General features: G+C 46.0%; 5 protein-coding genes and 1 long non-coding RNA gene across 13 annotated transcripts in view; 3 read left to right on the top strand and 3 right to left on the bottom strand.

Moving 5' to 3' along the window:
* LOC142895624 (chloride channel protein 2-like) overlaps positions 1–44637 on the bottom strand; it is a 92247-nt gene extending 47610 nt beyond the window's left edge. For 3 of the 6 annotated variants that reach the window (XM_076036831.1, XM_076036832.1, XM_076036835.1), the window contains exons 1-7: positions 44416–44637; positions 18262–18412; positions 11731–11781; positions 4962–5093; positions 3876–4004; positions 2654–2787; positions 875–952 (exon numbers count right to left, since the gene is read on the bottom strand). In XM_076036831.1, coding sequence (XP_075892946.1) covers positions 875–952; positions 2654–2787; positions 3876–4004; positions 4962–5093; positions 11731–11781; positions 18262–18412; positions 44416–44466 — 726 coding nt within the window. In that variant the 5' untranslated portion in view covers positions 44467–44637. The remainder of the gene's footprint in view (positions 1–874; positions 953–2653; positions 2788–3875; positions 4005–4961; positions 5094–11730; positions 11782–18261; positions 18413–44415) is intronic. The other 3 variants (XM_076036833.1, XM_076036834.1, XM_076036836.1) reach the window with 1 other exon arrangement.
* LOC142895282 (uncharacterized) lies at positions 5745–7062 on the top strand. Its single transcript, XR_012928197.1, has 2 exons — positions 5745–6156; positions 6207–7062. It is a non-coding gene; the product is annotated as an uncharacterized LOC142895282 (long non-coding RNA).
* A 21282-nt stretch (positions 44638–65919) lies between the features above and the next one.
* Positions 65920–84209, bottom strand: chrd (chordin). 2 transcript variants are annotated; one of them, XM_076036830.1, is made up of 22 exons: positions 83769–83908; positions 82701–82847; positions 81450–81553; positions 81046–81172; positions 79516–79668; positions 79195–79312; positions 78634–78721; positions 77598–77739; positions 77234–77371; positions 76729–76811; positions 74504–74651; positions 72462–72568; positions 71631–71910; positions 71053–71294; positions 70861–70974; positions 69860–70051; positions 69677–69770; positions 69490–69546; positions 69205–69308; positions 68715–68978; positions 67848–67941; positions 65920–67487 (listed from the first exon to the last, which is right to left on the bottom strand). In XM_076036830.1, the coding sequence occupies exons 2-22, from the start codon at positions 82747–82749 to the stop codon at positions 67411–67413; spliced, it is 2775 nt and encodes a 924-aa protein (XP_075892945.1). In that variant the 5' UTR covers positions 82750–82847; positions 83769–83908; the 3' UTR covers positions 65920–67410. The 2 variants fall into 2 exon arrangements, with proteins under 2 accessions (XP_075892945.1, XP_075892944.1); XM_076036829.1 differs by lacking the exon at positions 82701–82847 and having other exon boundaries at positions 65921–67487; positions 83769–84209.
* Positions 84210–89150: 4941 nt separating this feature from the next.
* On the bottom strand, positions 89151–96191 carry LOC142895626 (uncharacterized). Its single transcript, XM_076036838.1, has 5 exons — positions 94682–96191; positions 94184–94238; positions 93983–94066; positions 93243–93476; positions 89151–92689 (listed from the first exon to the last, which is right to left on the bottom strand). Exons 1-5 carry the CDS (start codon positions 95090–95092, stop codon positions 92148–92150), a joined length of 1326 nt encoding a protein of 441 aa, XP_075892953.1. The 5' UTR covers positions 95093–96191; the 3' UTR covers positions 89151–92147.
* Positions 96192–96195: 4 nt separating this feature from the next.
* Positions 96196–99562, top strand: thpo (thrombopoietin). Of its 2 annotated transcripts, XM_076036840.1 has the most exons (5): positions 96196–96465; positions 96963–97096; positions 97194–97280; positions 97716–97880; positions 98072–99562. In XM_076036840.1, exons 1-5 carry the CDS (start codon positions 96453–96455, stop codon positions 98261–98263), a joined length of 591 nt encoding a protein of 196 aa, XP_075892955.1. In that variant the 5' UTR covers positions 96196–96452; the 3' UTR covers positions 98264–99562. The 2 variants fall into 2 exon arrangements, with proteins under 2 accessions (XP_075892955.1, XP_075892954.1); XM_076036839.1 differs by lacking the exon at positions 96196–96465 and having other exon boundaries at positions 96472–97096.
* A 558-nt stretch (positions 99563–100120) lies between these two features.
* On the top strand, positions 100121–137887 carry LOC142895622 (solute carrier family 12 member 9). Its single transcript, XM_076036828.1, has 13 exons — positions 100121–100732; positions 104014–104148; positions 104608–104745; positions 104951–105271; positions 106214–106321; positions 106413–106524; positions 118383–118540; positions 119314–119396; positions 123112–123236; positions 131157–131349; positions 133937–134111; positions 136014–136160; positions 136862–137887. The coding sequence occupies exons 1-13, from the start codon at positions 100513–100515 to the stop codon at positions 137785–137787; spliced, it is 2841 nt and encodes a 946-aa protein (XP_075892943.1). The 5' UTR covers positions 100121–100512; the 3' UTR covers positions 137788–137887.
* Positions 137888–142936: the final 5049 nt, after the last annotated feature.

Here is a 142936-nt window from a genome sequence, read left to right as displayed (position 1 = left end):
CCGACAAGAGAATGAAAAATAATAGAGCAGCTTCCGAGTGCCGGTCGGAAGTATCGAAGGAAACATCACAGTCAGGAACGATTTGCAAAACTCCTTCATCTCTTTTCATTCTTTCAGGTTGTTTAATTCTAATTCCCCTCAAACTGCTCTAAACACAAAGCTAAATTTTCACCATTCCAGCTGCCTCAGCTCTTCTTTTTTAAACTCTCCAGTGTTTTGTTTTTTTGGGTTTTTTTTGCGATGAGCAACTCGGCGCTCAAACATCCACCTAAGGCTTCCAATAGGGGGTCCGACTTATGTCTGCCCTGCCATTCCTTCTTTCAAGCGGTGTCTTGGAGAAGAAAAAAAAGGCTCTCAGCAGAAGCATTACAAGGGAACAAGACCCTGCTCAGCATGAAAACAGCTGATAGAAAGGTTTGAGAACATTGGCGAGCCTTAAAGCTGCTGCCGAGTCAGACGTCTCGCTTGGTTCGTAGTGTCAGACAAAAAGTAGCAGCACAGAGGCTAAAAGGCTTCAGGTAGCATGCCGTCAAAATACTTAAAATGAAAATGTTTTGAAATTTAAAATCAAAAGTTAAAATATTTCCAGACTAAATACAGCGACTAAATGTGCTAATAAAAAATGTATCGCTGTTGTCAGTTCTTTTTTTGCATGATGGTATGGAAAGGTCATTGAATGTCACAGTTATTACAGCGAAGGCGAACTTGCAGTCGCCAGCAACAGCCCTTTTAGGGAAAAAGTATAATAAATTGCTCTTTCTGCTCATTCAGCTGTGAGGAAGAGAAGCCGAAGCAGGCTGCGCTTTGGTGCGATTGTGTCTAAAGGAAACTGATTAAGAAGTGCAGAACGCAACAGTAGTAATGAAAGACTGACCTCGTAGATCCCCCCGAACAGAGACATGAACTTGCTGAGGAGAGCGGCGCACAAACTGGCGATGTGGACGAAAGGACCCTGGTGACAAAAAAAAAAACAAAAAAACACAACAAAATTTCTAACTTCCAATCTGTTGTTTGTCAGTTTATCAGAAAAATTGCAGCTTAACCAACAACATGAACAACAAGTTTTGTGACGAACGTTGCTGGAATGGCATGATAGAAGTTTAAAGATCAACAAGTGCAAAAAGTAAGGGAAGTCACAAACTAGCAATATGTCACGGCAAGTGTGTATTTGTGTGTGTGTGCATGTGTGCGTGTGTGCGTGTGTGTCAGAGAGAGGGAGTGCAGAAAAACGCATTTCTCCGCGAGTACGTCCTCGGGCTAGTCAGTCTGCCGCCACTGCGAGAAGAAAGTGTTTTTGTTTTGCTGTTATGCAGTGCACATAATGTACAGCAGAGGAGATAAACAACATCTGTGCAGCACATTTCTTCTCCCTCCTCTCGGGTCGTTTTGCTGAAGAGCTGGCATTAAGTTCCCTCCCTTCCCCTTTCCTTTCTTCTCTAACATTCCCAACTCTTGACCTGAACCCGAGCTCGCCAGCGCCGCTCCGGGACTCAGGCTGCCGGGATGCAGACACCTGGCATGCTGATGAGCGGAGAGTGCGATGTATTGTTTTGTTGGGGAAGCACCGTGTACTGCGGTGTGCTTTTAAGGCACATTGTATCCTGTATTACCTGCCAGCCTTGTTTTTATCTATATCATTTGTGAATGCTGATGATGTTTGCTGCTATTCTGGAGGGCTCGTTTCATACGTCCGGTCAGATTTGTATTCTGTTCTCATAGTTTCCACCCGTCCCTCACCCCTTTTTCTCAGTCGCGACCCTCTCGAGATTTTTAAAGAGTCCTTGCCATTGTTTCCTCAGTGTTGGTGGGAACAGCTGGCTACAGTTGACCTGCTCAACATGTAAAGATGGCACTATACAAATGATTTACAGTCAATTTGTCTGTTTTTTTTTTTTTCCATAAACAGTAGCTGCGTTTCCATGACCTCTAGAATTGCGCAAAACCTACCGTAAATATCGTAATAAAAAAACTGGCAATGGAAACACCGAAGCTTTGAAAAACCTCTCAAATGTGGTCGAGTCGGCCCGCTGTTAAATGACGCGTCAGCAGCGCGTCGGATGACGCTTCTGACAAAGACTCGAGTCACATTCGAAACTGTCAAGGCTGCATGTATTTGTCTGAACCAAAGAAAATAAGAGTGATCTATCAATAACGACAAAAATAAAAATTTCAGTCTGACAGTGTTTGTGCGTGGATGTGTACCAGCCTTTTGAATCTTAAAGGCCGAGCTGAAAAAAACCCAGCCAGACCTATTGCATCAGCCTATCACGATGCTCTACAGCTGAACTGGAACAAGGTCGGGCCGGACATACTGGAAAGGCATTTTAGAGGTTGCAGAGTGTATTCTATATTCGTACTGCGTTAACATGTCAGTGTGACGGTTCCCTGATGTGCGTCAGAAAAGGACGCACACGCTTACGCTTACGCTCACACACACGCACACACAAAAAAATAATGGGGAAAAAAAAACCCAGGCGTGGTGACTCACTACCTTTAGTTTTTGCCTCACTGCTCCTGTGAGCAGCAGCAAATGTCTTTTTTTGGGTTATGTATTTATCTAATCATCGGGATCTCACATACGTAAGTAAGTGTGTGGCTCAGTATAGTGTGTTGTGTGTGTGTGTGTGTGTGAGTGCCTGCGTGCGTGCGTCACCTCCTTGCCCAACGGCATGCCGCTGCCCAGCGCGCAGGTGAGGCCGATGACTTTGGCCACAAAGGTCTTGAAGGTGAGGTATTCTTTGAGCACGACGCCCCTCAGGATGGTCTTCATCTCTGGGATACCTGAACCTGGGAACAGAAAGAGAAGCAACCTTACAGCACGGACACGTCGCCCTGAAGCTCTCAAAGTCTGAAGTGATACGAATAAACGACGGACAAAGGTGAAGGAGAGTGCGAGATGCAGGAGTTTAAATAGAGAGGTAAGATGTATTTTTTTTCTTTCTCACATTTACATTTTTCATTTTCAGCTCGTTTTCTTGCCCCTTGCCTCCTCTCTACACATGATTGGACACTTCATCGATCGGTTAGGGCATTGTGCATAAGAGAGAGGAGTGCAGAGCGGTGAGAGAGGGAAAGCAGAGAGGGCTGTTTAAGAAGAAACACAATAAAGAAGGGTGCAAAAGGAAAAAGAAACTGACTGCATATGCAGAATTTTCCTTTAGCCTTTTGTTTTCGTGTGTGAAAAAGTGAGGTACTGGTGAATTTCAATTGGATTTGTTTGTTTGTTTATTTGTGGGATCTCTGTCAGCAAATAATTCTCATCTTTCTTTACCCGGCAACAACTCCAAAGTGAAATGCAGAGAGCAGCGGATAAATAAGAAGGAAAAAGAAGGCGTGTCTACGTGATGGGAGGGGAGAAAAAAACAACATGGGTGTGTATCTCAGGAGAGCACTCGTCTCTTTAGCCTGTTTGACTTGAACTGACAGCCAAAGCTTCCGCTGCACAAATGGCTCCAGGCTGCAGGTGGAGGATCGCTGAGCTTCACACAGACCCCGTGTGGAAGGATCCCGTCTTAACGTTCTCATGTGTCACGAAAACTGGTGTTACGCCCAGTGTTGTCATGTAATTCAATGAATTAATGAATACGGCAATGAATTAACGTGCACAGTTTTCCTGCTTTTTTTTTTTTTTTTTTTTTTAATAAATAAGCCTACAGTGTTTCGTTGTGGAGGTTCTGGAGGTGAGATTATTTGATTTTGTTTCAAGCTGTCAGTAATTTAATTTTCCTTCAACACATTATCCGATGCAATAATGCCGCTGACACAGTTCTTGCATCCTTATCTGCAGAATCTGGGGCTGTTTTTTTTTTTTGAACAGCGCTCTGTGAATTGTGTCACGCTCCGCGGGGGTTTCCTTGTCGCGTGTTTTGTCGTACCGACAGCCTGGGGAGCCAGAATCTGGGTGAATCCCGCTGAGAAGGTGATGAGGACCACCGGGTAGGTGACCCAGGCCAGGTACTGAAGGAAGACGTTGCTGTCCAGGCCGCCGTACATCCACTTCTGTGCTGTGGACACACACACGTAACACACACACACAGACGGCGTGAACAACCACGGGAGTGACGCACCAGTAACGCGCAACGCCAGGCACCGGACGCACACTCTTGGTCTCGTGAGGGCTGATCCGATAAGTGTTGAGATCAGCCAACTTTTCTCCTGTTCCGCCTGTCTTCCAGCTGGAATGAATTCTCTTTGATAAATCCCTTCCTTTCCCATCATCCCCCTGCCTCAGTCTCCAGTTCCTACCTCGCAGGTAGATGACTGATGCCATAAGAGGCTTTTCCTCCACCCCCCCCTGCCGTCCTTTGATCAGCTGCCACTCTATCTTAACGCTTCCACCACCTTCTCTCCTCCGCGGCTTCCTGCAGGAATATCTCTTTGCCTCTCACCACTGACAGCTATCTCCCTTTGCTTTAAAACACAAACACACACACACACACACACACACACACACACACACACACACACACACACACACACACAGCTTCTTCTTGCTTACACTCTTCCAATAAACCACCACAGGCAACTGTCTTTATATGGTGAGATGCTTTCAGTGCAGATGTTTCAAGAATATCCGATATGACAAAACTCACAAAGCAATTTTTTTGTTGTTGTTGTAATAATTTATCTCTCTATCCTGTCCCCGGAAATCAGAACATTGAAAGTATATCTTTCTTTTTGTCGTTGCTTATTGCACGTACAGAAAGTGTGCTTTTCGAAAAATACACTTTTCTGGAAATGAGCTCTTTCTGGTGTCACTTCTTTTTATCTCCTTCCGAACAAACGGAAGGTCCAACTGAGGGTTCTGGGGGTCTGGGATGATGGATCAAAGATTGTGGGACTTGCCCAGTGTTATGACCAGCTGAGTCCTAAAACTTCTCCATGTGTGCCGTCCGCGTTCTCCAAAAAACCTCCCCAGACCTTTGTTCCTTCCGCCCTTCTGTCCTTCCTCGATGACTCACCTTGTAGGCAGATGGCGATGCAGAAGTCCACCGCCCAGCTGACCAGGGCCATGACGAGTCCCAGCAGGATGAGGAAGATCCAGTCCTCCCCGACCCGCGAGATCAGGAACTTCTGACAGCGGACTGTGCAGACTGAAGGAAGGAGAAGAAAAAAAAAAACCCCATCAAGAGTACATCCTCCCAGCGAGAGTTCTCGTAATCCGATTCTCCATGTCTGTATATGTTCAGCTGACTGAGTGTGGCTGCCGCCTAAGACACCCATTTATGCATGTAGTTAATTAAGGCGGATTAATTAAATGCCGCCTGGACTTGACCTGCAATCAGTTTGTAATTATATTGTCCTTTTCTGGGAGCCATCCTTCCGTGTGCTGGAGTGCCGGGCCGGACTGACTATGCTGTGCATTTCTGTTTGTTTGCATTTGGTGTTTTAGGGACCAACACACAAGGCACGCGCTCGATAAATTGCGTAAAGGCATTGTGAGGAAAAGGGCAAGCAATATTCATTCCATGTCCATATATTAATATTTCACATTGCTATGAGGATCTTGAAGGTTTAAATTCACCTGAGCATATTTACATAAAGGTAAAGGCAGAGTGTGTGAGTTTTAGCAGCACCTAGTGGTAAGAAAGCAAAATGCAAGCAGTTATAGACATTACAACGGCATCATGTTAGTTGCTGCGACCAAGTCTTCTTTTTGAGGTCACTCCCGTGTGATTGCAAAATTACATGTTAACCGCAGGACATCTACACCTGTAATTTCATGGAATATTGTAAAATACCTATCGTTCTCCACACCTGCGCCCCCACCCTCGAGCAGTCTACTGAAAGGTAAAGATTAACACCGTTGTGATAACAGCATTGAACAGGTTCAACTCATTAAATGACCATGTCTGGATGATGTTAAGACAAAACGGTGACGTTATTGCTGAAACCACCAGAGTGCCGCGTGGTGTTAAGGCCGCATTACTGACACATCAATGTGGCAATTAGTAGAAGGCAACATTTTGTCGACAGCAAAATGAAACACAACTAAAACTAAAGTGAATAAAACAGATGACGCCTCGGCCACGGCAATGGCGCATTACTCACCCGCTAGCTTGTCGGCTACATTACTGTGCGAGACGTGCACACGCAGCTTGTAATCGTGACTAATTGCTGGAACAAAACATTCATTTGTTGATGACTCATTAGGGCGTGCGTGCACGCAGAAAGATAATTCATAAACTTCATCAACTGTCTCTCAGTCGCAGGAGAAGTTGTGTCTTCTCTTCAGGCACCTTAAATGACACTCATCAACCAACAGCAGTCACGACGAGCATCACTCGCCTCACTTCCGTGCACACTCTGTCCTGGATGTCGGCTCTGTGTCATGTTTCTGGGTGTACAGACGACACAAGCCCTCTCCTCCGAGAACATTACAGGTCAATAATGTCCTGACAAAATATTTATCTTGGCAAAAAATATTTGTACTTCACATTGTGTTGTTGTATTGTTACAGCCACATTCCTTTCTTCTAGCAGCAATAATAACAAATTGTAAAATAAAAACATTTTTTTTATTTTTCTATATTCTGCAGACAATGATGTGGTAATTCTCATAAACGGGCTTTATGAAGTGTACTGAGATTTATAAAAGTCATCCAAGGTCCCTATCTCACTCTGTGCGTGTGTGTGTGTGTGTGTGTGTGTGTGTGTGTGTGTGTGTGTGTGTGTGTGTGTGTGTTATTGTGCGTCATCACACCCACAGGCCGTCTGTGTTCTTGGACCCCTTCTGTCATCCAGACACTAGTCAATGTAAATAAGTGTTATTGTGTGATTTTGTGTCCCTGAGCATGTTGTGTGTGGGGACACAATTCCTCTGTTAAACATGGCGGTTTTTGTGTGTGTGCACGTGTGTGTGTGTGTGTGTGTGCGTGTCGCAGCAAGTGTAATCTCGTCTTTTTGGACATGTAATTCAGTTAGCTTTGTCTGTGCTGTTACTGCTTAATAGCTTTCTCTGCAGTGAAAGCACACACACACACACACACACACACACACACACACACACACACACACACACACACACACACACACACACACACACACACACACACACACACACGTGCACAGCAGCCTGGTTGCTGATTTGATTCCTCGTGGCATACAATAAGCAGCATGCTACTTCCCAATCACTCTCATTGCCTTCTGACTCACCCGCCGCATCACTCACCCCCCCGCCCTCCCTGATCCAATCATGCCTCACTCCCTCCTCCTCCCCCACCTCCTGGCACCCCCTCCCCCCCACCTCTCCTCTTTGCAGTAATCACATTCAACCTCTGACTTCACCTCTCATCCTTTCCCCTCCCTCTCGAGCCTTATCGGCCTCCCCCTCGTCCCCGTCTCGGCGCCCTCACCCCTCTCTCCACTCTTCGCCCTCACCTTATCAGGAGACATGATGCCACCACACCTGCTGAGACTGATTCAGGTTGCCTTGGATACGCGGCGCATCCGGCTCCTTAAGGCTGTCATTACGCAACACGCGGGCTCGTGTGGCGACTGTGTTTATTTTGGTTTGGATAATACAATTTTCGGGGCTATTTTAGGCTCTGGATTGTGAAACGAGATTATTGTCGCAGATGAAAGTTTAAAGGTCCCATATTATGCCCACTTTCAGTTGGTTATTTTTCCATCCCGGACTCTGGGAGTGGAGCAGCCTCGCATGACTGATTACCCGTGAAACTGCACAGATCTCCAGAAAACAGCATTCTGTTTACAACCTCAGGCAATACGGTGGGGTTTTATCTTCGTCAACAAAGGAGGATTTCTTGGATCTTCCACATGTTTGGAACAGGGACAAAAACACAAGGGGCGTCAGTGGGAGGAGCCAACACCTGGCTGGGGACGCTGCCTCTTTAGTTGCCAGTGATCTAAATATATTTGCACTTTCATGTTATTTTTGTGATAATTTTCACGTTATTTTGTGAAAGTTTCACATTATAACGTGAAAATGATCATGTAAAAACATGAAACTATCACGTTATTCGGTCAGTGGGCATGACTAGAGACGCTTTAGAATGTCCCCTCAGTATAACGTGAAAATGATCACGGAAAAACACAATAGATTCACGTCATAACGTGAAAATTATCGTGAAATACCGTGATAGTGTCACGTGATTAGAATAACGTGATTCTGAGCCCTGTTTTTTTGTTTTTTTTCCTAGGCTGGCAGCAATGCGCTTCCGTATATAAGAACACAAGCGTAGTTAAAAAAAAAACAAAAAAAAAACAGGCAAAGTAAATTTTAGGGTAATATGAGATATTTAAAACCTTCTTCTGCAGTAAATTGTATCTTACCTTTTGTAATATTATGTTCTTACCTAACTTATTGAACTAAAATTTGATATGCAGGTTTATACAGTAGTTGCATACATTGCCACCACTGGCAAGCATGCACCCACTCATACACAAGCACGCACGCTCTAACCTTGGAGGAACATTCCCAGCGAGCGCTCCTGTATAAAACCCAATTATTCAAATAACCCTGCTCATTTGTTATGCGAGGAGACAGATATATATGGGTGTAGAGGCTAAAAGAGCCCGCCATTAATGCCTTAATTTTGCATAGTCATGCCAATGAGTCCTTTGCCCGCTCACTGTCTATGCACTCCCACATTCATTATGGAGCCTCATGCATAAGAAGAAGATTAAATTAGAAATGCCTGGCTGCATTTGAAACCCCCCTGTCTTAATTAGATTAGGATACATATAGATAGGCCAATCTGGCCATTCAGCTCTTTTTCTCCTCCACACAGTGGCTGCAGTGTGATCACGACAGAAGAACACGGCGTATCAAAGTGCAGGTGCACGGGTTTTTACCGAGATAGCAGGCTGTAGTGAGCAGCGGGAAGACTCGAAAGCGGTTTAAAATATTAAAAGCACACGTGTACGGTAGCACGGTGGCAGGTTGGAGGCTTGATTTTGACCCGAAGCCCTATTCTGTGTAGAGTTTGCAAGTTCCCTCCAGGTTCTCCTGAGCGAACAGTGATAGAAAATGCACAAGCGAATGGATGGGTGGGTGGGTTGAATAATGCAGGAGCTGCTAATGTTTGAACTTCCTGTCTCCTCACAGCTCAAGGTGGTGGCGGCAATTGGTCAGGGAAACAAAGTGGCACTTTACAGATGACACGCAAGTTAAAGAGGAAAAGGGAAAAAAAGGAGGCCCTGGAGGCAAATAGTGTTGCGGGGGCAGATTAAACAAAGTAAAGAGGCCCCTAAAGATGGAAGAGAGATGCAGTTTCAGCCATAAAAGTTAACAATGCATCTAAAAAAAACTCCCGACTCCTTCCTTTCACTTCTCTATCAAACCGTCCCTCCCACATCCTTCACCCCCACCCTCCCCTCCCTCCCCGCTGTTGATGCGTTCTCTCTGCTAATGAGATGTAAAAAGGAGGCGATGAAGAAGCGGCGGCGGCGTCATTGGTCCCGGGCGAGCGGGCAAAGCGCCGCGTCCTGCACTCCATCTCGCCTCGCGCTCGTCTGGCAACAACGGCCGTGACAGCAGTCTTATGGCTGCGGTACAGTGTCGGGCTAATGAGGCGTAATGGTGTTTACGCACGCACACACGCCACACACACACACTATCATCGCTGGAGTTGTGCAATAAGAAAACAGCTTTCGCTCACAGTGAGACGTGTCTTACTTTTATATTTCCTCGAGTAAAATGTGGTGTCTTTTAGGGACACCAGAGGTAACGCCCAGTCGCCAAGAAGGAAATGATTCCGCATCCAAGAGCTGCACAGGATGAAAATATAATCCTGCAAAGTTGTTATAAATATTGCATGAGTGCCACTTCTCTCAGGAACGTAATGAGGATCCAGCCCAAGTGTTGACCTGCCAAAACTGAAGGCCTGTAGTTGGAATCAGAGATCAGTTTCTTCTCCTTCTTTCTTCTTCATCCTCTTCTGGGTTTCAGTGTCGTATTTCATTTCTGTCTCCAAACTTTTGCTGTTTGCTTGCTTTTATTTATTTATTTATTTTTTTTTAAAAGTTGATTTGTGCAGTTTCTGTATCTGGTGACAACGACTGCGACACTTTAGTGCAAGACTTGCAGCCTCTGACAGTCAACATTGTGCCTGTTAATTAAAAGCAACTAACTGTGAAGGAAAACTTCCCCCCGCCAGGTAGCTCGTCAACAGGCTCCGCTGAATAGAAAACTTTGTCCCGCATCGACAACAAGGACGAGACGACTCTCCGGTGTGAGAATGGTGCATGATTTCTGGCCCAGTGGAGAATAAAGCCAGCTATGACAACACGGTGGTGAATTAATGAACGTGTGTGTGTGTGTGTGTGTGTGTGTGTGTGTGTGTTTAGACCCGATCACACAGAGGATAAGTGAGTTGCTTCATTTCCTGGATGGCAGCCCAGCGAGCCGCCGCTGCTGCTCTCCTCTCTTCTCTCATTCCATCTGAATTGATTTTACCCGACTGATGCCCGGTCCCCCGCCGTCACCCCCGCCACTCATCTTTCTTTTACGCGCCCCCCTCTCCCTCTTTAACCCCCGCCTGCCGTCGCCGCCGCCTATGTTCTCCACCTCTAAATCCGTCTACCTTCCCCGCTCTCCATCTGTTGATTTCTACGGCTTCTCCGTCTCTCCAGCGCGGCTGCCTCACCCTCCCGTCCCGCCTCTAAACACCCATCGCTGCACTTGCACAGTCAGCACTTCCGTTCCGCAGTCCTCTGCAGACACACACACATACACACACAGCCCAACGATGTACACTTTTCAGTCGGTGTACCACATTTCGCAGTATTTCCCGCCGCACGTCCGTTTACTACTTTCGCGAGAGTGAGAGTAATCCCACCACCGCCGTTACACAAAATAGAGGCATTCAGGCTCATATACGTCTACTCGCAATGTGTGAACGCGGCCCCTTCGTACGGAAGCTGAGAAATGAAGCCACGGCCAAATCAATCTTGCGGGGGAGGCGACCGTATTAAAAGTTGCAGGGGAAAGGTAGTGAGAAACACACAAACGTAATCACACCTTATACACAGTAAGTGGAAAAAAAACAACATCTTTTAGGTGTGTGTGTGTGTGTGTGTGTGTGTGTGTTCCTGACTAGCGGAGAAAAGGGAGGCGTTGATCACCATGCTTGTCTGCAGCTTGCACCGCCTAATCAGAACCATTCATCTTCCCGTATCTCTCGCGCTCTCTCACACACACACACACACACACACACACACACACACACACACACACACACACACACACACACACACACACACACACTTTAAACAACGCCACTAAACTAAGATGTTCAGAGCTCTTTATTACTTTCCAATAGGGCTCCGTGCAGGCTGTAATAAGGCAGGGTTTGGGGGGTTACAGTGTTTTGGCACACAGCCGAATGGGAATTATGCGCACACAGCCATATTTCTTATGTTGACTGTTGATTAATAGGAAGCCACAAGGTGTGTGTGTGTGTGTGAGTGTGTATATTTACACCAGTTTGGCTTGCGTCGCCCAGAGAGGCACACACACAAACGCCCACACGTGGTTGAAGAAAAAGGTGGTGGAAAACCAACAAATAAAAGTAAGAATAACAACAACGGCAGATGGCGGCATTAATTTGTAACTTGATAGGGTCAAAGCGACACTTAATGAGTGTTTATTAAATATTAATGATGATGGAGGGGTATCGCAGCAGCATTAGAGGAGCGGAGTGCGGGGGGACGGGGAGGGAGCTGGGAGCTGAGGTTGGGCAATGATTCATTTTACTTGCTTGTTTACCAGAGACAAAGTCTTGGGGCGGGGCTTCCATAACATACGGGTACCCTGACCCTGGAGGACAAATAGACCACATGACACAGTTACACACAAGCTGGCATCCAAGGTTTTATGGTTGTTCAGGATGATACAGATCAAGAGATTATTGTAAGAAATAAGAAATATTTCTCATGTCTCAAACTCTTTGTGCCGTCAGTGGGTCTGTTCATTTACAACCATTGTCCCATTAACAGGCCCCCCACTGTCGTCTTCTGACATCTCTATAATTATCACAGGTTCAAAATGCTTTGGACTTTTCTACTTTTTTTTTTATTTTTTTTTTTACTGTTGACAACAAACATTGCGATGAGTTTAAAGACCATCGCAATGTTTTTCTTTAAATTAATCAACTTTGGCAGAAAATGTGACATTTGGTTTAAACGAAATATTCTGCATGATTGCAACACTTAATTAGCCTCTAACACGTTCAAACAATAAAACATGACTCAGAGCTGGCGTTGGAGTCAGGTTAGATTAAGGCTTTAATAGCCTGCCTCACCATAATAAACCACTTTAAATGTCAAACAGCATCACATCAGGCCGGGGGAAAAAAAACACTTACCGGCTCATTTCATGTTTGTTAAATGAAATAAGAGAGCATTATTTGTTTACATATCAGACACACACACACATATAGAGGTGCTGTTTTTTTTGTGTGTGTGTTTTAAGCTTCTGACCAGGTATGTAAATGTGCATGTGCGAGGACAAGTGTGCATTGTGTATTGGCTGGTTGATGATCAACTCTGAACATGGGAGTCAAACGGATGGACACACATACACACACACACAGTGATTATAGCCACTGGAGATGAGGGGATGTGGGAGGCGGTGATGGATTGCAGACAGTGGGAGAAGCGAAGAGAAGCTGAGTGGTCGGACAGGATGGCGAACAACAGGACGGGAAGAAGAGAGGAGGAGGAGTGGGAGGAGGAGAATGTTGGGGTGAATAAGAAATGCACTGTTGGTGGAGGAGGCAAAAAAAAAACAGAGATGACGGGTAGAGCAGAAAATAGGAAACAAAAGATGGAGGAGTTTGGGCAGGCGAGGCTGGAAGGGAGCGAGGAAGAAATAGGATCACTGTAAAAGAAAGAAAAAACAGGGATGATTTCACCGCAGCGTTGGTGTTTTAACGGCAATTGATTTCAAAGTGAGAGGAGTGGGTTGTAAAATCCACATATTGATATCGCAATCAAACACGGGGCATAACAACGGCGTTTATGTAACTCGGGCCTGCAACCGTTAAAGCTGGAGCGCAAGTTTTCAGCCCCTGGTTCGAATTATTGAGGCTTACATCTGCTATTCGGTAGACTGCAGCCTTTCCTCAGGAGCAGCTGCAATCAGAGAAGGGGTCAATTACTGTTTTTATTTTTGCAGGTAAATGTAAGGTATGTACATAGAGGGTGGAGGTCAGAGGCCACAGAAAATCAACGGCTGCCTGGAGTCACTAGCTGCGTTTCCATTAACCCTAGAACTGCACAAAACCTAAATATCGCAAAAAAAAAAAAAAAAACTGGCAATGGAAACACTTAAACTTTGAGAAACCTCTCAAATATGGCTAAAAGGTTTTTATGCTCTCATGAGGTGTTTTTTCAGACGTATCCATGTAGATGTGTCAAAAATGGACAAACGTTTTCCCATTTACACGTCACAATGTGACATACGGGGTCACGTGACCTGTTCACTCGTAAAACAATTCTCGTAAAATCTCACAGGACGAGATTTTATGAGAATTACAGTTTATGTGCTTCACACCATTCAATGGAAACAAACCCTAACCCTAACCCTAACCCTTTTATTTTGCGAAAAACTGTAATGGAAACGCAGCTACTCTCTCTAACCTAGGTGAGTTTGTGGCATCGTCTGCATTTAATATGCTGCAACAGCATTTTTTACTTAGCAGGCTTAGAAGTGTTTTTTAATCTGACCCACCGGTTGTTTTATGGCTGTCAGACTGTGTCGCAAACAGAAAGCAGAGAGTTCCTGTACATGGCTCAGACTCCTTGGTTTTGTCAGCCGGTTCACCACAAGGCTGTGTCCTCTCTCCTCTATTATTCATTTTGATGTGTACTCATGAATGCAGAAGTGCCAAGGAAGGAAGCCACTTAATCAAATTTGATATGAATACATGAACAGTGGAGTGAGCTAAAGAAGCAAGCCTGTGAGGATGACTGCCTTGAGATACGTCACTGTTAGAAAATGCTGATAAAAAATGGGAAGAAAAACTTGAGGGGAGGAACATCCTCAACCAAGTCCATTCCAGTCGCCTCTGATTGGATTTTCATTAGATTAATCACTGAGCTGGGCCCGAGTGGCAGGGGTAAGGATATTAAATATGATGTCAGAATCTTTAATACGCCTCATCGTTGTGCCACGGGTGCCATCTTGGCTCAACCTGCCGTCTCCGAGACAACAAAAGTCAATAGAGGCTCACGCCGTCGGTTGCAGCCCCTCTTCCCTCTGCTGACACATTCGTTGGACCAGCGCCACAACCTCTAGAGTGAAGGAGGTGGACAACACGAGTCCAACATCAACACACACACACACACACACACACACACACACACACACACACACACACACACACACACACACACACACACACACACACACACACACACACACACACACTCTGCCCGAGTGGCACTAAATCAGATATTGATCAGTGGCCAAAGTCTCCTTGGTTACTTGATATATTAAAGTCAAAGTTCTCTAGCTGTGTCGAGCAAGTACACACACACACACACACACACACACACACACACACACACACACAGACTTCTATTCATAAAAGAGCATTACACGGTGGAACAGTGTGTTTTTGGTGAAAAAAAGAAAGAATGTTATGAAATAGTGTTTTTGTTCACACTGAAGTCAATGTAACTGGATTTCAGTGTTACGTTTGTTTATTATATACATGTATATATATATATATATATATACAGTAATATGTGTATTGGCATGCATGGTACCATGACGGTAAAGACTTTTGAGTCCAATATTAATTTCATTATATTTTTTGTTGAATCTTTGAACAAAACTTTATTCACACCGTTTAATTAAACTCAGTTTTAATTTTCCAGGAAAAAGGCCCCGTCGACACCCGTCAATGTAAATGTATCTGCGTTTGAAAAGCAAAAAAGATTTGTTCCAAAGCTGGACGGGCCACCAGCCAATCAGACGCTTTTCTGTTCAAGCAGCCACTTAAAGCAAAGCGGGACGAAGAGGCACGGAAGAAGGAATAGCGTTGACATGTGGAGGACGGGAGGGTAAAGGAAGGGGCGCAACCAGGGGGAAAAAGGGAGGAATAAAAGGAAAGAAAATGTGAGCAACTGTTGGTCGCTAGGAGCCTGCTGGTCGCCATGGAAACGTGCCGCAGCGCCATGCTGAGCGCCTGCTGACATCACACCTGTTGAAGCAAAATGATGCGTGTGTGCGCGCACGCGGGTGCACGCGCTCGCGGTGGAACCAATTAATGACACAGACCTGCAGGTGGACAAAGGGAGAGATGCAAAGAGGCAGACAGAATGAGAGAGAGAGAGAAAAATTGCAGCTGCATCAATTTCATCCCTTTGCAGTGTGTGTGTGTGTGTGTGTGTGTGTGTGTGTGTGTGTGTGTGTGTGTGTGTATACATGTGTCCTTTCTGATATACAGGGAGCCCGTGACATTAGCGGTGAGAGCGGATGACAGCAGCCTGAAGCGTGACCGTGTGCGGGTGCATGCGTTTCCCTTTTGCACACACACACACACACACACACACACACACACAGTTACAAAAGCTACAAAAGCAAACCCCCCCCACCCACCCACCCACCCACCCATCGTCCACAGAGCCACAAAGACAGAAGGAGGAAAAGAGTCTGAGATGGAGATAAAAATAGACGTTTCATTATCTGAGCATTGCTGCACTTCTCATTTGTTAAGAGACAAGAAGTGGAACTTTTTTTTCCCTGGGATGAGAAAAAAATTTGAATTGAAGTGAAACGAGAGAAAAAAAAAAAAAAAAAAAGCGGGAGAACGAATCAGAGGGAAAGCAAGCAGAGGGACGCAGAGGCTGCAGGAATGATGTTAATTGTCTGTGTCAACTCCCCCATCGCCAGGTGACACGTGGGGGTAAATAGAGCATGACTGCTTCTCCTCCGCTGAATATTTCATGGCTGCTCCTGCGGTTGAACTTGTTGCCGAGTTCTGGGCGCCACGCAAACACACATGCATCCACACACGCGTACACGGGGAGTAATCTAACCCGCTGCTTGTGTAATCCTTAATCTTTAACCCCATTCGGTGGTGGGATTCAATTTAAAGCGGGCAGCCTTAAATAAGGCGCAGCGCGCAGTTAATTAAGACTCAGAGTGAGCAAAGTTTTTTGGCCTACATGTCAGGATGTGATGAAATTAGATCTGGTGGGGGGGAGGGTGGGGGGGGGTGTGTTGAGAAAAAAATTAAAATAAGGACAGCTCCTAATTGTGGCACTGGCACACAATAAATGTTTCCTTTACATAATGTTTTGCCGTGTAATTGTACGGCTGACGAAACCAACCAGCCCGTAATGTAACATCTCTCACGTAATAGTGTGTGTGTGTGTGTGTGTGTGTGTGTGTGTGTGTGTGTGTGTCGTCATGTGCGAGCGAGTGGGCTCAGGCGAGCGACGACGCCGAGAAGGAGCTCGCTGACATGCCAGAGATGACATACCTGACAACATGCACACGCGCGCACACACACGCGCGCGCGCACACACACACAAGCGCGGCACAGGATGATCAGATTTTCTCTCTCAGCGACCTTTCGGCCGTCCTTCCACTGCGCGGCTCAATGGCGCCGCCTGCTGGCCAGCCGGCTTACAAGTCAGCGACCCCCCCCCCCCCAGGAGCGTACCGGCTGGATGAACAGCTAACAGTCGGTGAAAACACCGTCTGTTCATCCTGGCGGCACTTGTTTTCAACTTTTCTGCTCCCCGAATGAAGGTGTAGCCGTGGTCATTAGTGCAGCGCGTTTAAAATGAACATTTGCTTCCCTCCCATTAGTGATTACGAGCCGGTCGCTCCGACACACGAATGGAACGACTAGGAAACATTCACCCTTCATAAAGGTGCAAATCGAAAATAATGCCAAACGACGACATTAGTGGAAAGTTTCAAAGTAAAATACCTGTTTTGCTATAACTCGGTGCATCGCTTTTGTGCTTCTTTAAAAAAAAATAATTTCCACTGTATTTCCCGTTGCAAAGTTTCTGGCAGGTCTGTTAATGAAAATGAAGAGATTTAAAACACCCCCTACAGCCGCAAAATTTTAGTATCAGGTGCCCTTTATGATCACCTGTGACTAATCTTAATCAGCTGCCACTGCAGCAATAAAAAAAGACTGTCCTAAACAGCTTTATTAAACGGCCTGAGGGATTACGAGACGTCCATAAATATTCATTTACGGAGCTGCGGCAACTCTTTAATCTCCAGCAAATCTCGAGTAGAGCTCCTTGTAAAAAAAAAAAAAAAAAAAAAAGATGAAAAAATGTGCTTGCTCAGCTTTTTCTTTCCTGCAGCCCCAGAAAGGCCAAAGGTGCCTCGGCTGCTGATGTGCGACCTGGTTCAGCCTCATAGGGAAATGATGGATGAAGAGTCTTTCTGCAGGGGCCAGAGCCAGTCAAGCCTTAAAAGTCACCAGTTAATGGCTTGAAATGGAATGGGTAAATTCCAAAAAATGTGACTCGGGTGCGGGAGCAGCACTGCAGCATTTGTGGATATTTTTGGGGGGTGGAAAAGACGAAAAGGTTCAAGGTGCAAACGCAAATAATCTCCAGCGCGGATCAGTGTGCAAAATCAGCAAGCAGTTCCACTGCATGCATATGAAGGATTATGACAACTTGCAAATCATTTCCTTTTTTTGATGCCAGTCTGTGAAATGTAATATTTTCAGCAGGTCACTTCCTGCTCACTCAGAAATTCCTGTTAGTATGTATGATTTTCACACGGTTAACCTGAGAGGACACATCAACACACGACAGCGCAGTAAGACTGTGCAAGCTGCACCGAACCCCAGTGAACACCAGGGGGGGCTCCACTCACACAGTGAGTCGCTGTCAACGGTCAGAGCTGCGTCTCGCGCTTCTGCCTGAGATTGGAAAGACTTGTGATGAAGGATAACACGATTGAACTAATGTGAATATATGAACTCTTAACTTTTCCCCTTTTCCCGTTTGCACACACACACACACACACACACACACACACACACACACACACACACACACACAGGCATTATAAATGCCTGCAATGAGACAAAGCTGTAGGAATCGTTGATTTGGCTGAGATGGCTGAATTTATGTGCCTTGTGTCCGCTGACTCACAGGCTGCGACTGACAACACTGTTTAGTTTTGTTTTGACTGCCAGTGTAAGGCTGCTGTTTTATAATGGACCTGTCCGCTGTTGGAGAGCACTTTTGATGAGGGCAAATCAAAAACACAGCGTCCGGAAGGCTCGTCTGCGTCGGCGAAACTTACTGCGACACTTGGCACATCGTCCCTTGTCGTACTCCAGCAGGTCCAGAGTTCGACTGCGGTCGCTGACCGATCGCCTCGGTCCGCTCTCCCTCAGCCGAGCGGCCTCCTCCTTGGCGTACACCCCGAGCTCCTGGGTGTAGCGTCCATACATCTGGAAACCAGCCACAGGTCACAGTATTAGAGTTCAGTGCGAAAAAGACTTTTTTCGAAAGTCCATTTACATCTTTACCTGTCTCATGCATAATAGGCAGTGTGTGTATGTACCATGTAGTGGTTTGCCTCTGCTTGGTTAACATTTTTATTTTATTTTTTTACTTTGCCAGAAGGAAAAACGAATGTGATCAATACCAAAAGCTTGTAATGTGGTAATGCAGTCGTGTGGAAGTCCAGGAATGTCAAACGATGGAATAGTTGACATGACCTGTGTGAACGGTACGTCCTGGAGACGTCTCTCCTTCTTCTAGCGTCAAAGAAATAGGCAAACCCTGCTGCTACAACATACTGCTCAGAATCACAAATGTGCTTTAACATTAAATTTAGTTACATAAAACAGAAAAGAAAAAGAAAATTGATTCATCCCAGAAGCTACTTTCACGAGCCTGACAGCAGAACCATTTGTGATTTTTCAGCCCGAGCAGATTATTCATCTTCTCCACTTGAGTGTCTGTGTTTGAGCTCAGCATCTGGCTAAACTCATTACCCACCCCCCTCTCGCTTTCCCTCTTTACTGTCCATAAACACTTTTCAGTCAATAACAATCAAGAGAACCTAATTACAGAACAATTCATCACGCCATCACCCTGCCGCCACCTGTGTCTTATAACTTGATGAGAAAGAAAACTGCTGCAATAAAATCCCTTCAGGCAGCTGTCAAAACACCTTGATCAGAAATGTTGACACGATATTGGTGCAAAGTTGTTGAGAGAGTGTGGTGACCAAAGTCTGGGAGAGATTTTATGAGGGTTTTTTATTTTATTCATTAATTAATGAATTTATTTATTTATTTTAATCGACCGGCATTGCAGCATCTCTGGAGCCAACTGCTGTCTTAGGGTTATATTTTAAAGGCCTCTGCGAAAAGCTGATTATTGCCCGGAATATGTAAATCTTATGAGTTTAAATTCTTTAAAGCAAAAAACAGCTGAGACCTTCTTTGCACGATTGCAACGTCGCATAATTGCAAAACGCACATGCCGCCTTTTTTTCCAGCCACGGAAGCTGTATTTAATATTTATCAAACAACAACATGGCCATCAGGCATACAAGGCACGGGTATGAAAATAATAATCCCTGATAATCGTGGTACTTCCCTTTTATTGAAGGACAGAGGAGGTTGTGTTTACTATACAAAGCAACAAGCGTGTTGCCACTGTTGCTATTCCTGACACACAAAAAAGGTGTCACGCAATGGAGTTCAGAACAGAACTAGTGGCACGTTCCCTGAAATGTGACCGCTATGTACTAGTGCCTGAAAGTGTTTAGATATCACACACAGGCACAGTCAAGGAAGCACGGCAAGATGTCCCGCAGGAAAAAGGTAAAAAGTAAAAAAGGTCATTTATTGCACTGATTAACTCAGGGTCAATGACATCCCTGCAGTCCCTGACATCAGCGCTTTAATTATGAGAACAAAATATGGATCGGGCATCGACCGGACGTGCCGGTGGCGTCAGAGCAACAGAACATCAGAAATGTGCAGAATCTCCCCCAGAACGCCGGTGAGACTGTCGCACTTCGGGCCTCTAAGTGCCTCAGTAAAAGGGCTTGTTCATTGCCTTTAAATCACTTTCAGAGTGTAGTGAAAACTATCAAAGTCTGTCTTTGCAGAATGAATAAGACATTGAGCACAGGGAGTATGAAATATCAAAAACGCTGTGATAGACTGTTTCTTCTTCAAGAAGCTCTAAAAAAAAATCTATGATAATAAAGTATATTAAAAAAAAGTTTTTTAAAAATGAGTCGGTGTATTGAGTACCAATCAATTCCTTCAGAAAGGATTCATTGGTTGACCAAGCACCACATGGATCACTACTTCCATTTTACCTGTTGTGGGAATAGAAAAAAAGAGGAAAAATAATGACTCTCCTAAATCTTGATGATATACTGCATATTCAAAATCCTCAATTGCAAGATCTTAGCAGAAGTTATAAAAAAAAAAAATCGGTCCCATCTCGCACTGCTCGGCAGCTTTGGCCACACTGAGGATATCCAGGTTTTAATGAAGTGAGGAGTGAAACGCACCAAAAGTCTCGACACAAAACTAGAGAGCAGCCATTCAGTGGGACTGCAGAGCAGCATCTTGAAACCTTCACCTCAAACTAGAGGAAGGAAAACAAACAGACCCAACTTGAACAGAGGCATCACTGCTCCACAGTCTCTCATTATGTAGAGCGCGTTCAGAGAGGAGAGGAGGACTTTGGCCGGCCCGACTGCACGGCTTAAATGATCCCAGATGAACAGGTCGTCCTGACCTCGTTGTCCAGGCGCAATTGGGAAGATTCAGCGGGAGAAGGCAGAGAGGAGAGGAATAATCTCAGCATGGAGCCAGAAGAGGGCTTGTTTGATGCAGTAAGCCACTCGAGAACACGCTCTCGGAAGTGTGAAGAGAAAAAATAACTTTCCGCTAGTAGAGTCAACAATATTTGAAAAAAATGATGAAAAATCTCGTCTTTGTCTCCTTCCAAACATGTGGAAGATCCAACAAAGATAAACCCAGTTAAAAACCCAGCAGGATGGAAACAGAGGGCTCAATATGATGCTTTTTTTAAAGACTGTTTGAGGGTGAAATCATCAGACTCCTCCCTGTTTGTTAATGAGTAAGCGAGTGGAGGGTGGAATACTCCATCCCGTCGTCATCAAGATCCTCCTAAGTGATACAGATCCTGGGTGTCAGCACAGGCCGCCCTTCAAAGCGCTTTCACTTTACCGTGCCGCTAGCTGAGGCTCAGCAGGCTGTCAGTTATTTGTAATTAGCAGTATTGGGTAACAGTAGGTGAGGATGACTCTGGTTCGAGCTCTCCTTAATCCACAGTACAATATGCTGGATGAAGATGAAAGTGCAGCAGTGAAACAGTGAAAACAAAGATTTTCTGCTTTGTTGTGCTTGTTGTGTGAATTTTTGAGACAAGAAACTAATCAAACAGAGAGAGGACAAATAAAGAACCAAAAATGTTTATAAAATATATGCATACAGACATTTGCACAACGGTAATCTGGGACGCTTGGGAAAGGACAGACATGTGTTTGTGCATGTGCGCACGCTCGCTGCCTTGTGTGGCATTGCGTGTGGTTTGATGCCAACAACACACAAGTCAGAGGGCGACACAGTGGGGACTAGGATCACATTTTTTTCTCCACACACACACACACACACACACACACACACACACACACACACACACACACACACACACACACACACACACACACACACACACACACACACACACACCTGGCTGCTATTCAAGTGGTCAACCCCAAATGACCAGGAGCCTCACCATTTGAGCTCAGCATGCCACTACTCACTTCAGCTAATGAGCTCCCTGGCAGTGAATGTGAGTGCGTGTGTTTATGTGTGTGTGTGTGCGTGTGCATGGCACTCAAGGGCACTGACTTTTTTTAACCTGACGAAAAAGAATGTTGCAGTAAAAAGAGACAAAAAAGCAGAAAAAAAACCCTGATGGAGCTCCTGTCTGCCAAGTCTTGAATACATTGGTCCCATACAGTAACAAATCAAGGTGGTGGTGGTGGTTGGGGGGTGGGGGGTGGGGGTTGAGATCAATCTTTCCTGCTGTTTTTGTGAATGCGCACAAGTGCGGTGTGTGTGAGTGTGTCAGCGCACTCTCGTGGGAAGGAGGGAAGGAAGGAAGAAGGGAATTGAAGTCACGCTGCAATGAATCTTTCAGGCCGACTGTGTGTGAGGAGACAGAATAGTATAAAGAGTGTAAGACGGGGGTGTGAGGCATTCTAAGAAAGGCTAAACTGCACACATTTCATGCAAGACTGTAACTTAAAAAGGCAGATTTTATGTTGTTGTTTTTTTTTTACTTTGAAGGTGCTGTGGTGCTGCTTGCAACTTCTCAGGCAACATGTAGCAACATAATCTTAAAATGTGCAAAAAGTGTAAATCAATCGCTCCACCTTTTACGAAGCAGAATTGAAACAAAAGTGTTGCAGACTGAGATTTATTCTGGAATGGAAAGATGTCAACTGATTTTATTGGCCATCAACCAGATTCTCATTAGTTGGGCCAGTGAGAGGCTGCAAGTATGTAAGCAGAGCTGCACATGTTGTTTCCGTTTCAAGATTTTCTCATTTTAAAAGCTTTGGCTGTAAGTTAGGTCCAATGAAAAAAAAAAAAAAAAAAGAGGGGGGGCTCTATGTTTAACAGCTCATTCACTCCTGAACGTGCTCTCCAGAGAACTACTGCGCGTAAAACGTGTTTCAAAGAAGAAGGACAACAGGGCCGAAGATGTATGTGAAAAGACGGGCAGAAAGGGCGGGAGTCGTGGAAGGACGTACAGTAAATAAAAAGTTTCGCAACGCTGCCGTGGGCCGCCGCGGGGGGCTAATAGGGAGTCTTGTGTGCCTGTGCCAGGCTGCCATGCCAACACTGAGAGCCTCTTTCACGCTGACCCCGGGCAGAGCAAACAGACGGAGGAACGAAGGAAGAAAGGAAGAGAGGACGGACGGACCAACGGCAGGGCAGGGAAGAGGAGGCGGGATGGACCGGAGGAGGAGTTTCGGGGAAAAGCAAGGAGGGAAGAGTGACGGACGGACTGAAATATATAGAATGGATATAATGTGTGTGTGTGTGTGCGCGTGTGTGCACGTGTGTGTGTGTGTTGAAGGGAGGCTCAGGAAGTTTCGCAATGTGATGTGAATCTAGATTGCAAGCTGTGGAGGGAGGAAGTACGAATGAAAGAACGGCCGGTTAATTGAAGACACAGCCTTCAGGCCGGCCTCGTGTCAGTGCTCTGAATTAAATGTCAGGCAAGGTCGAAGCAAACTTTTGAACATTTAGAATTTTATTTGGAATTAAGAAAAAAGGGGGGTGATATTTTTACGTTGGAAAATGTAAATAAATAATCAATGCATTATTTTGATATATTTGTTTAAAAACGTATGCTGTCAGAGCACAACAGGATAACACAGGTGTGAAGATTTTTAAGCAAGTTAGGTTAAACACAAGTCCAAAATAGGTGGTGGAAATAAAGAGGATTACCGTAACTGATTGAAAAAATAATCGATAGATTAGTCGACAGCAAAAATAATGGTTAGTTGCAGCCCTAAACAAGACTGCGTAAAGCAAAGTGAGGTCACCCCGCGGCGACCGGAAGTGAACAAAACCAGCAACAAAACCACAACTGAGGAGAGGATTTCAGGGCTCGCTGTCAAGAACGGCTTCCACGCTTCACTCTGCTCATAATGAGCATTAGCTCTGATTCGAAAAAGGCTGAAACTGCCTCGAGCTAGCTCGCCCACTTAATTGCACGTTAGAAACAAGTTGCCTGGAATTTTGCTGTTTTTTGTTTTTTTTTCTATCAAATTTTCCCGATGCAAATTTCTCCTTAATGCCCCCCTTTAAAAGTTTTTATGGAAAAGCACTAATGGGCAAGTAAATACCAGCACACCGGAAACAAGCAGCTAGGCTCCTGGACGACTGTGCAACACATCTACAAGCAGGACCTCCAGTTTGAAAAGTTCCAAACCGTGCCTGCTGTCAAATGCATTATACTCGACTGAGTTGCACTTTAATTAATACGATTATTCAGCCCAGTGAGCCCCAATCGCTCAGAGGACAAATGTCGAGCGTGAGGGCTGGTCAAAGTCTCCCGCTCTCTGTCAGCTGCAGGGAGCCGGGCCACGGCGACGGCGTGAATGTCTCTCTCTCGCTCTCTCTCTCTCTCTCGCTCTCTCTCTCTCGGCTGCAGGAGCAGCTGCACATTGGTATTATTGCCACGTCGTGACCGCTGAAAACGGGGGGGGGGGGGGAAAGAAAGCCTCTGCTAAATCTCTGGCGTTCACCTGTAGGCCAGGCCGGGGTGAGTGCCAGTTTGTGTTCACGTGTGTGTTTTTGAGCGATAGCAGCAGGTGCGCTCTCTTGTCGTCTCATTAGGAAAAACCCATATTTGCTCGGGCTCCTCCGGCTCTCCTGGCAAACTGCACCTCTGCCCCTTCCAAGCACTTCAGTTCTCTCCCCACCCTCAGTGCTGGAAGCCTCAGAGGCGAATATTTATGGAGTTGCAAGTGCCTCCAGAAATTAACTGCGGCGGAGCTGCTCAACCTTTTCGATCTGTGCGAGGATCGCTTTTTCGACGAAGGCACTTTAAGCAAAATCAGGTTTCCAATGAGACGTCTCAGTCGACTGAGAAGCTGATGGAAAGTCGGAAGACGGAATTCAAGCAAAAAAATATGTATAAAAACTGTGAAGCCTGTTGGAATAATGCTGTAAACATATGCATCATTTACTTCGCTGCGGCCCTTGTTGCTATCTAGGTTTCAGTGTCATAGCCATACACACACACACACGCGCACACACGTACACACACAGTGCGTCAGCGAGCCGGGATGAGGACACTGCAGCCGCTTCTCTGCTGTCTCCCGTCAGCCCAGAAGCGCCTTCTGCCGGACAGATTTCCCATTAGGGGAATTGTTCGGGTGGCAGTGCTGACAGCCGTGTGTGCAGCGACGCCAGAACCGGGCCGAAACTCAACATAGCACCAAGTTCAAAGCGCGCACCTTGAGTCAGAGTGGAGGGGGGAAAAATACAGGGAGAGGAAATGTCCCCCCCCCCGAGTAACCGTCGCTCAGGTGAACCCGTGATTATATTTGGCCCTGAACTTGATGCTGTCGAACTGGTGATAATCCTGAGATTTCACATTGAAGAACTTAAGAAAGAATGCTTAAATCTTCTCATCAGTCTTTAAGAACTACTAACTGGGGGAACTAAAGAGGGAACAATACACAGAAGCACTGGACAGGCCAATTTTGCTTGCAGTGACACTGCAGGAAAAACATTGGCTTTGGCTAAATGTGGTAACAACATTTTTGGAATATGTGTTAAAAATGAATTTCAGTCGTTAAATGACGGTCACTGAGGTGACGCAACCGTGATCTGCCGAACAATAGACGCACTGCTGAGAGACCGAGGGAGGAAAGACGGGAAGAGACGATCCGCACACAAAGGCTCCCTGTGTTTCTCCCTGCGTCTCACCCCTTGTTGTCTCCCACACGTGCTTAGTCAGGACGTGGGAAGGAACGGGCATGGCACTGCCCCGTACCAGTCCAGAAACACACACACACACACACACACACACACATGCGCACGCACAAATACACAGGGAGCAACACATGCACACGCACACAGTGAGACCACACACACACACACACACACACACACACACACACACACACACACACACACACACACACACACACACACACACACACACACACACACACACACACACACACACACACACACACCGTCCATCTAGCCCATCATGGGAAAACACAGCTGTGACAATAAGCGGCCTGTGAAAATGACGAGTCGGAATAAAAACAGAGGGATGAGGAGGAGAAGTCGGAGGGAAAGAGAGAAAGCGAGGGGAGATGGAAGGAGTGGTGTGAACCGTCGACAGGTGGAGGGAGAAATATGAGTCATAACATCAACAGAAGTCCACAGAGCTCGGCTGTGAGAGAAAAACACAGAAGGCGTGCATGCACGCACACACACACACACACACACAAAGAACATGAGAAAGGTAAGAGGGTAAGTAATAAGAGTCTCTCACACACACACACACACACACACACACACACACACACACACACACACACACACACACACACACACACACACACACACACACACACAGTATGAAGGAGGACGAGGCCAGCACTCAGTGCCAGGAAGGACAGTTTTATCTCAATATCTTTAATGGAATAAAGGTGTTGTACCTGAGACAGTATCCAATTAACAAGTGTGTGTGTGTGTGTGTGTGTGTGTGTGTGTGTGTGTGTGTGTGTGTGTGTGTGTGTGCGCACGCGCGTGTGTGTGTGTGTGTGTCTGGTAAGTGACAAACCTGCAGCCATCAGCATGCAGCCACTCTGCAGCTCCTCCACTACACCTACTGTTCCAATTATCTTTACAGGAGGCGCCACACTTTGCTCATTACAGCACTGTATTGCCCGTGTGTGTGTGTGTGTGTGTGTGTGTTTGGTGATCTGAATCACTGCAGCTACAGACTAATAGCTTGAACTCATTAATCAATAATTAATCTGATGATTTACTCTCATTTGATAGCTGCCCACCACTTTATTTGGCACAATTTATTATGAACAGCACTCTATTCAAAGTATCTCTCTAAAGCACGCCGTGAACAAACTGCTAATCTGGAACCACTGGTGCATACAATACATGATCGTCATGACAAAATGATGTTGAATCGCAGTAATAACGATACAGTTGGTATGTAAACAGAAAAATAAAAACAAGGTTCCATGTTGCAATGAGAAAAGGAACAATAGAAAAGAGAGAGAGAGAGAGAGAGAGACACACACACACACACACACACACACACACACAGAATTGACTTTTACCTCGTTGAACTGGATTAACTGTTAGCTTTGGCACATGGGGCAGGATTAGTTCAGTAAATTTTACTCCCACCACTGCTTGTAACGTGCTCACACACACACACACACACACACACACACACACACACACACACACACACACACACACACACACACACACACACACACACACAGGCACAGTTACATACAGGACAACGCAATAGGACAAATTATGTGTTTAGCAAACACTGTTAAACAAAAGCAATAAAGTGCTGTCAGGGAAAGAGGGAAGTGTGTGTGTGTGTGTGTGTGTGTGTGTGTGTTCATGATGAAACATCCACTTGTAACACCAACCAATATGATCCTGCCATCATAAGGCAGCAGCTCTGCATGAATCAGTGTGAGTGACTGACGCCTTGCCTACATCCTTTTTCTGAAAGCCGGCGCAAAGCCCTCAATCAAATCAAATAATCAGCAGGCTGAAGCTCTTGGACTGGTGACAGTGAAGACGCTCCTCTCTGTTGGCTGAATAAATCCACTTAGCTGACCGGCTGCATTACTTCCCGGCCAGGTGCCTGTAGGATATCTAATAAAAAACAGCTTTTCCCCGACTGCAATATCGCGAGGCACGTCTCCGCTCGGCGCAAAGGTAAACACCGGCTCTTAGGAAAAGCTTTGTCTGGATTCTGCAAAGCACTCAGGCGCACAAATGAAAAAATGTCTCACACCGTCGACAGGTATACACCAAAACCTGGCTCTTGATTTCTGGCTGAGGTCACAGCCAAACTGCCGGAGGCAAATATTTCCGCGAGTGCGATAAAAGGTTGCCTGAGTTCTTTCACCTAAAAAGGCACTTTGGTCTCTGGTCTTTTTTGGTTGTTCTCAAGGCTGGAAACCCTGAGCGGAACCAGAAACACAGGTGCAAAAGCTCTTCTTCTCAACAGGGGTTTCTTCAACTCGCACTGGGGGGACGGCTGTCTGCCATCACAGGCATTTTAAGGTGCTTTAAAGTCTGGATATACCTCCACCTCAGAGCTAAACAAAGACTTAACGCTGCAACCTACAGATGTATCCACATAGTTTCCATAACATATTGAAAGCTCTGCCTACAGACATACGTGTAAACGTAGTCAGTGTTGGCATAGGTCCAATCAGTAAGTACGGGTAGGGCACTGCGTTGAGGTTGCAAGCAGCCAAATTGTTAACAGAGTGAAGTATAGAGGTAAAAGGGCTCCTGGCCCTGAGGCGCGCGACCTTGTGTTTGACTTTGCACTCATCTTTGGCCCTGATGTGATGCTTAAGAATCAGGGGCAATTTTGGGTTCTGCGTCTGCTTACGGTTAGGGTTAAGATTGCTGTTAGGGTTGGGGTAGGGTTATGGTTAGAATAGGTTATGGAAAAAGAGGGTTTCCTCCTGAAAGGAGCAAAACCGGTACACTCCCCTCGACAATGGGGCATGTCTGAGCAAGTCCCCCAGCCCTGGGGTCCCAGTGTTTCGGGCCTATGTGCCCTTCCACAGACACTGGCCGTCTGGAGCCAGGGTTGGGGTCAGGGTTAAGGTAAATGATATCACCGTCCGTTTTGATTGGATGGGTAAATACTGAAAGCATTGTAGCACACCTGCGGCAGACCTGAATGCTGCTATATAGAGCCATCTCTGTTTACAAATAACACAAGCGCTTGAGTCACGTCGGGGGTTGTGCAACAGCCGGAGAGGGAGGAACAAAGAGGTACAGACTCCACACTTTCTGTCGTCCGTTACCTAATGATAAGCCACCGTGTGAATCACTGACAGGAGACATTGCAGCGCCCTTGTGAAATTTTCAAAGTGGGAACCAACTTCTATGAAATCATTACAGTGAAAGAAACACCGAGCAGGGTGCGTGCCAGGCGACCACCGAGCTGATTACGACACGGGGTTTTTATGATGATTGAACCACCAACACACCCGCCGCCAAATAAAAGCGCATGCTGGGTTCACAGTGCACGGTTTGGAGAGTTTGAAAGCAAAAAACGGATGAAAGGAAATCAGATGAAACATTAGGCAAACGTTTGCACGCAAATGCTGCATCACTCAGAAGGGTGTTGACAGGTTAGCTCTGGGCTAACCAAATCGCTTTGTGCTTCTTGAGTCAACACCCCTGCAATACCCTGCTAATGCAAGGAAATGTCAGAATCCCAGAGACCGTCCAGCGGCCGCAGATGATTTATCAGATTTATGGCCTGCACGCTGAGGCCCCATCTGTTCAAATAACACATTGTTCTAAAATGTAGGTTTCCTGGAGTCAAGTGGCTTTTCACATGTCAGTTGGTTTTCACGGCAGTCGGTGCAGCTGAGTGCACAGCGTACGTTCCATGATGCTATCTCCACAGTTATGCAAGAGGGTACGTGTGAAAACATGTTCTTAGCATACATTCAGATAAGAAGGAGCAGAGAACCAGGCAGGGCTTAATGAAGGACTTTGGGTTTAAAAGAAAAACATTCATCTTTCACACTTTCCACAATCTGAAAGACCAAAAACTGCAGAATGAATTCCATGTTTTTTCAATTTCCCCAAAGATTAAAGACTAATAACTGCAATGCAGAGAGTCTTGAGTCTCAAGTGGCTGCTTCAGCAGGCTTGTATTACCTGGGATGGAGGCGAGAGGAAAGTAACATACGAGCGGTGCCATGAATTAGCGACACCCTAGAGAAATGATCTCTCTGGATAAACGATCCTATTTCGTATTCCATGATCTCAGCGGTCGTGGGTCCCTGCAGTACGTGTGTGTATATTACTACCACTGCTGTCACGTTGCTGTGGGCTAATATGTAATGGTTGAAACCGGTGCTTCAGTGCCTTTTATCGGACTGAGGAGACCCCCTCACCGCAAGAGCAAAAAAAACAAACAAAAAAAAAACCCACTGACAACCGAAGGGCTTTTGATCTGACTTACAAACAACAATGAAGGCATTTTCTTCCTCATCGCCACAGTGAGACTCTTCTTTCATGTGGTACCTACTTTCTGCACAAATGTGGTTGTCTTATCTTCCTGCTACCCTTACTTAGATGTTCACCTCCAGGTCTTTAAAAACAAACTACAGCCCCAGCCACGCAGGGGAGGAGTAGGGTGTGCGCTATAATTAATTTAAGGCTAATGACGCCCATCTGTCTTAAAGCAAGTGGGCGTCAGTAATACAGGCACGCACACACACACACACTCACACTCACTCACAAAAAGAAGTGTGCACTGCTGGCAGCTGACTGATGAAATCAATCTTCTTTCATTAAAACACTGCCCCCCGATGTGCGCTGGTGGTGGTGTTAAAAGTGCGGCGACTGCTCTGATGGTGCAACATGATGTTACGATAACTTCAAAAATGACACTCTTCTGTGTGTGTGTGTGTGTCTCAAGGGCCTAATGGGCCCTTCAGTGTTCTACCACGAAAACAAGAAGTGATCACTGGCGGCGGCCAGATAAACATCCTCGATATGGTGGAAGTAAAACCGGCGCTGTGGCGAGATGAAGCCTTTTACAGCGGCCGACAGGAAAGAACGGGAGGCAGCCACACGTAGGAAAACAAGCGTATTGCTTCCTACACAATAAAGACGTCCACTTTTATTGGGTCCAAAGGCGGTTTGTGTTTGTGTGCGACAGTGTGAAGAGCGTCTCAGCTCCTGAACCAACAGCTCGACGTCACTTATCTTGCTCTTGTTTCAGAATTGCAAGCGTTATAAGTCTAGCTCTCACATTGTTATTGACGGATCTTATCAATACAAATCTTTATGTATTGCGTTAGGGTGCGTTAACAATTCTAGAGTTGAAGTTTTCCCACCAACCATGAAGTACAGTGTTGCACTTGTTCTTCCTCTTTTTTTTTGTTGTTGTTGCAACTCGTTTTGTCTGACAGCCAACTTGCAGTTTTTACACCACAGAACCGATACGACAGGGAGACACAGGAAGCATTGTAGGTCTGGTCCAGAGGAGCTCCCACTATGACGCACGGTGCCAAGTTAGTCGCTCTGAAAAATGAGACCAGTGGACTAAAATCCGGCACTGAAGGTGTCCTGTCATGAATATCAGCTCTTTAACAACAGTAACGTCTGTTACTGCGCCAGTGTAAAGTTCACCGTGTGTGGCTGAGACCTGGTCGGCGGCTCTGATCAAAGCTGCTGCATCTGTGACTGGACACTGTACAAACCCTCGCAAGGCGTGATTGTCACCGCGATGAGGAAAAGCTGAGAAACCACTACATTAGTGATCAATACGTATTAACACACAACTGACTTGTAGAACATCCTTTTCAATGGACAGATCATTTAAGACACGAACAATAATACAAGTTCTGTGTGTTACGCCCAACTTTCCAAAATTTCCTTCAAATTTCATTGAAGTGCAATAAAACACTTATTTATGTTTTCAATGTAATGTAAATCATTGTTGGAAAAATAAATAAAACTGTCCATATAGTTGTAAATAGTTCTTCCTTTCTTACTCTATGAATAGTTTATTTTATGTTATTTATTTTTTCTTTTTCAATTCATATTTTTTCTTCTTTATTGCACTACATTTTTCTGTAATTATGTACATTTCCCCAAAGTGGGATATATAAAGGCATTCTAATTCTATTTTCAGGGCCGATACACCTGCTGCTCGTATGCTGTCTGATTGGCTGCCTCGTCTCCAGTGGGCTGTGCTGTGCGTGCAGCGCGGTAATTGCACGGCCCCATCTTTCACCAATCGATAAGGTTGCAGTGACCGGTGCCCACGTTTACGCCTGTGCGTGCGTAGCGAGGGGAGACAGGAGCTTGCTGCAGTGCCGGGCCAGTCTTGGCCTCCAGGAGGTGGGAGCCAACGGATTCCGTGTGATATTCTGCCCAGTGTCAGGGCCGATAGAAGAGCCAGACACAGGAACAGACAAAAAACTGTGTGTGTGTGTGTGTGTGTGTGTGTGTGTGTGTGTGTGTGTGTCCGTCCCAGCTCTCATACACCACAACCTGGGTCTGCAGCACTATGTTCTAGCCAGCACCACCCAACAGGTTATTTTCACCCTCCATATCTCACTTTTTCCGCCTCCTCAGGAGGGGGGGGGGGGGGTTAGGCAGGACTGCCGAGGCTTGTTTGAGACATCCCACAAATCTGTCAGTGGGATTTGGCGAGGTGAGTGGGGGGGGCAGAGGGGACGAAAGGACAGAGGAAGATGGAAGGAGAGGAAGGAGGGAGGGGGCGAGAGGTGCAGGTATGGTGGAGAGGCGAAGTCGAAGAACAGAATAGTTATTGATCCTGTTTTAACAAGGAGCAGAGAGAAAAAAAAAACTGAATCAAATATCGCAAAGGGTACACGCTAGGGCTGTGCGATCAATCAATTTTAAATTGAAATCAGATTTATTAGTCAGGACGATGTCCGAAGATTACCATCTCCAAATGATAACCATCGCCTAAAGAAGATAACCGTCCAAAGAGGCCGAACGATGCCCCTTCTACTTTGCTCCCCGTCAGCCAGCGTCTGAGAAGCAGTCAACAGATATACAACTGTTTATCTTTCAGGGAAATAACCCAGGTTTATAAATACAGCAGTCAAGGAAATGAATGGACTTGTGCCCATAATTGGCCGTGGCTGCAGTCATTCGGTCAGCTTGTTAAAGTGTTTAGCGTAAAATGCTTCCAGTACAGCTTGTGTGTTCTTCCTGATTGGCAGGTGTGACACAGTTCTGGTGTTACAAAATGCTGCAATTTAACGACTGTTTACAGTCCAGAGGATCCAACTTGGCAGCGCCTTAATCTGGGTTAACCACCTTCCTGGTTTCCTGTGTTGACCCACGTTTTTTTGGTTTCAGTTTTGTCTCATTCACCCAATTAAAAAATAAAATAAATAAACAAACGTAAAACCAGCAAGTGCTAGTAAGTGACGCTGCTAAACCTTATGGCGTATTGATGGGAAAGGCGAGCCGAGTCTGATTCACGGTTCTTACGTAAAACCCCAGACTAGTTTGGGAGAAAAAAAAAGTGAATGCTTGTGACTTTGAAGAGGAGTCATCGTGTCCAACCCAACTCTCCTCTGTACTTTTAGTTCCACTCTCTTTGTCATTACCTGCGCTCACGCCGAGGCAGAACCATCACTCCATTTTATTTCTGTATCACAGGTGGGTGGGTTATTCTTTTTTATTTTGTGAGTGTGTGGCACCTACAGCCGCGCTCACTCACCCATCGCCGTCCTATTCCCCTGCAGAGAGAGTGTGTGTGTGTGTGTGTGTGTATGTGTGTATGTGTGTGTGTGTGTGTGTGTGTATCCAGCTCCAGAGCGCTGCGGCAGGACAGACACGACAGTGTAGGAGGCTTCTCAAATTGAGTTTCCTCCGCTTTGTTCTTTCTCGGCATCTCTGCTTTTCTCGCCATCCGGGTGAGACGCAGTCAAATCGCTGATATCAAACTTTTCCCTCCAGCCTGGATGTGTGTGTGTGTGTGTGTGTGTGTGTGTGTGTGTGTGTGTGTGTGTGTGTGTGCGCGTGGGTTTGTGTGTGTGTGCTGCTGCAGCATGCCTATATTTCTCCTCAGAACAAAGGGGACAGACTGACCAACAACCACTATGCTTTTTTTTAGCTGTGGTACATTAGAAGAAAAAAAAAAAAAAGTTTGGTTTACTCAAGGCATCAGTTTTAGATCCCATCCCCCAGCTTTTACCCTACAGGTCTCTCGTTCAATACTACTGGTGGGGGTGGTGTGGGGGGAGGGGTTGTGAATGGAAAAGTGAGGGAAGAGGAGAAGCTGTTTGTTCGCACCAGCACGCATGAGTGCGCGTACAGACATAACAGAAGGGCCCTGTGAAAACTGCTGGTAATGGTCAAGGCCACGTGGTGGCAAGTTCACCCCGGAGACTCAGCCTTTGCATGTCAGAGACACCACATGCATGTCCAAAAGTACGACTTTAGCGTAAACAATTGCCTCTGTGTTTGCTGATATTGTCTTGTTGCCGACTTGAAACGTGTGGATCTTTGTGTGAAGGAGTAATGTGGGTTTATTCTCCTAATAAACTCAAAATAATTTACGGTGAATAAATAATAATGAAATGCTCAGTTAAGCAGTTTTTTTTTTAATGTTTTTACAATCTTACCCTAACCCTTTTATTAAGAACAAAGCTCTAAGAATTTAATTTCACTGAATTTGCCTTGGCAATTAATTTGATTTTGTTGTTGCATCCTGAGCCCTGTAGGTCATAAAAAAAAAACTTCATGGGAGCCTTTAAGGTGCAAAATGTGGAAGATTGTAAGAAAGAAAAAAAAAAATCTAGACTTTTGTAATGTGTTTTACGCTCATTCAGCTTCATCCACAGGAGCAGCTTGAATACAAGACTGTGTTGGATGTGACATCTGAGAGAGGGCTGGCAGTCAACTGGAGAGGACACACACACACACACACAATTGCACTGCGCTGGATCTACACACACGCTCGACAGCCAAACATATTTCACACCATTCTTAACTGTTTGAATCTGATCCTCAGAGTCTCATCTATCCATGCACCACACATGCACGTAAACACACACACAAACACACACATGCGCACGCCTGAGTCTGTGTGGCTGAGCCAGCCAGGTCAGTGATGAGAACGCACCTTGTGAACACAACACAACAAAGGCACAAAGAGAGAAAAAAATAAAAGCGCGGCGTGATGGGAGATGGGATCAGCTCCCAAACAAACCGGTTGACAGTCCGGTCACACACTCAGTGGGCAACTGGGAGCCACTGGGCACGACCTCAAACCAAACAGCAGAGTGTGTTGGTGGTTTGTGGTTTGTGTGCGAGCGTGCATGAGTGCGCCCTGAGCGCTGCCGTGTCCCAAGGCATGTCCTGCTAAGGAAATTTAGAAAATTGGAAAACGGTGGCATTGATGGAATAAAAACAAGTGTGAAATTGCATGAACATTAGTGTCAGAGTCATTTTCAGTGAGGGCCTCAGCGGCTTTGAGGCTGTCCTCAGAGGGTCGGCCGCGTAAGTGGAATCAATGCCTGGCATACAGTTAAGTAAATGTTTCTTAATGCAAAGTGAACTAACTAAAGATCTGAGTGTTGAACACAAGCGGCTCAATCGCCGGACTCGGGCGCAGCCACTGGCAATCATCATTCATAACATAAACAGATCAGACACTGTAGATTGGACACAAGGCGAGAGCTGTTGAGTGAATGGAGAGGCATAAGAGGTCTGTGTTTGTGTTTGTGTGTGTGTGTGTTTTAATCATCTATTGATGTGAATAAAAAAGAAAAGAAAAAGGAGGGGAGGGGTCTCTTAATAGCCCGGCTATTGCAGCGGGCAGACCAACTCTTGAAACTAATCTCTCCTCCACGTCCCCGTTGTCACATCACATTACACCATCTATCCATCCTGTGCACACACACACACACACAACCTCTATACAGTAGAGACACACACACACACACAACCTCTATACAGTAGACACACACACACACACACACACACACACACACACACACACACACACACACACACACACACACACACACACACACACACACACACACACACACACACACTACAGCTGATAGTACAGCTCTCTTGTAAGATTACGAGTCAATACAGGTCGGGGATCCTAAAATGACTGCGGTGGAATTGGAAGGTTGGTCAGTACATCACACACACATGCACGCACACACACATAAAATAAAACTTGAAATAGTATCAAAGGCAGTGATGCGTTTCCGAGGGCCTCCTTAAACACAAAAACATCCCTGAAACTGAAGCTTGTGGCCAATTCATTAATATTATTCTTTTTACAAAGTGTGATGAATCAGTACCCAGCTCTGTCGATTGTGAACACAACGTCAAATGAGGCCTATAAAATGGACAAAGCGTCAAATAAAACAGCTTCTTATCTGACAGCTTTCTGACAGTGTTTACAGCTTCCTTCATCGCTCTTTGGCTAATTAGTTAGATAATCTGCCGCTGAAGGCAAAAGACGGTTGTAAACATTTCCTTTTTTTCAGTCCAAACCAGCAGGACTCGGGCGTAAACACTCAACACTGTATTTGTCTTTTTGCAGCGGAGCCACGTGGCAAAATAAATAATCAGCTCAGCCTGCACACGTTGGGTAAAACGTTCAAAATGCATCAAATCGGATTATGTTTTGCAGTGTTGTTTTTTTTCACATGCAAAACAAGCCGAGTCAAACTTCACCCAAATACACGGTCTGGAGAAGACTGCAGGAGTAGACACCGACTGACAAGTTCAGAATGAGGGAGGACACACACACACACACACACACACACACACACACACACACACACACACACACACACACACACACACACACACACACACACACACACCTGACAAGTGCATACTTGACATTCACAAGACACCAATTAACATGAACTGTTCCCAGCCGAGAGGTGCAGTATCCTCATCACCGCAGCTGGAGGAGGCTCAGCCAGTCACCTGCTGCGTGATGGTTGTGTGATGGGGTCAGGTGGGTGTGGCCTGTTGAACGTGAACCTCGAGTCTGACTGCATGCTTTTGTTCAAGAGCTGCTAAAGGCCAGACGTAAGGCAGCATCAAACTGGCTGCTTTAAAGACGGCCGAAGCTAAAACTTCATGTGCGTGCAAGCGCCTGCTGGCTGCAACCTCGCCCCTCCTCCCCACGCACCAGCCCCCCGGCATGCTTCGGCTGCAGCTGATTAATGCCATCGGCTGCCGAGCATCTGTTTAATTCCGCTCCGTCCACGGTCAACTGACGGCAATCAGTGGCTGCGACAGAAGGTCTGATGTGTGTTTACATCATCATCAATGAGACAGTCATTTTGGGAAAAAAAATAGAAACTACTCATCTTTGTCGTGCTTGAAAACCCATGTGATGTAAAACAGTCACAAGCGCATTAGTACATTTGCGGTGTGGCGCTTCAAAGGCTGCAGGAAGGAGGCTCAAAAAATTGTTCCATGCGAGAAAATAGTAGTAGTCGGTAACTAAATAGTCGGTAAAAGAGACCGACATACATGGGTGCCAATTGAGGATGATGAAATAGTCAGACGTTCTTGTCCTATACAACAATAAAATCTGTCTGTTGTAATGTTTTACTCCTGTTAATGACGGTGTCCCAAAAGCTCAGTATGTTCTCAATCATCCAGCCACCACTCACGTAATATGTAAGTTATAAGCCATAAACTGGAAAATAAAGTTTAAAAGGGCACAGACACGGCCGCGGAGCGTTTTAACATGCCAGTAAAGTCGAGTCGAGTTAACAGACAACTGAGACCGTAAGATACTTTGTTGACTTTCTGAGGAAAAAGAAACGCTGACTCAGCTCTACTGTAAATGCAACACGGCGCGAGAAAAGGAGGACTTTAGCTGAAAATAACTGCATCATGTCCAAGAGCGTCACAGTTGCTGACCCACTCACGCTGGGGCCGGACGGTTGGTGAGTAATCGAGTCAGAAAATAGTGCTGGTGACACAGTGGAAATGAAGACGAGTTATACGTGCCTATGGACCTGTAAATTCTGTCTAATTAGCCTGGAGTTCAAGTTGATTTGTGGCAAAGCGGTCGAATTTAGAGCTGAAACGATTGAAGAAATTATTTCATGAATTTTTTATTTTCATATTTAATAATAAAAATTGGTTCCGCTGGTGTGTTTCACACAGACTCTTATTGCGATGCACATGACGGCAGTATGACTTCCTTTCCAATATTTGCGGTCGTTGCTTAAGCTGGTTCTGGAATGAAGGACAAGACGTTGTCATGATGAGTATTGGAGAATCAATAGCTGCGGCTCAAGCAGGATTTTTGAAATCTCACATTCATACGACAGGAAAACAAGAAAATGAAGTGTCCCTATCAACAGGTGCTTCATCCATTTTGAAACAAAATGAAACAAATTAAGTGAAACGATCTATTATGGAGAGCAGATGCATAACCTTGGGAGTGCGTGTGTGAATTCACAACTTAATAAACCCACCACAGACAAACAGAGACCAAAGAATTAAACAAGACACTGCAGCAGCAGTGTAAACACCTCGGTTATCACGACAACACGTGTTTCCTATCGAGACAAGTTGAAATGACGGTCACAGATAACAGATCACAGCAATAGCAGCAGACACCGTCGGGCAGAGCAGATTATTCTCCTGGCACAACAAGCTGGCTTTTTTATCAAAACACTGAAAACACCTGAGATCTCAGGCAGCAGACACACACACAAAGCTGATAGCAAGGAGAACATCCACTGATGTGTCAACTCCAGCTTTATGGAGGCACCTCAAGGTGACGGGGGGGGCAAAATCGTCAGCCTGCTTGAAGGGTTCAGAGTCAGAGTGCAACTCAGACTGACCGAGAGAGGGCGGGTGATTTTCTGGCCTTTATCATTTTTAAAAAAAAACAACGAATAAGACCATAACTGAAACATCTACAATACAGAGATTTGCTATGAATCACTTTTCAGGTCACAGTCCTCATTTGTTTTTTGTATTTCGGTCTATGGGGAAGATGCTTTTCGGGCCCATAAGATTTTTTTTGCAGCGGTACCTCGAGTGGCCACTGGGAAAAATCGGAATACTGTACTGGCTACAACCAAGTTTTTAGCATTTGAGTTGATGCCAACGGAGAGACTATTCATGCAGCTAAATAAAAACAAGAAAAATAAAAACTGCAACCCACGTGGGATCCAATGGCATTATTAACTGGACAGCCAGTGCAGGGAGCTTAACCCTTAACCAAAGATTGACGGTTCACCAGTTTGAGAACACTGGTCCTAGTGACGTCTTATAATCCTGTGACACACGCAACCATTCAGGAATTAAAAAAAAAAATCCATCCAAAACACATGCCTATGGTAATCTGCATAGAAAAACAACAGAGGGACAACACAACAAAGCTCTGCTTGAATTTCGTGGTGTCGTCACGTGGTCCAGAAGACACAGCTGTCTGATTTCACTCAAGACGGCAAAATCAATGTGTTTGTGTTCTGTCTGTCTGGACATTTCCCTGCTTGTCTGTCAGATACCTGGCCCCGCCCCCTGCTCTGCCCTTCACACCTGGCCCACCTGAAAAACCTCATTGTCAGTTCATCAGCATACAGCTCAACTCTGCAGACTTAATGCACTTTCTGTCTCACGTGTTTGTTTGTTTTTGTGCACAACTTTTACTGGTCAGCACCATCTCAAGAAAAGAAGAAAACTTGATTGTTTGATTGTGTTTTTCTCCAGGCGTTGGATCTCTGACCTCTCTCTACCTGTTGCCTAATCCATATTTGTAAAGGACACTTGGAGAAAGAGAGGAAAACATTGTGAAAAGATTGTGTGGTCTCACCACAGTGAGCAGGTTCATGTATTAATATATTTATTGACTTTATTCTCTCTGAGCTTTTGTCCTGCACTTATCAGTTAATTATCGACAAGGCTCCAGCTAATGGAAAAGACAGAAACACATTCCTCCTTTGACATGAGCTCCAAACACAGTCCACACAGCTACGCCTCTTGTGAAGTGTTTGCCAATATTAACGTGAGCAGTTCCTTATTGACCGGCTTAATTCTTCCGCTTTAACGCAAACGTTTGTGTCCAAACTTCAAGACCCCTCCATACAATTAGTCCTGACAGAGAGAATCCATCATGGCTCTCAGTCCAAATGGCAAATAGAGGCGATTCGGTCCTTTTTCAATGGAATCAAGAAGAGAGAAAAAAAAAAGATCCTTTCTCTAATAGAGAAAACAACAGCATCAGAGATCTTTTGATGCTTATCTAAAGCCCACCTATTCACAGCTGAGCTCTGAGCAAATGTTACGCAAGCGGCCACTTCACTGCTCACTAAAGGCAGAGTCAAGGAGCTGTTGACCTGTAGTGGGGAAAACAACTAGGAAAAAAAAAACAGATACAAAGACTTCATCTACAAGGCGTGATGGAGTGATTGTGGAATAAAGAAAGTGAGAGGAGAAGCAAAAAGGGGACTTTCCACTAGCAAACTGGTGCCCATTAAACTGATGCTAACAGACGTGGCCGGGGCCTCAGAAAGCCTCATTACTGCAGAGCGGAAGACAACACTTGGTTAGAAATGAGCCCGAGTACCTGGACGACAAACCTACGCTACGATTTAATATCGTTTAAGTTTGAAGTGCTTTAAATTCTATCGCTCATTCCAACGACAGGTCGTGGGATTGTTGGACATGCAATAAAAAAAAAAAACAGCACAAACACAAGAAGTTATCTGTTGACTGCATTTTCTGGTCTGCTAATCTCTCTTTATGACCGTTATATGAGAGGCTGAAAATCCCTCAACACTCCCAAAAGCACGTAGCACAAGGAAGAATCTGGCAGTGTTGACACGCCATCGCGAGATGTGCCAATCTAGAGCCCAAAAACAGAACATGTCACCTTTGACAGACTCCAATTACTATTCTAAATACTTTATGAAACCTCTTGGTGTTTTAAATACTTGATAAAGGAAGCTGGCTTTTAGAATACAGACATTTACAGATGACGGTTAAGTGAACCTTTCTGCACATTTAAGAACAATACTATTGGGCAAATTCTTTTAGCAATAACTTAAAGTCCATCTTCACTGGCAGACATGATGGATCTGAGTGTCAAGTTGACATTCTGATCTTCAAGGACAACAAGTATCAATTTGGAACTGATAACGGCATTGTATCACTGACATCTCGCTGATTTTCACCCTTTCTACAAACAAATTCACCAGTGACACCTCGGATAATTAGTTTACCATTTGTGCACCAAGACTTGTGAACCACTGCTTCTATCAATGGCTTAACAGTGATAGAAACTGGCTGGATGGATGGATGGATGGATGGATGGATGGATGGATGGATGGATGGATATCCAAACAATGCCAATGGAAAACCTTGGGCTTTTATTGCCACACAAGGCCAATGTGCATAAATCACTGGGGGGAAAAAAATTACCTGTCAAACTTCCAATGAGTCAAACGTTCAACGTCTAATAAAATGTCACCTTTGATCGGCGCAGAACAACTTTATCATTTGTTATTTGATGACAATAAAACAGCCAGTCAGGAAAACATGCTCAACTCAACTCTGATAAGTGGGCGGCTATTGTTTAACTTGTTGTTTAACTCGTGACTAATGTCAATATTAACAATACCAGTATTACCAAGTGTTGCTTTTAAGTACTTTTAAATAGTGAATGGGTTGATTAATGGTTAATACACACTTCTTAAAATAAAGTGTAGCACAAATTAAGTGTTTGGCAGGTTGGAGTGGTTTGTGGTGATCTGCTATCTGTGAGCACTGTACCAGGGTGCGGAGGCAGCATTTTAACAAAGCCAAGCCTTTAGACGTTTGTTGATAAAAAACAAGCCTAATGTTGGAGGTCCAGTGATATTGCGACTCTAAATGTGAATAAAATGTACTGATATTCCTGACTCTGTCTTGTTGCATCACTAGAAAACTTTGATGACCTGATCTTTAACCCCTTCATTTTAAAAATAGCTTCTAAAATACTGTTAACGAGGGTCATGGAAGCATAATTGAGAAAAAACTGAACGTGCACGTATATGCTGGGATGAATCCAACTTCCAAGTTTCCAGAGCGGTAATGAAGCAAAGATCTCCTTCTATTGATATGATTAAGATGACTGCCAATGAACCTATAGTCTAGTCAGACATTCCCTTGCTGAGTGTTTCATTCTGATCTTCTTACCATGTCTCTTTAATTAGCTTAGTGCATTACAGTAAGTCGATTTTATTTAGTTCAGGTTGAACTTGTTTGGTGTTCCGCTCAAATATGAGCTATCCAAACAACCCTGTACAAATAATATCTGTGCGCCCCCCAAAATGCGAAAACTACACTGATCTGATCTGTTCCCCTCAGCATCTATCAATACTACCCAGCTGCAGTTGTCCCACCAGGGGATCCAAGCCTGCAGCTGGAGGCTGCTGGCATCTATTGCAAAACACTGTTTACTTCTGCTGTCTGGTGCTGGCTTTTTTAATTCCAGGTTGGTGGCCAAAAACTTGTCTGTGTATGTAGCTTGTTTTCAGTTGCAAGTTAAGTTTACGCAGATGTAAATGCAGAAATCAGACATGGGTCACTTTCAAAAGAAAACATAAGCAGATAGTCAAACAATAGATAGTGTGTGTGTGTGTGTGGGAGGGGGGGGGTGAATCAGAATTGGGCATTCAGGTCTGCCCATATCTGATTAGTGTAGGCGTATAACTAAGACTAAGAAAAAAACAGCTCTTCACAAACACGAAATGACCCACCGGTGTAATAGCCGACAATATGTCGAGGCTGGTTTGATTTTGCATGAGCATCTCCCTCGTTCCGCTGCCAACATATCTGCAGCCAGCCTTTCGGCCTTTCTCTCCGCTATCGCAGCCAAACTACACTGGCCTCTTTGAGTACACTGCCCACAACAAACCCACACAACTACCGCGAGTGCCAATATCGCACAAAGACACCATGTTAGCACAACCCACGGCGAGGAGATGGGGGGCTGAGAGAAAGCTCTTTTCAAGTTGATAGAGGTTGCTGCTCTCACACATTTCTTATTTAGGCACTTTTGCTGTTTGTGGAATGACCATCCATGGTGCAGCAGCAGCAGCAGTGAGCTGAGATTAGCACTGGGTGGTTTTTTTGTTGTTTTTTTCAAAACGTTTTTAGCAGACACAGTCATTTGCCCGTTCCTGTCAGAGAGCCGGAGGGCCGAGCACGAGACCCCGGCAGGGCGACAGAGCCTCCAGCGCTGAATCAGCGGGACACACGTTGTGTAATCTCTCACACCAACACACACACACAGATTACCAGCACACGCAGAGGGGCGGGGGTACGGTCTTTGCAAAGACAGTTCTTTTTTTTCCCTTTTTTTTTTTTTGCAAGAAAAGGAAACAGAGGCCCAAAGAACTGTTGCAGTTGTGGCTCCACTTGATTTAAAGCTCCACTGCCACTGAATAGACCAGTTGACCGATAAAAGCGGGCTCTTCAATAAGCTTGACACAAGTTTGTGTGTGAAAGTTAAAGAAGACAAAAAAAGAAACAACAAATTAATTATTTATCCTCCCAACTGTGGTCTCCCAATTTATTCAACCTGAAGTGGAGATAGCAGCTTTGTCTGAAGGGCTGCAAAGTGCAGATAGCCTATAGTGTTCTTCCAAAAGCCACCCAACAGATTCCTAATTGTGTCAGACAGCCTATGATTCCCAAATACTTCCCACCTCTTTTGTAACAATCATGAGGCAGGAGGCAGATTTAATCAGTGCTACAGGCTGGGAAACCTGCATAAAAGGCTCGCTGGGAGAGCGGGGGACACCTTCAGGACCGCAAGATGAATCTCACACCACAACTTTGACGAACATGTCATTTTATTCTGCACCTAAGCAATTAAACAACTCAAGGTGATGACCTGCCTCACGTTTGCATTGACTGCCCGTATGTACGTAGAGCGCCTGACACGCACTGCAGCGCTTGCACTGGCAGCGCTGTGTTGTTTCTGCAGGGATGACATCATCTGTTGCATGCATGTAGGAGTGAGTTTAATTGCGATGGCCAAAAGATTACAATGATTTGACAATAACAGTTGTAAATGTACGCAGGCTGTATATTAAGCTATGTTTAACTTTACTTTTAAATCATAAAGTCAAATTATAAAATCATAAATCATCTGACTGAGATTAATTATTCTATTCTTTATTTTATTCTTTATAGACATGTTTAATAATACAGCTCACCATTGTTTTTCTTGAAATAATTTTTTCCCACATTTTATCCTCCCTATACGTTTATCCATAAAGGTTTCCTTTGGTTAACTCAAAGATGTATTACTATGGAAAAATTGACATTTTAAGTATGTAATTATGCTCATGACATTAAAATGTTGAAGCCGAATTTATCCGCAGTTCCTCTTGAGTCAAAACCCGCGTGGAACTACTCTCGGATGCATTAACAACAATTTTAAGAGACTTTTCTTGAAACGCGTGTCATGGCAACGATGGAGTTTGGCCGGCAGACCGGCACTCGGTCGCCTCGGGACAGCCACGTCCAGATGTTTTGACAGCGAGACCTTTTTCACTTACACGCACTTTTGTCACGCAAAAGGTCAAAGTGAGGCAAGATGCGGTCGAGTTAAGACATTTGAAAGTAAGTTTTATTCATTTGTGTCACCTTAAAAGCCAGGCGAAAGCTAAAGTGGGGAACTTCAGCGCCACGCGAGCCAGCCGTGGCTGCTTCCGAGTGAACGGACAAACGGTCGCTTTCACACGACAGTTCCGCGAGGTTGGAACTTTGTTGGAAGTCTCAGGATTTCAAGCCAACTTTCGAAAAGTAGCACGCCCAAGAAACTATGCAACCGAGTAAAAACGACAAGGAGCCTAATTCGGCACGAACGTGAAATATATTAAGTTGTTATTTAGATAATGTCAGTTTTCCTGCCCCCATCGGGCTCGCCAGCTCGCTATGCCGCACCAGATGTGTCAACGGGAGAACGCGTTCAAAAGTGGCAGATTTCCGAATGGAGTCTGGTTGTTGCTGGCCATGTGAGAGACTGAGGGGGGAACGGTGCGTGCTCAGTGTGTGTCTGTGAACGGCGGACAAAGTTCAGAGCGGCAACAAGTCCAACTCACCAGGGTCTGTTCATACTGCAGCGCCCGCTGGTCGGAGCCGTCCCCTGCCATGGCTCTGCTGGTGGTGGTGGTGCCGCCGCCGGTGCCTGTGTGTCTCTTCGGCCGGCTCGCCTCGACTCTCGCTCGGCGTCGTGGGAGACGCCCGCGCCGATATCTCTTTGACTATCTCGTGTCCTTTTGCGACACTTTAACTCATTTCTGTGACTTGGGCGTCAGTGCAGGCGAGTTCTCGGAGGAAACTCCGCTTGCAGAGTGCGACCCGCTTACAGTAAGTTCCTTCATTTTATAGTCTCGAGTCCCCGGTAAGAGACTCGCTGTGAGGCGGGACTAAAGAGGCGCCCGGCAGCGGGGCCGATCCAGGGCCGATCCCTCCCATTTGGACAGGGTGTCAATCAAAAGCGGAGGGATTTAAAACGTAGAAGCAAGAAAGAAAAAGGGAAAAAAATGTGGTGTGAATTATATGACGGGAAACCGACAACCAGGAGTTAAAGGCAAAAGTTGTGGTTGGTAATGTTTTGATTAAGTCAGGTGTTACCTGACTCCAGGTGGACTGACTGATTCTGCACACCTGCTGATTATCAGGTAATAACCTTCATATGCCATAGCGATTTGATTAATAATCAATGTATCACCATGCACCACCGGTGCCCTCAAACTCATGACAGGAAAGGCATAGTTCATTTAAAGTTAATTTTACTTGATAATCCTGATAAGGATCTGGCTTTCTATTGCACATAACTTTGTTGAGTTTGACTGGGGGTAAAAGTTCTGCCAATTGGAAACCCATTGTAGCAGAGAACTCCAGCAATACAAGAAAAACACATCTCAACAGTGGAATCCGACTAAAAACAGAAATCCAAATTACTTTACACAGGTTGACATGGACATTTATTTATATACTTCAAAAAGATCACAGTTGGCTCCTCTGAGGCTTCAGTGGATAAACTGGGTCTAAGTACGATGCTACTCTTGCTGTTTGAAGAGCAATCGTTGGGCGTGGGGTGAGTATTTTCCCCACAAATGTGAGATTAAGTCACTTTAGATCTAGTATAATTTAGGCATTAGCATCCATTTTCAATAGGAAGTACTGTTATATCATCGGAGTACCACGGCCCCGGCCTGTTGGAAGGAAATCCCCATGCTTTCTGAAACTTCACTAACAGTTGGAGTATGAAGAATCTTAATGCTTTTTTCTGGATAACATAAAATTAAGAAGTGAGAATTCCCGGTCCTTGGATGATGTTTCTGCAAAACTTCAGAGGTCTGCTGATCTTTCATGTGAATCTTCAAAAGCATTTGAGGTTTGTGGTTTGTCCAAGTGAAACTTTACAATCAGCCATCGGATGGATTTCCCTCGAGTTTCTTTCTCACAGTTATAGCCTGTAAGTGTGAGTGGTCACAAGTAGCTGTGGATATCCTTAATTTATCGTATGATGCTTCCTAAAGCCGCTTCTTATACTGACACCATTTTTAGAATTTGCACAACTTCTGACAGAAGAAAAGATTCCCCTCAAAACTTGACTTTGTTTCCAGATAATGGCATTAGCCTCGGCTGGCGATGCCTAAAAGTAACAATGGCGATTATTGATCTCAGCGTGCTAATTGGCTCCCCCCCCCCCCCCCCCCCCCCGCTTTCGTGTTGAGCGCTAGAATATATGTCCATTTTGCATCATGAAACAGTTGGAATAACATTTCTGATACCTGAAGATCATTTTGTCTCAAAAAATATTCCAGATAAAAGTGCTGCTGCATCGCTACGCACAGCTTTCACACTTCTGTCAGATTAACTGCCAGCCCTCGAGCAGAGGGACTCTCTCCCCGAAGTCAAACACATGCTTGATTTAATCTGCCTAAAGACACTTGATACTGAGAAAACTGCATGGTGTTTGATGTTCTTTTGCAGCGACGCGAAACAAACACGGGGTCTCTATACATAGCTGTCAGCGGGGCGTTCAACCTGAGAGCCAAACACACACTTGAGCCAGTCAAGATATTTTCCATTCCAACAGAATATGTACACGTTGGATCGGCAGCGGGTTAATCATTAGGACGTCTCGGCTTTGTGCCGATGCTTGAGAGTGCCAGCCTTTGTAGTTTAACCCCTGCGTCTTGCAGCAACACCTCTGCACAAGGTCACATTCTTGAAGCTGACAGAGTGTCTTGTTTACTCTCTGGAAGTGCACAAATCAGGAGACAACACCAAAGGTTCAAAACATCCAAATTTTCTTTCACCCAAATATGGCTTACAAGATGTATCAAAGTTGTGTTTGTTTGCCCCATCTGGCAGCTCATGTCTTGACAATAATGCCATTAGTGTATCCTGGCTTGGTGTCCTCGACTGCTACCTCAAAACCTGCCCTCCAGCTATTATGCTCAGTTTGCCAATAAAAAAGAACCAAACGTCTCAATTGGACCTCGTTAACACAGTGCAACTGACTGTACCTGGGCCACAAAAATAAGTCATCAAAAACAAAATCACCGACTTGTATATGCAGTTGAGATAAGAGTATACTTTTTCCAAGCAGCCAGGTTAGAGAGAATCAATGTCACTTCTGTTGGTTTGGCCTACTGTCTATTCATATGTTTATTTAAATAAATAAATAAATAAATAAAAATAAAAATAAAATAAAAATGAAAAGTGGAGGAAACCACCAAAAGACATATTTTCTGGTCAGAGCAGACGAGTCTCATCATAGAAGCAGTTAAATCTTGACCAGGTTAGGAGCTGGTGATCTGCTCCTGCTCACTCCAGAAACAGCTCCAATGGGCCGCAATCTCATTTTGGCATGATTGCAGTAATGTAGGTACTTTGATTGTGTGTAAAATCTCTAAATTACACTTGTGAAGATGAGAACACCCTCGCTCCTTCTCATCGGCAGCAGGTTTCCATTTTAAGTTCACAAACACTTTCACTTTCAAAAGTTAAAAACCCTAATGCCTGTGGAAATGCTGCTGTGCTTGCATAGGCTTTGACCTTTAGCCTGCAACTAATCAGCATTTGAGGGCTGAGCTCCACACAGATGTAATCCCGTCGAGCTGCGGCGGCGTTGAGAGAGAAGAATGGCTCCGAGTGTTGTTCTTGTCCAGGGAGGGGAAAAAAGTCAACATGCAAAGGTGACAAAAGAAACGAGTGAGAGAGTGGAAAAATACCCGCAGAGCCTTCGAACTTGAGTGCCGCACAAACCTCACGTTCATCTGCCTTCGCTCTCGTCTTGTCTCCTACTCGGCACATAAAGTTGGTGTCTGTCAGATGCATAGTAGGCCTCATGCAATCCATCAGTGGCGCTAACGCAATGCTAATGGCTGTTGTTTCACCGTGTGACAGCTTGTTTGCAGAAGTCCCTCCGGGCGTGAAAGTGAGGAAAGCTCCTCTACAGAATTAGGCAGCTGACAACAATAACAACAAAAAAAACCAACAACAACTGCACAGCGGATTTGCCCGGCCCTTTGTAAGACGTTGCTGCACTGTACATGAAAAATCATTTTCATCATGTCCACGTTGCCAAACTTTCACAGTTTCACAGTTCTCTCGGTGCTCCAGTGTCAATAAACCGCCAGCTAATTCAAACACAGGCCGATGGAGTGTTTTGCCCAAGCGGGCCGCACATTCCTGGAAGGGTAACTGGAGATTGGAAGTGAATGAGAAGAAGGATCCGGAGCAGTGACGCTGCTGAAATCCATTCAGCTCCACCAGCCTGGCTGTGAGACTGTGGCGCTGAGCAGCTGACTGGAGCCACCGGACTGAGACTATACAGCTCTGCCTCCGGATTTTACACATGGCCTGAGTTTGCAAAAATAAGGGAGCCGGAGATCAGGCCATTTCTAATCCTAATCGAAAATATCCTTTAATAGATCAAGACCCGTCACTCTGTTCTGTAAAACTGTAACACTGCTGGCTTTCACTGGATGAAGGCAATCGAGTCAATTTGACAGAAGGTGGCGCCAACCACTGCACTCAAGTGATGTGCATATCGATATTTTTTTATCTATGTATACCGATCGCTAATCAGAGTAAAACTTTGTATGGATAATCTTGAGAAAATATCAATATTTACATTTATTTTTGACCACAGCCGTGGCGACTTCCTTCCGACCACTGTAACGCACCAAAGCCCACTGCGGCTGCGCAGTGTGCACGCTTGGCAGTGTGCACGTTGTGCACGACGTTGCACGCACGCACGCACATAGGAACACACAAATGTTATATAACTCTGTCATAAAATCAAACAACCAGGTTTCCTAATAATTCAGCATCTTCCAGTCTCTGTTCGCCAGGGTTAGTTTACATATACACACTGCTTCAAAGTTGGACACGTTGTGAGTTCAGTGATGGTATTCTGCACACCACTGGTTGTGACCGGTGGTTGTATGAGTCACTGAGTAGACTGAGTGGATGGGAGTTGTTTCCGCCTAATGTTTTCTGTGTACACAGCATTGACTGAGGAGACTCCTGCTGGCGAGTTCATCCAGTTTGGATGAGGTTCAACTTCCTGTTGCTCCTCCAGGCACAAGTTGTTTTTTTTTTTTTAACCCACCACGTGTCAGAAGTATTTTAAAATTTTGTTTTACTCTATTTTTATTTGGCTTGTGCCCATAATTATTCCACGCATGATTCTTTTTCTTGGATGTACACATTTTCCCCAGTAACCATTAGCATGCAGTCACACTCTTTTTCTTCACGCCAATTCTCGCCTTTCCTTTGGAACGCTCCAACACAGTAAGTGTTGTGTGACCAGCTTGAAATCTTTGTGCTTGTTCCAAGAATAGAAACCTTCTCGCTTAAACATGTGAGAGTTTATCTAAATCGACTTTGTTGGCTCACCTGTTTTCTGCGTGTCTGTGTAGGTTTGAATGCATCTCTTTAGTAAAATCAATAGTTGGAAGTCTTAGAAGACTTAGTCTCTGCACTTCAGAGTTTATGTCCCTCTCTCCTTTAGGGATAAAATTCATAATCTATCCACACTCGCCCTGTATACTATCAGTGACATTGTTGAATTTTAACACTGGCATTGTACATTCATTCAGTGGTACCTTTTCTTAAAGGGACTCTGACCCAGTTTCTTACATGCAATCTGAACAACCAAGAGGAAGCATGGAAGGCCTGTGGCAGAGGATCACCGCAATTTCAAACCATCACTGTCACACAGCTTGAAAAATCAAGTCGAGTTATTCCTCTTAGATATCATCAAGGAGGGTTGCTAGGGGTCACGCATGTGACTCTAACAAAGAAAATCAGAGTTTGCTTTTTTGCTTTGGCCGTGTGAGCCATTACCTGATCAAAAACCACACTGATGTATTTTCTTGTTTATACTTCACCCAATTTTAGCATTTCATCTTGTTAGTTTTGTTGGGTTGCAGGGAGTAAAAACCCGTTTTTATTGGCCAAAGAGGCTAGCACAGCCTAAAACCCTTGATACACTTAAAAAAAAAAACCCTTGAGTCCAAAACGCCTTTTAAAAAAAAAAATAAAAAATGATTTGATTCTTTTCTCCTCTAATTTTCCAATCCAGCACCTCAAAATGTGCCTAAACACTGGAGAGCAGATAGCAGAGACCATCATATACATGACCAGCATAACCAATAAATCACACTCCCTGGCTAAAAAAATAAAATAAAATAAAATAAATAGCATTGACTTTCACTCTTTCTGAAATATTGCATGACTTTTCGATGCTACAACCTGAGTGTTGTAAAGGTCCATCTTTTCCAAGTGGACATTTTTACGTCTTTGGCAACAAACAACCAACAAACTATAGATGTTTATTGCCCTGATCATTTCAAGTTTCAGTCATTTAGAATGGTGGGTCACAGGGCCAATGGCAGCAATAAACACCTCAACAGTGTCCATAATGATACTCGATTGCAGGCAAGCATCAGAGAGCTGCCAACCTGACTCCTAATAATTCACAGCCACCCAGTAGAGGATGTGGCCACATGAGACTCGACAGCGCTGCGGGATGAAGAATGTGCACCAGCAATGTGAGTCAGCGGGACACACCCGGATGAAGAATAGCTCGAGTCCAGGCGGCGGCAGCAGGCATAGATCCAGCACATTGTGCTGTACACATTAACATCCTCATCATCAATTATGGATTACAGCAGCCAAAAGCTCCACATATCTTCCCCAGAGCACTTGTGTGTTTACTGCACTGTGTGGCAGATTGTGCACCTTTGGTTGCGCTTATATGCAAACACGGCCGCCGCATGTCAACGCAAATCCCACTCGCCCGAGCCAACGTATGGAACAGCAGGTTGTTGTTCTCGTTGTTGTTGTTGTTGTGCATACAAAATAGAAAAGTCAGCAAATTGAAGGGAAAAACTTCAAATGTGCATACTATTCAAGAAACATACCCTTGGTAAACATTTGTGAACTAACCGGATTTCAAATTTTCAATTTTTAATTATATTTGTTGTTTTTGTTTTTATTTTTAAATGCTATCCTCAGGGTGACAGGGCCCACGAGGAGCAGCGTGTTTCCCTCCTCGCTGGAGAAAATGAATTATTCATTCTGTCAATGCATTAGCAGCAGCAGCAGATTGACCATCTGGAGGATGCAGAGGACCCCCCATCCAACACCAACCATCAGCGCCATAAAGCCAAAAGGAGCGTTTTTTCTGATATTTCATCACGGCAAATCTCACGACAAACATTTTGCGAAATTCAAATACCGGTAGTTTTGTCGATGCATTTGTAGCAACAGAAAAGTAGTACGTCATTGAGTTTTGGCCTCGTCGGTCTGTCACAGGCAGGTAAAATTGGTGATTTAGCCTCATTATGGTTCTAGGCAGGCTCAACGACAAGAGTGAATGTGGCTTTTCATAACACTTTCCTTAAGTCTGACCAGATAATGTGGCCAATTTCTGACCAGATTCCCACCTCCCGGGCAAACTCAGCAAAGCCCCAGTTGTGTGGTGCTCGTAAATTTGATCTCCTGGGGTGTGAAGCGTGTTACAAGTGATTCGGGCTTGCAATATGTTCACAAGACGGGAAAGGGGCCACTGTTATTAAAAACCATGGATTTAAAGAGTTTCTTTGCCTGGCAGTTCCAACTTCAACATCCCAGATATTCACTCCTCCTCCTCCTCAGTATATGTGCAAATGATCACAGTCTAGCTTTTGTCTGGCTTTATCTCTAAAACATCTATCAAGCGCTGGCCCTCTGACGTCCTTATTTCACATCCTGTCCATTGTGGACACTCCAATAAAGAAGCTCAACATTTTAATCTCGCCCTCTTGTCTTTATCCTCACTCTCTTGAAGATCTTTTATTTTTCGTTCTTGACTCGTGCAGCTCATTGCTTCCATCTCTGGGAAACTGGGTGTCACTCTTGCGGCAGACTGTACGAGGCTGTAGCGCTGGCAGGCATGCAACCCTGCAGATAAAAGTATAGCACGGCTACTCCGCTGGGTTTTTATGCATTGTCACTGGCGCAGAGATACTGTCGCTGTTTGCTGAGTGAAGCTTCATTTTTATTAGAAAACCAAAGAAACAGTTTCACTAATTACGGAGGTGATCATTTGAGTCGCCTGCTATTAGTTGATCCTTATTTTTTTTTTTAGAGCTTAGAGTTTAAATGAGACGCCCACAATACATGTACAACGAAAAAGCTTCCACCTCCTAACAATTGGGGAGCAAGGCAAACTTGGAAGCAACAGGAAAAGAGATCTGTTACAGTAACAGAGTTTACAAATCAGATAAAGTGAAGATGGTCCGTACAGCACAGGGGCTGTACTTTTTTGACCCGAGGGATTGACGTCTAAAATATCCTGTGAACACATACTACAGTGATTTAATTTTCTTTGCAAATGAAAGCCAGTAGGTAAAGTATTGAGGAACTAGGCCAAGGACACATTCTTTGAGTAAAGTCAGAAACAACCTCCATCCATCCATCCATCTTCTATACCCGCTTATTCCAATTCAGAGTCACGGGGGTCTGCTGGAGCCTATCCAAGCTGTCTTAGGCCAAAGGCAGGGTGACACCCTGGACAAGTCGCCAGTTCATCGCAGGGAGAAACAACCTCCACAGTAGAAATATCATTTTCATAACCCCCCAGAAAAAGCTGTGTTCAGCTGTTGCATGCTGTTGTCTGTGTGTGTGTGCCAAAATCAATAAAAAAATAATAGATAATCAGTTTGTCAAGGAATGTTATGTCATTTTCTTCCCTGTCTTTTCCAATGCGCTAGAATCCAGAAAGGGAAAAATAAAGCCTGAAAAATGGTCGGCCGTGTTTCAGCAGGACGTCCTCTGTGTCTCCCTTCTTCCTCGCGGTGTTTGTTTTTTCCCCGGGAAGGCGTTTTAATCAGTGGAGCGAAAGTGCTCATCAGCGAAAAATTCTTGGCGTCCAAGTCATTTGCAAAGACAAAAGAGCGTATCGCAGACTTTCATCCGCCGCCATTTGTGCAAAGAATCTGCCTCGTCATTCCCGGGGCATCTGTGGCAGCGGCGGCCTCTTCCCGAGCGCCAGCAGGGTGAGGCGGCGGGCGTGTGAATGCACAAAGTGGTGTCTTTTCTCTTTCTGTTTGCTTTTGTGCATCGGCAGCGAGCAGATCCGACGGGTGACCTTGGCTCTGCGTGCTGACTGGACTCTGCTGGGATTAAAAGCTCGCAGGTGATTCAATTAAAAAAAAACAAAAAAAGAGTTTACAGAAAGGCTTTTGGCACGTGTGCAGCGGAGAAGCAACCTCTTCTCGTCTTCTTGACGTCTTTTGAATTGTGAGCACGTCGTCACACCTAAATCCTCCGCTTATGAGAGGGATTTTTGCTTTCCACGAATAAAAGCCCCACTTTCCCCGCGACGCCTGCGCTGGTGTTTACCAGAAGGTCATTCACACACTGCGAGTCGACTTCTTTGTTTCACTCTTTGTTAAAATTCCTTCACTTGTCCTCTGAAACCGCACATGAAAAAGAAGTTTTGGTGCCCGAGGGCTCTGCAGTGGGTACAAGAGCGCACAGCAGCACCACCTCCCTCAACCACTGACCATCAAGCTTCAATGGGCTTTGAAAGCTGTTGCACTGTTCAGGTTGGACTGGATTACTGATGAGTCGGGAGTCAGAGTAATGAAAAATTAAACCCTGGTTGTCCTCCCAGGTTCTGCTTTTGATTGGCCGCTGTCTCCCGGCTGCTTTTTGTTTTGGTCTCGGGGCAGATGGAGAAACACTGAACGGCTCATTTTTTTCAAAGCAGGGATCGGTTTGGGCTCCAAATGATGGGAGGTCATTGGTCTAAAGGTGCCTCAGGTGATACGAGGCTGACTGATGGAGCTGTTGTGAAATATCACAATAATTATCTCCATGAGTGCATCTCCACAGCGGCCAGACTCCCTCAGTTGCAGTGCAGACATTTCCGTGGCGAGACGCTGTGATACTATTTGGATGAAATGCTACACTTTTATTGGGGTTCTGCCTTTTTTTCACATAGCAATACAGTCCAAGATTCTTGAAAACAAGATTCTTCCTATTTTGAACCCACAACCTAAGGTTGGGCAAAGAAGCAGAACTATCACATGTTTCCAACAGAACAACACTAATGGATTACAGGCTGAGTGTAGCTGCCCTTAAGACTTTGACAAGCTTATCAAAGCTGCCCGGTCAAACTATGAAATCCTTTAACTTTCGCTGCAGTGACCAGAGAAGGTTTATAGATATCATTATTCATTACCGGGCTCTTACACACATTTACAGATTCAATAAATGCATTTTGGTTGTTTATTTACACCTGGCACACATCTAAGAAAAAGTATGTTTTGTTTTTTTTGATAATCAGGTTGGCTTCTTCTGTAGAAACCCTCCCCTCAAAATCCCCCAAAAACCCAATGTTTCATGTGCAGGTGCACAGTTAGCTCCTGAGAACCGACCTGGATTACATGTCTCAGAGTGCCACAGAGAGAGACTTCCAGGTTCCACTGTAGCTTTTATAGATTAAGATGACATTTTTTTTTCTTCTCTCATTCGGACATGAGACTCAGCCTGAGAGTTTCTTTCTGCCGCGTATAAAACTGAAAATACATCCTGAATCCCTGGAAGACATCGCATCTTATGAAGATGCTGTGGCATGGCCGATGTGGACCTCCACACTCTACTGTCTCCTCTGCCTGGTTTACGATGAGGCTCAAAGCATGTTCTCCCATTATACACTGCGCTACAGTGAGATGACTTTAATAGCGCAATCGCACAGGGTTGGAACATCTGAATCGACTCTCACTGATTTTTTTTTTTTTTTTCCCCTCATCCCACTTGAATGCTGGTTCCAGTTTGTGAATTGCTGCAGTGTGAAAGTGTTTGAGCAACAACCGAGGGGTCAGAGGGACAGTTTAGAGACGTGTTGACATAATGATCTGCAACACAGCGAGATGGAGACACGGAATCACTTCAGGGTCAGCGTGAAGTGCTTAAGCAGGACTTTCCTTCTTCACTGCCGTCCTCGTTGATGCTCACCTCTCGCTGCACGTTGTTATGATCAAGAGGCAGGAGAGGAAGGAAAAAAAGTCTATGCTGCACACCATTTGCGCGGAAGAGCGGTGACTGTACAATAAAGGCAGACAATTATCCTGCAGGGATTGGACACAAATGTTTGCAGCATTACAACATCTGCTGTTAGCAAGTCTACTTTAATTTGTGCATCGTCTCCAGAAAAAGACAAAAAAAAAAAAAAAAGACATTAGATCGGCTCCTCACTTTACGTCGACAACACAACTTTGCATGATGCTGGTATTTTCCCCAACAGAACCCACTTGGAACACTGAAAACCCACAATAGGAACAGAAATACAATCTTAGTATTTGTGTTGACACACATCCCACTTTTTGACACACATTGTGGTGCTAAATTGAAAGAAAATTATTCTGTAACTGTTGTGATTTCTGTCCAAATGTGTCATCGCTGCCGCAGAGAGGTTCCAAACCATCCATTTGTGTGGTTGCACATGTTTTGAAGGCTGCAGTGCCTTTCCAACCTTTCACTCAGCTGGCTTCATGTAGTGGACATCTTTGTATTGGGTGAGATAATATCGGAAGCCTGCAACATGTGCAGCCAGTTACGTTGATTACGTTAACAGGCGTCACCCCTCATGGTTTCCGCTTGCAGTTTCTTTATCCCACCACTAGGTGTGCGTATGCGTCGTCAGAGTTGTGCTGTCAATCAAACCTTAGCTTTCTTTGTTTTCTCCATTGCAGTAAGAGTTATATATTAATATATAAGTTGCACCTGAGTATAAGTCTCATGACCAGCCAAACTACGAAAAAAGTGCAACTTATAAGTCCGGAAAATACGATACCCTGACGAGACAATACCTGGAGAATTCAAACACCCCCATGAAAACTCCTTCAGGCACCTGTTCTGTTAGCCTCCATCACTACCTCCTCTCACCTTTTCTTCATACGTCTAAAAGTGTCCCTGGAGTGCTGAACTTCAAAGAGGAATCCATCACACGCTCTGGGCAACTCTAACTGCTACTACTATTGCAGCCCACTTGGCGCTAGACAACTTTATTAGTCTCGCAGATGTGTTGAACTGACTTCTGAAACATGCAAAAAAAGAAAAGAGCAATAAGAGGGGGGGGGGGAAGCCTTGAACCTGCAGAGTCGCTGCTGTCCACTCCACTGAGCTGCTGTTCCCACATTCAATTGTTTCAAACTTAAAAGGCCAGCTTCAAAACTTAATGAGGTGTGTCTAAAAAAGAGCACGGGTGGAGATAACTAATGTGCCAGAGTGTGACAGCATGGTGAGAAGAAAAAAAAAAAAGCTCTCCGGAGAACATAGCTGGTATATTTTCTCCCCCCAAAAAATAAAGTCTGGGGCAGGCAGCAGACAGGACAGAATTATTACAGTTGACACCTGGTCCCCCCAGGTGAGCTGTTTGGCGCGCGCGCACGCGCGCACACACACACAACACACACACACACACAACACGCACACACAACACACACACGCACGCACACACACACACACACACACACACACGCACACACACACACACACACACAATATGAAACTCAAATTCATTTTATAAAAGAAAAAAATATATTTTTTCATTTACTGTTTTAATTTTTGTTTAGTTTCTTTTGGGGGGGAGGGGGGAGGGGGGGGGGGGCAAAATGTGTTTATTGTTTTTCTGCTTCCACGACTCACCTGAGTTTTTTCAAGAAAATTTAATATTTTCAAGAAGAAATTCTGGCGCTTAAAAAGTTAATTGTGGATCTATGAAAAATAATTATTTTCAATTCATCTCCACGATTTGACCTCCAGTCACGTGTCTTACATGTCACGCCCTGCTGAAAGGTTCCCACAAAGATTTGTAGGCACACTAGACCAAAAAAAAAAAAAAAGTGCATTATTATTTGAAAGCAAAACGATGATCAAACGAATCACTTCATTGCTAGAAGGCCACTGCATGGTTGTAAAACAGCATGGAGTTCCAACGGACTGACTACGGAAGAAAGTGAACAAAGTGCTTCTTTGGAGGGGTGGTGGTGGTGGTGGGGGGGGGGGGTTGTCCTCCTTTGAGCTTATTTCCATGCTTTCTTAAAATCCATTGATCGCTTAGGATAAAATATGACATCCTTGGGCTTCTGCCTTTGAAAAACATCATCCACCTGGAAACTCAGAAGTCAGCGTTTGGTCAAACTAAGGTAGCTTCATATGTCATTCGGCCCCTCGCCGCTGTCACACGAAAGCATGCATGTAAAAGTCAGTGGGTGCGTTCACTGGAGAGGAAACGCAGCGGACGTCCATCCTCAGGTCATTCGACATGCTCTCTGGGCCCCCTAGTGGGACAACGCCGCCATTATCACAAATGTTGCGTTAATGCGTGTGTGTCAGTGGTGTGCAGCATCATCCGTAAATGGTCTAACTTCACTCTGAGGAGATTTTGGGTGGTTTGCACACTCTCACTATTATTATATTTCAGGCCGAAGCCTTAAACTTCGCTGGCTTCAGCATTTGGTTGGGTTTTTCTTCGAGTGTTACTATAAATGATTTGTATTTATTTATTAGTGCCTATTAGTACAAAAAGGGGAAATAATTGAATGAATTGAAAATCGAAAGCCCTCGAAAAGATGTCAAGACAAGTGTGCGAGCGTGTGGGGGCGCGCGCGCGCGCGCACGCCCATGACCAAATGGCTGCAAGCCCTCACAAATTCAGACTTCGTGCCGCTCCCCGAAGAGCCGAGCACATGATCACCCGCCCATTAAAACCAGTGATGGTGCGCCAGATGCGCCCGGGGCGCCGGTCTTGTGATTTTGGATGTGAAGATATCAATCTCGTGACAATCCGAACCGGAACTTGTTGTGATTCGAGCGCTCGGCGGAAGAAGGGGAGGGGGGGGAGGAGGAGGAAGAAGAAGAAGAAGAGTGAGAGGTGATGGGGGGGAGGGGGGGGGACACAGAACAGGAGGACGCGGAGCAGGTGATGGTGCTGATGCTGGGGAGTATCTCACGCGCGCGCACGCACACACACACACACACACACACACACACACACACACACACACACACACACACACACAGGAAGGCAGAGTGAAGCAGCCTACCCACCATCCTACCGGGGTCACCTGGGACTTCCCTCTGTGTCGTGTCCGGGTCTGTTGAGCTTCAAGGCGGTCAGTCACCTGCAGCCCTCCATGTCCCTCCTACCGGTGGCCGGAGAAAACCAAAAACAACCAGTCCGCAAGTTGAAAGAGAGAGGAAAAAAATAAAGTTGGCTCGGTGCAACAGTTTATCCCACTCAGAGATGAGGAAAGGGTGAAAGAACAAAAAAACAAAACAACAAAACAACAACAACAACAACTTGTGTCGCGGCTCCCAGGTTCAGCGGCACCGGGCTGGAGATCCTGTGGATGCAACAAGCGCAACTTCTAGCAGCATGCGGTGCTTCTCATTCTCTCTGTGCGTAATCCCATCCGAGAATGTGAGCGGTGGACGCGCTGATCGCGCTCATCCAGTGGCTGCTGCTGTGTGTGAGAGAGTGTGTGAGGAGTGCGTGTGTGCACGGCGCTGCCTCCAACACATTCAACAGCCGCCCCTCTCTGCCGCCGCTTCTGTGTTGCAATGCGGGTTCTTGTCGCGACAGGGGGGGAGGCATAAAATATATATATTTAAGAGAGAGGGGAAAAAAATTGTTACGCGCCTGCCTGACGCCGGATGAGTGGTGGATAGAGCCGGACTGGCACCGCTGGACACACTGGGGGGTGGACGGAGAGAGGGGAGGAAGAGAGGAGCGCACGGCTGCGGCTTGGGGATGGGAGGTGGAGGGGGGAAGATGAGGAGTTATAGGAAGCTACCTGTAGGAGGAGGAGGAGGAGGAGGAGGAGAGGAAGCTGTTGTGCGGATGGTGGATGGAGGGAGGGTAACAGCAGAGTTCCTCAGCCTCACAAATATGAGGAAACACTATTGAGGTTCAAAATACTGCAGTCAATCAGTTGCTGAATTAATCAATCATAAGACTGATTCATGATTTATGATTACATTAAGATTTTTTTGGGGGGAGGGTGTTATTATAAATCTGCTGTCGTCCGTTTTTTAGTCACATTAAATAAAATTATTATTATTATTTTTTTTAATTTACCGTTAAGTCAAACTAGCCAAATGTAGGTAATCAGATTCATTACAGCTGCAGACTTATTCAATTCCTCAATTGCTTGTTGCTCAAATTGCTCAAAATTGTCAAACTTAGAATCCCTTTTCTGTAAATGAAACAATGACAAAATGTGCTTTTCTGTTATAAAAATGAATTCGGATTTCATACTGTGTGCGTGTGTGCGCGCGCGCATGCGCGCGCGCGTGGTGCAGGGGCTATAGCAGAGGGCTGCAGGTTTGACTCTCTGTCGTCCTTCTCTTCGTGGAGAAGCACCCACAAGCAGTTTGCGTGCAACCTAATCAGATTATCCTTGTCGTATTTTTATGTTGGTGTTTTTTTTTCTCTAAATGTGTTTTATCGGCAGAACTCATCCCTCCCCATGTGAGCCCTTGAGGACCAGCTGCGGAGAAACATTAGAGCAGCACAATGCAGCCGCCGCTGCTTTTATGATGGTTTGGAGTGGAGGAAAACCCCCCTTTACCTGACATCAGTGCGTTACAGGGCAGCTTCTATGGACGTGGATCTAAAAAAAACAAAACAACTCACTACAGATAAAAAATATTTATTTGCAGACTTGATAGATTACAAATATTTTATATTTTTTATGGAGAAAAGTCACATGTATATATTTTCAAGGTCCCTGCCTTGCATCAAACAGACTGATTGTTTTCGGTCCGGTGACAGTGAGAAAAAACGTGTGAAGTGAGGGGGGGAAGAAGAAGAAGAAGAAGAAGAAGAAGAAGAAGAAGAAGAAGAAGAAGAAGAAGAAGAAGATTTTTTTGAAAAATAACATTTATTTGCCGCTCTCATTTCCATTCAATCAATCAGAAGAAGAAGAAGAAGGGCCTCGGTTTCAATGAATGCAGTGGTCAATACCTCGGAAAACAGACTAATCAGATTTACACGCAGTTAGAAACGGGAGCTGCAACGACACCCTGCACTCTGCGGGCCGTTCTCACATGATTAATTTATTAACTTTATAACACTGCGGAACATATTTTTTTTATTTTTTTATTTTTTTCCCCCCTCTCCTCGATTTCTTAATGAGTTCATTGCAGGAGCAACACAGGCTCCGTCTGCGTCAGATTGAACCGTTGAGCCTATTAAAGGGATTCTGTCAAATTAAAACGCCCCCAAGATGGAAGCTGCGGATCAATAGGAGGAGCTTGTTCGGGGTGGTTTTGTTCTCGCCTCGTGCAGAGTAACATCCACTTCCCCTGGTTCCGAGCGCCTTTCCTGAAATTTCAATGTCACGGTTTTGCTATTTTCAGTCTCTTAACATCTGCAGACACTGTGATCGTAGCCTAAAGGTGACATCATGACACTGAAATGGCTGCAGGCTGCCTCAGCTTGACACAGAAATGGAGGAAAGAGGCTAACTTTACTTTACAACCCCCCCCCCCCCCCCAACCACCACCACCACCCCTTTCTTAAAAAAAAATGTACATCCTATTTTTTTTTTTATTATTTAAATCTTTATTTCTTCAAACCTTCAGAGTTTCCTAATATTTTCGGGCTTTTTTTTTGTTAAGAGCTTAATTGTAAGCAAGTCTTTACTGCAGAAGGGTGACAGTGGGTTCACAGGGAGAGGAGTTGATGCACACCCCGGACCTTCTCGCGTCAACATCCTTGAAGCTGGTGCTTCCTGGTCTCTCGGCAAGCACCCTTTAATAGTAAAGCAAGCCCGGAGGACGTCAGATGAAGCAATTAGAGACGCGAGCGTCAAGGCGCCCACTTCTTTATCTGCTCGCAAAAAACAGATCAACGAGCAGGGCGGATGCACCTCTTAAGGGGAAGATTCATCATGTGCACCTTTGGAAGTTGCAACACCTGCGGGTTCAGTGAAGTTTATTAGGGCGCCGCGGTGCCTCGGAGAGTGGAAACCTGCGAGCGCTAATTGGTGTCTGACTATCTTAGACAGGCCTGAGGAGGAGGTCTGGTGGAAAGCACCGTACGCAAGCTTTTTAAAGATGGATCTGTACAACGTGGCTGCTTTGAAAGGTTAAAACATGCGTTTATGTATCACTAATCACCAGATTTAAAAAAGACACATTTTCTGACTAAATGAAAGCAGTTGATTTGGTATGTTATAAAGATGGATTTTTTTTTTTTCCTTTCCCTTTTTTTTTTAAATGAAAAATAAAAACATCCAGCTACTTCTCGTTGGTTATTTTATCTCAGACATAGATTTATAAGTTGTTGTTTTTTTATTTACCTGACATGGGACCCACCTGTCAGTTTTGACAGGTGGGTCACGCCCTCCGCCGTCCGTTCGCCCCCTCCCAGATGCTGCTCTAGGTGGGCGAGAGCATGAATGCTCCCTCGTCCCTGTGTCTGAAATAAAAGAACCAACGAGAAGTAATCGCAAGAAAAGACAGAATGAACTGAATTCAGTCAAACATCAGTGTTGTTGGGGTTACTCCATAAAAGCATTGCAACTACTGATTACTGATTACTCCTTGATAAAGTAATCTAATTACTCCTTTAACTGCTTTGTTTCATTAGTAATCAATTACGAATTACTAATTACTTTAGTTAAAAAAAGATTAAAAAAACAAAAAAAAAAACAGTTGCTCGGTGCTTTGGAATGAAAAGAAGTAGTTTAATTACAGTAGTTGTTTTCCCTAGTAATAGATTACTCGCCAACACTGTCCAAACATCCAGCTGTTTGTCAAGAACTGAGTTCCCATGTACATCCGGATTCAATGTAGCACTCTGATAAGCCCCACCATGGCATCGTGCAACACTGCTCCGGCCAACGCCTTGACTCAAAGTCCCAAGTGGTGGAGTCGCGGGCACATAATGCTAAACGACCTCACTGTTACCAAACGCCCAGGTTTCTCTTTGGTGTGCAATTCCCCCCCCCCAAAAAAACACTTCTCCAGCTGCCCCCAGCTGTTCACTGTGTCTGATCTTTTGTCAAGAAGCTTGCAAATGATTCTCTTCTCTCCTGCTGGATGGAGACACGAACTCATTTCCCCCGTCGTTCAACAACACAGGGCCAGTGCAGTCCCCAGGGATCCTGCATCTTGAATGGAATGAGGTTTTTCCATCGGAAAGAGGTTTTCCATTCGAGGTACAAGTCCGAGATCACCTTCTCGATCCAGAGTGCTGCCAGTTAAAGGCCCTTCATTGACACGACACGGCGGTCTGCCGCTGCCGAATCACAAGTTTGGTCGGCCAACACTGCCAGGCAATTCGATTAGACACGAGTCAATGCGTGAGCGCAGCTGCGATTTGATGTGAACCTCCGCTTGACAGGTGTCCTTATCGCTTATCGTGTGGAAACTAAAGCGTGATTTGTGGCCGCTGCGGTTTGATTGCTGGTGCCACCGCCGATCGCGTGATGTGGGGTTTTGTCATTTATCTCAGCCTCACGCCTGCCACTACGACATCACCAGGGGACGATGCTCAGCACGGCACGTTCCCTCGTGCGTCACATTGCTTAATTTTTACCAAAACAGGGGCAACAACAAAGTTGATGGGAAAAGTTGATGGCACTGCTTTCAAGTTACACAAAATAAAGGTTTTGTTAATCTGTCGGCTGTACGTTTCATCCGGCGCAAAAATATTTCTGAACTCATGTGGCTCCGCTTCCTCTTGATGAGTTTCACTCTTCTTGTGCCTTTGCAGACATGGCCAGTGGCAACGTGTTACACTTCTCTGTGCAGGAAGTTGGGTGTGGCTATCTGTTCCCCCGCCGCCACCCAACCCGCTCACCTGTTGCCACACGTAAATGTGAAAAAAGTGTTTCCATTACACTTTTGCGATACAGCTCTTTATCGACGCGTCCGAAAAACCACCTCATGAGAGCGCAACAAGCTTTAAGCGATATTTAGGTGCTGAATATCCAGTCGTCAGCTTCACCTCCTGCCTACTGTTCACAACGAGCTCATTCCTTCCACTTCCCTTGCTGGGTTTTGTCAGCAAAGGTTCCTGGTTTCTTATCTTTGCACATTGCCGGCTCACCTCATCCTCAGCTCAAGGTCCAACAAAGCATCAGTTTGCAGGAATCTAACACCCGCTCTTTTAGTGGGAGGCTGCAAACAGAAGGCTAAACATGAAGAATTCTTTCGAGTTCTGCAGCTGTGTTTGGCTCCGGACTACTGTTCCTGAGCCAACCGCAGCAGCGTGATGACAATATCGCTGCCCCCAGCGTCTCCAGGAAGTGACCACGCCAGTAATCGAAGCGAACGCATCGATCACTGCCGCCAGCGACGAAGTCCCCGAGCAGTCGTAACGCCGCAAGAAGCCCAAGGGGAAAAGGACGACTGGTGACACGTGCAGCTGCCGGAGAAGCCTGCCAGCAGCTGCACGTCACTCACCCGCGCTGCCGACGATGACACTCCTCAGTTGCAGTTGAAATACCTCAGAAACCCGCTGCCAACATGAATCTGCATCTCAAGGTGAGTTCAGGCGTGTTTGCCTTCTGCTGCCACCCCACATTAAGGCTGCGAGGTGGTGGAGATGGGAGACGTTTATTCCTCAGTTCGCTGCACTCCTGACTCTGCTGCACATTTTTAAATAGAGTGGTAATTCCCACACTGTCCTCTGACTGCAAACAGCTTGGCACAGTTGTCACAGAGAGTCTGAACAGAGAGAGAGAGAGCAGGGACGAGAGAAAACCAAACCAGACATATAGTCATACAGTCTTGTTTCATGAACGCGAGAAAAAGATGCTTGTCAGTGGACTGCAGTAATTTAATAATGTGCCTCAAATAGCTGCATCTTTGCCACGGACAGTAGTGGGCTGTCAGGGCCAGCTGGGCCTTCTCTGCTGCCATCAACATACCTGCATGAGAATTGTGAGCAAAAATCTGCAGTAATTCTTCAGAATTTCTAACACCCTCCCTCCAAGAAACCCTCAAAATGGAAGACTTGTGGGTTCCTACAATTATCATTTGTGTGTCGGTGCTACAGAAGAGGCTTACTGCGTTTATTTCTCAGTTACACAGCAATTTAAAAAGTGTCTAACGATCTCCAATATTCCCTGTCCTTAAATATAAATCATACAAACCCAAATAAGCACTCAATGATCCTGTAGTGCTGTGTGTGTATGCGCGTACACGCCCGCACAAGCGGTCTCCCACACCTCCTATTAACAGCAGAGGGCAGCAGTGATGAAATATTGATGAGCCTCCATTCTCTTTCTGTCTCCCTGCTGTGTAGAACCAGTTGGCCTCAGCACTGTGTGGGCTTTTAAACAATGCATTTTGACTTCCACCTTCTGTTCACTTGAAAGACCCACAAATCGTGCACATTTTCAGAGCTTTTGATTTTCCTCCTGGGCTTCGGAGGGAGCCGCCTTGCATGATTAATTGTCCAGAACACTCTACGGACTTCATTCAGAACAACAGCAGATTCAACCCTCTGTTTACAGCCTCCTGCAAAAAATTAAAAAAAAGTGATTTTTTTTTTTTGCTTCCTGTTAAATCCCAAAGCTTTGCTTCCGCATGCACGCTCAGGGAGTTTAATTGATCGGGAGATAATAAAACAACTTCATGATTAAGAAATTTCATGGCAAAGTAACACGATTAAAAATCGCTCAAGCCCAATAAAAACTCTAATATGTGGCTCACGCAGCTGATGACTGAATGTGACATGGGGGGACATGAAAGCTGTGAAGTTAATTTTATGCACTAGGGGACCCACAGTGTCTCCCGAGTCGTTACAAACTCATCATTACAGTTGTGTTCAAACGATGGAGTTTGCTCACAGAACCAGGGTTACAGCGTTTGTTTGTTTTTTTTTTCTCAAAGGCGTAAAAAGGAAATCTGGGGGGTTGTTTCGACGACCGTCGCTGATCTTTATCTTTGTCATCCAGTCACAGGAGGCATTGTGAGTGAGTTTTACGCTTGGCTCGGAATGCTTGACCTTTGACATTGCACCCGGTGCTGGCATCCTCCCGGCGGGCGTGGTGGTGATGATGGCTTTCCAATCTGCCTGTCGTTGCACCCACCCACAAAACACGGCTGCCCAACAAAATGCACCGCACACTGCACCACACAGCGCTTGTTCTGCGTCCCAAAGGTCAACAGGTGTCGGCAGCAGCAGCAGCAGCAGCAGCAGCAGCAGCAGCAGCAGCAGCAGCAGCAGCAGCAGCTCTGGCGACCAGCTGGATTTTTAGAGGGCACCATTGTTGTAATAATGCCTCATGACCAGTAGAGCGCAGTAGCATGTGTGTGTGTAGAAGTCTATGTGTTGTGTGTATTTGTGCATGAGTGTGCACGTGTGTGTGTGTGTGTGTGTGTGTGAGGGTGTGTGTGTAATGGAAAGAATTCTGCTTGCCCTTTGGCAATGTGTGTGTTCCTGATTCAGGAGTTTTTACATGTGTACATCTGTGAATATGTGTTTATGTTTCAGTCTGTCTGCGCCCTGCGTGTGCACGTACATGGCGAGGCATGTCAGGGGCAAATCACTGGCGAGAACATGTGGCCGGGGAGGACAAGAGCCCGGGGGTTGGAATGAGAGGAGGAGAAAGAGAAGAAGTGAAGGAAGAGAAAGAACGGGTTAAAGAAACAACGGTGTGACGCGTGGAGACGGTGAAGACAACAGGAGGAAGAATCAACACGAAATATCCAGGAGAGAGAAGAAACGGTGAAGAGGTGCTTAGAGAGAGGGAGGAGAGAGGAGAGAGAAGAAAAAACAGCTGAAAAACAAAAGTTTGAGCCGGAGAGATCTGGCAAGTCATCCTCCCACAATCACAGCGCCACATGTTCGGCATTGCGAGGGGAGGAAAAACAAAAATGACAAAGAGATGGAAAAAGGAAAAAAGGAACAAAGTGGAAATCTCAACACTCTATTGGGGGAAAATGGGGATTTTAGAGGGCCCAGTGGGCAACGTTCACAGTCATCCAATATCGTAAAGTGGAATGTGTGCGGAGTTGAATAAGGTCACCGAGACAAAAAAAAAAAAATAACGGTCATTTTTTTTCATTTGCAGTGGCATCTGTATTGACAGAAAGATCAGGTTATACAGAAGCATGTCATGAAAGCCATAAAACCAGTACTTTCTTAATAGAGGCATGTTTTTTTCCACACAGTCAGATGTGACTAAATCTCCCGGAATGTGCCTTTCACAGGGGGAATCACCACATAGCGACGACACGTACGGATTCTCAACAGTTTTATTTTGTCTCCACGCCATTCAATAAATACAAAAATACAAAACCGGCTTCGTTCTCTTAAGACAACACTGATAGAAAAAAAAAAAAAAAAAAAATTAGTTACTTAGAAACAGAGACGACCGAAGCTGAGAAGCGGAGAAGCCGCGAGTGCGACGGCAGCAGAAACAGCGCGGTGAAGTCGGTGCTCGTCATGCACAGTTTCTCTTCCAGTAGTGCGGTTCTGATCCTGACGCTGGTCGGACTCCAACTGAGAGAAAAATAATACAATCCCTTTTCTTCTTCTTCTTCTTCTTCAAAAAATATCATAACCAATAAAATTTGCAGAATGACTGGAGAGACATCAACCGTCATGTTTTCTTTGGTGTTGGCCAGACCCCCCCCCCCCCCCCCCCCCACCACCAACTTCTGCTGTTCTTCTCCAAACCCACTTTGCCACCCAAACGGTCTCACCGTCGCAGATTAGTTGACGTATTTACAGCAAAACACACGCAGACTACACACACGCACACACACACACACACACACACACGCACACACAAACACACACCAGCAGCCAGACAACCGCATTCAGACGCATACAAACTTGCATAGATTTTGGAAACACTTTCTTCCCCGTCCTGCCAACAGTAGCTGTGGCTGCGCTCCAGAGAATGAAGCTCCTCTGGTGGAGCCCAGCTTGTCCGATCTTGCCCCGGGTTGCCACTCAAGACGCGTCTGGACCGTCGGAAATGGAACCTCATCGATCGTCTGACCCATATTTGTACACCCAAACCTTTTTTAGATCCTTGGAGCGGAAGCAAGTGGAAGCAACAATATACATATATATGTAAATATATATATATATATATATTCATAGGTATAAAAGGAAAAGTCTGTCAGAAATGCAGGATGCAGAAGGCGGCAGGCAGGCGTGCAGAGGTCTGGTCGCTCCTCGTCGTAGCTTCATCCTTCCACTTTATGAGTCTCTTGAGAGGGAAAAACACCATGTCTGACTTTTCTTCTGTTCCTGCTCTTCTTCTGTGTTCATTACAATCCTGGAGCTGATAACAGGCGGGTGCGAGGTGAGGTGAGGTGAGGTTGGGTGAGGTAGGGAGAGGGGGGGGGGGGAAGGGTGGGAAGATGTTTGGGAGACCCAGTGTGCAGCTCTGGGTTTGGCTCCGTCGAAGACAGGATGGGGTAGAGGGAGGGTTTTTTTCTTGTTCTGTTTTCCTTTTTATTTTCCTTCGGAGGTTTGTTTGTGTTCGGCTCTTCCTCCTCCTCCTCCTGCTCCTCCTCCTCCTCCACCTCCTCGCAGATCAGTGTCTCCAGGTTCGCCTTTTGTCTGGGACTTTCATCGCCGCGTCGTCGTCCTCCTCCTCCTCCTCTGTGGAGTCTACGAGGAGCACAAACATCTATTTAGGACGTAATTGGCAGGATCTCAGGGGAGCCATTGATGTGGCTCCACGTTTGATACTGACATTAATTAAAAAGCCCCCGAAAACGGGCTGTAAATCACGGAGACAGCAAAAGGGCAGAGGGAGCGCGGGTACAGCGGCTTGGCTTACTGTAATCATTATTTAGATGGCTGATAATTCCGTGTTTCAACTTCACACATTGTCATTAAATTGCTGTTATGGTGCCGCGGAAACATTCCCTGTTGTCATTCGCTTTAGCCTCTCTGCTGCTTTTTCCGTGTGTGTGTGTGTGTGTGTGTGTGTGTGTGTGTGTATGTGTGTGTGTGTCCGTAGCTCACCTCCACAGTCAGGGCAGCACGCTCCCTCCTTGCGCTGGATGCTGCTGCAGGTCAGCACTGGACACTGTTTCCTCTGACACCTGGTCACGCCGTGCTGTGGGAGAAGAAGCGGAGGGAGAAAACGGGTCAGGCGCCTGGGGGGGTTTTGGCGGGAGTGCACGGCGCAGTGTGACACGGGAATGATCTCACGCGTCATTAAGATCACAAAGCCTCTCTCAGCACGTAGGCACATTTTAGGATGCGAGTTGGAAAAAGTATTTTTATGCTCTGAAAATGATTTTTTTTTTTTTTTTGTCACAAAAAAGTCTGAGTTGGCACAGAATCTGGCGCTGTGCTGAAAATGACGCATTCCTCATTCATTTTCAATGAGCTCCTTTCAATTCGGCTGCTACAGTTATGCTGAGCTGCTGTCCAAATATATATAGACTGACTCAACTCTCCGGTCGCGTTAGGTTGCAGCTGCTGGCCACGTCTTTCAGCAAATTTGTGAGAGCGAAAACGTGGCAAGGACGCACACAACTGCGCCCGTGAGGCAAGAGAGCGCTCAGCGCAGCTGGCTTAGCTGAGAAAAGCTACACTAGTGTGAAGGCGGAAGCGATGCTTAATGTTTCCGGAATTTCATTTAAAAAAAAAAAAAAGAAAAGAAAAGAAATAAATTGCAATACGATTTAAAAATATCTGGAGGATTCTAGTTGCAGATGAAATCAGTGTGTCACAGTTGGAAACTCTTCCTCTACTGATTGATGAACTAACCCTCAGCCAACCCCTCTGCCTCCCCCCCATTGATTCCCCAAGGCTCACATTTCACTCATATTTCCCAAACTTTCAACACAGGGAAATGGTTTCCCCGACAGCCCGGGCACTTACATCACACCAGCAGTTGATGCATTTCATTTCGCCCACCATGGGCACCCAGGGGTGCCAGTTGTCGCTGTTCTGGTAGTAGTTCTTGCCGAACTTGCAGTGCCTGGGTCCGTCTGCCTGCATCATGTCGCCGTGCTCCAGGCCGGGGGGAGTCTTCTCCTCCTCCGGACACTCTTTGCAGCAGTCGGAGGGGTGGCGCCTCACCGGGTGGCTGCACGTCAACACCGGGCACGTCACCTTCTCACAGTGAACCTCTCCAGAAGACCCCTGGAGATGGAAGACAGAATTATTTTTACAGGCTTAGAAAAAATAAGGTCCGGGTTCCTTTTTTTCCGCATTAATATTTGAAAAGTCTGGACAATCCCTGAGGTTGACTAATGAGAAATTTATTTTGCCTCATTCAAGCCTGGCGGAGAATAAATGACCCATTAAGAGGTTTTGTCGGGGGGGGAAATTCAACCAGATGTGAGCGGGGTTATTAATGTATATTTACCTTGCAAGTGCAGACGGCACATTTAATGTAACCAAAGGGGGGCACGAAGGGATGCCAGGTGGTTCCTGGAGCGTGCATCTTCTGGTCTCCTTCAAAGTAACAACCTGTGGGGGGTGGGGAGTGAAAGTCAGCGTTAAAACCGTGTCTCAGTAACCAGGAGAAGAGAGGCGACACTTGCAGGGGGTGAAAACATGTCGTGCGAGGCAGAATCGTTTGGAGAAAAACTCATAAAAAAGTCGAGAGAAGCCTGAAGGAGACAGAGAGAAGTCAGAACACGGAACCTACCCTCGAGATGTTCCTCCACCCTCTCTGGAGCTTTCATGTCTTTGGGCTCTTTCCTCTCTGAACAGGAAAAAGGAAATGGAGATACATAAATTGAATTACTTTTTCTTTTCTCCAAGTTCGCTGTGCGAAGCCTTTTTGGGAGTTGGGCCAAAAGCAGCAGCGAAGCTTCTGCCACGATGGATCTTACCGTCGCAGACCGGGCAGCACTGGCCCTCCGGCTGGATGGTGCGAGAGCAGGACAGGACCGGACAGATGACCGGGTCGCAGATCACAGTGCGTTTCTACGTGAGGGAAAAAAAAAAGGAAACAAAGACGTGAGGGAAGCTGCAGATTTAAACATCTCGTGCCTCTCGCGTTTTGTCGTTCGTACCTGGCAGCTGCAGGAGAAACACCTGTCGTAGTTGGGCGTCCAGCGGGAGCCGTGAGCGTGATGCTGGTTCTCGAAGAAGCAGGTGTGGGGGTCCTTCCTCAGCTCCTCGGGGTCCTTCGTCACCAGCTCCTCCACTTCCGGCTCCTCCACGTCAACCCTGGTCCCCGACTCGCAGTCGTTGGGCACGTGGACCTGGGAGTGGGGGAGGGGGAGGTGGAGAGGGAAGGTGAAGTGGGGAAAGACGGAAAAGAAAGAAGATTATTTTATTAATGTGGTTCGGCCTTGCGTTTGCACGTCCCGGCGTTTTCACTGAAACCGCACTTTTTCGAAAACGCACCTCAGGGTGGATAAGTCAGAAAGAAGTTCATGGTGGGTGCGTTTCCAAGAGAGAGTTTTCGAAAACGGGCGGCTTCAAAAAAAATCTGTCTCCGTGTAAACGGCCCCTAAGACGGAGGAAGAGTGTGAGTGCTGGGAGGCCACGCTGACTCCGCCCACCCTGGTGGCGAGCTGACTTGTTAATTGCTCCTTAATGGAGTGTTTTTGAGCTCCTGAGCAGATGGCTGTTTATGTTCGAGCCGTGTCCCATTAAAACAGCTGGACCTCTTGTTATGCCTGTGGGTGTGCGTGCGTGCGTGCGTGTGTTTGTGTGTGTGTGTGTGTGTGTGTGTGTGTGTGTGTGTGTGTGGCCCTGTGAACACCGAGTGAGCATCACACAGACACAAAACCACTTAGAGACTGTGTCCACATGTATGTGGGTGTTTTTCTTCTTTTCAAAGCTGGTTTGACGCAGTCCACACACAAACAGGCGACACTGTCACACCAACTGGAGCTTTGGGGAAAACTCTTTCAGGGAGGTTTTGTTGTTTGAGGAAATGTTTTTGTTTGCAACATTTGTTTACTGAACTTCATCTGCTAATGTGAAAGTGGATAAATTGTTTCAAGTTTCAACATTTCCAGCGGGACTGTTTGAACATGAGAGCTGCGCTTCTTCCGTGTCTTACCTGTCCTCTGATTTCTCCTCGCGGGTTCACCTTGGTGCTGACCTGGATGAAGGCCGTTCCCATGCTGAGGTGCTGCAGCAGCTCAGTGCTGATGTCCTTTAAAACTCCCTGAGCCTGGAGGATGAGGAGAAGGAAGATCAGAGGGTCTGAAGGCGCAGCGTCCTACCCGCCACACGGCCTACCGTGACCTACCTTGGAGCCGTAGAAGCCCGTCAGCAGCCTCTTGTGGGCAGCGCTGCTGTCGTCAATTTCTCCAATCTCGGCCAGCCCGTGGAGGTGCACGTTCACGGTGAGGTCGTCGGCTCTGCTCAGGCCCCCGATGATGATCTCGTAATGCAGGTGACACTGGCTGTCCACCGACACCCAGGCGTGGCCCGAGGCGCCCGTCCTCACCGGCGGAGACACAAACTGGCCGGCCAAAGGAACAGGCAGCTCTGGAAGGAGGAGAAGGAGGTCAGCGAGTGGACTTCAGGGGGACTGGAAACAGGAAATATGCCTTGTGCAAAGATGGCAGGCTTGTACGAGGTGGAACGCTGGGATATTTTGTTTAATGAAAATCCATTTGAAACTTTTTTTTCTTTGATATTGCGGGTCAAATGACGCACAGAAAAAGGTATTTGCAGGAGACTGTGGAAGTGCTCGCGTTTTATACTTAAAGGATTTAAGTTTTACACAACAATGGAAAGCCAACTATAGTGAGAAGTAAAAAAATAAATAACTAAAAATCTAAATCTAAGAATCTTTATTCCTTCTGATTCTTGAGTCCTCACCATGCCGGGGCGCCTCCAGTCCGTTGTAGAACAGGGCCTTGATTTGGCCCCTCAGCTCGCCGCCCTGGTTGTGCACGGTGGCCACGTTGATGAACAGCTCGTTCTGCAGCAGCATGTGGATGTGACGAGCCTCCAGGCGGCTCCATCTGCCCTGCGCCCGGCCCGCCACCTTGTCGAACTCCGGCGTCAGGTCGTACAGCACGGAGCGCTTGTTCCGCCGCCGCGGCTTCAGCTCGATGGTGAGGCCCACAAAGTCGCTGGTGAGACCTGCGACCTGCACCTGGTGGAGGAGGAGAGCGAGGGAGGAGACTTTTAAATTTGCTTCGCAGTAGGAAATCAGGTTTTTTTTTAGAGGCAAATTCACATTTATTTTCTTTTTACTGGCAGAACAAGACATTGTAACTACCGTGTAAGTACCAGTTCAAAAACTCTGGATGAAACAGAATGTCAGTGAATAAAATTTATCAATATTTTTACTTGGGCAAAAATTGCAGTAAAACGATTCAGATTCAAATTGTTTTTGTTATTCTAGCGGTTCTTCTGGTCTCGCATCAGCTTGATTTGATGCAAATTAGAAGGGAAGGCGACCCTGGGAATTAACTAAGATTAAAACACACGTTCCTTTAAGGTTCACTTGTTTGCAGAGGAAACTCCATAAAACCTACTTTTACTAACTTGTCTTTATACTCTTCTCTTTCTAATTACGCTCCACCGCCATGCGGGCACCGGATTAGTCAGCGACTGCCAGGTTTCAGTTCCAGCTCCGCCATCCGGACTCGTCTGCTAGTCGGTGCGTTTTAATCTCCGATGCGCTACATTTAAAATCCGTACCTGGTAGTCCAGCGTGCCGTTGTCGTGGAGGTTGAAGATCGCTGATCCCACTCCTCCCGTCTTCCCCGGACTCAACGCGTCCCCGCTGGACATCACGCTCTGGATTGCTGTTCACAAAAACAACAACAACAACAACGAAAAAACACTTTACTTCCATCCTCCTTCCACACAACCATCGTATCCTCCCTTGGAGGTTTACAAGTCTGGCTCTACAGCAGCCAGACTGACAGCTTTCGTGATGAGGCGATCGCTTCCTGCCGTGTCAAAGGAGGAGAGCGGAGCTACGTTGCAGCACAAGCTGCAACCACACACGAAGGCGACACATGGCCACAGCGTCAGCAGCATTCACCATGAAAGAATCATTCAGTGGACAGATTCAATTGGCCTGCTCATCAAGACCGAGTCCGCCTGCTCTTGTAATTTGTGTGCTTGAACGCGGGCCAAAAATACACATGGTGGCACACACACACACACACACACGCACACACGCACACCCAAGGTTAAGCCTCAGAATGAGGTAAGGCTGGTTGAATGCGGCAGAGGGCTTAGAAGGATTGAACAGAGAGGACAGGAGGGAATGAGTAAGAGAGAAGGATGATGAGAAAAGTACAGAGAGACGTTTAGAAAACGACACGGAGACAGAAGAAGGAAAAAAAGAAGAAGCCGGAGAGGAGGGACGATGACGGCAGAGGTGGGACACGAGGGGGAGAGAAGTGGGGGGAGGAGGGTTTCAGAGGAGAATGTCGGCTCTGGATTTTTCACACATAACGTCAAAGCTGTTAATCACAGCGCTGGAACAGCGGCAGCACGGAGAGACGGGTCCAAGCAGACTGTGACCTTGGCAGTGCAACTCTGTAATGTGTTGCGGAGGAAAAGAGGTCGGAATAGAAAATGCCTTTCAAAGCAGCAGGCGACCTCCCGTTGAAGGATTGTGCTGAGACGCCTTGGAGGTTCCAAGAACCTCAGTTCCTGCTTCCACGGCCACCTAGTCAGTTGCAGCACTAAAAACGTGTCTGTGAGATGTGATGATTGGATGTGGCTGTGGTGGTTGGTCTTCTGAAGCTTCCCATCCAAAGCCCTCAAGTAGGAAAACAACTATCATGATCAAAAGTTGAGCCCTCAAACCCACAGAGGGGCCATCAGATCGAGTCTTGCACGTTGTTTCATTTGAGTCGCTTTAGAAGTAAGAAAAAAAAAAACCCTGACGGGTTTATACCCAATTTCAGGGACGCCCCAGTGCACACTCACCACACATCTTGGAGGCCAAGCCTTTGTGAAAAGCCAAACAGAATATTTCACGGTGGGTGAGGGGAAATGGTGCGGATTAAGACTCACTTCTAGCGTTTGGAAGTGGTTTGGTTCCTACCCGTCGGACGCAATTACATGCTATCTATACATTTGGACAGGAGACAACCAACTTTCAACCGTCCATAATGGAAAACATCTTGGACGGCAAACTAATAGTTACCTTAAAAAAGGCATTCGGGGCCAAACAGAGTTAAGACAACATGAGGTTCAAAGACAATGTTCCCTCGAGCAGGAAAACGGAATCAGAGTTATCAGTATCAGAGTTGCTATTCAAGGGCACTTTTTTATATTTCTTGCAGGTAAATAAATGATGACCACTGAGAGAAGGAGGTCGGTTTTGACCGCATTGTGAAATCTCTTTGTAAAAGGAGCTTCTGTCTCCTTCTCTTTCTGTCTCCAGCAACCATAAACAGGAAGACGTGCGCATGCACACACACACACACACACACACACACACAGGTCTGGTCTTCGTGCCACTCAATTCAACAAAGGGACCGGTAAACACTGTTCCGCCCCGGGGTGATAAGAGTTGAAAGGATGTGGACAAACAGAAGGTATTTATAGAGGGAAAATGAGGCAAAGAGCCACACATGGAGGAGCCCCAACCAAGTGCAAGAAAAACACACATTCCCAGCGACACCTCGTGTCTGATGCCTCAGCAGTGTTTCGTAATACTGGAAAGGGAAAGATGGACGGAGGGAAAATGGGCCTTATGTTTCTGCTGTCACACTTACTGTCGCATGACTTCCTGCCGGTGATGAAGCCTGAGATCCTCTGGGGCTCCTGGCCCTCCGTCTCCACGGCGATCTCCAGCTGACCGCGGGACAACCAAAACAGTTCCCGGCTATTCAGGTCCGTCAGCACCTCGGCGAAGTCTGGATCCTGCACAGGTTGAAGCGGATAAACAATGAGCGAAATCACTCCGCAAACAAATTCCTCTGTGATGGTGAAGAAAAAGTCACTTCGAGTCATTAAGGTCTCGCTGGCATGTTAGACACAACACGAATGAATGGCGGCTAGCAGGGGTGGAGGAGCCTCGAAATGTTTCCCCGTGAAAACCTCCAGTTTATACCAAACAAAGATGAGATGAGGAAAAACAAATCCCGCTGCAGTAAAAATCTCAACGTTAGTCTGGCAATCACGACGGCACCGCCGAGTCCGAAAAGACCGACACAAACGGTTGTGTTACTCCAAAACATTTGACATCACCGCAGGAAAGGGGCGAACGTGGAAAAGCCGAGGCGACAACACGGCGGTCTCGTGTTGCGAGAGGTTCCGCTTCTGGGAGAGCAGAGCAGAGCGGAGCGCGGGAAGGGGTGCGAGTCGGTCAGCACGTCAAGAAATGTGTTATTAATCGGGCAGATGTACGAGCCCGTTGAAGAAATGTTACTTTTATGACCTGGGGCCTCAGTTCAGGATAAATACACAAGTACCATAAATCCCTCGCAGCCAGGAGCCAAAAGAGAGCGGGACCAGCGCCGGAGCTGGACAGTGGGACGGTGACTTACAATGTGGAAAGTGAACGGGTGGAATCGGATCGACGCGGTCTGGGAACCGCAGCGCCTATAATGGGCTCTGGTGTAAATCAGGCAGGGCAATAACACTGTCAGGATTACCTAAAGGCTATAAAAAGGGGGGCTTTGCACATTTTAACACTAATACCGATATGGTCCACGGACGCTTGATTGAAAATGTAAAGTTTACAGTTTGTTTATGCACCTGATGGACACATTTTCTAATACACGCGACAGTTCTTGAGTTTCACAGACAGGTAAAAAATGCCACCCAATGTGTTTGCCTTGATTGTTGCCTTGTGTAAAACGTTTCAAAACGCTAAAGGATGTAACAAGAAACGTTATCATAACATTATTACACCCCTGCCTCAGAGGCCACGGTGAAACACTGCGTTAAAGTTACGTTTTCAATCCAAACTGGACAGCCGAGACTTCCGGCCACTCGAATGACAACACACCAACGGTATGTTGACCTGTAATATCTTTCTTAATCCAATGCACACTGGAGCCTGTGGCTGCAATAGCTCCTCGTCGGGTGCAAATCTCTCTGGCTGTGAAACTCTGCAACTGTTATGTGGATCAGAGAATGTATAAAAACGGAGCTGATTAGCAACTGGCTGGAATTTCTACCGTGGGCAGACAAACAAAAAACAAACATCTGCAGTTTGGCCGCATGTGTCGGCTTGTTGGCGGTGGAGGGCGGGGGGGGTGTTCAGCCACGACCCCAAGGACGCGCCATGGGGTCACGCGGCCCGTCGCCCAGCCAAAAACGTTTCGCATTTTTCACGGACGGCCTCTCAAGCTGCCGCTAAGCTCGAGCAGAGGCGCATCAGGCCCTTCGCACAGTTCCTGGCAGAATTCAAAACAGACCCTGCTTTCATCACTCCTTCCCTCCTTCCCTCCTTCCCTCCGTCCCTCCCTCCCTCCATCCATCCATTCATCTCAGCCCACAGACCACTAACCACTCACATGTGTGAGGAGCGTGTGCACAGTCCACCGTCTGCGCTCCCCTCACCCACCCGCCCGCCGCCCCGCTCATCCTAAGAGCTCTTCCAACTTTACCCCCTTTTTGTCTTGTTTGCCCCGAGATACGCTGGTCTCTCCCGCTGCGGCGCCCCCGAGCGGTCATCAGCCATTGTGGCGGCGGCAGCGGCAGCAACGCCGTTAGGATGTGGCGGGGAAACCACATCCGCCTCCGAGCGGTGCGGGCAGCGGCGGGGGAAAGGAGCCGCACTGCCGAAAAACACTCCTCCAGTTTTTCCACATGATCCATCCACTGTCCCTGATTGCACTTTTCCCTCAAGGCCTCCCACCAACACACAGCAGCGATACTTTGCAAAGTGCTGAGGGAGTGCGGCACTTTGGAACAGTCGGGGGCATTCGAAAACGAGATGAAACAAAAAAATAATGATGATGACAGCAGGCAGGGTTGAAGTGTTACTCACATGAGAGGTGATGTTGGCTCGGATCTCCCTCAGAGGGTGCTGGCGGTACATGAGCTGGACTTTGATGGGCACCACAACGGGTTCTGGGAAGAGACATGGATGGTTTTTCTGTTCATTTCTATCGCACAGGGCAGAAATTACATTTCTTGCATGGCTTTGGTGATTTATTTATTTTAGCTATTTAAAGGTCCCAAGTCATGCAAAAGTTTATCCCACTAGCCTTCCCTTCGGTACTTCTCCTTACTTATTTTATAAAGTGTCTGCCAAAAAAATGACACCCCACTGTTTACATCTCCTTCCAAACATATTAGAGTTCAGGAAAACACCAGTTTAAGCGTTCAAGTTTTTAATGCAGGCTGTAAACAGAGGGCTATTCTTTTTTTTCTCTCCTGGAGATGGACTGAGTTTTTTCTGATGTTTCATCCTGTGAGGCTGCTCTGCTGGAGACCTTTAAACCTTTTTTAAGATCCAAGCCAGATCCAAGTTTGCACTGCGCCCTCCTCACCTTTGCCACTGTGTCGGATGAGACCCTGCAGGATGAGGATGAAGTGGAGGTTGCTCTCCGTGTCGCTCAGCGTCAGCATGGCGATGCCCCCCATGCCTGAGTTCTCCTCCTCCGAAGTCAGCGTCGAGCTGAACGTCTCTGCGGTACAAAGAGAGGGGGGGGACATTACCATATTGAGTCTCTGCATTCTCCTCACGCGCCTCTCCAAACAAACTTTAATCCATGCGGGATTTGCGAAGATGACACGAGAATGATGCAGACTCGCGAGCGATTCGTAAATATTGACTTTCTCGTCACAAGCACAAGCGCGGCGGTCTCCTGGCGGCAGGCGCGACATGGCGAGTCGCGTCGCAGCCAATCTTACCGGCAAACAGAGCTCGGTGTTTGATGATCTTCCCCTCCACGTCCTCTCGTCTGCTCGTCGACGTGGACATGCCGAGGCGCATCTGCTCGCTCTGCAGCTGTCGCAGTAGAAGCTTCGGCAGGTTCTTCCATACGCCACAGATCTAGACACACACATATGAGAAAGCACACACATAGGTAAGCTGCATTACACTTCTCCTGAACTCCAGAGATCCTCCTTCAAAAAAAAAAAAAAAACATCCTCTGACTCGGGGGAAACCGTGCCAGAGAAGAGACACACAGATAAACAGACATCCAGCACAGACAATGCGCAACATCTGCTGAACACATCAAAACCATGCGATTGTGCTCTAAAAAGCCCCCGAGGGGCTGCAGAACCCTCAGCACAAAACCTCTCTGAGAGGCAAAGGAAGAGACGTGGCAGCGCGCCGGCACCTCATGGCTCTCAGTTCAGAGGTAATCTCCGTTTCAATTAGCGATACTCTCAGTCCCTCTGTCAGCCAGTGATGTAACGTGTGAAATATCCCTTCTCGCAAAAGCTAAAGTCAAGCAAACACCCACCACCCCCCCTTCTCCATTTCTTTTTTTGCACTGGATGTTTTCTCCAAGGTCCTCTGGACATCTATCTGAAAAATAATAATAGGCCAATTTGTGAGACCCATATTTACGGGGCTCCCTACTGACTTCGAATTTGGAGCCTGAAATAGAATGAGGAGATGTGTGTATCTTGGCAATAAACAAGGGTCTGAGTGTTTGAGCAGGGCTTGCGTGCGGGCTCCATTACACCAAAGTATCGGCTAACTGATTTATCAGGCTAATATTGTCCCGTTTTTTAAAACGCAGCGGAGGAGACCCCTGACCCCCTCAGCCGGGTTCTTCCCCCGCGCTAAGCGAGAGTGTCTGTTTGTGTTTACCGCGGTCAGACCGATTTAGCGAGGTTTACAGAGAGGAAATAAAGCAGAGGAAGCCACGCGGAGAAAACATTCTTTTATCCGCCTCCTTTGAGGTTACGCAGAGATTTTTCGTATTCATCTCACCATGTCGGATTGCCCTTTAGGGACTCGGTACTCAAACGCAGTTGCTCCGTCGGAGTCCAGGAAGGTTATTCTGTTGGGACGGTCCATTCTGCCAGGGACAAGAAAAGAAAGAAAAGAAAGAAAAGAAAGAAAAATGAATGAATAAATAAACATGATGTAATTCTTCAAGGGTTTGTGTTGCATGTTTCAGTCCGAGACTGAGACAGCGAGCCAAATCAGATCCAAGCCAGACCAGAACTGTCCTGAATAAGGTGACAGAGTGTCTTGTTATAGCATTTTTTTTTGCTTTAATGCATAGTTTTTGCAATGCAATTTATGGTTTAATCTGGTTTTATTTGCATATCCTAAAACTCAATGACTGAACTTTGCAACTTCTTAACAGTTAGACTTCTTCCCTTTTTTTAAAAAAAAAAAAAAAAAATATATATATATATATATATATATATATATATAATATAATTGTCACAATATTTTTTGTGACTCCACTGAGGCTGACTAATGAAAGAAGATAATGTTTTAGGAGAGAGGACCTGTTTTAGTGTGACAGACTGTGTGTCATACCTCTGGTACGTGATGGAGAAGGCCAGGCTGGTCCTGGTCAGGGAGAAGCGAGCTCTGGCCACACCGCTGGAGCTGGGCAGCCACGAGTCCGTCACACCCGTCAGCACGGCTACAAAGTCTGCAGATGGAGAGAGTGTTTTTTGTCAGCGCAAAGCATTCTTTCATTGGAGCTCTCAGCACATTTGCCCACGCACACTCAAACCTTTTCCGCAGAGCGCAGAGGTATGATGTCGGTTATATATGATATGACTCTGCTGGCTTTTTATGCAGGCCAGGACTGGCGGGCTTGTGTTCTGCTCCAGGCACAGGCCTCCTACTCACCGGTTCGGCTCTCCCCGGAGCCCACCTCCTCCGAGCTCAGGTAGGATCGGTCGTTGTAAGATTTGTGGAGGTCGTCCTCCTTCTCTCTGCCTTTCTCCAGGAAGTACTCATAGCTGTCCAGCACAGGGTCCGTCTGGATTCTGTCAGCCGCACCTGCAGGGAGAATCACCGCCGTGGTATTAAAGTTTTATGCAGACATGCTGTCACTTTAAGAGGCTGTTGATGTTGGTTGTGGTTATTTATTTTTTTTCACAATCTTTCGAATGTTTGGTTTTTATCATCCTCAACTGGATGTGTAAGAAGTTGTAATTTTCCACTTTCCCCATTATATTTTAATTAAAACAGTCCCCCCCCCCCTCCCCCCGGACTGTCTTGCACCACAGGCTTGGTGAAGGCTGAAGGCAGCAGAACATTCTCCCCGTCTTTGTCACTTCCTGTCACCCGTTCTCACTCTTTCAGCCAGTATTACTAATCAGTGTCGTGCTTTGCAGCTTCAGACTCAAAGCAAACTTGGAAGCGGTTCTGGCATGCGCTCCCCGGCGAGGGCCGCTTTACAAAAACTGTAATGCTTCCCGCTTTCATGCTCTGAACCAAAACGGCTGCACGCACGCAAAACACGCCTGTGTGTCATAAAACAGGGCCCATGTGGTCAGATACGACCTCACTGATATGATAACAAGGAATAAAAAACACACACACACACACTGGGCCTGAATCACCTCCACTTTACGTCTCTGAGTCAGTTTCCAGGGGAAATTAGTTCGACTGCAGTCTGCTTTTTGTCCTGGTGTCACACACACGCGCGCGCGCGCACACACACACAAATCTCAAATCTCATCATTCTTCTCACACTCTCTCACTCTTCTGCACCAGGACTTTCTGGGTAATGTCATTCTCACGTCCACCAACTTATCACTTATTCTCGATCCCCCAGGTGCTACAAACTGTGCACACCAACGTATATGCTATGCATACACGGGCACATTCACGCACACCCACACCCACACACACACACACACACACACACACACACTTTTATAAACAAACTTTCTACTTTGGTTCCAAAGCTAAGACAAACACACTCGACCTACAACTTGACCACAACACACACACACATACACACACACACAAGCAGAGCAGTGTTGCCGCCGCAGCGCTTTACTTTTACTTTCCATTGCCTTACCAGGCACACGGCATAGAAAAACACCAAACTGCAGGAGAACAGCACGGCGTGGAGACCAACGCAGTGCGTGTCTGTGTGTGTGTTTGCAGGCAGTGGCGGCTCTAATTCTCTTATAAGGTGCAATTGTGTGCCCTGCCTGCAGCACGGAGGCGAGCGGCAATGTGCAAACGAGGCTAAATTGGCTGCTACTCGTGTCGAGAAAATGTGCAACTGTTGCAGCTGACTGGAAAATGGACTGAGCCTCTCGGAGCGGTTAACCAGGTGACCTGTACGCTTCGCTCGCAGCTCTATGCTGTTTTTTTTCCTCAGCCGATTGAACAGTGACGGTCCTGAGCCCTGAAGCTTACCTTTGGGGCAGGTCCTGCAGCAGTGGCCCGGCAACAGCACGGGGCTGTCGCACTCGGGCTGAGGACAGTCCTGTTTGATGTTCTTGCAGTTGACCTTCCCGAACACTTTGCCACGGCGTCCCTTTTGCTGCCAAACGGGAGGAGAAAAAGGCAACAGCGACTGTAGAATCAGACAGGTCTTTTCTCCACGGCCTCCATAGAAACGCTGATAGATTCCAGCTTTTCTTGGCTGTTTGTGTACAGTATAGTGCAGGCATGGGCAAACTATGGCCCGGGGGCCATTTGCTAAGCTTTTTAATCCAGCCTGCTGAACTTTTAAGAGCATTATCTCAGCATTATTTAAGGGTTAATTAATAAGTTCCTTCCACATTTTCCATTGCGAAATTTAGGTTCTTGATACTTACAGGTTCGCAGTAGCACTGGACGCAGTGCATGACACCGAAGGGTTCTCCCAGATCTGGGTGCCATGTGTCCTCCAGAGAGTAAAACCGACCTCCAAATGCACATCCTGTGAAAAAACAAAACAAAACTTCTAAATACACACGGCTGTGTTTCCAGGGTGAAGACCAGGCAGGTACCGTCACAATCTTTACAAATGAGCGGCTGCCTATATCAAGCCACATACAAGAGACTTTTATGCCAGAGGTTGCAGACTGAGGCAGGTTTTATGATGTTTGTCTTGCGTTTTAATTGCAAGCTGACAAACGCGCGCCCATTTTCAGATTTGACAACAAATAAACCCCGCAGAGCTCGCTGCCCCGGCATGTCGGAGGCAACTGAAACTCCCCTTGAGCCGCGTGTGAGTTTTGGGAACTGAGCTTCCACTCTGTCCAGATAAATGATGAGCGAGCCGACGCGAGGGACTTGCAACCGTCCAGCTAAATAAAAAGAAAACTCTTCCAGGGAATGTACACGATTGTGAGCCAAAGGTAGTTTTTTTTTTTCTTTTAAACAAAGACTTTTTAGTCATTTGATTCGTTTTAAAAGCCTGTCATCAAAAGAAACATAAGCAATGGGGTGTTTAATTAAGTGCGAAGTACCTCCAGTTTACAATGAACTCGGGCTGTGTGTATCTGAGGACTATCGCTGGCGACGCCGTAAATATTCTTGATGGTTTGTTTTTGTTTAATCTAATTTGCCTGATTGCAACCACATTAGACTTGCCAGTAACAAAATACAAATGTACTCTGATAAAAAGAAAAATGACAAAGACTTAAAAAACACCTGGTTGGGCCAATTTCAGATCAAATTGATGCAATTGATAACTTTAAAAAAAAAAAAAATAGATGTCAGAAAACAGCTCAGTTAGTCCATAGTTTTAAGGGAGAAGTGCTCAGTTTCAGTTCCCTCCTTTGATTTGTTTGACTGGAACTGTGCTGACAAAGGCAGCACTGAGAGGGTAAAACAAACACCAAGTTGTGACATCACAAAGGGCTGATTTCCAGAGCTGTGCCTTGGCACGGCTTGTGCAAGAAGTGGAGCCCCCTCAGAGGAAAGTGAATGCAAAGTGAAGTTTGCAACTATGGCGCCTTGATGTGTGACGTTTGCACAGACAGACGGACAACCAGTCGGTCGGACAGACAGGCTGGCGGTTCAGAGACTGTTACTCATGCTGTTTGGTGGAAAAGGAGAAAACATTTTTGGGATGGGAATACCTTGCAATCTCATTCTCCTCTCACCACCACGTTCCCCCTGTTCTCCCATGTTGACTGAAAGCCTTGTGACCAAGCCACATCACTTTCATTCGACCATTAGAGTGGCTGCAAATTCCCCCAAAACTACCACCACCACTACCACCAGTCCTGTTCAGAGGAGAAAAAGCTGTGAAGCCGCCTGCCACTGCTGTCGCCGAGCACATAAATCAACTCGCAGTTGGTCCTCGTAATGGAAAAGCCGATTGATTACAAACCTCGGCGACGGCAGACTGAGACGCTTCTTTTTTATTTTTTTTATTTTTTTTATAATTTTTTTCCCCCCCCTAAAACTTGGTTTTTTGGCCCCGCGGCGCTTTTTTGAAGCTCCACGGTAGTTACCTTCCGACGACCGCAGAGGGTTTTGAGCGCAGGGACTTTCACACACATGAATCAAAAGGCATCCACTGCGGTTATGACTCAGATGTTTAGAGGAACGCTTCAGGGAAAGCTGGAAAGAAGAAAAAAAAAAAAAAGAAAAAAAATAGAGGCGAACGAGCGTCGAGTGTCACAACCCCTTTTGGAGCCACGCATACAGGGCGCGAAAGAGTTTTATTGGGCTCGAGTTCGGGTCACAACCTGGCTGGGCCCCGTCCGGCCGGCACCCGAACACCGACCGAACTCTGACCAAGAAAATAGCAGGACGAGGGGGAGGGGGGGGTATAAGAATCTTAATGATACTTTCACGACATCTAGGTCACGTTCGACGTGCCAGCTGGCACCGCGCGCACTGCAATTGGGCTTAATTGTAATATCGAGTTTCAGTCGCTTATTTATTTATTTTTATAAGGTCTTTTATTGGATTATCTGCGGCTCGCTGCTGTCCTCCTCGGTGCGAATCTTCAAGAAAGGAGCGTTAAAAGAACCCGCTTTTTAATACATTTTAATTCTTAAATTTGAAAGTTTGACGGAAGAGAAAAGTGGACTGACTCAAACACGTACCATGTCACAATTCTCCACCAAAGACCAGGTATATGGTCATATATTTAAAAGGGTGCCGGTGTGACGTTATCGTGTATTTTCTCTGCTTACCTGACAGGCCTTTGGAGGGCAGCGGTTCTCTCTCCGACTGGATGGGCAGCGCGGGAGACTTGAGTCGCGAGGCCGCGTCGGCGTGCAGCCACGCGCAGCTCAGCACGCACAGGACGGCACGGAGTGCGCGAGGAGCCAGCATCCCCAAAACCTCGCTCCGGTCTTTTTTATTATTATTATTTTTATTCCTCCGTCTCTTCCGACAACTGTGCGAAAAGAAAAGAAAAAAACAAAAATACCGTCCCGCCTTATTACATCCACGTTTTTCCGCGCTGAGAAGTCTGGAAAGTCTTCTTTCCTTCTTCTTTTTTTTTTTTTTTTCTCTCCCGACTCTCTTTCCTCTCCACGAAATGATGAATTCTCAAAAAAGAAAAATGATCCGAGTGCTCTCAGTCCGAGCAGAGGTTGCTCTTCTGTCTCAGCCGTGGCCCCTCTGTTTTATAGAGCCGCTTCCCCTGACAGCTTAAAGCAGCCACCGGCTGGGGGGAGGAGGAGGGGGAGGGGGAGGGAGTGATGATGAGTGGGATGGATGATGGGAGGGGGGAGGAGTGCAAGGGTGGGGGGTGGGGGGGGCGGAGAGAGACGATGATGGGGAGGAGAAAATCGGCGCTCTGATCAATTCACAAAAACACTCAAGAGTATGAAACTGTGCGGTTGCGTGTCTCAGACCACCACCTGCTGCATTATGACGAATAAAACACGAGTTCACAGCTCGAAATGAAGAGGGAATGGTCTGAAAAAGCCCCCCCCCCCACCCCCTTCACCCCTTTGTTAATCAAAAGCAATAGTCCACATTAAAGCCCTGAAGTCTTTGATTAAGCAGCCACCCCTTTTTTTTTTGCTCTTATTCTGATGCCAAGAGTGCACATGGTGTACCAGCTCAAACTGAGTTCTTCAACTGAGTAGTAAAATGAGTAAGAACATCTGACTGTTATTTCTATTGGAATTATTTCATAAGGAGAAAAAAAAAAGTGCCGTCAATTGAAATAAGTTTTTAATTTTCTGAAGTTTTAGTCGACATTCATTTTCCCTCGGAGGTCGTGTTCTCGTCCCTCCTCTCAGATGTGTGAATCTCAGTTCTCTCCCTGGAAGCCCACCCGCCTGACCGCCTGCCTGCCGTCGCAGCTCCCACACGAAACCTCGCAGCCTGCGGTTATTATTTAGATAGGGCCACTCGGCCACCAAATGCTCCTTTCAATTTCCTCATTGTCTGACGGCAGCCGTGTGGATTTACGGTATTTGTGCTTGCGAATCTCACACGCCGCAGCTGTGATAAATCCACGGTCCCACTCAGCATGCCGGGTGCCACACCGCAGTCAGTCAACATGGGGGGGGGGGGGGGGGACCTCATGTTTCTTCTCAGGAGAGGAGAAAGTGTGAACCTCTGCCTCTGAAGTTTGCTGCTGCTGCTGGTGTGGCGGCGGTGGCTTGGCTCGTGCGGGTTCCCTGCAGCTGATAGCGATAAGTAACTTAACAGAAACGGATGAAAATACTTAGAATACCTCATGGCAGACTGTTTGGCCTTGCTTTGTGCAGACCTCTGTCCTCCTCAGAAACATGAAATGTGTGGTTTGGCTGCCGTCTGCGCTTACCTGTATATGAAACCTCTTGAAATGGCAACTCATTGTGGCCTGTGGACGCCGAGACGAGGCCGTAGGTGCCAAAAGCTACTTAACCTTAAATCTTTCTTAGGCTCTCCCCCGGCCAGCACGGAGCTTCAAAACATCAGCAAGTTAAAATTTATTAGGGGCCTATTTAGCTCTGGGAAAAGTTCCCATTAAACAAAGCAGAGCGGTTGAGCAAGAGGTCCAGTGAGGTCCCACGGGGGGCCCGGACCAAACGCTCTGTGGCTGAAGTTTAGGTTTGTGTTGCAGCGCTCGGCCCCGTGATTTATCTGGAGGAGTGCAGCAAAGGTCAGACTTATTTTATAAGGCTGGAATGTTTTGGAATAAAGCAGTGACAGATTTCGATTGAAGATCTCTCCCTGTCATTTTTTTTTTTTTGTTGTTGTAATTTTTGATTTTTGATATCATAAAATCCTAATGATAATGATGGGTGTTTCCAAGTACGTGTTGCCCTGTGTGACCCTGAATGTGGTTCTCAGAGGACGAGGTCCAAACATTACAAGAGGGAAAAGACAAAAAAAAAGTGTTGCTTGTTTTGATCGGGTCGTTTTGTGCATAACGTTTCCAGTCCCGGCCTTGAAGCACCACCGCGGGACTGCAATCCTTGTGTAGTTGATTGTCTCTGTGAATCTTAATGGCCTTATACTCGGGTCCACAAACAAGCTACAGCACCCGAGAGACCCCCCCATTTTTTTTTTTCTCCCTGTGTATTTTAGTGTAAAAGGTGCCAAAACGAATCGGTTTTTCGTGGCCAAAAGTGCCGGGGTGCGAGCGTGGGGTGTTACTTTTACACTTGTGTCCCACCATGATGGAACCTGTGGGAGCCACTTCCACTGGGGTGTGGAGATTGACGCGCACCACCCCTCCCCCCTCCCCTCTCACCCCCCCCTACCCTATAACAGCAGCGATGGGAGTCCATGATGGCCTGTTTACACTCCATCATGGGGTGATAAGCGGCACTTTTCTTTGTGCGTTATAAGACTCACGGCGATTCATTAGGCAGACTGGCTGGATATTGTCTATTGGAGCCGCGACTCTTGACGGAACCTCTCGGGGTTTCAGCAAGTTTGTGTATTGGAGCGAACTGTCAGACGGCAGTTTAGAAGCAGGGGGGCGTCGGAGGGCTGGCAAAAAAAAAAAAAAAAGAAAGAAAACCCAGAGGGGAACGACACATCGTGATGCAGGCCATATTTCAATGTGAAAACAAATAAATAAATCAACACAACCTCACACTGACATCATAATATTTTTATTGAAAACTTACCGGAATGAACAGGGAAACGAATCCAGGGGCATCGGCCAACCTGGGATCGAACTTCGCGGATTTAAAAAAAAGATGCTTTATGAGGAATTCGTCATGGTAATGATATATTTGCAACACGCAACCGGCAGTTTGCTGCTCATAAAGCAAACCGGCGCAGTGTCTGCTGCCCATTTTCCACCGAGCCGTAGACAGAAGTTGGCACTTTCTCTCTTGTTCTGGCCGCGATCTCGGCACTCCTCATCCATCATACACTTTAACACAGCCCTAATGCCCCCCTATTGATTACACCTGCGGCTGTCGAAGGCATCAATCATTTCACATGAAGATCGATGCGCTATAATTTCTAATGTAAAGGGTCTTGAACCGGGGCAGCAGAAGGGTGAGAACGGCGCCCGCAGACAAATCCGACATGCCACAAAACATTCCGGCTCCAGACTGGCCTTTGTGACTCAGCAGAGGTACCGCTGCTAATTAGAAGCAGACCCACTGCTTCTCATTCTTAATAAGGTTCCGATTCCAATACACACCGGGCTCCCCCAAGTCCAGGAGCATCTCTGGAGGAACGCAGTAACTCGATACGAGACGCCACTGAGACTCAAGGCTGAAAAAAAAGAAAGAAAGAGAAAGAAAAAAAAAAAAACTAAAAAATACAGAAAAACATTTTTTCCCCACCGCAGAAACCCCACTGTGACATCATTAAAAGGACATTATCGACATGTTTCTCTCATGTATTCGTATGCGTGTGCGCGTGCGTGTGCTTGTGTGTCGGCTATAAATCACTGGCTAATGACATAATGGTGCAGCTGGAAGGATACACATGGATACTTGGCTCCCCCATCTGTGTTATTTGCTCTTGTTTGTCAGACGAAGCGGCTTTGCGAGTCATAAACGCGGCTTGTTTGACGTGTGCGCCCCGCACGCACACGCACACGCACACACACACACACACACACACACACACACACACACACACACACACACACACACACACACACACACACACATCAGTTTGTCCCCCTTCAAAATATGTGCAGCAAACTGTCCCGCGGACCACATCCTGTTTTGTTGTGTGGATGTGTGAATATTCAGAGGATGCGCATATATATATATATATATATATACATATATATATATATATATATATATATATATATATATATATATATATATATATATATATATATATATATATATACCTCTCTATTTCGCTATGCTTCTCTCTCTCTCTCTCTCTCTCTCTCTCTCTCTCTCTCTCTCTCTCTCACACACACACACACACACACACACACACACACACACACACACACACACACACACACCTGTTCCCAGTTGAAAACACGCTGCGCCAGCAAAAGACACACGAATGCGATTTATTAAAAAAATTAAAGGGAAACATAAACACGCCGTATTTTTATTTATTTATTTATTTTTCTCGAACGCAACCATTAAAAAACACTCCAAACAAACACATTAAAAAAAAAAAGTTCAGTCATTTTTTCTTTTCTTTTCTTTTTTTTTTTTTTTTGGAACAAAGCACGGTTGCAGCAGGATGTGACCTTGCCGCTCCCTTCCCCTCCTCTGCGGGTCATTAATTGACTGGAAATGACTCCTAATTATTCCTGACTAATGTTTGGACAGCCACGCTGCTCACGCTCCGGCTCTAATAGCGCATTTATAGCTCCGCTGCGCGCTCATTCCATCACGGGCAGACATCTGATGGCGGCTGACTCAAGCGGAGATACGGCCAAAAATAATGCGACCGGCAGAGACGTGAACTCAAATCCACATCTGAAACGACCCTCGCTGCATTGTTTGAGAGACGGGCTGCAAAGGAACAAGGGCGGGATTGATGCTGCTGCGGCTTGCAGCCTCTGTTAAAGCTGATGCTAATGACGGCAATAATGGGCGGTCGAGTCAGTTGAAAGGGAAATGCTGCCCTGTTGTCGGCCACGGGAAGGAAAGTGAGAGGGGGGGGCGATCGGGTCCTTTTCTTCACGCAATATGCAAATAGAAGAAGTCTTGCAGGTCAGATGTTTATTCTTAACGGAATCAATTTGCAGACACAGTCGAAACTTCCGAGGAGCGCGAACCTCTCCCCCCCCACCCCCAAATTGGGATCCATAATGGAGAGTGCGAGAATAATTGCTGCAGGTATTTAGCGAGCAGAGGAGAGACACCCTCCCACCCACCTACCAGATGTGTGTGTGTGTGTGTGTGTGTGTGTGTGTGTGTGTGTGTGTGTGTGTGTGTCTGTGGAAAAGGGGGAGTGTTCGGTTTATTTTGACACCTCTGGGAGTGGACGCGGTCATCGGGACCCTTCTCCACACAATTAGAAGAGAGTTGGGGGAGCAACATGTGGCTGACTGTGAAGAAAGTGTTTGACCCCTAAATAAACTATTCTATTAAAACCGAAATAATCCAGGCCTGGCAGAAATACTCTGACATTTTTAACCTTAATGTTTTGTGTTATTATTGCCTCATTATGATACCTAAACTCTGTTGCCAATATACTAAACTTAATCAACATCCAATGACTGTTCTATGTGCTTATGAGACTGAATTTTCCTATGTTAATCTACCATTGGATATAGGTAAGATGTTTTCCCACCAGTATAGATACACTGTACTGCTGGTTGCGTGTTTCGTTTCACTGGTGTTGCTAAAGAGGGGAATCATTTTGCAACATTACCGTTGAGGCACCAATATGGCAGCTGATAAGCCATCTCAAGCATTTACTTTTGGAAGTGAGAGAAGTAACACGCAATGCACCTGCACACACCTCATAAATCGAAGTGAAAGTGCTCGTAAGAAATTGCAGCGCTGGATGAATCTTTGAAAACACTGGTGGTATAAAAAAAAAAAAGGCACACAGCATTGTTGGAATGCGCTGACTTACAAGGACACACAACACACATAGAAATGAGATGAAAGGAGCACAATGACAATGTATAAAGATTTAAAGGCCCATTGTGTAACAGTTTCATGATTTAATTGGCATGAAGTGGATTACAAAGGGTTGAAGCTGAAGCGACAACATGGCCACAAACACACAATGGAATAAATAAGGTATTAAAGCAGATAAAGATAAATAAATATACTTTTTTTTTTTTTTTTTTGCAGTTGCCACCAGATGACAGTAAATCTTAGATGTTGGTGTTTCAAATAGACTCCATTAAAGTTTCAGTGACAGATTAAATGGGTCAGAAACTCTTTTACCATAGCGCAAGATTTAAATAAATATCACAAAACATAATGAATTAGAAATGCAGCAAGGTTCCACCTCTGCACCTTGCAGTCCACAAGCTGTATAGCAGACTAAGTAGCTCGTGCCAATGTTGAACACACACACACACACACACACACACACACACACACACAGGGCAGCACAGTGTATTTTCCAGCCTTATGCATCCTTCCGCGCCAGCCAGCCCCCACCACCCACCCGCCTGCTCTCTCCTCTCGGTTCTCTTTGAAATCTGCGTCACGCCTCTCTCATTTCTGTTTACAAGAGTCAAATTGCTTCCACACACTCCATTGGTAATGGATCTGTAAAGAGAGGGAGTCGCGCCAGGAGGTGGTCACGACACACACATTTTTTACTCGCCCGGTAAATACCTCCGGCGTTAAACATCAACACACAGTCACCCTGATGAGTGGGTCCGAGGGGCGACGGTCTGACGAGCCTCCCTTTGACTCATCACTTATCGCGCAGTCTGACCCTGATGCATAACTGATTTTTTAAGCGTGCGTAAAATAAATGATGCACAATGGAGGGGGGGGGGGGGGGGGGCGAAAAAAATCATCCGGACTTCCTTGCATTCATCCCCCCAAAGGGCAGCTGTGTAAGTTCAAGGACTTCCCAACCTCCTTTTTTCAAATTTCTTCCGATGAAAGTTGCAGTTTGGGTGGTCTGACGGAGTTCTGAGAGATTATAACCTTACAAAGGTTAATCCCGTTGTTAAAAACAGGAAATAAGAAAGTGGGGCGGGAGGGAACTTTTCAACTGGGCTTGTGTTACTTTAAGTCTTAAATCATGTGACCGCACGACGCAGAAACACCAGCCGTGGCATGTAAAAATAGTTGCTCGCGACAGCCGGCGACTCTTCCTCACGTCTGGGGTCTCGCAACATCCATTTTGCCGAGCTACGGCCCTGAAGCGTTTTCAGTCGTTCAATTGCATTGTGTGACCAATCAGTGTCAATCAGCCGCGACAAAAGCAGGAAGCGATTGCTTGCGAACTGCCTTTCAAAGCCGCAAAAGCAGACAAAGAAGAAATACAGGATGGGACCGTTGGCCGAGCGGCTGCTGAAGAGATTAGCGTAGGTAGATGAGCAGTTGCGGCGGTTTCGCCAGAACTGGACGGCATTTCTGCATTCGTAGAAAGACCAAGAGATCACACTGGAGGCTTTTCTTGTCTCAAAGCAACACAAAGCCTTGAGAAGTTGCCAATGGGCTGAACTGACAGGACTAATTAACATAGTAAGAGTATAATAATGGGTTTTCTTTGGACTCTTTACCAGATGCAAACAGAATGAGATGAATTCAGTAGATTTGGTTCGAATGTTAGTGAAGCTCAAAATTCAGCAAGAGCAGTAAAACTGTTCAGAGGCACAAATCCGTCCTGAAAACAGAACAAAAACAAAACTGAACAAAAAAGCCTCTTACAACTTTCAATGGAAAGCAGCAGTTTTTCAGTCGGTCTTTTCAGAACTTCCTGTCACAGAGACACCCGTCTCTCATCTCATTCACTCCCCCCTTCCTCCTTTATTTTTCCCAACCCAACTCATCACCTGCTGTCTTTCATTCACGCATGCTGTTTTCCCTCCCTCCCTGCTCTCTCGCTCTTTGTCGCCTCTTTTGAAGTGGCCGGGAGCCCTGCGGATTTCCACCGGGGTCAGAAAAGGGCAGCCCTACTGTCCGAGAGGGCCTGCCGCGGGCTTCACTCACGCGGCCACCTGTCCCTCGTTGCTCTGCGTCAACGCCGCCGCCGGCGTGACTGTACTCGCACCTCATCATCTCAACCCTCGAACCCCCACCCTGTCGCCTGTACACCGTCGCCCTCTCGCTCACACGCTGGAACGTGACGAGGCAAACGCGCAGACTTGCGGCATACCCAAACGTATGGGGGGCTGGGCGCTCGACTTAGCGCCGGACCCCCCGCCGTCTAACAGCTATCATACGGAACAAATCAAGGAGTCCCGCTGCTACCAGCCCACCCTTTCCTCACACTTCCCATTACAGAGGACTCTTTCTCAGCCTCAATTCTGCACCAGCAGGGGTTTGTTTGGTCGGGAGAAAGGCCCACGTCATGGGGAGAGAGTCAATTGCAGGTTCGGAGGTCACGCAGAGAGAGAGGCAGGCAGCCAAAAGTCCCTCAAAGATGAAAAATTAGCCTTTCAAGTAGACAGTTAAAGATCAAACCACTCCGAGGAGCGGTGGGTGTGTTTGCTGCCGTTCCCATTGAGGAGTTCTTCTGCAGGCTCTTCTCATTCAGGCCCAGCTTCCTGCCTGTCTTGCATGCTCAGAGGGAACGAGGGCCGGAATTCCCACATCTGGAAGGGAGGTCAAGGTGGAGCAAGAGGATCCAAAGCTGGACAGAAAGCCAGAGTCAGAGTCGGACACGGCCAGTTCCTCGAACTTCTGGATGACTTTCCTGATGGCCTTGAAGGGAATATCCCGCCGCCACTGGCCTCCGCCTCTTCCACAGCGCCCCCTGTAGGCGGAATCCTTACAGAGGAACACATGGGGAGGCGGAGGGAGGCCGCACCGCAGCCTGAGCCTGCCCTCGGCCAGGCCCAGCGCCGGCAGCACTCCGCTGGGGTTGAAGCGGGTGGGCAACGTGGCCAGGTGCTCCTGGGTCACGGGGTTGTGGAGGCTCAGGACGCCACCACCAAGGTTCAGGAACACACCAACGTTTTTTATCTGAGGAGGGACGGTGAAGAGCGGCTCCCGGCTCCCGTCGTACACTGCGCAAAAAGACGGTCCGTCCCTTTGGAGCCAGCAGCCGCCGGAACCATCCTCTGATCTCACACCTGAGAAAGACCATTTTCATTTGATTTGATTAATTTATCTCAAAAATAGACATTAGTTGCGCAGTGGTCACACCTGTTTTTGGCAGTTTACTTTTAACTGTGGGTAACTGGGTTAGTCTGCCCTTCCATCCAGTCTTTTCCACTTTATTTGTGTCAACTTTTTTTCACAAAATTTCTATTTTATTCACAAAATTTCTACTTTATTCACAAAATGTCGTCTTTTTTACGACGACTTTTTCCCCGAAATCCTCTGGTGCATGTTTGCAAATGGACATTTTACGAAAGGTGACCTCATGATTGGAACTATTACGCAACAGTTGTCCAAATAGGAAATTGTCTGTCAAAGACTGATATATGAGGTGCATGAATCAGCAAAGATGCCTAACACCCCTCCTCCCCCAATGATGTTGCTGTGAACTTTGAGCATTTTCTTTTTTTTGTCGGCATGTGCATTCACACGTGACAGCAGGCTTAAACAAGCACAGTCCTGCTGACTAATGTTGCTGTTGCTCTCTGGAAATAATAAGCAACCGAAAAAAAACCAAACTCTCACCGATCCTGTACGAGGAGCTGTTGCAGACGTCCACCTCCCAGTAAAACTGTCCCCGCGCCACCACAACGTCAGCGCAGACTTCGGGCATTGCCGTCACAAGCCTGGGGTCAGAGGTCGTGGATCTCCTCACCTTGTTCACAGGAGGGCGCTCACCTTTGTAGATGACGGTGAGGTGGGAGCCGGAGAGATGCAGGGACGGAGGAAGGGACGAAGGGTCCAGGCTGAAACTCAGGCCTGGGATGGATCATGAACACGAGAAATATTCAAACGCTGCCATCACCCTTTAAAACAAGGAGTAATTGTTATTACATAATCCCTCCGAAGACAGGAATCGGCTGTTGCTCTGGTGTTTATTGTCAGGGATTTTTCTCCTCTGTCAGCAAATCAGTAATTTAGAGACCAAAATAATTATTACATTTAAATCAACTTTGATTCAGGGAGAATTTCCCTTAATCAGAGTCTCTGGCTCTTAAAGCAGGCAGAATATCAATATCACCATTCTTCCCCTCATAAATACCCCAGCACATAATTTTCCACTCAGATGGGAAACTACCGCCAAATATTTGATAAATCAGTTGGTCCTTCTGTTTGACTCTGTGAAACCTTTAGCATGGACACATAAAGACCTTTGTTGTACAGTAGCTTTGTGACTCTTCCCCACAACAACAACATGTTGTACATTTTCAGCGTCACTTCAGCCGGGTGACACACTAAATCACACGCGGTGTAAATTTCCCGACCGGAGACGGAGAGCTCCATCTCCTCCTCCGTCAGGTCGACACCGCCATCTGCTGGAGCTCCTACAGAGGTGGGTGCTTGAAAACCTGGTGAAAGTACGCAGTAGTGAAAGCTCTGTGTTTACACCGAGGATCGTCTAGGACTGGTGTTTGTTTTCTTTTTTTCTAGGAGACAATAACCGAACCTGAACACATCATACTCACTATGTAGACAGTTGTGTGCAGTCAAGACACCTTTGTCTTGGTAGTTTGTCTGCTCCTAGATAAAGGGAGAAATATGGAAATACGACAAAAACTACAATAGATAAATAATTACATTTACAGTAAGATAACAATAAACAGGGGACGAAAAAACAAAACAAGTGGTTTTTCAAAAGTTGTTTTAAGGAATGACCAAACCACAAAGAACAATGTTATCTGGAAATACACATTTCCATTTTCCATCCATTCATTTTCGATACCCGCTAATTCCTGAGGTCAGGGTCACGGGGTTCTGCTGGAGCCTATCCCAGCTGTCATAGGGAGAAGGCAGGGTGACACCTGGGATGAGTTATTTACATGTTCATGCAAAGAAAAATACCAGCATCCACAGAAACACATGCTTGGCACGGTTGAATCCTTGAAGGCCTCAAAGTCACACTGCTGTACAACGGAACGTTCCAAACACACACCCAGATCGTTTCTCAGCTCAGAATCCCTCACCTGTTGAAGGTGACCTCCGTGTGCCGACTCCTCGTTCACCCAGGCAGTATCTAACCTGGGACATGCTGGGAGACAGGAAGTGGCCGAGGACCAGTCCTGGCACGGCAGCTCAACAGGACGTCTGCAGCTTGGGCACCACACGGCGCAGCGTGGCGGCAGAGAGGCAGAGAGGCCGCGGTGAGGATCACTCGGCTGCAGCCCTTCCTCCGCTGCCACGCACTGATGGCACATGAAGTGAGAACACGGCAGGATGAGGAGAGCGTCGCACTCCTGGTCGCAGGCCAGACAGTGAGACGACTGCTCCCAGCACTCACTGCCTTTTTCCCTCTCCTCCTCCTTCCTGTTTGAATCGTCTGTTCCTGCATCCAGGATCTGCCGCTGCTCTGGTGGGTGAAAAATCCTCACTGACATTATAACTATTTTAACAACATTGCTTCTCTACGTCCAGTGGTTTGAGCAAAAGCAAGGCAGAAACTACAAAAAATCCTTGTCTCTCCATGGAGGGCTAGAAAAAAAAAAGATCACTCTGCATATCCAGCCACAAAAAACAGGAACAACAGCAGAAGAAGCCTTTCAAGATCCAGATATCCTCGGTAGAAAATGAAAAGCCAAGTCGGAGTTAGAAGAGGTGGTAGCAGATGAAGCTCGCAGATTACCAGAATCACCGCATCTTGTTTTGTCTGCTGTCTGACTGCCGTGCATGAAAGAGGTGGAACGGCCTGTGAGGGCATAAAAGCTGGGGGAGAGAGAAAGAGAGGCGGCGGAGCCCTTTGAGAGGTGCTCATTGCTTGGCGTTGCCATGGCGACGGCCTCCCCCCCGCTCTTCAAGAGAGGGAGACACACAACTACTGGGGGAGCGCGCACGTTCGGCCTGCGCATCCACGTGTCAACAAAGAGCTCATTTCAATGCAGCGCCCGGACCGCTCGCTGTGACAGCTGCGGTCACAAAAACGTGAATGCACGTGAAAGCACATATTTTTATTTTTTTTGTTTTGGATTATCATTGCAGCTTTAATGTGTTGGGATATTTTTCTTAATCGTTTACCACCGGTAAGGAACAGACTTCTCTATTTTTTTCTCTCTTTGGGACGGCATAAAGGGCACATCTGAGATCAGTCCCAGGCTGCGAATAGTGCAGATGGTTTAGGAAACAAAGCTAAAATCCAACACTTCCTCTGCGGCTCAAGAAAAAAATAAAATGTAATAAAAAATAAAAAAAATCACTCTTGGATGTTGTCAGCCTTATTGTCTTTAGTTGCTTGTCAATAAAAAGCAAACAAATGACAAAACAAGACCAACCCCATGCCAGCAAATGTTCTCACAAACGCGCAGCTTCAATGGATTGACCATGACTCAGTGGAAAGGATTCCAGAGTCATCTTGTAATAACTAGGTTAGTACTGTCCGCTGGTACGTGGTGCCTCTCTTGTCTTGTTTGCACTGCAGAGTCAAACATTAACTTTGGTCTTAATCAAATATGAAGCACACTTGACGGTAAAGTCAGGCTTTTCATGTCATGCCAGTTTTTCCAGAAAAAACACCGTCAAACAGAACTGAAAGCGGCTGGAGAGAGCACCGGTCAAGATCTGGAACCTCTTAAAGTTGGAATTTTTCTTTTTACCCAGCGGACGACAAAATCTTTTGTTTGTTCCAGGACAACAAGTGATTCCCAGAACATCTGCGCTTTCAGCTCCTCTTCATGACGCCGAGTGAGAGAAGGATGAAGGTTGACCGACCGAAGCTGAAGTCCATCATGCACCCACGGACGGGTTATGGCTTATAGCAGTGAGTAGACTCACAAAGCCTTCAGTTGATTTCTCTTTTAGATTTCTAACAGGGGTTTAATAAACTGCTGTGGTGTCTTAATGTATGTAAAGACTGGAGGAAATCTTCCAGTTAAAGCTGAAGACAGCAGGTTAACACTCCACTGAGTGTTAACCTGCACTTTGTTATGAATGATCCCACCTCATTCGCAGACAGCTATCTGTACGCTGTAGACCTTTCATTGAGCCACTTCAACCATTACTTTCTCATTTTGACAAAACAGCAATCATCCGTATTAGACGTGACCGGATGCAGCTATGTTACTCAATCTGAAACCCGTGGGTGGCGTTTTGTTAGGATAAGAGCACAATATTGAAACAGGTGCAAGAAGAGAAACTGAATTCTGCTGGTTCCACTGTGGGATCTGAACCGAGAAGCACAAGGCTTCGAATGTGAGTCTGTTTGTTTGGGGGGCTGAATGGTTCCTGTTAATCCGTCCTCATGCTGCGCTTCTTCAGGACTCCTGCTTCTGATGATAGGAGTGATTGCCACGCTACTACCTCAACTCTGGGCCAGGCCCACCGACTTCTGGTGCAACTGTCAGGCCAGGAAAAGTATGGAGAGAAGAATCGAGGGGATGCAGACGGACGTGGTGAGAAATCGCAATGGAAAAAAAAAAAATCCCTTAAGCGAGAAGTCAGAATGTCATCCCGGTGGGAAAAACTTATGCACTTCCTTTATGTGGTCAGGTGCACTGCGTGGGTTCTGACACACTGTCCTCTCCTGCGCATCTCCCGTGTGTTTGGGTGCACACAGCAGAATGGGCAAATAAAACTGTGAGTGATGCTGACGCAAAATCTGCAGACGTTTGAAAATTGCGAGGCGATCATTGTGTGATTTTTATACACCTATACGCTTGCTGTCATGGTCTATTTAAGATTAACACATCAAATTCAAAAATTCACTAGTTCCACCAAAATGGAATAGAGTGAGTGACCTTTTCAAAATGCAGAAATGACTCTATATACATTTTTTATTTCTTTTGGCAAGAAAAAATACTGACAAAAATGAGAAATAGCGAGAAAAAAGTCATCACAGGTTGCAAAATACGTAGGAGAACATGTCAGCATGCACTTGACTTCAAGAGACTGAGAAGATTCCGTTTCACCTTGAAAGACGCAGACAATTGCAGCAGACTTATCCTGACGCTGTAAATGCATGTAGCACTGATATAAAGTGTGACATTTTGTGCTGGTCTCTGTTTTTCCCAGCTCCAGGAGAAGCGTGCTGAGGTGTCGGAGACCCTCCAGGTGTTTCAGGATGTGGTGCAGGGAGCCAAGAGCCAGGCCACGTTGTCTTGTCAGACTTCGCTGTTGGAGAGCATCGAACGTCACATCAGCAATTATCTGGCCATCATCGGCAGGCTGCAGATAGAGGTAGCATGCACAAAAATGCCGGCGGGGAAATATGGAATCAAGGAATCATTTGAATTCTAATGAAAATATCCACACTTACTTTTCTCAAAGATGCATCTGTTCAGTGTGAAATTGATTAACTTGAAAAAGTCTGGTGTTGTTTGTGTTTAATTATATGAACTGAATTTGGTTTCACTTCATGGCCTTTACAGAGTGACTCCGCGACTGCATCGAATTCCTCGGTTCAGAGTTGTTTCCGCGGAACAAGCCTGAGCGAAGTGCTGGAACAGTACAGAACGCTGGTGAGGGGAAAACTGGAGCACCTTGCAACGGACCTCCAAGGTGTTATCTGCAAAGAAAGAGACGCTGCAGCTGACACTATAGCAACTTGTGTAGAAACCTAGGCACATAAAAATATATTGGCAACCTGTGTGGTCAAGCTGCCAGCACCTGTGGAACAATATGAGAACTTTAGACACTCAGAATGGAAATACCGGAGTTATTGGGCGATACTGCGATAGGGGGAAACCATCAGGATGTCTTATCAAGAGAGATCAAGGCACCAAGTGCGGCTTTCAGCGAAGGAGGCCTGACTCATGTGATGCTGGCACGGAATTGCCTTTGAGAGGTAAGGAAGACCTGCCGGAACTGAAGCCAAATGCCCATGGTGACAGCCTGGAGTGCTCACAGTGACAATGACAGCACGTGGATGACCGCCTCCTTAATCAGTCGCGTACTGTCATTCAACCCCAAACACGTCTGAGGCTTAAAACTGTGCCATTTGTGTTGCAGGTTTGTGACCTGGTCTTTGTTATTGTGTAAATGTAATCATGGAAGGGTGATCAGATTAATCACTCAAGCGGTGATGTATCAGTCAGATCTTTCCCCTGCAAAGTACTCACAGGGTCAGAGCCTTTTGGGTTCTCTTTCTGATCTGATTGAACTGAAATGCTATTGTCTTGGCAATGAGTCTGTCCCATGTAATCTTGTTTTGTTTTCAAGTGAGTAAATCTAATTACCTAGTGATCGTCACACTCCTACTCCATGTGCGTATGTGCTCTGAGTTGCCTATTATGTAATCAACAATGTTGAGGACAAGAGGTCTATCAACCCAACATGGAAAAACACATCTTGAATGTTTGAGCTGTGTGTTGTTTTCAATCAAGCCCAAACTGCTGTAAAATTACAGTTAGTAGAGAGTTTTATTTTTTCAATATGGTAACAATGCAGTGAACCCCTTTTGTATTCCTTTTTTCCTGATTGTGGATTGTGAAACAGTCCAATGGTGTTTTGTTTAGAAGCTCATTAAATATCTTATAAAAAACACATTTCCCCCCCAAGTTGCTGCTGCATTATTTTATGTATAGTGTACAAATTAAGGCATTTTCTTAGAGAGTATATTCATTTTGAAATATCCTAGACTTTCTTCTGGTTTTTTTTGTTTGTTTCAACAATATTTTGCTTATTTCCTTTGGACTTCACTGTACAAGCTTTTCTGAAGCTTGGGAGACTCCAATACTTGTGAATGTGCTATTTATTTATTGACATGGACTTTGAGCAGCTTGGGAGAGGACAGAGCCATAACAATGTTGCACGTCTTTATTTTGCTTGAATGACATTTACGATCCGGATTTAACCCATTGTTAACTTTAACATTCAAGCTGGTATTGCATCACCCCTTTAAATAAAGATATTGAAAAACAGGAACATATGTCATTATTGTAACAAAACTTTTCGAATATACTACACACTGACCTTGCTTAATTAAACATGACACCTGTTTAATAATACAGTACATAAGGTTAATCAAAAGTTTAGTAACTTATTTGTTGGTTTGGTTGGTTTGTCAATTTCACTTCACGATCATCAGCAGGTGGCCGGAACAAGGTAGCCCTCTGATTGGCCGAGACCACTCCATCATATGACTCGCTTCAACAACAGACAAAATCTACCCAGGAAAAATCCAGGCGATTGGAGCCTAGTCAAGTCAGACATAGACAGGCACGAGGTAACCGAAAGTAAAGTATTTGTTGTCCTAAAAGTATTTTTTTAATTTATTTTTTTTTTAATTCATTTTCATTTTTTATTTTTTTACAAACGCCTGAACTCGTGTCTCAGTGACTTTATTGGAATACAAAGCGGAACTGTTGCTAGAAATTGTAATGACTGGATAGTTAAATGTCGAAGGGCGGCTGCGTGCTTATGCTTTTACACTGAAAGTACTCACAGGAAACTGTGTGTGTTTCAGACGTGGCTCGACGAGTGTTCGTCACATGATGGGCTATTCAGTGGCTCTACGAGGAACTTATTGATCGACACGGTTGTAACAAACGGGCAGCTGGTGAGGAATTACAACTTTCTGGCTGTTTGCCGAGTCTGTTGAGAGAAAAATGTAAGCCACGGTGCCTTTTCGCCGTGAATCTGAAGACGGAAGCACTTGATTCGAACTCTGCTAGCTCAGCCGGCGCGCCTCTGATTCCGAGGAAACACTTTGGATGCTTTTATTGACGTCTTGGAGATAAACTGCCTGTTAGTCAGCCAGTCGCTGGGTGTGCTTCCCAGCAAGCAGTTGGAATACCAAAAGCAACAGGCAGCGGGGTTACGGAAAAGCACTCCATGAAGTTGTAAAAGCAGTGAACAGGCAGCTTTCAACATGTCAGAGCGGACTCCTCTCCTCAACTACCGCCTCTCCGCCAGCGTCAATGAGTCCGAGCACAGGTCGGCCCGCGACGGCCATGGCACGGAGCAGCACCCGGGGAACGTCCGGAAGCGCTCCGGCCAGCAGCGGCAGCCCAAGAAGCTGTCGACGTTCTTCGGCGTGGTCATCCCCACCTTGCTGTCCATGTTCAGCGTGGTGGTTTTCCTCCGAATAGGTGAGAGAATCAGCGAACCGAACTCAGAGTTATATTCAATATTCTAACAGCAACCTTGAAGGTGAAATTAAAGCAACGTGTTTGGCTGTTGGTATCTTGAACCAGTCCAGTTGACTAAGTTTTACTTTTTTTTTATTTTATTATTATTATTTTTTAATGGTAACCCTTTTCATCTGCAAAGTTTCCCGTTTGACAGCTTTCTTTCGGGTCATTCGTGAATTTGACCGCTGCTCTGTCACAGTCTTGTATCTAAATCCAGGGTTCCACTTCCACTTTGGGTCATCTTGCATTTTCTCGACAACTACATCTGCAAAACGGGACGGAAAGCGATTCTAATTTATCGTAGCAGCACTATCTCTCCACAACTGATGACAACAACAATCATACCGATAAAAATGCCTTTATATCTGAGTGGAAGGATACTTCATTTGACTTTTATCAGTTTATCACAAAATGATGACTCTTTAAAAGCCTATGGCCATTTGACCATTGGTGAACTCAATGGAATTGTTGACATTATTATTAAATAAACCTTTTTTTAAAAAATGCAATCAGATCCTATACAATCACTGCGCCAAAATAGCTGAAATAACTAAATTTGATGCCGTTGGTTGTGTGTCAGTGAATCATCAGTTTCTCTGAATTTCTGCCATCACAGCCGTATATGGATGCCGCAGTCAAGTGGAACTTTTGACATTTCCTCTTCTGCCTACATGCTTATTGCGCTAACAGCGTTGTTTTCCCACCAACTTTCCTTTCCTTGTTGAGCATCCCGGTTGTAATCACCCACTGGCTGCCTCATCTCACGCCCTCTCCTCCCCTCACTGCCTCCCTGAGTCTCATGAGATGTCAGCTGCTGCGCTGCACACACTCACACACATACAGCACATGCATTGGCCTCTGTATATCATCATCATCATCATCATCATCAGCAGCAGCAGCAGCAGCAGCAGCAGCAGACAAATTACTAGTAGTTCTGCTGTCACTCTGCAGGATGCCGGGTGTCACAGGAACTAGCATTGGTTTCACTCTAGATGTGAAACTGTTCAGGGCTCATTGGTGCGTCATTCATCCGTTCCCGAAGCTGTGTGTATGTTGTTGATTAGATTACATTAGATTAAATTAGATTAAATTAGATGGAACTTTATGGATCCTTTCAGACAGCGTCTCCAGGGAAATTAAAAATTCTGGCAGCTACAAAAAAATAAGTGCAGAAAGTGGAATCGGAAGTGAAAGACAAGTTTAAGATGTTGCCATAAAAAAATATTTTGTTACATGTCTGTTATATGAGAATTGTGTGCCATGAAGAGTCCTGCGAGCTCAGAATGTCGCTTCACGGTTGAGATTCCTGCAGTCATGTGATAGCCATGTATTGGAGCCCCTAGACCATGAAAGCAGCAGAACTGTCTGACTGTACAGAGTGCAAACCACAGGGTAACCGCTCCTCATAACACTTTTGTCAGTTTGGTTTTGCACCTGTGCAGAATTGAGAGGAAAGAAGGCGGTGAAAGGACCTCGCAGCGGAGCTCCCAGTGTGCAGTGACACTTTCAGACGTACTGCTCCTCTTCAGAGTTCAGATTTGTAAGCACATTTGCTAATGATGACGGTGTGACAGTGTTCCTAGCAGGTGTATCCAGCCTCCCACTGATGACAAAAGTTCACCACTTCTTTTGTAGGCTGCGTCGTTCGGAGTGCTAGCCTAACCCAAAATCACTTTTCTGGAAATCAGCCTTTTGTGATGTCACCAAGGGCGTTGATACCTTGTGAAGAAAAGACACCACCCATCAGGCCTTTCGCTCTCCACTTTGACATCTTGCCCTTGCTGCTTTTGTGGAAGAGTGAGGGCTAAAATCAGTCTTTTCCAGGGATTTGATAATTCTATTGGCTAATTCTTATTTATGGAGTCTGGAATGACAAATTGATCAGAAAACAAAGGTTGAATATGGCACTTTTAAAATCTTTCCTCCCAATTATAGGGAGCAATAAAGATAACTTCCGAGGTTGAATGCAGGGTAGGGGGATTTATTTATTTATTTATTTATTGCCAATATGTGCGCTAACACAGCCACACTTAAAGTCATTCTCTTTCTATATATATGTATACACAGCAGTCACAGTAAAAAAAAGTTGCCATAATGTGGAAAATGTGTCCAACGTGGTAGCGATGCCTCTCCCACACTCTGATTGGATGCGCATGACTCTGGTTGTCAACATGTGAAGCTCCAGATATTTTAATCCACTGCATCAAGGACCTGCTTCGGAAAAACTCATAAACATTCTATTCGGGCACGGTCGTGCGTTTTCGGCTCTGCCAGTCCTGACAACTGTGACGCGCTTGTTTCAGCGTAATATTTAACATCATTTCCAGATTAAGAGAGCACCATGGCGCCCTATGCTTCTCGAATAATTGCCACTTTTTCAATCGCAGCAGCAATTACTTAGGACGTTGGATACATTTTGAAAAAGGTTCCCAAACTGTTTATTTGTTTCACATCCCCATTAACTGTGACCTTGTCACAGCTATTCTTGCTGGGGTCGTACATGATGTATGTACACAACAAAAAAACTTGTATATGAAAACAGAAACAAGATGCAAGTAAAAAAAAAACAAGCAAAAAGTGTTTCACCCGGGTTCAAAATAAAACAATCACAAGAAGAAAAAATAAAAAAAGAAGAAAAAGAATGAGCATCATCTCTGTCTACTTAACTCTTTCATGAAGTAATAATAATAATAATACTAATCCCATGTCATAAACATACCTATACATTTTTATCACACTACCATCAACTATATAAATACATCTTTATCTCCTGTACTTTAATTAGATACATAACATGACCACAAATATAAGTACATATCCATCCTAATGCCATATCTTATAAATGCATACTGTATAAATTCACATGTATAATAACCAGTTTTCTTCGACCCAGTAAGATTTGTTTTCCTCTTAAACAAATCTGAGCCACAGTTTTCAACATTACAGTGAAAAAAGAAAAAAAAAGAAAAAAATTGCAGATGTACTTTCCACAAAGACCTTATGAATCATTCTGTGCAACGTCTGCTTTCATTTTAGGATCACGCAACATGGTTTCATTATTCTTTCTCTTTTGCTGTGTTCGCTTCTCACATCTTCCCTAAATCTTTCTGTGAATTGTTTTGCTTCCTTATTCTACAGCACCGTTATGACCGTCAGGGCCAAAGTTCCTCCTCTGACTTTGCAGTATGTGCTGGTTAATACTCATATTAATACTGACACTGTGTTTTTCCCCTAACCAGGCTTTGTGGTGGGGCACGCTGGACTCTACCAGGGCATCGGCATGTTCCTGGTGGCCTACTTCATCATCTGCATGACTGTGCTGTCCGTCTGTGCCATCTCCACCAACGGAGCGCTGGATGCTGGAGGAGCCTACTGTATCCTTGACAGGTTCATCGTGCACATTGAGCATTGTGGTTGTTCAAATGGGTTCTTGAATGCATATTCAGTAGCAGACGCACCAGCAGTTGTTCCTCTTAAAAAGCAACACATCTGGTGAGGAACCACTGACATCTATTGTAGAAGTTGAATTGCATAAATGGCGATTACCATAAGTGTATAACTTGTATAACTGGCCTCTGTGAGTTTACACAGTGCATCACATTTAATTCATCTAATCCCTGTAAGAAAACCAAGATTTCAAACCTGTTTAAATTTTAAATGCTCTTCTGCTATTTTCAAAACTGGGATTCACAAAAAGGCTTTGAAAGCAACTTCTTCTTTGACTTTCTCCAACTCTTGATGAGCTGCACGCACTCCTACGTCTTTAGCAGGAAAACCCAAGATAAGATTTAGCCGTTAGTCGTTGCTGCTTGTTGTTCCTTAGCGTCGGTCAGACATGATAAGCAGGGCGCTGGGCCCTGAATTCGGCGGCAGCATCGGCATCATGTTCTTCCTGGCCAACGTGTGTGCCTGCGCCCTCTTTGTGCTGGGTCTGGTGGAAGCCGTCATGGCCACGTTTGGTATTCCGGAAGGTGAGTTTGTACCAGGCAATGTCTCCTCCGTCCATTCTGCAGTCTGTGCTTCTGACATTAATAAGCTAGAGAAGTGACATGTGATTGAAAAGAAGTCTGAAACAGGAAGTTCCGAGAAAAACATGACTCACCAGGGTAGTTTTTCACATATTTCATTTTCATGGTTTTTTTTCTCCCGCTCCCTTTGGTGACTCTTCACGTCCAGAACCGACGGCGGTCGCTGCCGCCCACCAGATCCTGCCGTCGGGCTACTGGTGGTCTCTGCTCTACGCCACGGTCCTCGGCCTGGTCTGCCTGCTGGTGTGTCTGATCGGCGCTCACATCTACGCCAAGGCGACCTTCCTCATCTTCCTGGTGGTCATGTTCGTCCTGTGCACCGTGTTCATCAGCTTCTTTGCCGTGTCGCCCCGCGTCATCACCCTGCCCATCAACAACAACGTGGGTCCCAACGGGTCGGGTCTGGCGCTGGCCGCCACCGCCAACTTCACCGGGTTCAAGCTGGAGACGCTGCTGGGGAATCTGATGGGTGAGGAGCATGACACCGAAACAGCTGAGAATCGACCAACAGAGCTTTTTCACTTGTCTTATTTTATTTTATTTTTTTTAAACCTAAATTTCTTCGTGAAAGTCTTTAATTACTGCATAAGCAAATGCTAATTATGCTCGTGTAGAAGTGGTATGGGAGAGGTAGTGTTGTTGTGATGTCACAATTCATCACTGTATTTTAGAATTGCAAATGTTGACACCCAATTTAAAAAAAGAAAAAGAAAAAGTGCTGTTAGCAGAGGAAGTAAAAGCTGGACTTCTCATTTCAGGGGCGTTCGCTCTACTGGTAGCCTGGACGCATTTATTTGTCATTGGGGAATTATACAGCAAACAGGACTATTGAGAGTGCCCTTGGCTGTTTGAAGGCATTATGTTAACTGCATTGTGGGGGATTTTGACTTTTTTTTTTTTATTTGTGTCCTCAAGTTCCTTTTAGTTGCAGAGGTTTCTGCAGGGTTCAGAGTGACGCCTTCCTCTGCCTCCCAGTAATCATATCTGAGCACGAGATTACCCAGCTAAAGGCTGTAAATCAGCATTGAGGCCCACGTGAGAACTATTACGCGTTCAAGCTTTGAATAATCCTCAAAATCTTGAGTCTAAGGACAAAACAGAGATTATAACTGTGGTGGTGGCTTTTAGTATATTGTTTTTGTATATTGATTTAGAAATTCTGTGTTTAGTTTGATTCTTGAATCACGGCGGTGTCTTCAGGATCTTTCTTCACTCTTAGAATGAATCTGTGTTTTAAACTGTTGTGACTCTAAAGATGGAACTCCTAAAGATGAGGTGACAGACACAGAGGGTTGACTGGGTGAATTTAAAACGTCCTTCAGAACGCAATGAAAAAAAAAAAAAAAAAATCCCAGATTTGGACCTTGCTCTTATGAGGGTGTGTGTGTCTGTCTGTTATCTCCTCCCGCAGCTGACTACAGTTTGGATTACACAACCGGAACTATGATGAGCTTTGCCACTGTTTTCGCCGTGATGTTTAACGGCTGCACCGGAATCATGGCCGGCTCCAACATGTCAGGTGTGTGTTTGTGTGTGTGTGTGTGTGTGTGTGTGTTGGAGTATGCATGCACGTGCATGTGCACGTCATATTGACCCTCTCTGCCTTCCAGGTGAGCTGAAGAACCCCAGCTACGCCATCCCCCGCGGAACCATCACCGCCGTCATCTTCACCTTCATCATCTACAACCTGCTCTGCGTGCTGGTGGCCTGCACCTGTGACCGGTGAGCACATGACGCACACACACTCTGCCTGGTGCTTCAAAAAAAACAAAAAACAAAATGACCTTTGGGTGTGTTTGCGATGACAAAGTCATCACATTCTAGTATGCGATGTGGTATACACGTTTCCTTGACCAGCTGCTACTTAAAATGCGCTTATAGTTTTTGCTATAGGTGTAGAGTAGAGTATTCTAGAGTATTATGTTCAAGAGTCCCCTTGTGATGCGAGCAACCTAATGCCAGAGATATCAGCAGTCGGGTCAAATGAGAAACACCTCTTTGTGTCAGATTGCCGTGCTGTCGACAAGTTCTCCTCAGTGGTTTCCATGTCGTGTGTCATGTGACCCAGTGACTCCACCTTATCTGGGTCTCTTTGTACCAGATACAATGACCAATCATGATAGAATTAAGGCTGCGTTTTTTTTTTATTTTTATCTGACTTTTACTGCTGCTTCTTTGACCTCGTCAGTATTGTAATGGGGGGGGGGGGGGGGGGAGGCCCCGCTGCTAATCACCCATATCTGCACACCGTGTCACACACACAGTAGGGAAAACGACCCAATCTGAAGCTCATCCTCCAACATGTTCATTCATTCAAGCCTTCCTCACAATGAGACTGCGACGACTTCTGATGAAACCCAACACCTTGCTGCTCCATCAGACAGAAATGAGCTACTTTTATATATATGTACATATATACAGTATAGATACTGTATATATCAAGGTGTCACATAATGAGTTTGAACTGCTGCAGCGTGTCTGAAAGAAAACGGATCAGGCCATTCACACACACACACACGCACACGCACACGCACGCGCGCGCGCGCACACACACACACACACACACACCATCACACACACACACACACACACACACACACACACTCACACACACACACACACACACACACAGCCCTTTGTTAAAAACTTGCGCGTGTTTGACTCAGATAGTTTGCGTTCCAGAGATTCTGGCCTTTTACTCAATATTCTCCTTGAGCGTTTTCCTGCTTGTTTGAATGGAACTGAGCATAGTTTGCTTGTACAGGCAGTGTTGCAGTTGCACTCTGCAAGACGCCCCCCACTGGTATTCAGAAACTTGCATGGCGGGTTAATTTTTGTGGACGAATATTCTACATTCAGAGAAAAATGATATTGTTTATGCCAAATATAACAGTAAATTCTTCCTTTAATTCAGCCAGAGAATGCAGTTGAACATTCTGAGTCCACACCAGTCAAGTTTTGCGTTTGACATCCAGTTCACTGTTCAAGATTCAAGTTAAAAATCCTCCGATTTTTTCTTTTTCCACGCGACTTTGTTCCGTTTATTTTTCATCTCTTCCCTCCTCTCCTCCCCGCTCATTCCTTCGCTGAGTGCCGGTATCGACGCAGCGCCAAAGTGAGCGCTGCCAAGGTGCTAAACTGACATGACGGGGCCATAAAGGAGCGGCGGGGATCAATGCCGCCATCATTTACTGTAAATTCCCTGCCTGGGATCGATAAACTGTATCTGTCTCTCTATTTACGCTGCCACGCACTCCTCGGCCCGCCCACCTCACTCCACACCAAGGAGGCGCCGGCGTCGAGCCCGCTTTCTCCGCCCGTCACGCGTCTCATCCAGGGAGTGCCGCGCCGCACCTCACGCGCGCCGTGTATTGGAGTTTGCTTCCAGTGCACGTGGTGCACTCTCCTGCGTCTAATCGCGTCAGCGGAGGCCAGAAGCTGCGCTCACATGACCCGAGAAGCAGGGGGGGCCGCACAAAGTCCCTCATGTGACCTGTGTGTTGGTGCGTGCGTGACGGGGGGTTGCGCGGGTTGGAGGGGGTGGTGGGTTGCTTGAGCTCGCCTTCCAAATGCTTGTCTCAGTCACACGACGTGCGTGCCACATTTTGGGATGCACCTTTTCAGAGAGTTTCTGAGGTGAGCCGAGGCCACGTTGTCATTATGGAGTTGCGCTGTTGCTGCCGCCGCACTGTTTTTCTTTCATCGAAAGTCCCTGTCAGGAGAACTAAGCATTTATGGAAGAGGACTAGGGCCACAAGAAGAGAAAAAAAAATTATTGATCGATATTTTCCAATTTGAGAATAAAGTTGACGTAAAAAAGATGGGATTTCTTGAATAAAATTGAAATTTTCTCATGAATGTAAGTCAAAATGTCGAGAATAAAGTGGAAAGGCTCTGCCTTAGATGTCGGATCAACACCTTCGCCTTTATTGTTCTCACTGGATTTTATCAGCACAATCAGAGTTGTAAATTCCTCCGCTTAGCCTGACATCACTGTGATGGGTTCATAGATCACAGTGCAGCCAGTCCTCGTAAACGGCGTAAACGGAGAGGGAATTAAAAAAAAAAAATGGTATAAGCAGAGCGTGTCGGAACCACAGATTAGAACCAGGTCGGAATGACCTTGCTTTGAAGTTCCAGAGTTTGGAGGAGACGTCCTGACCTGCTGGATCTCCTGCCACTTCACCACCACTGAAGGTCTTCCTGTGTTTTCACAACCGCGACGCGTGACACCAAAGCATGTGAAGGGGGCCGAGGGTTGGGAGGAGGAACAGCGGAGGGTTGGGTGGCCGTGTTTAGGCGGCGAACAGTGTTTTTTTTTGGTGAGATGAGAGTCAGACAGTGAGATCTCTTCATACTGGCTGCCGTATTGGCACGTCAGGCACCTTCTTATCTTCCTCCAGCTCTGCAGTGGCTTGTTTTGGATCGAGCTGATAAGATTGTTGTGCTGCAGGAAAAGATCGTTACAGGCTTCTCAGAACCAGAGATCAGCGAGGGGTCACTTCCTGGTTCCGCACCTGTTTCTCCAACCCTTTCAAAACTCGCTGTAGTCTATTTTCCGCCGGGTTTCGCTGTCCCGGCTCGCTGTAAATTTCGCAGAGAATTTCTCCCTGTGAATTTCACCGTGTGATTGGACTCTGACTCGGCTGGAATTTGCTACTCTCGCTGCCCGCCGTCAACACAATGGTCTCATTATGCACCGTTACAAAAGTCCCCCGACTCTATGTGACGGCAAACTCATAAGAATTACACCGATTGCCTGTCCTCAACGCCGCTATCAGCTGCTGATAAGTTGGCCAACATTGACAGCGAGAGGCCCTATTGCAGAACAGTCTATTTTAATTTCCATTTTCTTTTTGAACCCCCAGGTAAAGCGAATGGGAGCTTTTTTTTTTTCCATGGGGCAAGCGGTGTGCTGCGTATTTCATCTTCCTCTCGCAGAAAACCATTTTCATTCACTGCCGTTTCTGCTACATTAAGTAGCCGGGCCAATCCGGAAAAAATATTAGCCGCAGCCCCTGGAGGGAATTCACGAAATGTATAGATTTTCCGTCAGGCAAGTGGAGAAGGATCAGTGTTTATCGTGCGTAAGGAATTAAAGAGGCGTCAATGTAGCGAGTGCAAAAAAAATGAGAAGCAGTCAGGTGTTCTGTAACCAGGGCACATGTCTGATCTGAGGAACCTTCTGGAATCTATTAGGCATGAATATTATTTAACTATGTTATTAGCAGGATTTTAAGGGATGGAAAATCTATAAGCATTCCCTGTTAAATTGCTTCATTTGGTCTGTTTTTAACTTTTAGGGGCATTTTCAGAGAATTATTAGATTAAAAATATTGTTTTCAATTGATAATTTCGTCACCATTAATGGAGAAAAAAAAAGTTGTAGTTGCAAGTTCTCTCCAGAAGGTGGTAGTCATGCTTCGTCACCTATCTCAGTGGCTGACTTTCCACAAATGATGCTGAAGCGCTGCTTTCTGCAAATCGTCCATGTGCATCGTAGCTTTATAATGGAAAAAATGCTTCACTTCTAGGTTTAAGAATCAACAAGTCTGAGGATGGCCATTGTTCATAAAGCAGAATGCTGTGCTGGAAGAGTGGATGTTCTACGTGGCTGCCCACCCGGGTCTGGATTTATGTCCCCTCACGTGGGGTTGCTCGCTCTTTAAAGGCCCAGTTTGGTGGATTTAGTCACTTCCAGCGGTGAGAAAACTGCTGCTGACTACATTAACTTTAATCTGCCTTTTCTACTTGCTATCTGCTTGATGTCGGGGGTCAAATGCCAACATAGTGGCATAGTGTTGTTGCCGTGAAAAAATGCAAAAACTGTATGATATTATATATAATTTAATTAATTTTGAGTGCATGTATCTCAGAAAAAAGTGAATAGTTTATATCACAAAAAAAAAAAAAAAGATTTCTTCACATTTTACACACTGGGCCTTTAATCCTGGAACCAACAGAACGGTGTGAGTGTTGTGCGTGCGTGCGTGCGTGCATGTGTGTGTGTGTGTTTCTTGCTCTTTTGGTTATGAGGGTGAAGCTCATTTGGATATAAAAGTCATCAAACCAATTTCCAGGTCAGTGTTAATAGCCCATTACTGCGTCTATGTAGAGATGATCACTGATGTGCCCCTGCGGTGGGATGATGAGGGTGACGATGGTGGAGATGATGATGATGGTGGTGATGATGATGATGAAAAGCTGAGGGAATGCAAGATGTAGTGAAGAATCTATTAACCCCTAGTGACCAGCTAGCCAACCGTGACAGATTGGCCTGTCTCTTCCTTATCGTGTGTGTGTGTGTGTGTGTGTGTGTGTGTGTGTGTGTGTGTGTGTGTGTGTGTGTGTGTGTGTGTGTGTGTGTGTGTGTGTGCAACAGAGAGAGACCCGTGGGCCAATCCACTCGATGCTACAGAGGCTTTTGTATTAATAACTGACTTGATGATTATATTAATTTCTATCTGCGGAGCCTCCTTTTTCTGCTCGCTATCTCTGACGCGCAGCCTATGTTTGTGCGTCGACCCGCCTGAAGTGTTTCTGTCTCTCATCTTGCACGCACAGACAAACACACACACACACACACACACACACACACACACACACACACACACACACACACAATTTTCACTTTTCCAGAAGAGCAAGTTTCCTGGTCTTTCACTGCGCTGCTCTTTCTTCGTTGTCCTCTTTCCTAAAACACTCAGTATTTCCTGCAGGTCTCTCGCCTCAGTTTGCACACACACTGTCTATCACTTTCATTTAATCGTTATATTTTGCCTCACCCCCGTCCATTGATACCTTTCAGTGGCAAAATTCAGTCCACTCCATCATCCATTATGCTCAATTGCCTCCAAAACTCCCAAACCAGGGCAGCTGACCGCAAAAGATTAAAACAGCCGGAATCATTTGGCTTGCATTGTTTTTTTTTAGGGTCTTTTCCTACCTCGTTCACTACGATCACTGTTGAGCTTTCCCCCCTCATGTATCCGCACTATATATACACAAGTATTTATAAAAAAGAAACATGAATAGAAAAAAACGCCTTTACATGAAGCTGTACCTATGCCAGGCCTGTTGTGGCGCCGCAAGTTGACTCCGTGTTTAATGAGGCAGAAGCTCGTTAACGACTTGAGCACCACTGAGAACAGAAAGAAAGGTCGCTGGTGAATAGAAGTTGTGGATGAACGACAGAGTTGAACTTCTCCTTGGAGTTACTTGAGAACACAAAGCCTTAAAAGCTCCATGTTAAGGTTGACTGGGGAGTCGAGCCAGTAGAGCCGGTTCACTGAGAGGTTTGACATTTTGAGTTGCGATAATCTCACTTGGTTTCTGGCTTAGAGTGAAAATTGGAGTATCCATCGTCCCCTTCGTCCGTCCTCGCCACCTCGACAGCGAACCTGCAGTACAACCAACCAACCAACCAACCAACCAACCAATCAGCCGGCCGGCTGGTCGGTGAGACATGTGGCGACAGCTGGCTAGCTATCACCTCTGCAGCTGCTCATGGTTGAGCTGCTGTGTGTCCCCTGACTAACGAGCACCACAGCCCTGCTCACATCCACTTCTGCACTGGAGTTCCAATGTGACTCTGCAAGAAATCAAAGGATGAATAAAATGCTACACTTTGTAATTGTAGGTTATAAAAACCATCTGTAGTTCTGTAACTCTACAGTACATATTATGAACAACGTCACACATGCACATTCACATTTAGCGAAAAAAAAAAGATAAAAAGGATCAAATAAATTCAACAATTTGACATTGTATTTAGATTGATCAAATGTAAACGGATGCAAATAATCAGTCAAGCAAAAAGGGGAAAGGGTTTTACTCTCTCAGCCTGTGCTGAAATTTGAATTTCACTCGATAACATGAATTCTCGCAAAATTCTTTGTAATCTGGGAACCTGCAAGCTCATTTCGGAATGCGCAACCAACCGTGCTTCGTCATCAAATTCCATTCGTGCTTAAAAACAGGTCTATTTCTATGGCGATGCGACTGCAGAGTAAAACACAAACATCCCCCGTCATTATTTCCTCTCCTTCTATGACTCGCTGCTCCTCCAAAACAGCAGCCTGGAAATCAACAAGTGCTGCACACCTCTTGTCTGGTTGGTCATTTCAAGCCACAGCAGCACTCATGACTGGCCTCCCTCATTTTCCCCCTGCCTGCCTGTTCATCCATCCATGCATCCATGCATCCATCCATCCATCCATCCATCCATCCATCCATCCCTCCCTCCCTCCCTCTATCCATCCATCCATCCCTCCATCCCTCCCTTCATTTTTCACCTCTATCTCGCATCCGCAGCTTTCCTGCTCTACTATTTTCCCTGCTCGCTCCCCTGGTCTCGCCGAGGTCCATGCTTGTATTTTTGAAAGAGGCCGCGGGACCAACAATGTTGGCAGAAAGCGCAGAGCCTTTGACAGCACGTCCAACATTTTAATCTGCTGCTTTTGAAGGGGGTCGAGGCCGAGGACGAGGGGAGAGACTGCGAGGAAAATAATTGGCAATTGTTTTTTTTGTCTTTGTTTTTTCAGGTGAGCGGACAGTCCGATAATACTACATGACATTTTTTTTTTTTTTTTTTTTTAATATTTAATGTTTCACTCAGCTTTGTTGGCTGTTGGAAGCGCTGCACTCTATGACTTTTTAATCAGATTTGGTTTTGACCATTTATGACCAAAGAACAAACGTGCTGCCATCATGTCTGGGATTGTTGTCTGCCACTGTTCCATGAGTTCTTGACCATTTTGGATTTGACCCTTAAGGCCATTTGATGCGACTGAAGACGTTTTTGCTGGGAGATTCTGACACGATCGTAACTTGAACAGCCACAGAGTGCAATGCGCAATGTGCAATGTTTACCTAGAAAACAGTAACACAAGTCAAGACAGATCCAGTTTTGTTTTTGCGTTTTTTTCCTCCTGCTTTTTGCACGTGAATTGTGGCTTAATGAGAGCATGCCACTGGTAATTAGAAACAAGTGCATTTTTTTCAGAAAACTAACCAACAAAAAAACCCAAAAGAAAGCAAAATATGGCTGAATAAAGCAGCTGGAAACATGAAAGTTACAGATGGAGCAGCCTTGAATCAAGATGTGATTTCATATTTTAAAATGCAAATAAGAAGGTCCAAAATAAAACGGGTGCGGAATTGTGTGAGACGTGTGAGTTATTGTGTGTGTGCGTGCGTGCGTGCGTGCGGGAGGGTGCTTGTTCGTTATTGATCTCATCTAATAATCCTTAACCACAGTCTGGCTCCCGTGAGAGCACTAAACTCTCCGTCTGCCTCTCTGTCAGGCCTGCTCCCTTTTTACCTTCCACTGCTTCTCTCTGCATCTCAATCGCTCTCTGTGACCCTCCTCTGCACCACAGCGACTCTCTAGCAGGACCTCCTCCCTCTCGTCGAAATGAGGCTTCAGACAAGCTTCCTAAGTCCCCGCCAGTAAAGGTTGGGAGACTCTTGCTAGTCGAGTCAAACTCTGTCGTCTGTGCCAGAGCTGAAGTCAGCCAAAGCCCAGCAGGCTGTGAGCGCCGCATGTTCAGACCTTTTGAGGTGTTTTCTGAGGATTTCGCCTCTGGCTTTGTGTGAAGTTTTTTTTTTAAATCAGCCTGCAGAGTAGGTGGGAAGCCTGAGTCGGGGGGGTCTTCACCAATGTGTTGTCTAAAGTAAGAAAGTCAAGTAACTCGAAGCAGAAGTTCAACTCTGTCGTTTATCCGCACTGTATTTTCATTAGCGATCTTCCTCTCTGTTCTCCGCGGTGCCAATATTGTTCGCGAGCTACTGCTTCTTGAAGCACGGCACGCTTCAGGTGTTCTTCTCCTTCTTCCGCCTTCAGGGAGTAATGTTGCGGCGCCACACCAGGCCCGGCATAGGTACTACATTGTTTTCAGTCGTTTCCAGCATCTACTGGAAAGAAGAACTCGTGGTTGAACTAGACAGGCGGTTCTATACCAGTCCATCCAGGGGGCGCTGTTTCAATGACAGAGGTGCTATTCAAATTAAATCGAATGGACAAAATATAATTTTGAAGGTAGATAAAGCGCATTTACCCTTGCTATGTAGTTTCTGCAGGTGTGTCGTCAATCGTCATTGTCCTGTTAAATTAAGCTGCTTTTCTGTCAGTAATGCAAAATATTAATTATGGATGGATAACTGTCAGTGATGCATATTGCTTGCTAAAAGTCTTATTTCCAAAAGGAAATTATTCAGTCAAAGGTTTTATTGAAATCCTTGAAGATGAACGCCTCTTTACTTCGGCAAGCAGAAAAACTCATTTCGCAACAAAATGATCATCAGTTTATCATCTGGAAAGCAGATGAACCTCGGTGACTGCCAAGGCATTAGTATTCCTCTGATGATCTGTTTTTGTCTGACCAACAATTTAAAATCCAATTTCTCCACCTGGCCCTTAAGCTGTTATATGTCCAGTGCCTTAACCGCTTTGTTGCTAATGCTGTTGAACTCGTGGAAGGCAGGTATAGGTAGGTCACAGCGGGAGACACATTCAGGTTAGGTTCTACTTGTAACGTAACATTATATTGTGGGATTCTGATATTGATCTTTCGATTAGCTAATTAACCGAGTCATTGATTTTGTATTCAGCTACTGGCTGCAGCGGATTGATCAACCTAATTGCCATTCACCAGCTGGCCACAAGTTTAGTCGTCTGAAGTAACAACCTTTCAACTACCATGATGCCATTTTAAAAAGAGAAGAATGAATTGAGACACTTTTAGCTTGATGTCTGATTAAATTAGATGTTTTCTGCACTTTATAGCCAGGTGTCCTGCACAGCGCTAGCAGCTAAATATTAGCCATCAGGCAATATTACCTTATCTGCCAATGGATCAGTTGCCTCTATCCAGCTGGATACTGGATAATAATGATGTTCTCCTCATACGTTGACATGTTGCTGGAAAATTGTTTGAACCATGTAGTTTTAATCAGCTCTTGTATTGATTAGTGATCATGGGGAAATGACAAACACCAGCGAGCCAGAAAAAAAGAAAAACAGCATTGGAGATACTAGTACCAAGTTCTCATCTTTTCATCGCTCCGGGAATCACTGTATTGACTCACAGGCCCATCAGGCCTGTAATACAGCGACACAAATGGTCTCATAATAGTGCAGCGAGTGTAATGCCGATGTTTGCCATAAGCTCGAGCTGTCCCGGTAACTAGCTATGATCCCATTTGAACATTTATTGGACCTTCTTATGTCTTTTCCATCAGCATCATTAAAGTAAATGATCCAGAATCGTTACTTTGAAGAGTGAGCTCGACCTCCAAGAGTCCAAGAGGCAAATCGACCAAAAAAAAAAAAAAAAAAAGTCCTATGGTGGTGCGGTAATAGCCAGTACATCAACATGAGCGAAGCTCCAATTTGAACAAATCATGCTTAGTTCATCCAGAGAGCTCGACCGATACCCCCGTGACTTATCTGCGAAAGAGGATTAAGGTCGCAAGTATAGAAAAAAATACTTACAGGATGGAGATTTTAATTTAAGTTTTCATTTCGGGTTTTAAGTTAAAATTAGAAATTTCATGAATAAAGTCGACGCAAACAAAGTGGAAATTTGGCGAGTAGACTGGATGGATGGTGGATTAACGCAGTTACCCACAGTTAAAAGTGAAGAAGAGAAATGAGCTGAGGAGTTGAACGGCAACAATCAGCAACCTGCCATGGCTTCAGCTCCACTTCCTCCTCGCCCGCAGAACAGCTGCTGTCACTCGGCTCCCGCCGCGTTTTTCCTCTCCTGTTTGTTTGGGTGGCAGAGCTCATTACATCTCATCAATAATTACAATCTGGCCCACACACACAATAAAAAATGTTCCATAATAATAATAATAATAATAATAAAAATTAATACTTATAATGATAATAATAATAATAATAATAATAATAATAATAATATTATACCAACATTACTTTGGTAATGCACGTCGGAAGAAATTCTTAAACTTGGAATATATATTTGTTCACTGTGTTATGACCCCACACAAACAGCCTCACTCTCCCGGCACACACCCACCCACTCACACCCACACACCATTTGTCTTTGTTGTCACCCAGTTTAGGGCGGCTTTGTTTTTGAGAGCCGGTTTTGAAAATGCCAAGCTTTTCAAGATTTATTTGGCCGCTGCGGCACGTCGGAGAAATTAATAATCAGTCCATAAGTTCTGACCCGCGTCATCGCTCACCTATCAAGTCACACACACCCCTGGCACACACTGATCCGGCGTGCGCTTTCTCCTCATCACCGCATGAGTCAAACAAACTGAGCTTTGTTATTCACTTGTCTTGTTTTTGCTATTGAGCTATATGGAATGTTTCTTTTTTGTTTTATTATTATTATTTTTATTGCGTCTTTTATGTGACAAAAAGGGCCTGCAGTAGAAAATGGCAATGTTTTGGACATTTTTCCCTGCCGTGCTCGTATCATTTGCACACGCACACACACACACACACACACACATGCACATGCACACGCGCGCGCGCACACACACACACACAGCAGATATAAAAAGTTGTTCGCATTTACTTCTTTTGAGAGGGTTCTCAGCTTTCAAAGTGAGTCTTTCTTTTCATGTGGTTGATGTGTGACACTGCAAAAGAGTGCGCGCGCGTGTGTGCATGTGCATGTGTGTGTGTGTGTGTGTGTGTGTGTGTGTGTGTGTGTGTGTGTGTGTGTGTGTGTGTGTGTGTGTGTGTGTGTGTGTGTGTGTGTGTGTGTGTGTGTGTGCGCGTTGGTGCATGGCCCTTGCCTCTCGGGTTCCATCTAAAATAATAGTGAGCTCAGATCTTTGGTTGGAGTGAACAATACTTAAGAGGGGCCATGATAATAAGTATTAAAATCAGTGGAGCTGAAAGAAAGCGTGGGGGGAGTTTTAATTACGGCAGAAATAGAGACACACAGAGGCAGGAGAGGAAAATCAAGAACGTGGGGTTCGGGGTGTGGAGGGGAGGCGAGAGAGGGCAGTAGTAAGGAGAAAATAAGATGAGATGGAAAAGCAGAGAGAGAGGGAGAGAGAGAGAGAGAGATGGTTTTGGCTCCTTTTCCTTCTTTCTGGCTGTGCTGTGTTGGAAGGAGGTGGGGATTGGGGCTACGTCATTGTGCAGCACAAACCGCTTGCAGCAGTTTGCCAGAGTTGGATGTTTACTCATGGACGTAGGCAGCTGTTCAGACTGAGACGCATCTGTCCAAATGTGATTTGAAACTACCTCCCAAAGGTGGTTTCAATCCGCTTTGTAAAAATCGGATTTCATGTGATTTGTGACTGTTCAGACTACAAAAGAGCCGTCCACTTTCAATCTGGATGGGCTAAAAATCGTATTGTGGGTGGCAGTCTGAGTGCGGCTATAGGAAGGGAGATGAAGGCTTTTTTTCTCTCAGTCATGCTGAAAAACTTGCGTATAATTTTATCTTTTCATTTCAAAATCAAAATTATCGATACATTTGAATCCATGTTGGGATAGGATGAAACGATGAAACACTTTTGCACTTTGTACTCTTGTGAAACCCGGCGTGTTGTACTGTTGAAGTACTGATCTGGTGCGTTCTCCCCCACAGCGCCCTCCTGCAGAACGACTACAGTTTCCTCCGAGACATCAACATCTGGCACCCCTTCGTCACCGTCGGCGTTTACTCCTCCACCCTCTCCGCTGCCATGAGCAACCTCATCGGGGCCTCGCGCATCCTCTACGCCCTGGCCAGAGACGACTTGTTTGGTAAGCAGTGCAATCACTTCCTGTTTTACATCTTCACCACTAAACCAAAGGGGTTTTTCCTCTTGACTGAATATAATCATCATGTATATAAGTTATTAAAAGTAATCAACACCTTTGTGAATTTAGGTCTGTTTTTCAAGGTCTCCAATTGTTTTACGATGTACCTTTATTTCTCTTTTTTCCAAATTGTTTTTTACCACCACTTTTGGAAACGAGGTCAAATGTATTTGCAAGAATCAACAGCTGTTCCTCGCAAATCTCTTTTTTCCCAACATTGATTATTCATGAATTTGTCCACCTAATTGTTGCCACAGAATGTTGATATGAAACTTAAAATGAGAAGTAGCATCAGAAACGCTCTGTGTGTTGGATTTGGATGTGGAGGAGGAGAGGTGTGTAGTTGAGGTTTACTGTGAGGACATACAGCTGGACTGGTATTCACCTCTGAACATGCACCACTTTGATTGGCATCCAAACCGCACTCAACACGGCTGTGTGTATCTGCACTTTTTTTTCTACTTCTATTTAATATTGCTGCGACGTCTGCTCACATTTCCTGGAAAAATGTCCATTGATGCGTTCTGTGTTTGAACAAACCACTTTGCATGCAGTCACCGTTCGGCTGATGAAGGTTTTATGGCTCACTGCAGCAGACTTTTTTTAATGCAGCATGCTGCAAAGGAGTATTAAATTCTCTCGCTGACGTTAATCAATTTGTCTGTTTTTATCCCCACTTTTTTTCTTCCCCCCCCGAAAATCTTTCATCCTTTCAGGTAAGGCGCTGTCTCCAGCCAAGACGACTTCCTACTCTGGCAACCCCTGGGCCTCGGTGCTCATGTCTTGGTTCCTGGTTCAGGTTAGTGGAGACATGTAAATGAAGAACAAATGAGTTGGATTTTTTTTTTTGTTGCCATGATTCTAACTTTAGGTCCAGTTCCATGATTCCTTTTGTTCGTCATTCTCATGTTAGTTATTAGTGATAGGTTGTAAAAAAAAAATAAAAAAATACAAATCATGAATGCAGTATATGGGCAAAGAGATGATGATAAAGAACTGAAGCAAATATTCAAAAACTCAACTTTGAAGTTTAAATGGCACTTTTTCAACTTTTTGCAAGTTTTGCATCAATTGTGTTGGACCAAACAATACAGCAGTAGGGAAGGAAAGCCGATCTTAGGGTTGCATCTGTCCCATCTATCCCATCTATTGTGTAAGTGGAGAAGAGAAATCAATTTCTGCTGAGGGGAAAAATGTAAGTTATTAGCCAGAAGAGTGCGAGGATAGACAAGCAAAGAGGGGGAGGAGGAGGAGGAGAGTCCTGGTGTCACAGCCTGCACTGTCCCGTCATAATTGGAGGTGAGTGTTAAAGGCTGAATGGCTTTCTCGCCCGTGCCGCCGCCCGCTCTCCGTCCCCTCGCCGCTCTCCAGGAGTCGTGGGAGGAGCAATTAGGCGGCGATCGTTAGCCGGCGCCACTGTCACCGGCGGAGACCATCGACTGCCTCGTCCTCCTCCTCTCTCTGCCTCCTCCTCGGCCTCCGCCTCGAATGATTTCGCCGATGTTAAGCGGGCTGATGGTAATCTCGTCTCGAACACCCCGGCGCGGCGGGAATGAAAATGGATAAGGAGGGGATGACGGTGGGGGGAGGGGAGGAAGGCGAGAGAGTGCAGGACGTGACTTTTCTTGACGGGAGTTCTGAGGGGGAAGTGGAACTAGCGGGGGAGCGCCGGAGGAAGGGAAGCAGGAGCGAGAATGCTGGCGAGTCACCAGTAAATCTCACCAGACTGAGCAGCTGTGAGCGGCTTGCAGCGCAGTCCGGCGTAAATAAAGGGGCGGCGTGAATTAAAATGCATGAAACAACGTTCATTCAACAATAAAATGCAGCCAAAACATTTAATCCGCCGAAGTGCCTCAGCGTCGGAGAGGTTCTGCCTCCACGCGCAGGATGGAAATAATGCAAAAGGTGGATCCTGTCGACGGGTCAAAGACCCTGATGTTCCCCGCAGGTGTGAATCAGTCCATTCGAGATGTTACCTTGAACTGGTTTTATGTGATGAAGGTGAAGAAAGGGGATGGAGACGAAAGCAAAGGTCTTGCTGGGACAAAACAATCCCTCATCTTCACCAACACGCCAGATTTACGTGGTTGTTTTTTGTCTTGTGACCCGAGGACAGTCCAACTTTTCCTCCTTAATCAGAGTGTCTCCGTGGCACACGGTCCTCTTTCTGATGGTTGCGCATGAACACACCCTGGATGTGTTCGGAGGAACTGCACTTGCAGACTCCTGACTTTTTTCCTCACATCTCCTCCCACCACCTCTTCGTTCCCACACTATTTTTTTCTCGTTTTTCTGACTTCCTGCCAATGAGGCGGCGTCATTAAACTCGCCCGTCATTCCCTCCCTCTATTTCCTCCGGTCTGCGTCAGCCCCTTTGATGAGAAGGTTGGCTGTCGCAGACTTGTGCGCCCCCCTCGCACACATTCTGCTAGCATCTCGATGGCTCGTCAAAGGTTGCGATAATTTGAGGAAAAGGCCGCAGCGGGTCCATATCAGGACCTGTGTACTTCACTCCAGGTTGAAGGGTAGCGGGCGAGGATTGCTGAAATCAAAGTGAACACACTATCTAGAAAAAAAACACTGAATTTATTTTGTGAACGTGAACTAATTCTTCAACTCGTAATGTTTCTTTTCCTTATTATTGCGGACGTTCACCCTTCATGTGTTGGCTGCTTAGTTTTAGTCATCAGGTTTACTTAAGTACACATGGAATTTGAGCAAAACTAAATGGACTAAGATGGAGCTTAGAACACTTGCTGCGTATCCAAGAATTTTGTTTTATCATTCTTAAACACTGTGAAATTAGCATTCTGTTGACTATATTGGCTCCATTCCAGGGATTTAAGAACTTTTTTTCAATAAAATACAATAAAATAATTTATGGACAATAAGCAGTACAAATGGAATACTGTGTAGTACCTGGACTCATTCTTGGCTGTCTCGCCGAACCTGAAGTGTTGTTCTCACATTCTAGTGTCTGTCAGTATTTCAGGGTCTGGTTCATTATTCTCCTCTGTAACGGAGGGAAGATTTGTGAGAAGGTGTTGGCACGCAGGCGTGCAACGTCCACGTCGTCCATATCAGACCGTGAGGATCGTGGCTCAGCCTGCTTGCACAGCTGCACACAGGCCACCAGCAGGGGGACCGTGGTACCGTCTCAGTGCCTCCTCAACATTAGCTCCAATGAGTGGCTGCCGCTCAGCAGACCCTGGGGACCACCACCCTGGATCCTGCAGCGGTACGCTGGAAGATGGAGTGCAAATTCATTTAATCAGCGTCTCGCTCCCGAGATGTTGGTTAACTCTGACCTTGCAGTCACCTTCCAGCCGGGGTGCACACAGATAATCACGTCTGACTATAAGGGAGTAGCGGGGACTGGAGGGGATCTTCTCGGGAGCCAAAAGGACTTGTTTTCTATTGTTGGACATGCTCTCAACTGAAGAGGTTTATTAGACCTTTAGCTGTGGTTTGATTTAAGCTGTCAGTGAGAATAAATGTTCCGTAAAAATTATTACTTTTTTTCATTTTCTTAACTTCTTAAAAATCGAAAATATCTCAACCTCACCTTCCAAGTCACTGCACTCCAGCCAGCCTTCCTTTACATCCCCACAACACTTTCACTTTGGATATTGTCCGTTATGCATGCAAATCATAGCAAAGAATTGTCAGAGTCGGAGGACACGGATTCCCTTTTGTATTCATGGACGCTGTCTATACTCCTGGTCTGGTTTGATAGAAATAAATGAGATTTGAGCCGATTGTATTTGAGCCTAAGGTATAATGGCTATAACAGCAAACATTTTGCTTCATTTTTTGAATTCGAGGGCTAGACGAGGATCGTGTAAATCAGCTTTCCGTCGTCTCCTCCACTGTGATTGGATCGCCGGCTAAGGTGACAATGATAAGTGGTGCGTTTCGCCCAAAGTTTTAGCCAATTTCCAATTCTGGCCGCCAGAGACTCCAGCCAGCCAGCCAGCCAGCTCCCCCGGTGCCTTGAGACGCCCCCGGCATGTAAATAAGCGGCGCTGCTATCGTAAACATTTCGAAACATGCCTGGTGTTCCATTTAGCCGGATCTGGCAGAGCCTCACCCTCTGAGACAAGGCCCTGATGCTGCTCCTTCAGACTGGAGCCGCTAAGCTCAGACCTCTCACATCGTTACGGAAGGGAAAGGCTTTATCTTGGTTCTTTTAATCACGAGCGTGTGTCAAGACATCGCCGCTCTTTCAGATGACACGGTTTACGTGCGACAGGAACCATTTTTCAATCTAACTGCTGTCTCATTTCCCAGGTATTACAGTGATTAAAACATGAGATGTAATATTAATAACATAGATACATTTTTATTTTACTCAGAAGTCTTATGAATTTATACATTTTGCCCTACACTTTGTGATTTATATTCAGCTTTCTCGGGAGTGAGCTGAATGTCATATAAAAGGCGTTGTGTTGCTGTGAATGTTAAATCTCTCTCTTCTCTGTTTTTCTCTCCCCTTCTCTTCTCTTCTTCTCCAGCTGGTTCTCTTCTCAGGGAAGCTCAACACCATCGCCAGCATTGTGACCATTTTCTTCCTGCTGGTGTACGCCGCCGTGGACGTGGCCTGCCTGGCTCTGGAATGGGCGTCGGCACCCAACTTCAGGTACGCCTCGCTCTCTCTCTTTCTCTCTGTCTCTCCCTCCCCCTCTAGGTCACCATGGTAACGTCCAAAGGAGGAGCTGAGAGCGTTTGTCCTCTCTGGTCGCCACTCTGACAGAAACTAGATTCATAAATCACAGGCTTTTAAAACTCTGCCCACCAAAACTGATGCCACCAATTTTATCCCAATGAAAAGAGTGAAGGCCTTTAAGACAAATAGAGTTCAATTAAACACTGCAGGGAATCATTTTGGAAAAGTGTTGGTTTCACTTGTCAGTTAGCTGGCTTGCATGCAGCTTGACCACCCAGTCTCATTGAAGAAGGTGAAAGATGGTTCCTAATGTTGTCAATAGCAACATTAAAACGTCTTTGAGTGGACTATAAAATCTGAAGTGTACATTTTGGGAGGAATTTGAGTTAAAGAAGGCGAGAATCCTGCGGCCACATTAACAGCTTTGACAATAATGTAAAACAATACAGATAATATTTTTGGTGTGTTTTGTTCTGTTTGTCGGAAACAATATAATCTTGCCATAATCTTGCTTCAAAGCTTTCGGGCGCCGTGCACTTGAAATGTTTAAACATTCACGTCGGTCAGATCATTTGAAAGCTATTTAATGGTGTGAAACTTTGGAGACGAGCTGTATCGTAAAAACTTAAAGAGCTGTATTTTAGAAATTTTATCACAGGAGAAAAAAAAAAAAATTGTGCAAGGCATCTTAAAATAAATTTTTTTCTCGTTCTAAAGAGCTGCTGCCATTGATGGAGCAATTCATTACCCTCCCCCAAACGTTTTCCTCACTTAAACGCACCTTCTTCTTTTTTCTTTTTTTTTTCTACTGTGCCAATATTTATGTGTTTGTGTGGAGAGGCGTTTGTTTGCCAGCTGGATGCTGCCACGGTGACAGTGTACTAATTAAAAGACATAAAACTAGCCGGTGCTCACAGCCCCATATTGAAGAGGGACCAACGATAAAACCAGCAGTTTCTCTGTGTTGTGTGTTTGTGTGTGTTTGTGTGTGTTGTCGTGAAGGTGCAGCCCGACACTCAGATAAACTGTGTGCAGGATGCATAGAGATTTAAATTTACAGTGTTTAGATTTGTGTGCGCGCCCGTGTGCGTTTGCACTCCTATGACACTTGCAATGGTCCTGATTTATAAAAGCTCCCCGAAGTCATTCTCACACAACGGCCTCATTGCAACCCGAGGACGGCTCGGCCGTGTACGAGGCTTCCTGATTGCCTCCTGACTGGAGCTCGGCCACGGATTGGTTCTTTACGAGACCACAACGGTTTTTTTTTTCTTTTCTAGACGGCGCCGCACTCGAGACGTCGTCGCTCTCGGTCGCACGCAAACACTTCCACGTCCGGCTGCCTTTGATTTTTTTTTTTTTTCCCCGCTTGTTGAGATGATGAGAAGCCGTTTGAGCGCCGCGCCTGACAGTCGCCTCCGGCGTCGCCTTTGGTGTTTCTGCGGCATTTTCCTCCGCAGCGCCGGCGGCGGAGGAGTTGTAAGAGATTTGAGAACATTTGTAGCTTCCTTGATCACATTTGTCACATACGGCGCATAGACAGTTGCAGCACCTGTGGAATCTCTCTCTCGGATGGATGAATAATGAATTCCTCTGTGGCGTTCCTCCTTAGCAAAATCATTTTCTCTCTTTTTCTCCCACTGAATAATTCACAGGGAGTTGTGCGGGAAAAAAAATCAAACAGAGTCCTCAGCAGCTTTGCAGTCATTAAAAATTGCTGCTTGTTTTGTGTCAACTTAAGTGTCAGCTGCCGAGGCAAAGCTGTGAAAAACTACGACATCCAGCGCGAGGGTGGGGGGGTTGGTTGATTCTTGTGTATTAAAGTCCAGTTTAAGCACTTTTGACAGAAAGACATGTCTAATTAAATACACATGAGGGGCTCAGAACTCTATTGACTTTATGTCCTCATTCTTAGTCTTTAAATCAACGTCAGAAATATTTTGTTTCTTCTTCTTCTGATTTAATTACAGGCTCACTTGACGTTTTGTCTGCTGCCTCAGTTGCTGGTGATATTTCTATTTTATAAAAATTAAAATCCTCCCATTCAAGAAGAATTAAAGGATTCTTCCCCTGCACACATAAAGAGCAGCGAGTCTGTGACGGACTTGTTTGTGAAGCAGTTCGGTTGGTCCCCTAGTGGTTGTCAGGCGGTTGACAGCAAGCAAACTGCTGGACTCTGCCTCTGCCTTTTCAGCCTGTTGAAAAAAAAGAGATCGAGAAGAGAAGAGGATGAAAGTTTATGAAGTTAATAAAATAGTGAGTTGACTTTTAAAACGGACCTCCAGAAGTATCAGCCTGTGCCCCGAGCCACACGCCTGCCAACTGCGAGAGTCACTTTCACAAACATAATACATACACACATAGACATATTCTTTTTGTCCCCGCACCTGTCACCACCCACGTTTCTACGTTTCAACATAGCAGCAGCGCTGGTCTCTCTGAAGAAAACTGAATATAAACAGGCTGCGTGATGTGATGTTACAGCCTACAAGCTACTGCTTGTACAAATATAAGAAACATCTTTCCTTACCGCTTCCCTTAAAGGTCCAAGGTTACGCAAAACTTTCTTCACTAATGTGTTTCGACAGCTGTCTGTATCTTATGTAGTTATTGATGTCAATGAACTCCCTGAAAATGAGGAAAATTCAACTTTTATTGGTTTTATTTGCGCTACTTTCGATAATGTGCTTTCAAAAACAGGCCTTTCTGGAAATCAGCACTTTGTAACATCACATAGGCCTTTGATACAACAAAATACCCCCAGCCACGTCTAGGTTCCATCATTGAAAATGCTTTGTTTCTGTCCCTTACCAAATATATGGATGGTTCTAGCTAGAAGATTACAAACGTGTTTTTGTCAACAGAGGTTTAAATATTTGCTGGAGATTCTTTGAGGAATATTGTTTGATTGTCTGATTGACTGATTGACTGGAGTCAGGAATAAGGTGTCAAGATCGGATGCTTCTTGCTCATTTTTTTTTTTACTCCTTAATTATACAATAATAACATACATGTTCATTTGTATTTGTGATGAATCGCCCACAAATCTAAAGGTACCAATTCTAAGGAAGATTTGTCCACCAATTACAAGACCTAATGCTCATTAGTTCAACGTTTCCGAGGTTCGCCACCGACATGTTGAATCATGCAGGACTGCATTGACACGGGCCGCCAGCAGGGTGCACTGTCAGCAGCATTGCCCAGAGACTGTGGCTGTGTTGGCATGGAGAGGAATTTATTTACGCTGTTGAGTTAAAGACTAAACTTTACGCTCTCTCTGACTCGTGTGTGTGTGTGTGTGTGTGTGTGTGTGTGTGTGTGTGTGTGTGTGTGTGTGTGTGTGTGTGTGTGTGTGTGTGTGTGTGTGTGTGTGTGTGTGTGTTTCTCCTCTGGAGCCTGCCGTGCACGCCACCGCCGCCTTCTTATCGCCAAACTGTGACCGCTGGCAAAGGCTGCAGGACACAAAGTTAGCTGCTGCATAACTTATTTTTTTCTCTCTTCCAACCAGCGGTCGGTCCGCCTCCCTGTTGGACGGGGGTCTCGGGACCCTCGGAGCTGATAAGGCGGCCAGCCGCCTGCTTTGGCCCGCCCCCTCCTCCCAGGACTTGTTAATTCTCTTCATCGCTGTTGTTGTTTTGCTGTTGTGTCACCGGGCAAATTTTAACGCCACTTTTTGTGTCTGTTGTCGGTTGACACTGTGGCCAGACCCGCACTTCCTCTCCCTGGCCCCCACCGTCACCCGGCAACCCCCACTTCGGGCTCCGTGCCCCCTTTCAGTCAGCGGTTCCCCGTCCGTCCGTCTGGCTGGCTGCCTTTTTTTTTTTTTTTTTTTTTTTACTCCTCCCACGCATCTTTCCAGGCAAAAAAAGAGAAAAGAATTAAAAGCTATTTAGCGCCGTCTCTCCCCCTGAGAACTGCTCCGTAATTAGCATAACTAATTTAGCAGAAATATTTCCCTTTGCCTGAAATTTGCCATTGTGCAGGGGAGGAGAGAGGACTGAAATTATGATGTAGCGGAAAAGATGTGTACTTGTTAAGCCCCGTTGCTGCGTGTGCGCGCGTGCGTGTGCTTTTGCATGATTACACATGAGGGCGCTCCAGAGGAAGGAGGAGACGGTCTGAGAATTTCTTTTGCTAAAAGTCAACTCAGTCGTTTATCCACCGAGCGATCTTTCTTTCTGTGGTGCTAATGTTTCTAGCGAGCTTCTGCTTCTTTAAACACGGCGTGCTCCAGGTGTTTGTCTTCTTCTTCCGCATTCAGGGAGTAAACTTGCGGCGCCACTCCAGGCCAGGCGAGGTACTACATCATTTTCAGCTCCTACCAGCGTCTCCGTGTAAATGCGAAAAACGCAAATCTTTGGAGGCGAGCGGCTTTGTGTAAATGAGTCTTCTTCGAGTGTGGTTTCGAAAAGGTGCGGTTTCAAAAAAATCTGTCTCACGTTGCGGGTTTTGATCATTAATGCACGAGTGTGTCTGCCTCCAGGACCGTGTGTGCGAGTGTTGTGTGTTTGTGGTTTTTATCTTTTGGGTTGTTTTTTTTTCAATGTGTGTGAGTGGACGCTGGTGTTGCACAGCCCCTGCTATCGGCTCCAGCTGTCTCGTGCCCCCCCCGCCCCCCACCCGCTGCTGATGCTGCGCAGCTACCAGCCAATTGGGCGCGTGAACAACCCGTGCACAGAAGCGCGACACGCAGTATTATGCACTCCAGCGGCCGCCGGGATTCAGGACGGAACGAATGCTTGGCACCGGCGCCAAAGGATGTTTGCAGCGAGCGTAAAAAAACTTAGTGGCGGCGGCGGGTGTTGACCTTCAGTGCAGGAAGCGGCACCAAACAGCTGGCGTTTCGCCGCAGAGGCAGACACTTTGTAGCCATTAACCGGTACGGCACTGTGTGATTGCTGCAACCTCCTGTGTTGATACTTCATTTGTAACGAGAGCTAAAATCACAGCTTGAACCGAAATATAAGACGTTTTATCCCATTTGAAGAGTCTCTCTGTTGTCAGATTGGGAGACTGAGCGATTTGACAGTCTGGAGTGAGCAAAGGCCCCAGATGGATCATCAGACTGGATGGATAATAGGCGGTAATCATCTTTTAATGGAGGGGCGTGAAGCCAAAAACTTGAATATTTGTTTATTTGCAATTACATCTGTGTTCCTCTGGATCATTCTGAAAGTGCAGCACATAAACAAGATGTTTCCATTTTTTATTCTGATATCTTCACAGTTTCTGTCTCCAACACTGGACAACACTGTATATCACTGGGTGCAGCTCCAGTTCCCAAAATTTCTATTGAACTCATTGACACATGAGAACCTGTCGGGCTCAGGACTCAACTTGGACACATCTTGATGTTTGCTTAGTTAGCTAAATTAGTTTGACTGCAGCCATTTACCCCCGGTGTCCACGCGAGGTACTGCAGCCAAAAATCCCATGCGGCCACGAAACCATTTTTCCCACAGACTGCACAACCAAAATGACCGCCTGTGTAACTCTTTAAAAAATTTCCAAAGACTTTATTCCCAGCGTGACGTCACGTCACGTCAGGTCATGAGCCGTGTGTATGCTCGTTCTGATTGGACAATGCGTTCTGATGCTTTGTGGGAGCTGCAGAGGCATGATGGGAAGTGACACGACTGTGCACAAGTCGCATCGAGTCGAAGAGCCTGGCCCCCGTTGTGAAGTTCTGCCTTTCACTTCCTCAGCGGTTCCTTCAATTCGGTCCAAACTGTACTGGTGCTGAGCCAGTTCTCCAGGACGTAACGTCTCATACACTCTCTGACCCCCAACTCCTCCACCCACCTTCTGTCCCCGCTCCCTCCTCCGACATGACGTGTCTTCTTGGCCTCGGCCCCGCCTCTCCTTCCCATCGCCGTCGCATTTCCTTAATGTCTCCGGGGACGGCGGCGGCAGCAGCAGCAGCAGCGGTGGCGATTATTCCCCGAGTGCTTTTTGCTGCGTCAGCTAAGTGACATCAGTCGCTTAAGAACAAGAGGGACGGCAGGGAGGAGGGGGTGGGTGGGTGCAGGGGCGACGGTGGAAAAAAGAAAGGGTGGGGACCCGGTGGGCGAGCTTTTAGCGAAATTACACCTGGGAGGGATGAGATGAAAGAGTTTCGTCTGTGTGACGAATCTGACAATAAACACAGGCAGACTTTAACATGCCATGTGTGCCATAGTGCAATGGGAGTGCCGCAAAAAAAAGCCAAAATCTCCAGACTTCAACCCTGATCCTGTTTCTCTTTTTTTTTTCACGGCTAAATTTGACCCCAAATCTGCTCTAGAATGCAGTTAAAAACCAAAGATTAAGCTGGAACTGGGCGCTGCTTTAGGTTTTGATATTTTTGTACAGTGAGGAACAGCTTCAGCATGATGATGATGATGATGCTGCTGCTGATGATGGGTCCTGCCCTCGCTGCTTCTCAATGGGGGGAGGAAATATTGCGGCGTCGGTAACTACTGCAGTGATCTACAGAGTGGGCGCCCGTCGGCTGAGATAAGACGTCGGGAATGGCTGTGAAAGGAAGAGAAGCAACGCTGTCAAGGAGATTGTTCACCCTCTGCGTGTCGGCGGCTTCATATATCTCCTGTCTCTCACGGATCTTCATCACAGCGTTATCTTGTTTTTATTTCGGTGTATCTGAGTCGATTGCGTCGTGTTGTTGTCCTTCTTCCAGCAAATTGTGAATCGTGCTTGACAGCATGGTGGCCAATGAGTCACCACAACACAGGCAGATATTTGCCACTCGTGGGTCCGTCAGAGATGGATGTTTTTCTTTCTCTCTTGCTGATGCTTAACAGTGTCGATGGTGGACCAGTCGTGACCTCTTTTTGAAACGTGACGCTGTGACATATTTTGCAAGTGAGGCAGGTTCAAGCTGCTTCTGGCTGTGAGAGTGACATTAAAAATCAGCTCCAGGTGGACTTTAAATATTTGTCCTGTATCGGATGAACAGGACCTGCATGAGAACCACACAGTCGAGTCTTCAGGCTGTAAGTTGAGTCTCCAAAACTCAACTCTGACCTCCTGTGGTCTTGCAGGATGTGGATCACTGACGTGCACTCGACATGAGTTGTCGTCTCATCCTCAGCCTCCGTCAATGAGTCTGCTTTTCTTTGTTCTTCCTCGTGCTCGCAGCCGAAACCCTTCAGACTCTTAAGTGCTTCACCTGCTGTGCAGAGTTTCACCCGACTCAGATGACCTGAACCGACCTTTGGATCTGTGCAGGAAGCCTAGCTGCAATTTAAGCTGGCTTGTGTAATTACAGCTGGGAGTGATTATTATTATTTTTTTTAATAGCTATGTATACACATGGCTGCAGTTATCCAGTGGTCAATCATCCTCCAGCACTGATTGGCTGTCTCAGTTTTAATCACAGCGACTCTGCAGCACTATTTTTGACAGGAAAACATCTGCACTGAAGACAATTAATTGGCAAATTCATTTTTGCCTTCTAGCTGAGAGCTTTATAGCAGTATTTATCCCCCACGTCCTCCCTCTGTGTGTGCTGCTTGTTCTAATTGATCGTCGCAGCATTAGCTCCGCCTCTGTTTTGATACTGCAGTGCAGTCACTCTCTTCGAGCAACTCCTACGGTTGATGTTTAAACTCTGCGTTAGTGTAATCATTTATGGAAGTTTGTAAGTCTCAGACTTTGAATAGGGAACGTTGAAAACATTTGAAGGGCTGAAGGGCTGCACAGGTCAAAGGTCAGACATTGACATTAATTGCAAAATTTTGAATTTATTCACGAAATTTCGTCTTTTTTACGTCAACTTAAAAAAAATGCTATCTTAATTTTTTTCCTCGTCTTGTGGCCCTAATCCTCTTCCGTACAAATGAGCTAGAATGGGAAAACTCACTACTGCTTCCTGTCTCGTCCTCTTCCTCCCAGGCCCACGTTCCGCTACTTCACCTGGCACACGTGCGTGCTGGGCATCATCGGCTGCGCCGTCATGATGTTCCTGATCAACGCCATCTACGCCTCGGCCAGCATCGCCTTCATGCTGGTGCTGCTGGTGCTCATCCACTACCTCAGTCCTACCTCCAGCTGGGGCTACATCAGCCAGGCCCTTATTTTCCACCAGGTATGGCGTGTGGGCACACACACACACACACACACACACACACACACACACGCACACACTCAATACTGCATTGTCATTACGAGAGCAACTAAAATCTCATCCCCCCCTCAGCTCTACAAGAGTCTGAGCCTCTGCCAAGCAATCGTTCCATCAGGTTTATAGAGATGCAGACACACACACACACACACACACACACACACACACACACACACACACACACAGATGGATCTGTGCTGCCTCTCTCTCAGCCAAGCCCTCTGCATTTAGCAGACAAACAAACATTGTCCCTGCTCCCTCATTCTTACACACACACACACACACACACACACACACACACACACACACACACCACTGCCTCGTCACTCTTACAGCTGCTATAAATCATGTTTATATCAGTCTTACCAGACACACACACACACACAGACTTTTTTCCTCTCCTGCAAAAGGGCTCTTTGCATAATATCCAACAAACACGCGCGCGCATTCTCCCAAACACACACCCACACAGCTTCACATCATCCCACTCTGTATGTCTGGCGAGCTGATTGCTCCCAAGGAGAAGGTAGAGCGCTGCCAGGAAGGCCTGTTGCAGGATGGGGGCCGCCGCCAGAACAGTGGGCCGGGCCGGCGAGCAGGGGAGGCTCTGAGGGCAGCCGTGTTTGCCAGCGGCTTGTCGGGAGACAGAACATTATTACAACCACTTAACTTATTGGGTTTCCTTCCTTGGCCTCCTTCTCATCCTTTCATTCTCTCATCCCGCTCCCTGCGTTCCCCCCTCCTCCTCCTCCTCGTCCTCCTTTCCATTCTCTTCTGCCTGTTGGGCTCCATCCAGGACAGCCGGTTTGGGCCAGTTTGATACAGTAGGCAGCCGTATCAAGGTCTGATGGAGACCTGAATATACCTTTTTTTTCTATTTGGTACTGAATGGAATGAATCAGATCCTTTAGGTATTGATCGGGGCGCCCTGAAATTAAGACTGTGAAAGAAGGTGTAACTGCAAAATGACCAGGGAAATCCAAACAACTGCTCAAAACTCAAGAGAATTGAAAATATATTTAAAGTCACTGTGTGGCCAGAAGTATCAGGAAACTGAGGGTTTTTTTGAGGTAGGTTTTAAACAAAGGGCTAAGTTTGCTGTTTACTAGAGATTTGTATTTTTTTTTTTTATAAAAGCCATCAAGCAAAACTCTACAAGGGCTGCTGATCAGGATGAAAAGTAGAGATTGAAATAAATTAGAATTATATCAGAGCTTCAACGTTTATTTGTTTGCATGATCACACATCTGTTTTCATCTTCACTCTGCTGTCAATGTCAGGAAGCTTTTTTCATGAAGACTGTCCATGAGTGGATAAACCATAACATTCAAAGAGAGCTCCCCCAGCCGCGCCCCCCCCTTAACGTATTTCTACCGCCTTGCCTTGCCAAACAGGCGAATGAACACGGTCGCTGTGTCGTCACCGCAGCCATTAATCCAAACTAGCGTATAAATCAGGTGTTAATCAGAGGTGTTTGGCTGTAGGTTCACATCTGATCTTGGGTTCTGCTTCGTTAAGCTTCCTTAATGGTTCCTTGATGTCACCTCGTCAGCGTGCCGTCGGAATCCTAATGTCGGCTTGCGCGTCTTGTGCGAGTTCTGATGCACGCCGGTGTGCACCTCTGAGGACTGAGAAATTCCCAGCGGCGGCAACGTCTTTAACTTTAGGGGCTTTGTGGAGGACATAAGTTCACTTTTAATTGAATGAGGATGCACTTAAAATCAACTGTAAAAGAAACCATGTGCCTTTTTAAGCTAGTGAACAAAATGCACTTTGGCACTGGATGGGAAAATCTGGGCCACAGAACTTGGAAACAGTTGGCAGGAAATAAAAAAAAAATTACTTTTAATGATTTTTTTTTTTTTATATATAGGTGTGCGTAAAGTAAAAACGTTTTCTTTAATATGCCCTGTAAATTTATCCTGTAATGGCCTGGATTAAAAGTTACAGGGTCATAAGACATGCAAGTTATTAAAAAACAAACAAACAAACATTTTCTTCAGCTTAATTTACAGTGTTAATAATGTAATGACTTGCGTGTTCAGAACAGACGGCATCTAGTGATGAGTTTACGCCAGGACAAGGCCTGGGTTGAATTTTTAATGCAACACTGCAACTATAGTGACTCACTCACCCGCTTTCCATATCGAGAGAGAGAGAGAGAGAGAGAGAGAGAGAGAGAGAGAGAGAGAGAGAGAGAGAGAGAGAGAGAGAGAGAGAGAGAGAGAGAGAAGAGAGAGAGAGAGAGAGAGAGAGAGAGGAGAGAGAGAGAGAGAGAGAGAGAGAGAGAGAGAGAGAGAGAGAGAGAGAGACTCATGTTCTGATCTGTAAATTGGCCAGTTTCTGTCTTGATCCTAATCCCTGAAGTTCACACAGGCATAAATAATGCAAATACGTACGTACTTGCACTCATTAACAAGACCGAGGTTCACATTTCACAACCCTCAGCTCACAGTCACAAAGTGCACTGATTGGGGGGGGGGTGCACCGCTGTCTTTGACCGCCGTCATTAACATGCGTGTCACCCCGCTTGCCGTCGTCCTTCCTACAGGTTCGCAAGTACCTGCTGATGCTGGACGTGAGGAAAGACCACGTGAAGTTCTGGAGGCCCCAGATCCTGCTGATGGTGTCCAACCCACGCAGCAGCGTCGGCCTCATCACCTTCATCAACGACGTGAAGAAGAGCGGCCTCTACGTGCTGGGACACGTCGAGCTCGGCAACCTCAGTAAGAACACTCACTCGCGACGCTTCCGGACGCCTCCTCCAACCACATCGCTTCACTCGCGATGGTGGCTAATTTTTATCCACTTCTTTTTGAAGTCGACTGACTCCATACAGTATTTTAGCGCTCATGCAGTGCTCATTTACTTCTGGACGAGACTGGATGATACGGCGGCAACAAGAATGAAAAGATGGATTGAAAGGATAAAAAGAAAATTAGAATATAAAAGGAACTAAAATTAAAAGGAACAAAATTAGATATGCAGTTTGTTTGAAAGACAAATCTGATCATTTTCAATGCTAGAGCTTATTGTAAAAATGGAAGCAGAGATGTGCTGGAACTGTCCAAGCCACTGTTCAAAGTCAAACACCTGCACAAATGATCTAAAATGAAACAAAAAACAAAAACTGTAACGTGATGCTAAAACCGCCAAGCAGACGAAATAATGAGGAAATGTGTGCACGTGCCAGCAAGGACTCACTCAGTCACACTTCATGTGGATATTCAGAACAAAACTAAGACTGCTTTACATCCCGGGACTTTGAATTTAACTAAAATTTAACGGCAGAGCAAAAAGGAACCAAGGGCAAACAATATGTAAGTGCTGGATGAAGCAAAGTGTTTTTTCTCCGCCAGCGCCCCCTCCTGTGTACACCAGACCTTTTCTCTGTGACACCCGGCGGCTCTTCAGCTGTTTCATTCCAAGCTAATTAATTGCTCGCAAAAATGCTCCGGAGGCGTCCTGTTTTTTTCTTCTTTCTTTTTTTTTCTTAATCTGTGCAGAGGAGCACGCGGGCCAAAGCAGCCGGGTCAGTGATTGGTTCCTTTTGTCTTCTGAGGGTTTTTTTGTCGCCCCCCGTTTTTTTTTTTTTATGCGTTAATGGGATGCTGCCTCTGAATGGAGTCCTCACAATGCAAATCCTCTGAATGCTTAACAGCGAGGGCGGGAAAATGACACGTTGAGTCGCCTCTAAAGAGCCCTTCTCTCGTTACGACGGCTGGAGAAGCTCTCGGTCTCGAGAGCCGCTGTTTATTCACATAATTGCATCGAGGAGAGAGTTTGTTGTAGTCAAGGGCTCTCTGGCGTCCCTGGGTTAAATTTTTTTAAATGCACTGTACGTTCAGTCGGCGCATTTATTCTCTGCCTCGTTCACACATCGATTGCCTTCAACAAAACGTTTCCTTGATAATTGTTTTTTTTTTTTCTTTCAATTATGTGAGGATCTTTTTGCGTCTTGCTCTGCAGCAACTGGGTCGCAGAGACTTCAAGTTGCTTTTGCTTTGTGACGGCTCCAATTTCAGACTTACTAGTCAGGAACTTGTCAGGCTCTGAGAGGAACTAATCAGGAAGTTAATTTACGTAAAAAAAAAAAAAACACAAATAAAATACAGTACACATTCAAAAAAAAATGTATAAAGTATGCATACTATCACAGACGCGAGTTGCCGCTCTCCAGTCATTTTCTCCAATGAATCATGCAGTCCCCCCCCAACCCCCTCCATGAATGTGTAGAATAAAACCAATTCCAGTAAATTCCCAACACCTTCCAGCTGTCGTTTCTGTTTGACTTGTTTATAATTCCACCGCAGCAGATGTCTGAAGCTCAGACTCGGCCTCCGGATTCGTTTCTGTCCATCAGTGTTTTTTTTCGCCGGGGATGATTGATCACCTTCTTCCTGTTCCTGCACCCTCGTGTTTCCTGTCTGTCTCCACCCTTCTTTTTTCCCCCCTACGACTCTGCGCTCGTCTCGTACCTCTCACACTCCTGATTCCAGCTCTGGCAGCCTGATGTCTCCGCTCTCCTCTTCCTCATCGCCACCTCCACCTTTCCTAGAATTGAAACTGAATTCTTTTGAAGTGTCATTTTAATTCCCCCAACCCCCTCCACTCCCTCTCTCTCTCAGCCTCGCTGCCGTCGGACCCCCTGCAGTCCCAGTACGACTCCTGGCTGTCGCTGGTGGACCATCTCAACATCAAAGCCTTTGTCAACCTGACGCTGGCCAACTCCGTCCGCCACGGGATGCAGCATCTCCTCTTCATCTCCGGACTCGGTCAGTGGCGCCTGTCGCCGTCGTTGTAATTAAAATGTGACCAGTGGGAAAGTTTTCTAAGAAACTGATGAGAAGAGCGTCATCTTCACTGTGCCGAGAAAAACTCGGGTTTCAAACTTTCGACTCCAAACAGCGAATGTTAAAATTTAAAGAGACTGAACTCTTGAGTACCTCCCGTTTTTTTTTTTGTTTTGTTTTTTTATCCTTGTTGTTGGTCCGCCTTTTTTCTTTGTCTCAGTTCTTCAACTTCTTCGAAATTTCTTCTGTCAGCAGTTTTGTTTTTTTGTTTTGTTGTCTTGGGTTCACCTGCAGTTTTTACCTCGGCGCTTTTCTTTCCAACTTCTCTACTTGGAGAAAAATGCTCAAACCCATCAAAGTTACTTAAATGTTCCATATCCAACCTTTTCTATCTATCTTTTTTTTTTTCTTTTCCTCAGACTAGTATAACAGCATCATGGGCATTCATTATCGATTAATATCTATCTATGTTATCTATCTAAAAATGTGGTGTTTTACTTGTTAAAACTGTTGAATCAGGGCTCCTCCATGTTTGGAAGGAGACCAATCAGCGGCCTCGAGGTAGAATAAGCACTTGGGCACTATACTAACCAGGAAGAGGTGTCAGCCCTTTGTGACATCACTGAGGGAATATTTCACACACACCTTTCCTCCTGACCCTAACCTGACCCTGTGACCTCCAGGCGGGATGCGTCCCAACACGCTGCGTCCCAACACGCTGGTGCTGGGCTTCTACGACGACTTCCTCCCCAAGGACAGGCTGGTGGACCCCTCCCTCGCCACCATCCAGTGCCTCGACCAGCCGGGCCTCTCGCTGCCGCCCGACCACAAGCCCACTCTCTTCCACTTCCCGGGCGTGCGTGGTGCCACCGACCGGCCGGACGGCGGCGAGTCGGGCGCCGGCAAAGTGCTGGGCGTGGATGAGTACGTGGCCATCATCGCTGACGCCATGAAGATGCTGAAGAACGTGGCGCTCGCCCGCCACTTCGACGGCTTCGAGCGGTCGCGGGTGCTCTCGGGGGGCGGCGCCGTCTACGTGGACGTGTGGCCCGTCAACCTGCTGCGGCCCGACAGCAGCGGCTACGTGGACACGAGCTCGCTCTTCCTGCTGCAGCTGGCGTGCATCCTCAACATGGTGCGGGCCTGGCGCAAGGCCACGCTGCGCCTCTTCCTGTGCGTGGAGGAGGGCGGCAGCGTGCGCAGCATGGAGGACAAGCTGGGCCACCTGCTCAAGGAGCTGCGCATCAAGGCCCAGTTGCACCCCGTCAACTGGGACCAGCAGGTGGCGCTGCACTGGCAGCGGCAGGCGGAGTGGGGGGGGAAGAGAGGGGGGGAGGGGGAGGAGGGGGAGGAGGGGGACGAGGACTTTGTCAACAGCTTCCCCAGCAACGCCACGCGCCTCTCCGACGACTTCCTGCTGGCCATCAACAGCCTCATCCGGGACTCGGGACGTCCCGCCCCGGCCGTCCGCTTCCTCTACCTGCCCCGGCCCCCCGCCGACACCAGCCGCTACGCCGCCTACCTGCGGCAGCTGGAGCTGCTGACCCAGGACCTGGGCCCCACCCTGCTCATCCACGGCGTCACGCCGGTCATCACCACTGACCTCTGACCCCTCCATCCACCAACCCTAACTGCCCCCCCCACCACCACCACCACCACCACGCCACTCCTTCGGGGGCCAGTTCACCACTACTACCCCCCCCCCCCCTCCCCACAATGTACTTTCTGTGAGCCCAGCAGAGAACCTCGTCACACACCACTATTGCCTACGAGACCGCAATTGCACAACTCCAGAGAACCTTCAGTGTCCAACAGAGTCTCACGACATCGAGCCTCTTTATAGACTCTTTCAATAAATGATTATTCTCAACCCCCCCCCACCCCACTTCTGTCTCAAAGCAAAGTTCCGGTGCTTCCAACAAAATCTACCGCTGACGGCACTGTGATGGTTAACTTGGAGATCTGATGCAGTGCAATTCAAGGAAGGACCAATCAGGCTTCGGCTGAATGAGCCACGAGTCCTTTTCAAAAAGCTTTCAGATCAATACGGAAACAAGTTGCTGCCACCCTAGAGAAAAAACAAAAAACAAAAACAGGGCTCAGTGTCACGTTATAACGTGAAAATATCAGGTTTTTACGCGATAATTTGCACGTTATAACGTGAAACTATCACGTTATGTCATCATAGTTTTCACATAAAAACGTGAAACTATCACATTATTTCGTGATCATTTATTTGTTTTAACATGAAACTGCCACGTTACTGAGCCCTGTTTATTTTCTAGGATGGCAGTAATGTACTTCCGTAGACAAACGCTGGACCTTGAACGACGCAATTTCCTGCTTGCTTTCGGACCATTTCTTGCTCACCCGAACGCAGCGGCGGCTAACTTTGAGTGCCAGTCCTCCTCCTCCTCCTCCTCCTCCTCCTCCTTCCCCTTCTTCCCCTCCTCTTCCTCATCACCCGCAGACATAGCAGGCCACGCCCCTCCTCGTCACTTCCCCCGAGTGCTCTGTGGTCCGCCACAGCTAAACCCTTACCCCCCCACTCCTGAAACGGTCATTCCATTTGCCTCGCCATCAAAGTGCGTTGTTGGTCGGAGAGAAGGTTTGGACTGGTTCCGCAGCAGACTTGGATGGAACGCCTTCTGTCGTTTGTACAACATCTGCTTTTCTATTTCAGGAAATCGAATCAAAGAAAAGCTCGGAAGTCCAAACAATCCTGTTCCAGAAAGTTTGTCCGCCTGTGTGGGATCTTGGGAAGGCGTTCCAATTTTTTTTTTTTTTTTTTTTTTTTTTTTGCTGCTGTGCATTTGCTGTTTCCCCCTTTAAAGCTGTTTACAGTGCCAATCATTGCTCTTGACATGTCTTTTTTTTTATATACATATATATATTTGCTTTACTGTTGTTTTATTTTGTGACCCTCTTTTAAATCATGAACCGTGAACATGGTACCTGACCAGCCTGAACACACAAGTGCCTCACTTCAGCATCACCTTTCCACATCGGAGTCGTGAACAATCATTTTGCAGCTTACAGTAATTATAGAATTAATCAACAATAATGAAAAGTAAAAATGTGATTGGCTGCTGGAGTGACTCTTTTTTTTTTTTTAGTCCCCTTCACATAATGATGTTTTTGTTGACCCCACTGTAGCTTTACAATGCTGCAGGGGTTTTTGACTGAGTGCTTTAAATGCATTGTATTTTTTATTCTCACCCAAAGAAAAATGGTCGGACTTTTCATGAGCACTAAACTGCTCAAGACTGCAAACTTTCTCCACGTCAAACCCAGTGACCCAGGGAACTTTGTTGTCACTCCTTCCTGTCATGCAGCAGCCAGTTCACTCTGAGGAGCACATTCATTTCCATAGTGGGACAGCACATTTAGCCCTCTGTTTACAATCGTCCCGCTGGGTCGGTTGCTAGCCTCCTGCCCAAGCTGGGGCCTCGTTGGACCTCCCACTTGTTTGGAAAGGAACCAAAACAAGACGGTACCAGAGGGTGGAGCTGCCATTAACCCAGGAGAAGTTCCGCCGCCCTTTGTGACGTCACAAAGGGTCACCTCTCAGCACCGCCTGCTTCAGTTCACAGTTTCTTAGAAGTGCAGAAAACGAAATGAAGTGCATGAGGACTTTCCACATGTTCACTGACAGGTTCAAGACGCATCATGAAGTGATTTTTTTCAGAATACATTGTTTTATACTATTCTAATTTTACAAACGGTTTATGTACCATCTCAGAAGAGATATCAATATAAAACTTTTGATTTGAATATTGAAAATCAGCTGTTCCGAAAGCAGGAGGATCTTTTTAATTGCTTAAAATCACATTTTTAAAAGAAAGAAATGCATCTTTTTTTTTTTTAACTTAAAACCTTTAAACCTGTAGTTTGACATGAAACTCCTGTTTACTTGTGGACCGGACCGGTTCGGTGCTTCCCATCTCCACGGACGACTTCCTTTTTGGGCCGTCATCAGAAATGGAAAATGAACAAATGACGCTACACTACGTATCTTAGATTCTGCTTGGATTTGTTACAGCTGTGTGTTTATATATAGATAGAAGAAAAAAAAACTGTCACACTCCTTTTAATAACGAAAATGTTGATGCATTGTTTGATTATTGTAAATGTTTTGCCAGAAATACGGACAAAAGTTGGTGATACTGTCTATAACTTCTACTCTGCCCCTGGAGATTGTTGCCAAAAGCGACGGCCACTCAGAGCGCTTGGACTTTGCCCTCGTCTCAACTGACTACACCAGTTTGTGCGTCACTCTGCTGAGCGCCGAGTCGTGCTGGTGCTGCCGCCGCTCGTTTGTTTGAGGTAAACTTTGGCGGTGGAGGCAGAGGCGGCTCAGCAGCTCAGACACAGAGATAGCAGAGGTTCCGCCGGCCACCTAAATTACCTTGTCCCGCGCTCACCCTGCCTGGCAACCGCGGCAGAAATGGATTGTGTCTCCGCTCCGAGGTGAACAACAGATTGCGGGAATAAGCCCAAATAACCATCGATATCTGTTCAGGAGGAGCCGGCCTGACATTTATCACTGAGGAGGAAGCGCCAGGGCTCTGAGTGGATTTAGAGTGTGTGTGTGTGTGTGTGTGAGAGAGAGAGAGCGAGAGCGAAGAAAACTGGTTGCGTGCATTTATTAAATACTCCTGCAAAAATACACATTCTGATGTTGCTGTTGTTTTCACATGTAACTGTTCAAACCAGTTTGAAGCAATGGTTTTACAATTCTTTAATAAATTATTGTAAATAAGTCATTTTAACTTCATCCCTGTCATTTATTTTGGAGGGGTGGGGGGGGGGGTTTGCAAATCGCTGAATAAATGTGTTTGGTCCTGCTGGTGTGCACTTGACTGCTGGCGGGCGAAAAAAGTGGAGGCAGTCAGCTTTTAGTGGTGGATTCGGGTGGAAAGGCAACCCCCCCAAACACACACACACACACACGCTATGGCTTTTGCTTAAGCCTCCCCACACACACCCCCCCTCCTTTGTTCCTGAATCACCGTCGTCACCTGATTTGATTCCTTCTGCTCTTCAAAGCCGGATTAAAAAGCTCCTGCAGCAACCAGTTCTGCTGGCATAAACCTGCAAAAGTGCACTTTTTCTTTTCTCTATAGTGAGTTGGTTTAGTTTTTACCTTTAGATGAAAACCCAGTTTCTGGAGTTGAGTGGCAGACCAGCGATGTTGACAGCAGCACCTGTGTCCGGCGGGATTTACGATGGTAGGTGTGAAAAGCAGGTGTGAGTAAGTGCTATAAAGCAGAAATGATTTTTAATTAAGGAAGCGTGTGATTAACTCACTTTATCCTGTTTCAGGTTGACAACCTGGAATAGACAACTTGCCTGTGTGTCTGAGACACAATGAAGAACAAAGGCAAAAGGAAGTGAGTATGTGGACCTGAACAGACTTCCTTTAAGACTCTGTACCGTAAGTGTGATGCTGCTTTCTGTGTTGCATTTACTGTATTTCAATTCCTGTTCTCTTCATCCCCTTTACATTTGTTAATTTATTCAAAAATTAATAATGCTTTCACTTTGTCATCATCACCGAACAGCCTGAAACACACACTTTTCTCCTGACAGGGTGTCATTTGGGCAACCAAAGGCCAGGTGGGGGCGCTGTGTCAGCCAAGGAATTTGTAGGAATTACATTGAAACCATCCATTTAATGAATAAGATTTTTTTCTGTGACTACATCCCCTGCTGTCAGGGTCGCAGTGGGCTGGAGGCGAGATCCCCAAATATCCATACTTGCTAAACTAAGACCACATGCAGGCTTTCGAACCAAATCTTGCATTCAAAGTGTAGCACCGTTGAAAGGAGAAGCTGCAGGCCGCGAGCCGACAGCAGCAGGGGGGCTGAACACGCCGCCGCTGACGCACTCGCAGCCCCTGATCAGAGGAAACTTGTCACCACCTTGTCACTTCCCAACCGTGAGTCATGGTCCGAACCAGCGGGGGCGCCACCGGGACACACGCGCTCGTTTTTTCTGCCACGCCCTCTTCTTCTCCTCCTCCTCCATCTCATCTCATCTCGCTCTAATTTAGCACGACACGCACGTGGCCCGAGTCGTCACGGCGGAGAGTCAAGTGGGATTTATTAATCTCGCCGATGCCTGGATTCACCTCCTAGTTAAGGTTTTCTTCTTTTTTTTTTTTTTGAAGATCTACATCAAACAGACCCTTGGCTCTTTGCACGGTGCCAGCTGGATTTCTAGCAGGGCGCTGCTTCGTTTCCCCAGTGCTGTGATTGCCGAAGCGCTTGTTGCAAAGCTGGGTGGTAGGACCGCTGTACTGACGCACTCGGCTCTGTCAGACTCAAGGGAATGTTATTTATTCTGAAAACGTCTGATTTTGAGACTTTTCAAAATCATCAGGTCTGCTGTTGCTATTTCTCATTTATTTGCCCGTGTTTTACCGCAGCCTGTCCTGCATCCAGGCTGTATACAGTGGCGCTGGAGTCCATCACAGAGAGATAAACAACCATCCGCACATAGAGATCATTTATGGAGGCCATTAGCCTAATGTGCATGTTGGTCACTAAAGGGAACCCACGCATACTTTAAAAAGGAAACTGGAAAGCTGTTACCTACCTGTGCAGGCTAAACTCACTGGAATTCAAAAGCCAGAATTCCTGATTTCCAGGTTGCCGTCATTAAATAGGAAGGTCATCAAAATCATAATTTAAGCTTGAGGAACTCGCCGAAACTGAATTTGGTGCTTTGACGATGCCGAGTTGCTCATTTCAGT

Source organism: Nelusetta ayraudi, unplaced genomic scaffold (assembly GCF_046127955.1).
Source record: "Nelusetta ayraudi isolate G7.1 ecotype Tasmania unplaced genomic scaffold, CSIRO-AGI_Nayr_v1 ptg000048l, whole genome shotgun sequence".
Lineage (NCBI taxonomy): Eukaryota > Metazoa > Chordata > Actinopteri > Tetraodontiformes > Monacanthidae > Nelusetta > Nelusetta ayraudi.
The sequence above is the reverse complement of the archived record's forward strand: the minus strand, read 5'-3'. Positions and strand labels throughout refer to the sequence as shown.

Bases quoted from the DNA above. Each gene is read 5' to 3' on its own strand.
- chrd (XM_076036829.1), bottom strand. From the start codon at position 83,910: ATGCTGGCTCCTCGCGCACTCCGTGCCGTCCTGTGCGTGCTGAGCTGC. The intron at 79,313-79,515 runs GTGAGTAGGAGG...CTCCATCTGCAG, and splicing joins CTCCGGGGAGAGCCGAACCG to ACTTTGTAGCCGTGCTGACG. The intron at 69,309-69,489 runs GTAGGTTCCGTG...CACCCCCCACAG, and splicing joins GGTGGAGGAACATCTCGAGG to GTTGTTACTTTGAAGGAGAC.
- thpo (XM_076036839.1), top strand. From the start codon at position 96,923: ATGGTTCCTGTTAATCCGTCCTCATGCTGCGCTTCTTCAGGACTCCTG. The intron at 97,281-97,715 runs GTGAGTGATGCT...TGTTTTTCCCAG, and splicing joins CAGAATGGGCAAATAAAACT to CTCCAGGAGAAGCGTGCTGA. The intron at 97,881-98,071 runs GTAGCATGCACA...TGGCCTTTACAG, and splicing joins TCGGCAGGCTGCAGATAGAG to AGTGACTCCGCGACTGCATC.
- LOC142895626 (XM_076036838.1), bottom strand. From the start codon at position 95,092: ATGTCAGTGAGGATTTTTCACCCACCAGAGCAGCGGCAGATCCTGGAT. The intron at 94,239-94,681 runs GTGAGGGATTCT...CCCTTTATCTAG, and splicing joins ACGGAGGTCACCTTCAACAG to GAGCAGACAAACTACCAAGA. The intron at 92,690-93,242 runs GTGAGAGTTTGG...GGTCTTTCTCAG, and splicing joins CAGCTCCTCGTACAGGATCG to GTGTGAGATCAGAGGATGGT.
- LOC142895622 (XM_076036828.1), top strand. From the start codon at position 100,513: ATGTCAGAGCGGACTCCTCTCCTCAACTACCGCCTCTCCGCCAGCGTC. The intron at 104,746-104,950 runs GTGAGTTTGTAC...CTTCACGTCCAG, and splicing joins CACGTTTGGTATTCCGGAAG to AACCGACGGCGGTCGCTGCC. The intron at 131,350-133,936 runs GTATGGCGTGTG...TCCTTCCTACAG, and splicing joins AGGCCCTTATTTTCCACCAG to GTTCGCAAGTACCTGCTGAT.